Here is a 144,179-nt window from a genome sequence, read left to right as displayed (position 1 = left end):
CTGTGTGCAGAACGAACGGCTTCTACTCGCTCAGTGTGCAGAACTGGTTCAGCCTTCACAAGACCGTGCAGCCCCTGGTGAAGCGGGTCTGTGACACCGACCGACTGGCCTGCAGCAAGACCTGCTTAAACTCGGCCGACATTGGCTTCATCATCGACGGCTCCAGCAGTGTAGGGACGGGCAACTTCCGCACGGTTCTCCAGTTTGTGGCCAACCTCAGCAAAGAGTTTGAGATTTCCGACACGGACACGCGGATCGGGGCCGTGCAGTACACCTACGAGCAGCGGCTGGAGTTTGGGTTCGACGTGTACAGCACCAAGCCTGACGTCCTCAACGCCATCAAGAGGGTGGGGTACTGGAGTGGTGGGACCAGCACGGGGGCTGCCATCAACTACGCCCTAGAACAGCTCTTCAAGAAGTCCAAGCCCAACAAGAGGAAATTAATGATCCTCATCACTGACGGGAGGTCCTATGACGATGTCCGAATACCGGCCATGGTCGCCCATCACGAGGGTGAGTGAGCTGGTCTTGCTGACCAGTCTGGGGCTGAGCATCGCTCTGGGGCTTGGTGGACCAGTGGGACAAAGAAGGGACTGTCTCTCTATGCACTGGTTTTGCCTATTACCTAATAAACTGTTCAGAACTGCAGGGAGAGTGTTAGGGGTGTAGTTCAACACTGCAGGCCCCACTGGGCAGCAGAGAAGGGTCAGGCAGGGGCCACCACGGTGGCTTCCACAGTGTCATGGCAAACCACGGCCTGTGGGTGACTGCCGACGTTAAGGTCCCACACTGAGGCAGGGCACACCAACATGTGACACATTGAAGAGGAATTTGACTCATGGCTTTCATCTCCATTGAAGACCACAAAATTGTGTTACAAATTTGAAGAAAATGGATGTTTTAAAAGAAAAGTGCTACTTTTGTAAGCAACTGCTAACCAGATATTGGAGGTTTGGGGGAGACTTCAAAGAAATTTTCATTCAAAATATTTAAAGAGATATTTCCATATGAAAATTTGGAAGAAGGCAACAGAAAGTTTACAGCCATGAAAAGTGAGCAAACTATTTTTGCAAATATTTAGAAAATCGGTCATATTTAATGCTTTTTGACAGAATCTATGTATAACCAGTTTTGAAAGAGCCATAAAGTACCAGGAAAATACAAACAACCTGGAGAAAACCCCAAGTGATAGTAATAATAGTAATGATAACAGAAGTAAACTGAGTGGTCAGTGAACCAAAAACCTGTAGATAAGTACTAGTGAACAGACTCACTCTTTGTGGGGGTAGTTTTCTTGTCTGCCTACATTAAACTTGGTTCAGATGCAAGATTTTCCATATTCTTTAAAGCTGCTTTTAATCCTGCTTGAAACAAGGAGGGGTGTAAAAATAAACAAGCCTTTAGGAACCAGCAGTTCTGGCTTCTGGAAACCAAAGTAACCAGACACCAAGTTCAGACGGTCTGCCCAGTGATTTGCCCTGTGCGGAGCACTCATAATGGTGGGATGGCAGGTGGCCCGCGTGCCAGCCTTCACAGGGCTCCTTGGGCTCATGTCAGCAGAGGGAAGATGGTTTACGGCTCAGAAGCAACCTGCCCAAAGTTCCAAAGTGAGTGGGAGGACGCAGGTGGGGCAGCTCTCGACAAGCCCAGGGCTCTCCTGCTTTTTCCAAACATCTGGTCCCACTCATGTTCAGCTCCACTCACTCATTTTCCTAGATGCCCCTCCTTTGCACCTCACCCAGAGGGTAGCCTTGGCCTACTCGTCAGGAGAAGTGAAGATCAAGGGAGATGTCCTGGGCACTATCAGGGCTGTTATGTTCTGGGCAGCTTTAAAGAACAAGGACCAATAGATGCAAGTGATATGGAAGCAATGAGCACTGTGGGAGTGTCCAAGCCAACACTTGGGAGTGTCCAAGCCGAGGCTGGGTTGCCAGTAGAAATCTCTAGTACTGCTTATGCTGTCTTTACTGCGGGGCAGTCCTTCCATCTTTGAGCAGAAACGAGGGCTTAGTCAGTCTAAGCCCCATTCTGCAGCCACTTGGCAGGGGCCTAAAGCCCAACGCTGCCTTTTCCCAATGTGGACCGTGTTCAGAGGAAAGACACTGGAGAGGTAAGAGAAGGAACGGGCAGCTTAACTTCAGCTCAACGAGCCACAACAGAAGAACAGCTTAGGGACTTCCCTGACAGTCCAGTGGTTAGGACTCCGAGCTCACACTGCAGGGGGCACGGGTTGGATCCCTGGTCTGGGAACCAAGATCCCTCATGCCGCGTGGCACGGCCAAAAATAAAAGGCCAGCTTAGACCAGAACCACATGAGGTGTGGATGGCTCTCCGGTCAGCAGGACAGGGCACCCAGAAGATGCTGGAGAGAGCGATGTGGGCCCTGTGAGTGGCTGGCGGGGGAGAGGAGCCTGGCCGGAAACCCTCACCCAGCCTCTGCCCTCTGTCTCATGGCCATCTTGCTAACCCCACCCTGGCCAGCCTGGAGGGGACGTGGGAATAGGTCAAGCTCCGGCTCACCAGGCAAGAACCACACAGCAGGCAGTCTGTTTCCCCACTGAGAACAGATCCCTGCCCTCCGAATTCCTCTCCTCCCTGCTCCATGTTACAGTCCAAACCCTTTAATCCTACTATACTCGTTCCCATTTGCATCTAGACCAGCTCAAGTCCCTCTCTTCCTAAAGGGAAATAATTCTCTTTGACCCCATGTTCTAGCTCCAGTTACCACCTGCCTCCTCTGTATAGCCACATTTCTGGAAAGAATCAGCTATATGTGCTGCCCCACATCTTCATTTCTTTTTCACTCTCAACTCACAGCAATTCACTTGGTTTCTTTGGCATCTACTCCTCTGCCGCTGCTCCCTTCAAAGGCTACCAGTATCTTGTTTCTGTTTCTTCTGAATCCAAAGAGCGCTTTTCCCTTTCATCTTCCATGACCTCCTGCATCAGTCAACACTGCCCGCCACTTTCTTATCGGTAAACACTTACTTTTCTGTGGTGATGGAGCAGATGCTGGGTCACAGCTCTCCAGGTCCTTGTGCAAGCAGGGTTCCTGCGCCGGGAATGAGGTTGGAGCCTATGGCTTATAAAGTCACCCTCAAGCCTAAAGTAACTCAATGCCACCGTTTTTTTGTCTAGGTTTGCAGCAGAGAGAGTTTATTCGCAAGGCAGACAGGAGAACCAGCCTCAAATCTACCGCCCCAAGGGCAAAGAGCTCGGGGTATTTATAGCAAGTAAAGGAGCCAAGCGGTCTGAGGCGTGGGGAGTGTGATTAGAAAAAGGTGTGGAAGTGTTGCTCTGCGCAGGCGTAACCAAGCTACAGGCCTCTGCGCTTGTTCTAAAGGTCACCAAGCGGGCACTCGCGCATGCCCCGTTGGAGGGTCAGTGGTCCTATCCTGTCTTAACCAGCTCAGTTGAGCTAGACGCAGCTGACGCTAAGGTCAGCTCACAGCTGACTCCAAGTTTCTGGAGTACAACTTGGACAAACATCTTACTGTTTAGGCTACGTGCCACTTGGAGGACATGCAAGTCTTAAAACGACCTTGATTAGTGAAGGCAGGTGAAATGGATTTGACTACCCATAGTCTCATTTTCATTTAAAAGATCTCGAACCGACTTTTAATGCATACAAGACTGAATTTTGTGCGCCCCTACACACAGAGCAAGTGTGTGCCATGTGGTACAATCTGCACGGCACCAAAGTTTCACTTGTCCAAATGTCATCCCCATGCTGCTCCTGGACATGAAATTCTTATCATGCATTTACTCCATTTTCCTGTTTTTTCTCTCCAAAAGATTGTAAACGCCTATGAGATAGCAACTATACCAACTTTATTGCTGCTGGCATACAGCAGATGTTCATGCTTTGGGCACATTTCTGAGTTTGGAGTCGGTTGCCTTCAAGCACAATGGCCAACAGAGCAGCAGGAAGGCAAGGATTCATTTCAGTACTTTCCCTTGGGGACATTTGCTTCATCTACCCTTTGTCCCCACAGGAGTGATCACCTATGCCATAGGCGTGGCATGGGCTGCACAGGACGAGCTGGAAGTCATCGCCACTCACCCTGCCAGGGACCACGCCTTCTTTGTGGACGAGTTCGACCACCTCTACCAAGTGGTTCCCAAGGTCATCCAGAACATTTGTACAGAGTTCAACTCACAGCCCCGGAACTAAATTCAGAGCAGGCAAAGCACCAGCAGATGCCGCTTTCCCGAATGGCTCTCGGACAACCCCCAATGCTTTATGGGACACACGTGGGGCAGCAAGGCACTTAGGGCTTGGAAACCACATGTTATTTTTCTTTGCCAGTGTGGTTTTTCATACTTCGAAACACAGAGTTAGAAAGGTGATCATAAATTTGTAGAATGAGCCAAAATAATCCATCGTTTGGGGAATGCTGGGGATTTTACATTTTGAGAATTGTTTTCAAAATAAAAATTGAGAATAGAACACAGCACTTACAAAGGCTTAACTAGAGCTTTTGTGAGATTTGTAACATTTTAATTTCCCATTAGAATTCTGTAACTCTCCACAAGTTTCATTTTTGTCATGACAATATAGGAGATGCTTAATTACATGTTTGACAGGATTTCATGCAATCACTCTGACCTTGTCATGGGTAGTGTTCACAGGGTTTGTGGCAGGGCCACCTCTCTGCTCTACTCATGCCCCAGAGCACCTGCCGTGCACTCTCTCCTGGCCCAAGGTGACAGCGCACCCACGGGGGTGCAGAGACAAGGTGACAGCAGCACGGCAGCGCCTGATTTACCTCCCTGTTCTCTGTTATCAGAATCACGGTGTTCCTGCAGTATATGGAGCAGTTGGGGAATGGCCCTGGAGGACCACACTGACCTGGCTTTAAAAGTGGTGCATCAGGCTGGTGCAGCCACTCTCAGCCTGAGCTGCACATTAGAATCACTTGAGAGTACAATGCTTGTTCCCAGGCCCCACGCTAATCCAGTGAAAGCTGAGTCTCTGGGAAGGGAGTCTGAGCATTGGCAGGTGGTACTGATGATATGCTGCCAGGATTGAGAACTACTGAGCTGCCTCGGAGGGGCCAGTGTTAGAGCTGTTTCCTGGGAGAGCCCCTGTTTATGCCTGCTGTTGTTGAGTCCCATTTAGTTTAGCATTTGTCTTGCATATTTCATTTGTTAACTAGATACTGTTATTACTAGTTGCATTAAAATAAGCTGGCATGGGTTTGGTTGAACTCCACTTTTTTTTACTTCTGGCTTCTACCAAGGACTCATTTATTAGGATGTGAAATTACATACACCATAGGGAAACATTCAGAAGAATCCTAAATAGAGATGACTAACTTGACAAGTTATACCCTGTAAAAATGTGTGCTGGAGAATGCTACTCTGAATGGAGGCCAAAAGACAGTACCTGTGTCAATACTTGGGACAAAATATTTACATAAGAAATTCTGAATTGAAAATAGCATCCATTTAGCAGAATTTGCATAGAACTTACCAATTCTCAATACCTGAGGAGTTATTGTCAATTAAAAATGTTGTGGTCTACAGAGAAAGGTGTCAGCAATTTCAAATTTATTAACCATAGATTTATTTCGAAAGCAATTGCAAACAGATTTGTTCAAAACCTTCAAAATACGAAAACTAGCTTCAAAAAGGAAATTCTTCATAAAGATACCAGTGACATATTATTAGTGACAGATTTAGCTAGGAAACTAATTAAAGAACATAAGTACTAGGAACAATTATTCTGCCTATGATTTTGAATGTGCAGATAATTGATATAAAGTTTTTTTTCAATGTCGCTTCAATGTACACAAGTTAATTTTTTGAAGAAAAATTTTATTTTGGAAAATAGTTTTGGAATATAATTATTTTACAGGGTCCTTAATATAAAAACCAATTTGTCATCAATAAGTAAATACTTCCAAAAATAACATAATTTTAATTATTTTGGTGTTCTCTTTCATTCATTGTCCCAGTTTGGAAAATAAATTATATGGTCACCCTAGTTACAGGTATCATAATTTTGAAGATAAATGAAACCTCTTCAAATGTGCCCATTGTCGACATGTTGTCAACACGTATTTGAGTACCTGCTGTGTGGACCATCAGAGGTGAAGTGCTCCGAGCTTGAGGTCCTCAGAGGCTACGGTGTGGTCAGAATTGTCCGTGTGGATGTTCCAGTCGCCAGAGATGGTGACAGGAGTCAGGATGGAGAGAGAAGCATTGAGCCAAGCTCATGGATGCTCAGCGGAGGACAGAGGTGACTAGGAGGTTGGGAGAGGACAGCAGTGACAGGGCTGGAGGGCCGAGGCCAGATTCAAGGGAGCTAGGAGCAGACCCATCCCGACTCCAGGCCTGAAACACGTGGGGTGAGAGAGCACAAGGAGCCCCCACTCGGGGGGTTGAGGAAGACAACCAGGCTTCAGGTAAGAGCGGGCAAGAAGGGCTTGGGCCTCTGGGGGCTCAAGTGGGAAGGCTGCAGTGCAGGTGGGGCTGGGTGAGGTCCACGGAGCAGGGTGGAGACAAGGGTCCTGGTGGTGAGGGGTGCCATGGGAGGCTTGCATATAAATGCCAATTTGCTCAACCTAAACTGTGCCCAGCACTGCTGGGCCAACACTGAAATCTTAACACAAAAAACAGAACTTTGGAGACAATCTACATCAAACTCTTCAATGGCAAAAAAAAAAAAAAAAAAAAGAAAAAGAAAAAGAAAAAGGAAACCCAGGCCTTAAGAAGTTTGTGCTGATGCGAAGGGATAAAACTAGAATTCAGATCTCCTATCTTCCAGTGTCCTGACTCATCTGACTGCCTTCGGGGCATCCCACAAACACACACCTGCTTCTGCACACTCGGGGGCTCTGGTCCAGCCTTTGTGGAGCTCTCTGGGTCCTGCAGACTCGGAGCCAATCTCCTAAGGCAACTCTATCTTTGATTCTATGGTCTCAGCAGGAAACCTCTTCCGTGCCCTTTCTCCTCCAAGTCAACCAAAACAAGCGGATGAGGAGCATCGGACCAGCTTCTCCAGATGCAAGTGATGTCTAAACTCCGCTCATCTTAATTGGCCCATCTCTTGAGAGTTAAGGCTCTTTGAAAGAGGTTTCTTGGCTATAAGTTTTGCAACAAGGCTCTACTAAAAATTTTCAGCCAAACTGACCATGTTCAGATATTCTTGTTTCTCTGGGCTCTTTAAACCCTTTGAACGGGACAAAACCTCCCTGCAGCAAGTTTTCCAGTGGCAGTCTCAGGGGGACCAACATGGTTTTATAAAGAAGAAAATGCTTCTGTGACCAAGGATTTTCCAGCCTGAAAGAGGAATTTCCAAAATATAATGTTATCTTCTGGTCACCATCCTAAGAGAAGTGCTCCCTTGGGTTACCAATATATAAATGTAGTAAGTAGGAAATATGCTTGAATGCATGAATTCAATTACTTTGGAAAGAGATATTTATTCAACTAATGGCTGTGAGGAATTCACAGTCCAGTGAGAAACCATGCACAAATGAACAATTAAAATCGTATAATTAATATCATGGGGTTATGCACAGAGTGCATGACTGGCGACTGCAAACAACCTCATGAGAGAAATAATCATGAAGTGCCTAACAATTCGTGAGTGTTTGCTGCATGCTGGGCACTGTTCTAAGGGCTTCACATGTATTAACTCATTTATCCCTATGATTTATTGCAAGAAGTACTGTTATTATTCTCATTTTACAGATCATGCACCAGAGGCATGAAGATGTCAAGTAACTTGCCCAAGGTCATAGGACTAGGAGAGGCAGATCTGGGAATTAAACCCAGGTAACCTGACTCCAGGGTCTATATACTTAACGGCTTTGCTTCTTATGATGGTGACACATGAAATAACCAAAGTGGCTGCATAGGGGGTTCTCTAGTAAGCTTGGCAATTTAAAATGTATGTATAATTCTGCTAAGTTGTATCTCAGGGTCTATTAAATGTACAAAGTGAGGAGTCTGTTAAACATCCAGTGCAAACTTTACTTCCCCCCATCACTCCTCCTGCCCTCACTTAAGCTGCGTGATTTTAATCTACAGCCGTAGTCCTTGTAGCTCCCTGAACACATTGGGCTCCCCATCCTCTTGTTAAACTCCTAACCATCCTTCAAGTCTCAGTCCAAATGCCGCCTCCTCTTTGGAGCCTTCCCTGAGCTGCTCAGATAGACTTAGGCTCTCTGGATGCACAATCCTGACCCACCTATTTTCCAGTGATGTCCTTAGTCCCTTCCCATTAGGGGACACAACACACACACATCACCAAGGACATGGAATGCAGGGAATGAGAACTCTGAATCTAAGTAACCTGACAGTTCCAACCCCTAATACAATGGCACTGGTAGAATGGGAGGCAGATATTTCAGGAAGAGAGAAACAGGATATGATGGCAAGAAAGAGAGGATCTAATTCCACGCGGACTGCACCACTCTTTCGAACCCTTCTGAGGTTCATTACTGTCTGTTACAATCACTGCTTTTCTAGGGCCAGAACCCTCTTCAGGTATCTACCCATAGGGAAACTCTGTTCCTCACCTTACGCTCTCATTTTTCCTGCAGAAATGAAAATCCTACTTCTGTTTACCTTCCTTTCATTCAACAAACATGTTTTAACTTCCTATTATGTGCCAGGCATTGTGACAGGTGCTGGGGTACAAAGATAAATAAGACCTGGTCCCTGCCCAAGATGCTTAGGGAGGCAAGGCGGCTTGCGACAGTGTGATACACAGTGACAGCATGCAACTTGAGGCTGAGGCAGAGGTGTCAGGAAAAGAAGCTGGAGGGAGAGGCAGGTGCCAGGCCATGGAACGCTGTGTCATTTAAAGTTCTCTCAGTTGCAAGTAACAGAAACTCTCCTCTCAGTAACTCAAGCAAAGGGGGAATTTTTGGAAGCAACCTGGGGAAACTCATGAACTCCAGGGTCAGGGAGATGGCACAGTCTCAGAAAGGAGAGGAAGGACAAGAGCAGGACAGGAGGACCAGGTAACTCTCTCACTCTCCTCTCCTCCAGAATGAGCTTCATCTGGAAATTGTTGCACCAGCCTGCAGAGAGGGAACAGAGTGAAACTTCCCACCCATTAAGGGTTGACCTCTCCGCGCAGCCTCCTTCAGCAGGGCTACCCAGCAAACCAAGCTGGTGTGGCTGATTCGGGATGAGCACTCGCATCATTCTATCTGATCACCTTGCACTTAAAAACCTTGTGAGATTCCTTGAAGCATCAAATTGTCTTGAATGCTGACACACGGATGTCCACAAGTTCCCGAATTTGGAGAACCAAATGCAGGCTGAATAACAGAGTCTTCTGGCATGGCAGTCTCCCTGTTTTGCTTAGAAGCTTTATCCAAGAAAACCAGTAACTGTCAAAGACTCCTTTTCACTTCTCTTGGCCTCAATGGCTACAAGACATTACTTGTTTATAGGCCATTAGCCATTGAAAACTGTTCAGACCATTAGGGAGGAAGAAGTGCTGCCTCTGGGATCCATCTCTGCTTTTAGTATGAAGACCTAATTGAGGAGAAAAGTACTGTTTAAATAACCATCTACATGGAAAACAAATAAGGTTGAAAGATCACAATTTCAATGCAGGCTTTGCTTCTTTTCTTTCTTTCTTGTTTTTAGTTTTCGTTTTTGTTTTTTAAATGTCCTATAATTGAAAAATACTGAGCTTAACTTCATCCCTGCCATCGCTCTTACACAAACTGGGCCCACAGGCAATAAACTGCCCAAGTAAGCAAACACTCTACTCGGCGTGGCAGCTGAGACTTTCTTATAAAAAATACAATTTCAGCTGAATAGCCCCTTTCTGAGACTCCTCCAGTTTCACACTTGGTTGAGGTGAGCAGGGTGTATTCAGATTAATGGCAAACTGGAATCTGAGTTCTCAACAAAGAGCCTTTACATGACTGCCCAGGACACAGAAACTGTGAGGCTCTGGAAGCCATAGAAACTGTGCAAACACCAAAACAAAACCCCAAATCAATTGAATTGTTGTTGGTCTGACATCCCCAAGGCATCTGTAAACCTGTACCCTGATATTATGATATCGATTTTTTTTTTTCAATTATCCTAATACTCTACAAGTTCTCCTTGAAATTATAGTAAAAGGGAGTTTCTTTCCAATCTCAGTAGGGGGATTGTGTGGCATTTTAAAGCCAAAGAGGGAACAGGGACAAGTCGAAGGTTCAAACTGCTGTGGTTATGACTAAGACATGCACCAAACAAAATAAACGAGCAGACGAAGTTTTCTAAATGGCAAAGTGGTGGTGTAATTTAGTTTCCTCCTAAGAGAATACCCTCATTGAACTGGGGGACAACGGCAGTGTGGAAACTCCAGGGGATCTTTCCAGCTCCTCTGACCTAAATGCAAGGCCTGGAACACCCACATGCTTCTACCTACAGAGAGGAGGCATTCTCTTGAAGTGGAAAACCAACCCTTTCATCCCAGAGTCACTCTAATCCTGGCCAGTTAGCAAAGATCTCTGAAGACAAATACCAGTCGAGGCCCCCACCCACCCACCCGGCAGCCCAGTGGGGAGTCGCCCACATGCATGGCAGCCTAGATGGTCCTGGCAAGCCTTGTTCATGAGCGGATCTGGGTCATCCCTCACTGACCCCCGCAAAATACTTGGTCCTGCAGTATATCAGTGAGGGCCAGCCAACACCACTGAGTAATTATCGTTCACATGACTTCGTTTGCACCCAGGCTGGGGGTGCCTAGGGATATTCTGGTGACGAGGGTAAAATCAATCTGAGACATCAGTTATGCAGTCCCAACGTTCCATGAATGGTGCTAGCATATCACTGGAAACACACAAAACTATTTGCTACTCTGCAGCATCAAATCCAAGATCTTGGGAGGCCGGACTGTTACTTGAAGTTCTAAGTTGCCTTTTGCCTTCCGTGTCCCTTTTCCTATTTTCCTGATCATTACGTAGGAGTTACTCACCAGCTCAGGCAGTATTAGTCCATCTGCTGACAGGCCCTTAAACACAGAATAAGTGGCAGATACTATATCCATCTGGAGAAGGAAGGGGGAGAGGGAAGGAGTCCCAGTGTGGAGCCTCCCTCAACCTTTTTATTTTAAAGAGAAGGTATTTGGTAAATGAACTGTTTTGACTTTCAAGGGACTCTGGACATTGACAAAAACTAAGCATTTTAGAAACAAGTGGCTCTAAGAAATTTCCTCTGACCAAACTCTAATTATATCTGGGGATAATTGCCTTGGGTGAAAGGAAGTTCAGGACTGTCAGGCATACCCTCCAACTGCAGACTCGACGGTAGAAACCTTTTTCATGTCCACTTCCTTCCGTGGAACATGATGGGGTGGCCGCCTTAGGAAAATGGCTCTGCCGTGGCGCCCTGGCAACCTTGCACACCTCCACATAGGTCGCGTGGGCAAGGCTCCGCTGCAGGCTGCCCCTCGTCTTGTTGCAATGGCCTGAGATCATCATCCCAGGAACATGGCAAGGTGGGCAGTTAGTGAGGTGCTGTCACAGTCACTTTGTCCGCCTCTCCATCTAGCAGGACGCATTTACAGAACATTCTTCTCAGCCAGGGACTTTCCACCTGGCCGCTCCTTAGGGTACAGCTGCAGCCTATAAAGTGAATTCACTGCCTTCTAGAATTGGTGCCCTGTCCCCACTCATGTTGCCCGTCATCTGGCCCCTTTCGCTTTTGTGTTGTCCTCGGCACAAGGGGGCTGACTGTGGAGTGAACTGACCTCATCCACTTGGGTCCTTGTGTCTGACCTGCCAAACCTACTGCAGCGTGGCACCCATCTGGCCATGGCAGTGACCTCTGTTGCGTAGGGACTGCCTGGCCACTTGACAGCAGCTGTTTTTTTCCAGATGCCCTAGGAAGCCCTCCCTACCACAACACTGTCCCCCAAAAGGTTTCTGGGTGCCCCTGATTCTGCATATCCACAACAATGCCGAGTCCTACCCCAGTCACCTACCCCAGCTACAAATGATCTGCCAGTGATTGGAAAACTTTTCCTTACTAAGGAGCAGAGTGCAAACAAAGAGTTCCCTCTTCAGATTTATGAATGTTTGCAACTACACTGCCTTCACCACACCTGGAGTGGTGCCCTGGCAGCCTTTGGGCTGGGATGGTGCTTAGGTGTTGCCTGGGTAGATCAGGTAGGAGACACTGCCTGAAGAACCATATGCAGAATGATTGGCTCTGAGGCCAAGGTCCTTAAAGCAAGCTATACTAAAATTGATTCTCGATGTGTGTCATAGGAGAGGGATGGGGCATTGTCGGCTCCCAGTTGGTGTTCACCCCTCTCCATGGTTTAAGGAGTAAGGCTGCATCTCGACAAAGCATACTTGGGGAACTAAAAGGGAGCTTTCTTAGCTTTTCCTCCTGAATAGGGCTTTGCCTATAAATTCTCTTAAATATATCTATTTTCTGGAAAAAACTGGGAATGGAGAAAATTAGTTTTACTTTAGTTTGACTCCTTTTCTAAGGAGGTTTCTAAATAAATCACCTGGAAACATTCAGATTAAGCAGCTTCCTAAAAACAAGAGGTCTTTGTAATGTGTTGCTTTTGGTTACCAGGTCCAGAATTCTCCACAGTGAAGTTTCTCCCTGCGGCCAGGAGCTGTTAGCAGCTGCCTAAGGTTTGCAGGGGGTGGGGATGAAGAGGAAGGGAGGGGAGAAACTGGCCTTCCTGAGGGGCTTTCACGAGCCTGGCTCTATCTTTGAGGGATTTAATTGGGATACTAGATGTGAAGGTACCATTTTTAGAAGGAAAAATAGAGACTCAGAGGTTTTACTTGTCCCAGAGCCACACATCTGATAAGTGGCAGGTTTAAATCCAAGTTTTTCTCGGAAAAAAAAAAGATTTAAGTAAACACAGTATGATTTTAGTAAATGCAATAAAACTATGCAGCAGTAATTTTGGGAAAACAACAGTCATTTAAGGTTTGCTCCTCATAGAAGAAAACAGAAAGCCAATAAGCTAAAAAAAGCCATGGAACAAATTAAAGTGAAGCTATGGGTTAAAAAAGCAAGCAAAGTGCAAAAGAGAATATAGTGTGCTACCTTTCATATAAGGAAAGAAGGGTAGGAAAAACCAAAAAAGAAAGAAAGCTCTTTGGAGGGGACGTCCCTGGTGGTCCAGTGTTTAAGACTCCACGCTCCCCATGCCGGGGGCCCAGGTTCAATCCCTGGTCAGGGAATTAGGTCCCACATGCACGCCACAACTAATAAAAACATACCCCACACCGCAGCGAAGATCCCGTGTGCCGCAACTAAGACCCGGTGCAGCCAAATAAATAAATACTAAGAAAACAACAACAAAAAACTCTATGCAGCAGAGTCCATGACTTACTCATCTTTGTATGTCCAGTGTACTCTCCAGTGACAATTTTGATCATCTGCTTGATGATGCTGTTTTTAGAGGTTAAATGATCAAGTAATGGTTTCATTGAAAAAATTACTTCATTGGCTTGGGATAGTCATCATGACCTTAGACTCCTGAACTATACTGCCTTTATTGAATATCTGATTTATTTTATATAAAGGTTCCTCATACATTTTCTTCAAATGTCAGGATTAAGAGAATAGACATATTTGCTCCTGAATGTTTATCCTATTCTTCACTGATGATCAGTTTAGAATGCGTCTGTTCAAGCAAGAATAAACACAGCAAATGATCTCTTTCTCCCCCCACCAAAAAGAAGTTAAAAAATAAATACAGGGAAGCTCTGAAGAAGGTTCAAATTCATAAATTCTGAATAACAGGGGATGAAGATGAAAGAAGGATGTCTAAAGTATGAAGCTGGAATTATAGAATTATTTAAAGAAATAATGTTTTAGAACTCTCAAATACAGTATATATGTAAACTTCTTAAATGACTAGGTCCAAACAACTTTCCTGGAAAAATAAAGAAATCCTGTGCTTTTTCCTCACTGAAGAACACATTGGGTCTTACTTGATTTTGGAAACTGATTAACTCCCAGCACGTGGGAAAACAGGTATTTCTTGTTACCCAAAGACCTCTCCTGTCATTTTTCCTGGGTGTGAGTTGGTGTTGCAAGCCCCCTCCTTGAACTATTTGGGCAGGAGTTTGTCTGAAGAACCGGCCAGAATAGGTTTCCTTTTATCTTCTCAAGAAAATCAGCTGTTTCCGTTGGTTTTCTCTTACACATTTTATTGATTTCTGTTCTTATTTTTATCATTCCCTTTGTTCTGCTTACTTTGGGTTCACTTTACCCTTCTTTGTCTAGTTTCTTATGGAGAAAGCCAAGATCATCAAATTGAGAGGTTTCTTCTTTTCCCATATAGGAGGTTAGTGCTACATAAATTTCCCTCTAAGCACTTTTTAGTTGCATCCCACACATTTTGGTATGGTTTCATTTTCATTCAGTTTAAAATACTTTTCCCCCCAATATTTTAAAATAGACTTTATTTTTTTAGAGGAGTTGTAGGTTCACAACAAAACTGAACAGAAAGTACAGAGATTTCCTGTACACTCCTAGTCTCCCTCCACACACACAGATGCCCCCACCAACATCCCCCACCAGAGTGGTGCATTTATAACAATAAATTTATTACATTAACACATCATTATCACCCAAAGCTCACAGTTTACATGAGGGTTCACCCTTGGTGGTCCACATTCTGTGGGTTTTGACAAATGTATAATGACAGGTATCTACCATTATAGTATCACACAAATAGTTTCACTGCCCTAAAAGTCATCTGTGCTCTGCCTATTCATCCCTCCCTCCACTCAAATCCCTGGAAACCACTGGTCTTATTACTATCTCTAGAGTTTCCGGAACGTCATACAATTGGAATCATACACTATGTAGCCCTTTTCAGATTGGCTTCTTTCACTTAGTAATATGAATTTAAGTTTCCACCATGTCTTTTCACGACAGCTCATTTCTTTTTAGCGCTGAATAATATTCCATCGTCTGGATATACCACAGTTTATTTATCCATTTACCTACTGAAAGACATCTTGGTTGCTTCCAAGTTTTGGCAATTATAAATAAAGATTCTATAAACATCCTTGTGCAGGTTTTTGTGTGATTATAAACTTTCATCTCAGTTGGGTAAATACCAAGGAGCATGTTGCCAGATCATATGCTAAGCGCATGTTTAGTTTTGTGAGAAACTGCCCAACTGTCTTCCACAGTGGCTGTACCATTCACATTCACACCAGCAATAAATGAATGTTCCTGTTGCTCCACATCCTTGCCAGTCTAAATAGTTTTTAATTTTCCTTTGACCCTTTGGTTATTTAGAAGTGTGTTATTCAGTTTCCAAATATTTGGGGATTTTCAAGACATCTTTCTTTTATTGGCTTCTAATTTAATTTCACTGTGGTCCATGAATATACTTTGTATGACTTGAATCCTTTAAAATTTATTGAGACTTGTTTTATGGTCCAGAATATGGTCTATCTTGGTAAATGTTCTTGGTACTTGGGGAAAAAGTATATTCTGCTGTTGTTGGGTAGAATGTTCTATACATGTCAAGTAGGTCAACGTGGTTGGTAGTGTTACCCAAGTCTTCTATATCTTGACTAATTTTCTGTCTCCTTGTTCTATCAATTATTGAGAGACGAGTATTGAAATTGCCAGCCAAAACTGTAGATTTGTCTGTTTCTCCCTTCTTTCTATCAGTTTTTTTCTCCATTTATTGTGAAGCTCTGCTATTAGGTGCATAAACTTTTAGGAGTTGTGTTCTCTTGAATTGACCTCTTAATCTTTATGAAATGAACCTCTTTATCCCTGATAATATTCTTTTCCTTGAAATTCATTTTGTCTGATATAGTCACTGAAGCTTTCTTTTGGTATGGCATATCTTTTTCTATCCTTTTACTTTTAACCTATATGAGTCTTTTTATTTAAAGTGGATTTCTTGTATACAGCATTCAATGTAGGTAAGGTCTCATTATTTGTACCTAATCTGTCAATCTTGCCTTTTTATTATGGTGTTTAGACCATCTACATTTAATGGTCTACGTTTAATGTGTTTACTTCTACTGTTGGGATTAAATCTACCATCTGGTCACTTGTTTTCTATGTGTCGTATCTGTTCTTTGTTACTCTTTTCCTTCTTCTGTCTTCTTTTGGATTAACTGGATATGTATTATTATTATCTTTTGTCTCCTTTATTGGCTTATTAGCTATGTTTTTTTAAGTGGTTGCTTTAGGTTCAATAGTATACATCTATAATTTATCACAGTCTGTCTTCAAGTAATATTATACAATTTCACGCATAGTATAAGAATCTTACAGCAGTATACTTGTATTTACCCTCTTTCAGTCTTTGTGTTATTGTTCTCACATATTTTTACTTCTACATTTATTTTACAACCCTCTGTATATTATTTTTTTTGCCTTAAACTGTAAATTATCATTTAAAGTGATTTAAAAAGAAGTAATTTTTTTCTGTTATCCTCTAGTATCAACTTCCTTCTGCCTGAGTACTTGCGTTAATATATCTGTTACTCATGAATACTTTTGGCTCTTGTATGCCTTTGTTTTTGAAATACAATTTTACTGGGTACAGAATTTCAAGTTGACAGGATTTTTTTTTCTTTTCAGTACTTTAAAGATGTTGCTCCACTGCCTTTTGGCATATCAGTATAGTTATAACATTTAATTGTCATTGGTTACTAATTCTATCATATGCATTAATTCTGAGTCATTTTCAATTTATTACATTTTCTCCTCATTTTGGGTTGTGTTTTCCTGTCACTTTGCATACCTGATAATTGGATCCCAAATGTTATGAATTTTACTTTGTTGAGTGCTAGACATTCTTTTATATTTAAATAAATATACAAATATATATATAAATTTATTTATATACATATATGTATACATATGAGCTTTGTTCTGGGTCACAGTTAAGTTACTTGAAAATAATTTGATCCTTTCAGGTCTTACGTTTAAGCTTTATGAAAGAACCAAAGCAACCTTTAGCTTAGGGCTGAGTTTTTTCACAGTCATGAAGCAATAATACCCTTCTGAGTCCTCTTACCTAATGCCTCAAATTTTATATTTCCACTATGCCTGGTGGAAACATGAGCTATTCCCAACCGTATGTAACATCATAGGATTTTTCTATCTGTACCTTTTGGGTGACTCTTTCTTCAGCTTCTGATATGTTCCTCACATGCTTATACTTATACTCAGCTGAAGACTTGGGGAGGGCCCAGCTGAGATCTCCAGAGCTCTCTTGTATATTCCACCCTGCAAACTCTAGCTGCCTTTGGACTCACCAAACTCTCAACTCCATCTTTTCTACTCACAGAGACAATCTCAGCTCTGCCTGGGTTGCAACTCCCTGTACTGAGTCATGGACAGTCTCTCGAGGTAGAAAGCTGGGGCAACAATTTGTTTTCCCCTCTGTCAGGGATTACTGTCTTGTGCTGTTGTTCAATACTTGAAAACTGTTGTTGTTGTTGTTTTCTCTATTTTTAAAAGTTGTGTAAATATGGTCTCTGTTACTCCATCTTGGTCTAATTTTAAAGAGCAAAGGAAGTCCACTTTTATATCAGAAGGTTAGAAAGTTTTGAGTGTGTTTTTTTTTTTCAAATTGCTTGGCTCGGGCTTCCCTGGTGGTGCAGTGGTTGAGAGTCCGCCTGCCGATGCAGGGGACGCGGGTTCGTGCCCCAGTCCAGGAGGGTCCCGCATGCCACAGAGCGGCTGGGCCTGTGAGCCATGGCCGCTGGGCCTGAGCGTCCGGAGCCTGTGCTCCGCGACGGGAGAGGCCGCAGCGGTGACAGGCCCGCATACCGAAAAAAAAAAAAAATTGCTTGGCTCAAAGTATTTATGCCTAAACATGTTTATTTTTTATGGCATTTCTTAAGCTGTTTTTAGCATCTTCCGGAAAACAAACAAACCTCTTCTAAGGTTTAAAAGATAATCCTCTTGGGGTAGAAAGAATGCAAGAAGAGTCATACATCAAACTTAAACAACCTTAAACAACAAATTTAAACAACAACCTTGGGACAAACTCAAGGCTATATGTAAGACGATAGATTTCTTCAAGATTTGTGTGAAAGGAAGCCTACTTACCAGGCTTTGATGTTTGATCATTCTTCAGAGAATGAGTGTATGCAAAGCAGGGAATGGACAAACAAGATTAGAATGATTGTGATGGCCTATGGAGGAAGCAAATGTCTCATTTGGGAGGTGATTGGAGACATTATTTTCAAGATATTAGAATATCAGGATATTAGGACTCAGTGTCTACAAATTACATATCTTACCTTTCACAATCAGGTTGAGAGAGAAAGATAAGGGAAATGCAAAATAGAAATGAGTGACTAAGGAGATTCCCTTCTAAGGTTATCTAGAGATAACCTTCTAGACAAAGGTTTGTTGTCTAACCTAACAGCCATTTGAAATTGACTTATCACTTGCCATTGCCTACCACCAGAAGCTGAAAAAGTGAGATACTCACTTTATCAACATGCATTAAATGTAGGGAGGCAATGTTCTGGCCAATGAGATACATGGGGAAGTCTGCCAGAGGGAGCGCCTCTGGGAATATTTCCTTTACTGTCAAAAGGAGAAAAGTCCTAATTAGTAATGCCCTTCCCCCTTTTTACCTTCTTCTTACCTTGAACTTGTATAACATGACTGGTATTGTGAGAGCCATCTTGAAGCCAAACAATAGATGAGGGCTTCCCTGGTGGCGCAGTGGTTGAGAGTCCACCTACCGATGCACGGGAGGATCCCACATGCCGCGGGGCGGCTGGGCCCATGAGCCATGGCCACTGAGCCTGCACGTCCGGAGCCTGTGCTCCGCAACGGGAGAGGCCACAACAGTGAGAGTCCCACATACCGCAAAAAAAAAAAAAAAAAAAAAAAGATGAAATTACTCTAAGAATGGCAGAAGAGAAATAAAAAGAGCCTGGATCTTTCTTCACATTTTGAACATGTACAACCAATGCTAATAACCTCCTCCTTCTTATTATAGGGGAGGAATAACCCCTAATTTTTAGGCCATTATTTGTTTGGTTTTCTTAAGCATGAAGGCTAATTCCATTCCTTGCTGAAACAGAAACAGAAAGCAAATTGGCAGGGCTGCACTTTGTCTGAATATTGAAAACAAATGGTCCAGTTAATAATGACTGAACGCACTTGGAATAAGATAGATAAGGTGGCTAGTATTCATGACTCATTCCAGATTATTCTTTGCCATTTGTTTTACATGTTTGTACCTAAGAAGAGTTTTCAAATTCTTGGGAACTTGTCCACTGACTGTATAGTATCAGAAACCAACCTACTTTGCACACTCTTCCGAATGGCATGGAAACAAGAGAAGTTTGGATGCAGCAATGAGATTCGAGGAGAGGGGAAAAAAAGAATTGATGTCGTTAGTTTTCAAAGGTAAGGGCAATGGAGGAAGAGTAACACACTTCCTCAGTTACTGGTCCAGGAATCTTCAGATGAGATTCTGAGCAAGTTCTTGGTGTACCTTAATTTTCTCTTCCTTGTCCTTCAAGTTGCCACGGGGAATTCAGTATGAAAAATGAGTACTTCTTTTGCTTGAACCGTTCACCATTTATAATCATAGAGTCCAACAGTGAACAGGCTATCATCTTTTTATATATATATAAATTTACTTATTTATCTTTGGCTGCATTGGGTCTTCGTTGCTAAGCACAGGCTTTCTCTAGTTGTGGAGAGCAGGGGCTACTCTTCGCTGTGGTGCGTGGGCTTCTCATTGCGGCGGCTTCTCTTGTCGCGGAGCACGGGCTCTAGGCACGCAGGCTTCAGTAGTTGTGGCCCGCGGGCTCTAGAGCGCAGGCTCAGTAGTTGTGGCACACGGGCTTAGTTGCTCTGTGGCATGTGGGATCTTCCCGGCCCAGGGCTCGAACCCGTGTCCCCTGCATTGGCAGGTGGATTCTTAACCACTGTGCGACCAGGGAAGTCCAGGCTATCATCTTTGTTGTAACTTTTGCTTCATTCAAAACTGAGCCTTTCATATATACGTAGGGCATCTTCACAATTTGCAATTCATGTGGCAAGCGACACTGGTCAACTTGAGCATAACTAATTATCCTAATCCCCAAGGAGGTGAGAAGAAGCTAAGAGATGAACTGAGTCCTCTGTATGTCTCTGAGGCAGGAAGAGTTATCGGGAGGCTTAGACACAGAAAGCCTTCCTTCCATGGCTTTCATAGCACACTGACAACCCATTTGCTTCCAAACAACTAGTACTCAGGGCAGAGATTGCCATGTCTTCCACCACTTCTGGAACACACCATAATTCCTAGCAGCCGAGCCCTATGAACAGACAGTAACACATACAAGAAGCCAAGTTATCAGAGATGGGGGGAAAACCAACAGATCAGAAAAAGTTTTCAGTGAAACAGGGTTGTGGATGTGATGGACAACTTCCAAAAATAATTAGGTCCATGTAAGTAGATTAAATTACAACAAACATACACAAAAGAGTCCCTGAAACTTAAAAAACAAAAGGAAAGGAGAAAGGTCATGCATGAGATGGGAATTTGTGGCCTGAAAGTGGAAAAGTGTCTCAAATCATAGGTCAAAATTAATTCCTTAACCAGAAGAATTTTTTTAAATTACTTCCAGACAAAAAGAGCAAGTGACATGTGAAGCAAAAAGATTCTGATTAGCATCACACATCTCAACTGCAACACTAAGAATATGATGTATTTTAGGCCACTGGACAAACAGAGCTGTAATCCCAAATATTATACCCAACCAAGATATCACTTACCTATTAGGATGAAAAAAGAACTGTGGCTTACCAGAGATTCAGAGAGTATATTACCCCACCTGAGGAAAATACTAAGAACCAAACAAGATATTAATTAGAAGACAGACTTCAATGTAGAGGAAAATAAAGGAAGCAGAGGGAAATAGGGGTGAGCAATAAACCTTAATATACGTGTATATGTGTATATAGCCAAGAGCTAGGGAGGCAAAATGCATGAGACAGTCCTACACAATAAAGAAGGCCTCGGGATCAAAAGATTTCTCAGCCAAGTTCCTCCTAATCTTTAACAGGTAATTTCAATGATCTCATATTTAAACAATTCTAAACCATAGACAAAGATGAAAATCTCCCCAATTCATTTTATGAAACAGCATTATTCTAAAAACTTTTTATTGAAAAAAAATGTGTACATGTAAGTTAGATGAATTTTCATTAACAATGCACCGTAAACAGGCATTCAGATAAAGAAACAAAACATTACCAGCGCTCCAGAAGTCCCCCTCAGACTTCCTTTCAGACACTGTCTCCTCCCCTGCCTACCTCCCACTGAGGATAACCACCTTCCTGACTTCTAACAGCATAGATTAGTTCTGCCTGTTTTTGTACTTTATATGAAGGAAAGCATATAGCATTCTTTTATATCTGGCTTTTTAGGCTGATCATGCTTCTGAGATTCATCCATATGCTGCACACAGTTACAAACTGTTCATTCTCATTGGATCGTATTCCATTGTACGAACACACAAAAATGTATTTATCCATTCTTCAGGTGGATGGACTTTTAGGTAGTTTCAGGTTTGAGGCTATTACTAGTAGTGTTGCTATAAACATTCTAAAACATATCTTTTGGTGAACATATGTATGCATTTTATTGGGTGTATGCCTAGAAGCAGAATTACTAGATTCCATGGTATGAATATTTTCACTTTAGTAGATTCTGCTGAATGGTTTTCCAATAAATTGGAAACTGTATTTGAAAAAATTTGCATTCTCACCAGCAGTGGATGAACCTTCTGATTACTCCCATATTTTGCCAACCTGCATTATTTTTTACACCTAATAAAATAATCCACTAAAATCTACAGACTAATCTCACTTATGAACATTCATGCTAAAGTTCTAAATAAAAGATTAGCAACTGGAATACTGATTTATAAGAAAAGAATAACACATTATGACCAAGCAGGCTTTATTACAAGGAGAAAAGAGTGGTTTCATGTCAGCAACTCCACACATAATCCAGCTAGTTAATAGATTAAAAGAAAGGAACACATGACCACATCAAAAGATGCTGAAAAGGCATTTGATAAAATTAGCAGCTACACCTAACAGAATCTCTTGGTAAAACAGGAAAGAATGTATTTAAATAAGATAAAGGTTATTTACCAAGTAGCAACACAAATATTCTAAATAACTAAATACTCAAACTATTTTTGCTAAATCAATAACAGAGATGCCTGCTATCACTGTTATCACTCAACACTATGATGGAGTTTACAGACAATAAAGATTCTAGAAAAGAATCTGTCAAACATTGCAAAAAACGCTGAATTACTTTTGTGTCACCATTATATTTCTACAAATTCCAAGAGACTCTAGTGAAAACTGCTGAAATTAATGAGAAAATTTAGCAAGTATATATAGTAAAGTTGTATACAAGATAAGTACACAGAAAAATACAGACTTTTCCTTTTTTTATAATAAGCCTTTAGAAATGCAAATGGAAAAAAGAATCCATTCACAGTAATGACCAAAAGGCTAAGAAATAAGAATACATTTAATAAAAAAGACGCAAGACTTGAATGAAGAAAACTCTCAAATCTTACTATAAAGCTATAGACAAGACCTGAGCAAACTGAAAATGATACAATTTTCTTAGTTCTTAGAAGACAATATCATATGTCAAATTTCCCAAAATTAATCTGAAAATTCAATGCAATTTCGACCCCTAATTGTATAAAGTGATCACAAATTTCAAATGGCCAAGAAAAGTAGTAAAAAGAACAGTAGGCAGGCGTGTGGGGTAGGAAAATGTTCTGCCTGATCATTTTATAAAACCACTGTTCACAAACAGAATAGAAATCCACTGTAATTAAATCCACATGATACTGCCATATGTAAAGAGAACTAGAAGTGAAACAGAATAGCATATTAAGAAGTAAATCTCATCATATGTGAAAATTTAATATACGACAAAGTTGCTGTTTCAATTCATTGGGAAAAGATAGTTTATTTAATAAAGGGTGCTAGAACAATTGGCAACTCACTCAGAAGAAAGTAAAGTTGCATCCATAGCTTGCATTGTATACAAAAACAAATTCCAAATGGAGTAGACAAATTAAAAATAAATAAATAAAATGCAGAAGCCATTCCAGGAGACTATACATGCCACTCCGGGGTGAAGACCTTAAACAATACAGAATACTTCAAAATGTTTATATATTCACAAATGTCTGTATTTTGAAAAATAAAATAATATATACGATATATACTAATATAAAGTTTTGAATGAGAAAAGATATTATAAATATGGTCAATAGACAAATCAAAGATCTGGAGAAAATTTGCAAATAATAAGAGAAAGAGTTTATAATACACAAAGAGCACTTATAATTTTTTTAAAAGACTGCAAATATGGGCGAAATGTTAATAAAAATGAATAAAAATGAATTAAAATTTTAAATGTGAATTTAAAAATACAAATATGCAATTCACCTTAAGAGTGAAATCCAAATGGCTAAGTTTTCTATGGAAAAAGTACTTATTAATGTGGTTAATAGACAGCTTAGAAGAGTTAGAAAAAAATGTTTGCAACCAAGAGTAGGAAGGCTTAATATACAAAAAGCTCCTACAAACTAAATAAAAAGACAAACACAATAGAAACATGAGCAAAAATATGAATAAAAATTAAAATGAATATAAAGGTACAAATAAAAATATGAATATTTATGGTAGGCAGAATTCTAAGATGGTCCCCATGATCTCTGCCCCTGGTGTTGCTCCTATGATAATGCTACACTTACAGGGCAAAGGGCCTTTGCAGATGTAACTAAGGATACTAACCAGTTGACCTTAACATACAGAAATTATCTGGGTGGACCTAACCTAGTCACATGAGCCCTTTAAAAAGGCTGGTAGCAGAAAACAAAGAGTCAAAACATGAGAAGGATTCGATGAATGCCTGCTAGCTTTGAAGATGGAGGGGACCACGTGCAAGGGCTGGAGGGTAGCCTTTAGGAGCTGAGAACAACCCTAGTTGACAGTCAGCAAGGGAACAGAGACCTCCATCTTGCAACCATCCTACAATCCCAAGGAAGCGAATTCTGCCAACATGTATGAGCTTGGAAGTGAATTCTTCCCCAGAGCCTTCAGCTAAGAGCCCAGCCTGGCACACACCTTCATTCCAGCCTTATTGGAAACTAAATAGAGAGCCCAATCAAAGCCTCCTTGAAGTTCTGAGCCACAGAACCATGAGATAATCAGTGGGTCCTGTTTTGAGCTGTTAAATTTGTGGTAATTTGTTATGCAGAGATAGAAAACTAATACAATAAGTAAATTATGAATGAAATCCAAATGACCAAAGAACATATGGAAAGTTTTCCAGATTTACAGTAGTAATGAAAATGCAAAGAAAAAAACACTGCGAAATCACTATACCCACCACCAGGCTTTTCTTCCTTTTCTTTTTTTTAAATGCTACAACAGCTTTTGCTAATGGGTATAAAGGGTAACAGTATTTTTGTATATTTACTGATGGAAATATAAATTGTCCCAGCCTTTTTGGGAGACAACCTGTCAACATTTATTTAAAAATTTTAAATCGACATACCCCTTAACCCAGCAATCCTACTCCAGGGAATCTATTCCACAGAAGTAAAACCATCATGGTCATGAATATGTGCACAGGCACAATTACCATAATAGTAAAAACATGGTGGCAAAGTAAATGCCCATCAATATGGTAGAGGTTTAATAACCTCTTCATCATCATACAGTATTACCCAGCACTAAAAAGAGTAAGAGCTGTAAGACAGACTTGGAGGGATTTTTATCATACATTGTTGGATAAGAAAAGATGCAGAGGATATGTATGATCCCATTTAAAGCAAACTGACCCACCCAAAAAATCTCATTTTATATAAAACTGTGTGTGTATATTAAGAAATTTAAAAGCAATTATATATGTATAGACTTGTAAGGGGCTCACAATATACATTACATTTTAGAAGTTGCAGAGTAACTGTAGAAAAAGACAAAACCCTGTATGTAATGTTTGTGTATACATATTTGTAGGAATAAGAATAGATACATCAGGCTGCTACAAGGGAGGTGGGAGTGAAATGGTATGGCAGGATATGATTAGTTTTGCCATTATGCATCTTTATTATTTCATTTATTGCTCTTTTGTGATGTTCTTTTAACTGTATTAACTTAAATTATAGTACTATTAATTTGTATCACTCTTTTAATCTAACATCAAATCATCTCCCTTCCCTTTGTTTTTCCTCACTACTTATCACTAATATTCAATGTATTTTACTTATTTGTTGTTTGTTTTCCCCAACTATAATGCCAGCTGCAGGTAAAGGATTTTATCTGTTCACTGCTGAATGCCAGCACCTAGAACTCTCCGGCACATAGCAGGCACTCAACTATTAAGGAAACTGATATTTTATGTATAATTTAAGGGCTCCTCTTGATGTTCATTTTAACCTGATTTCTCCTAAAAAACCTGGTATTTCAGAAGCTATCAGGAGTGTGACAGAATTACATGATAAGAAGACTGAATCCAGGGAGTGAATAATAGTTATTTCTTTCATACTTATTACTGCTTGACATTTTATCAGGTGTTATATATCTATTATCTCAAGTCAATCTAAGTAGGCAGATCTATAATACCCATTTTGTACATGAAAAACCAACTCAGATTAGTTTATCTAAAGTCTCATGGCCAATAAATGTCCTGTGCCCAGGCCAAAATCCTGTTCTTTCCTCTGTGCTGTACTGACTGTAAAGGAATCATGTTTCAATAATTAAAAAAGAGATAACAGTTCTTACATAATACATAGGTTTAATATTATTTTGAGATTTATTTAGTTGAATATTTCATAGTCACATAATTCACCGCTCTGTTGATGATTCTATTAATGATTTAAAAGTCATTTGACTGTTAAATATAAATACCCTGTCCCTAACTAGTGTTCCTGAAACAATTAAGTTGTTCAGCTCAAGGTCTCAAGCCTCCTGGGCCCTGCTGGAGTGGCAGCAGCACACCAAGACAACACAGAACTATTCCTAGGAGAGGTAATAAACATTCAGACAATTACCATCAAATCTTCAAGACAAAATCAGCCCTAAGAACATCCTGAGGGATTCTGTCCCAGACTCTTCAACTCCAAAGCAAGCTCCCCAGAGAAATGTCTTGCTTGACAACCTTCTACTGGGAGAAGCTTCCTACCTCTTTGGAGAAAAATGCCAGTCAGGAAGAGCAGGACCATCTGAGGGTCACAAGGGAAAAGATTGGTGGACCCTGTCTGGGCCCAAGACAGTCAAGGCAGGGTTAGGTTCCAGGCGGGAGAGTTCCCCGTCAAGGGATCAGAGGCCAGTGGGTTGGTGTTCAGGAGGATAGGGGGACAGAAGGGATACCACAACAGAGCTTAGAGAGACCCCCTACTCCCCCACATGCTCTGCTCAGTTCCAAAGCAGTCAAAACCGGAAGTACGTAGCAGAAGAGGGTGCTGCCTTGGGCATCCTGTTGCCCCTTTTCAGATGAGGTCCAAATTCCTCCCCAAGGAGGGTGCAGACCTCAATCTTAGCGTCAGCTCCACAGACCTAAATACATTTGAGTTTGCCAAGGGACTGGCAGGGATGCTTTTTTCTTTTCCTTTGTTTTTGGTGATCTGGATAGATTTAGAGTTTCAAAACGTGTTCTCTGATCACTCAACCAATAAATATTTATCAAGTACTTTCTATATGGTAAGGCACCAGAAGTGTTGAGGAATATAAGAAAATCAAATATGGTCCCTGCCTCAAGGAGCTTAGAGACAGCAGCAAACAAATAACCATCAACTCTTATTTTTTAGGTGACAAGTGAGCAATACCTAATATGTAAAATCTGAGTTAAGAATGGGGTTAGAATCAAAGCATTCAGAATAAAACTCATCACTACCTGCTCCTCATGCCTCAAAAAAAAAAAAAATCCACAAGGTTTTGAAAGATATGTATGTAAATTAGACTTACAGTATATTCCTTGACAATCTTTGTACTCCCAAAACAATTCTAAAATTCACACAAAATGTGATTATCTGCAGAGACAAGCTGTATATAACTTGCATACATCAAGGGTGTAAAACTGCCTTGATCTACAACCTTCAAGTTCAAAAGTAAAATTGTTTCTGCCTCCAGAAAGCAATGACGTTTCTAAGAGAAAAAAGTCTGCTTGCAAGTTTTATTTTTTTTTAATTTAATCATCAGATATATATTCCTAGGTATCCTACGACAATGAGAAATAAGGAGCTTATTGTCCTGCTTGTTTAAAAGGCTGATCAAAGGAATAAAAGAAAGTCTGAATGTTTCAGAGTTGGGGAAAAACCTCCTTTCTTCTGACCCTGAGATATACAAGGAAACTGAACAGGTACTATTTCATTGAAAAAGTTTCCTCTTAAACGAACTGATTGTTAAATGGTATTTTGGCTAAACAAGCATACTTTCAAAATCTGTGAATGGCAATTGGCAGAATCTAACCTTATCCTTGTTAGCTCTGAGGGGACACTATTAACATTACTTACGTGGTATACATGCTCTATCTTAACTTTCCATTCATTTCAACATTTATCAGATGCACAAGGCTCCATGGTTTACCTGCAAGCTATGTATAAAAATACTGCTTTTCCAGTCAGCAAAATACTAAGATATTTACCACATATGAAAGAATTCCTACATGGCACTTGAGTATTGGTGGGGAGCAGGGGTCAGGCGTGTTATCCATAAATTACTGCAAAAAGATACGTGAGACCATTGCGTTCTTTTTCTAAAATACACACTGAGTGAAATAATTCCATCAATAGGATATTCTGAAATATGTGGGCTCAAAGCTTGTAGAAAAATATGTAAATATTTTAACAAATGCTTCTAAAAGCACAAAGTCATTCAAAACAACAGAACTCATTCTATAAAAATGATTCTATCTTTTCATGAGATTACCACTTGGCTACATTAGGACATTTCTTACATGTCTGGTTTTCATTCTGACATATGCAGATGACACAGCATACCTGGGCCTATGTTAATATAGCTTCCTACAATATAATAAAAAGCTATGTTGTCTGACACTTTAACCGGGGGACTCCTGGATACTTTTGACGTAGTTCCCCAAAATCTTTAATTTAGATGACAGGGATCAATGACAAAAAAGCCAGAACTGGATCCATTCACTTTTACAGACCAAACGTCTCTTAGAGGTCATCTTTACAAGTCTTTTAACGAGAAAGGAAGACAATGGGTGATGGGTCCAGATCAGAGGCTAACCGTGTTTTCCTTTTCAGTGTGATACATCTTTCCCCACACCCTCACCCAAGTTATCCAGCACCGAAAGAAAACTTTCTGATGAGTTTCTTTTGCTTTAAGGTAAGTTAATCTTATTTATTTCTGAAAAATTACTGCCTTGGTCCCACTTCCATAAGGAAGGAGTAGGTGATGTCAGTATACATTAACATTTCAACACATTTTATATAAACCACAAGCTGCTTATTTTCTCAACATATGCTTAACATAAAATTTTGCTTTCCACGCATGCAGTTTTTTTTTTTAATTAAAGAAAGTTTTTCAGTTTGGGAATTCTCATTTGTGAATGATGGGTTTCCCTACCATTACCCTTAATTTGATGATGCTGTTATATGAGGTAATTCAAAAATATCTTTGGTTTGAGGTTATAGATTGGGAACCTGATACACACCCTGGATCTTATAAGGACATGAAAAACTTTGGCATGTGAATTAATACTACTAATTCTAGTACTCCAAGTGCTATTTAACAGGTGTTTTTCTGTGGGTTCTCCTTCACATCACTGGGTTAATTAACTCTTTAAAGAGGCACACAGGAAAAGTCAGAAGGGAGTTAGCATCTGGACCAGTCTTCCTGTAAGGTGAATGGCTAAATAACCAAGGAAGAGAGAATTTTCTATGAAACAGACCCTCCCAGTAGGAAAGATATTGCAGATTTTATTCTCCCCAATAGTCAGATCCTTCTTCAAGTCTGGCCAAAAACACCATTACCTTTAGTCTAATAACAACTAAGAATAAGAAAGGGCTTAGGGTTTTGTAAGATCTAAGTGAAACCTGAAATGAGTAATTTTCCGTTTGGTGGGTTTTGGATTGTTTGGTTTTGAAAGTATACAAAATATACTAAATTAGAATTTGTGTTTCAGAAAATATGGAATCTAATTTTCAAAGTTGCATGGCAGTGCTTCTCCACAGAGCTAGAGCGTCCCCATCATTGTAAACGACAGGTGTAACTGAGAAGTAACAAGTGGAGGGATGTGTTATGGTTATAGCATTGGATGCTACCAGATTTCCAGGTGTTCCTGGGGAATACTCTAAGTGCCAGGACAACCTAGGACCCTTCAAAACCTCAGTGGTGCCCTTGGGAAACCTAAAGCAGGTTAGAATACCATTCTGAACCTGGGCTGACCCCAGAGGGTCCATCAATCCCTGAAAAACTTCTGGAGTCCTCTTGACCTTCTGAGCTAGATGACTCTAAAACAACTCCAGCAAATCACGTCTCAGTTCTCATTACAAGGGACAAAAGGGACATTTCTGACACTACTGAAAAATGTGTACATACCAAAGAATAGAACACTTATTACTACAGCAGCATATGAAACATCATAGAACAGTGGATAGTTTCAAGGACACCAGAAGCGGTACCTTTTAGATTCTATATATTATTGTGGCTCCAGATTGGAACAAAGAGACAGTGAGTTCTAAGCAGAAGCCCTTGAAAAATAATGTTGATCTGAAGGAGCAAGGGGTAGAGGCTTATGCTTGCCTGTTAAGTAGCCAAACAAAGAAAAAATAAAAGCACATTAAATTTATATGTGTATGTGTAATTTTTTAAATTATGTAACTGAACACTTGAGAAAAAATATACATGTCCCTGAAAGCATCATGATCCAATCGTGTGGGGTATTTTAATTTTACTGGTTTTACAAAGCCCCAAACTCTCTATAATGATAAATTTCTCCACCTTCCTTACAATCAATAATTAAGATCGGTTCATTACTTTGGATTCACATCTACTTTGTCTAATACACTTTTATTTCTCTGCACCCCTTTACTACCTAACCCCCAAAACAAAATCAGGTTGTATTAAAGTATTTTAACTGCAAACCCACTAGATTCCAAATCTGACAAATATTTCAATTCATGAGACACCTATAGCACATTATCTATATTTGTACACTTTATTTAAAAACAAATAATACACTTAGAGCCACCAAAAAAGGATATCTTAATTAGCTTATCCATACCCTGAATTTACAAAAGAAACTTCTTGCACCACAAAAATTAGCATTTGGATTAATTTACATTAATTGATATTACACCTAAATTTTAAAATACCTGAAGATCAAACAATCTGGCCCAGGGATCACCAGTTGGAGGGGTGAAGGGGTGTGGAGAAAAGGAGTTATTGATGAATCTGAACTGATGATGCCCTGAGGTTAGCTCTAGTAAACTGAAGTGGAGAAGACATAAAATAACCAGTAGATTACAGGATTTGTAATCCTTCTGGATTACAAAACCAGAAGTGGTTCCTCCTAAAAACAGGTATTAGATCATATAGTTGGGATAGGTATAGGGGATACCTCTTAATCTGGATTGGAAAAAAGCTGTGTGGAGAAGGGGGTTGTATTTGTTTCTCACAAGAGGCAAACTTCAGCCAAACAATGAAAAGAAAGTACGAAGGGTGGTAATGTGGTAGACTGAAGGCTTTCTGATTGCTGATGACACCAAATTTAGCAGCTCTCTACAAGTCAACTAAAATACCATTCTCTAAGACATTTTCAGAGAGGAGCTAACACACAACCAGGGAAAAATCATTCTACGTTAACAAGGCACTCACTGGTTCACAGCCTGTTAAAAACCCAGGCAGACATTACAGTTAATATAAATTAAAATGAACTTTCTAATTTGCATCCAAGGGATGACAGGCATGTGGTCCCAGTTAAATCAAATCTAAAGCTTGGCTAGCAAAGATCCAGAAAATTCTGACCCTTAAGCACCACTTCAGGAATACTCCTAGAATAAATAAGTGGGATCAAGAGATCTCTGTTTGGCTTTATATTCGCTTTTTTTTTTTTTTGGATTAAAAAAAAAAGATGCAATCTGTTTAATACTCTGTGAACCCGGCATCCTTTACAATGACACTGAGATCCAGTTGGATGATGGATACATAGCCAATTAAAAAACTTTCAGTGGCAAAAGTAGAATGATTCAAATCATCTACCAAGGACCTGATCTGTCCTTTGTTTTTTAAACACAGATATGTTAGTTTTCTGGACCTTCTTCTAAAATGAACTGAAGGAATTGATACGTTTCAGAAAAATATACATACAATTTCTGTCAGCTACTACTTTTGTACAACCTGAATCCCAGTGTTAAACAAAATAATGCAATTATATAAATAACTAAACAACACAGTAACAGAGGCAACTTCTGAGTAAATAAAATTAATGATTAGGTACTTAATAGCCTTGAAATAGCTTTCAAAGAATAAAGTAAGCTGAAGAAAATTATACTTAAGAGCTCTTTTCCCATGTAAATCAGTAACAGTTTGGCTCTTGGCTGAAAGCATCACACAGACATATACTAACCAGAGACTATCTCCAACTCACTATCAACATTGACGATAAATTTTAAGCAGTTCTTTCAAAAGAAAATCAAAATTAATTCTAAGCCTTTCAATCTGATTTGTGACATCTTTGTTCAATATAACTTAAATGACAAAGCCTGAGAAAAGCACCAACACAGATTTTTAAATTGCATCCAACCATTATTTTAGATGTCATAAAGATTTGCTTGAGTCAAAAATGGCAGCAATGACAAAGAGGTAGATATGAAAGATGCCATTTAAATACTATTCTTAGGTGGAATTTTAACTAGTTCAGGTGTTTAAAAATCATTAAAAATGATTTTTACTAGTTGAATCTTCATCACATAAGAATCATGACATGCTCTTGTGTAAAGGGGAAATATATGAAGTGCTAAAAAAGTGAGCCTTTAAAAATTACATTTACTTAGCCAACGTTCATGAGATCCCATAATTTTGGTGAACCAATAATTTCTCCTACTACCTGAACTTGACTTACAATGAAAGAAGAGCCATTTTCTTCTCTACTGAAATTTCTAGGAATTCACATTCAAAATTCTTGGAAAGTACTTATGGTGCTCAGAAGAGCACGAAGACAGCGCATGAAATGTCCCCTGAAGTCCTAGAAGTTGAACAGATACATTAAAAAGACATTGATGGTCACAAATCAGGACCTTCACAGATTGGCAAACACTCACACACACACACACACACACACACACACTCTCTCTCTCTCTCCCTCTCTCTCGCTCTCATACCCCTTCCCCCACAAAGAAACTCAATCCTCATCCTCACTGTAAGGCTGCATTTGTATTTTTTTTTTTTTAAAGGCACCTCTCTTTCTCTAGCTATTGCCTTCTTGATGATATCTGTTTTGTCAAAAATCCTGAATGTTCAATGGAAATAGTTCAGTACTGAGAATGGAATACTTTTCAATTCACATTTGAATAGTCAGGTTTTCTTACATTCAGATTTTAATAAACTAGAATGACAGTCTTTAAAACAAGCATGCTAGCCTATAATGAATATAGTATATACAGTAATTTAAACATTTAGAACTATATATTATACTGCAAAAGCAAACAGCACAACACTCATCATACTCGTCATTACCTGCTGTGTACACTACCTCCAAAAATGAACATACAAAACAGTAAAATGCACCTATGGTTTTTTATATATATATATATATATATATATAGTCTATATATATTATATATATTCCTACAATATATATAATATATATTTATAAAATATACATACATTTTAGACATTTTCAAATAAATCTTCATCATTATCTCCCAAAGAAATTTATAGCAAGAATACTGAAGGAATGAAAGTCAGATAAACAAAAAATTTCTCACAAAGTTCGTTATCAGTGATGCAGCTCAATTCCCCCCCTTTTAGTCATAACTAAAATGATTATAAAAGCTAAATACTTTGCATAACTAATTATCTGTTTAATGGCAAAAATTGCTAAACTTGTTCAATAGAAAAATACTGAAGGTCATTATATCACTTATGTTAAATACCTGTCTATGGTTCAAGTAGCAAATGAGCTCCATATGACAGCTGAGTTTTGAGAAGGGTGCTGCAAGCTCCCAGAGATGTATCCATAGCATGTGAAGATAAGGCAGGGACCCACATCTCCTGCTGATTTCCATACTATTCCAATACATTTCATACAAAATATTTACAAATGAAGCACTATGACAGCATTTCAGTGACTGTTCAAATCTGGAATTTGTTCATTTTGTCAATTTTCATTGAATTTTTGATAAACTGAGGGAAAATTCAGACACATATATATGCTTCTATCTGGTTGGAAGACAGCTTTGCCTCATTTTACACTGAGATCATAACAGTGCTAGTGGAGAAGAATCTCTGTTTTTGGGTACAATCTCCAAGAGCACAGCACTGGCTTTCTAAGGAACTTTCAACAGTTCCATCATTTGCACTACGGTCTACATATCTCATGGTTGTTTTCTACTTACTAACAGAAAAATGCATTTCAACCATGCGGCATAAAACGCAGGTGAAGAGAGTGGCTTGGTTTTGAGAATTCCAGTGACAGAAGGAAAGCAGGCACTGCGGACCTTGGAAAGTAATTAAAGCAATAATTGGTAGAACAATAGCCTGTAGTCATCCATCACAAATCTGCCAATTAAGAGCACCTGACTGGAATTTTCCAGTATCCTTCTACAAATGTTAGGTCAGCAACATCATTTATTTACTTTGTGAACAATCAAAAGAGGAATTCGCCAAACACAATGTGGAATTCTATACCTGCATGGGAATATAAACATTTAACTGGTAGCTCATATCCAGGTCAAATCATTTGAATACACAAAGGAGTCCCTTGAGCCCACTGTGAACCAAAGCACAGATGAAATGACAAGGTAGCTGTGTCAAAATATTAAAGCATATCTGTATATCAATTAGGCAAATTTAACACAGGTCTTTAAAGAAAACTTGCCTGTATACTACAGAATTCCAGAGGCAGATAAGCAGAAATTTTAAAGAAAAGCTGTTGATTGACACTATCGTGATAATACTTCTTCAGGGAGTAGTAGATGTACATATTATCAGAAGTGCCATTGTTATGCTAATGAAATACATGGGCATAGGAATGTAGGAATTATATTAAAAGGTTAAATATTTATGGATATGGACTTTTTTTAAGTCTGAGAGCCTATTAAAAATACATTTTGCTGAAAATTTGGGTATTAGTAACTTATTTCTAATTTCCAGATTGGTCTCTGACATTTTGGGCAAATAAGAAAGAGTGTGAGGAGAGGTGAGACAGTTGTAGGGATGAGGTCTATATACTGGGTCCAGACAGTGGGGTCATGGAAATCCCAAGAGTTGACCATATGTGGGTCATAGGTAAGGTGCGCTTAGGGAACCCTGGTCCTTCAAGAATGGTTTTCCCCAGAAACAGTATTGATTCACTGCCTACTAAAACATGCTGTGTATTCCAATTAGACACTGGAGGTGGGTAGGGAGAGGGAAAGAAAGAAAGAACGCTTTAACCAATATTATACATCAAACTATTCCATCCAGATTTCCAAGAGGTTCTTCTTCTTGGAGATATTAATAAGGGAATTCCTGGGGCAAAAAACATTTGCTTTATTTAGTACTTCTGCAAAAGCAGCTGCCTGAGGTTAACCATATCCTTTGGACTATTAAAACATAATAATTATTAACTATTTTTGGTAGGTGTCAGATAATTTGAATGTAAGAGACAAAGAAGAAACAGTAGAGATCATCTGAAGCATGGTTATGTGGGTTTTGATAAATAAGTACTTGCAAATAACTTCCAGCTTTTCAACCACTGAAAGGTAAGATTTCATTGATAGGAAATAATCACTCTGGTACTATAAACATCACATGAATAAAATGAATTTTAAAATTAACAGAAATTATTATAAAGATATGACCTGCTTGCCATTAAAAATAAACAGAATCTTAAACCTGAATAAGTTAAATCTTTTAGTAAAAGCAGACTCTATCAACTATTCTTCATAATGAGTGTTTTTGACAGCTAAACTTTAGAATGGTACCAAATCTATTTTCAAAAATGTAATACAATATAGAAATCTGCTTAAAAACTAAATATTTGTTTAGCATTTCTGAATAATAATATATTTAACATGTTATTGCATTTCTTTTTTTCCCTCTAATAGGTAAAATGTTTTCCCAGGTGCTTCATGAGAACAGTTGAAAGGAGAGCTAAATTAAAAATGCATTTTAACACTGCCTGGTCATTATGCACATAGGGGTTAGTACAGCAGATATGATAAAGATTACTGTTTTGACTACCTAATATGTTTAACAAGATTTCTCAGGGGAGAACTAGGTCTAAATTTCCACTCTTCCTCTACTCATTCCCAGCCATCAACCTTTTTAATTATCCCTTATAATGTGCCCTATTTACTCAATAGGGGCAAGTTAAACCTATGTTCTTCGCTCAGGCCTGCCTAGCGAATTAGAACAACCTCAGAAATAAAAGCTCCTATTTTGGGAAAAATTTTAAAGTTTTCAGGCTCACAGATTCAGCTGAGCTTGCAGCAACCTGAACAAACCTTAGTTTTAGAAAACGAATTGCAAAACTATACTTTAACAAATGTTCTCTGTGCTCCTTCAGCAGAACAAAAGGGCTGGATGGGTTGACTCTTGCCCCGGTCTTCTGTATCTCTTTTGTGCAGTTGATTATTTATAAAGAGCTAGAAGGTGAAGATGATGCATTGTGTCATACAAAGACTTTAGCCAGTGCATCAGCCCCAGCACTGGCTATATAGCATTTGGATGGGTGGAAAGCTACATCATGAATTGATTCTTCAAACTTTTTCCGATGAGCTGTGAACTCTTGGATACACGTCTTACTTTCTAGGTTCCATAAACGTATTGAACAGTCATGACCTATATCAAAAGAAAAGAAATTAAGAGAAAAATTACATTAAATATAAAAATGGTAAGAATAAATAAATAATCCATAGTTGTACTTACTGCCAGACATTAAGTACAGGCCATTTGGATCAACTGCTAAACTTGTAACAGCTTCTAGGTGGGCTACCATCGAGTGGATCAGTTTGCCTTTGGAAAAAGAGATTGTTACTCTTTAGTAATAGTTTACCTTATCCTGAATACAAGCCAGCTACCTCGCTGTACTGGCTTTGCCAGTCACCCCTCTCTGTGTAGTCTCTACATCAATAGCTTTTCCAACTGCGAAAACAACACATGTCTCCCTCCCTGCTCTGGCCATGATGATAATGAGAAACAAAAGCTCAAATTTCAGATTATATTTTTGTCTTTCACAAATTGGAAGTCATTAATTTGTACACAAATATTCCTTTAAGCCATGTTCATTAACTAAAACTCAGACATTATTCATCACTGACTTTGCATCCTTTAGCTACAGGCAAATTATCTGTTTTGTGGAAGCAGAAGAAAATACTGAGACAAAGACAAAGTAACAGAGAGAAAACCTGGCCACAATTTTGGTGGAAACAGTACATAGAAAGAGATTAGAAATGTTAAATTATTCATCACTTGCAGCTAAGCAAAGTTAGCAAAAGTCAACACATTTACAAGGCCAGTAGCAGATACTCAGGTAAATATGGCTGCTAATACAGTGAGTTGTTCTCCCAACCAGCTCTTCATGCATTTCCTTTAGACTAGTGAAATATAAGCTAATAAAAAGGGAAAGCCTCCATACCTCAGTGCAAATCAGTCAGGACCAAATAATCAGTATTATAATACAGAAAAAATTTAGTCCATGGAAAAACAAATAAAATAAATGAAATGACTCAGGGGTTTGCCATCTGTAATGATCATATGCCTCTACTTCCAGTAAATTTCTACTTTTCCACAATATATTCAAAACAAGAGATCATTTTATTGGTATCTGAATGAATTTTTCATTGTGTTCCTAGTAATAACCTTGGCTCTAGGGCCAAAATATAACACCTATTTACTATTAAATAAACCAAGATGATTCTATATGCTATCGTGAAGACTAGTTCTTAGCAGATTTAGATGGAGTAAAAAGAAACTGATCTGGGAGAGGATTTGTGTTTCAGTGCCTATTCGCTGACTATAAAGCCACTGACAGACACCAAAATTACAGCTGGGATTTTTTTTTTTTTTTTTTTTGCTTTAACAATAATCAATTTAAATAAATTCTTACCTGTATTGTTATCATAGAATTTGATATGCCTGTCTTCATGAGCAGTGATGCTGATGGGAAGAGTGGGATGACTGATGACTCTATTTATTTGGCAGGAAGAGGTGGCTGCTAAAAAGAAAAAATTAAAGAGCAATACAAATTTGTCAAAGCTACTATTTCTTCACACAAAAGAGAACTGAATAGTCACCTAAGAGATTGGAAAAGTAAATGATATGACTTTAACTTGTCTTTAGTTCATTTATTCTGCAATTGTGTTCATAATTGCGATGTTAGGAAATGAGAATCACCTGAGCAACACTCTACTGACAAATCTAGAAGTACCTGGGAATTAGAATTTCCTTTTCCACCACCTGCTATCAATGGATGCCACCTAGAGCTTAGCCCAGAGCCACTGACATTTCTCATCCTACAGTGTTCTATGATACTTTTGCTACTTTAATAAAATTCCATCATTACTTCATGTAGATAATTCCCAAACTTAAATCTCAGCTCATTCTAGATACAGAGCTCTTTATCACATGGTTATCATCTAAAGATAAACATGACAAAGAGAATTTTTAACTCTTTAGTCTTCTCTTTCTCATAATAGAAATGGTCATTTAACAGTCTACCATGTTTGGAATCTGAAAATAGCATCCTAATAGTATTTTTTTGCACACTATTTAATTGTGTTCAAAGAGATCTTAATTATACACACAATGAGACAGGCAGGCCACATGTCATTAGGTTCATTAACACAGTGAATGAACCAAGGTCCAGAAAACATCGGTGACTTCCCCAAAATCATGGTAACAAAGCTAGTACCTATTCTAATTTCTACCTCTATCCCAACTAGATGACTCATGCAAATCAGGCAACTGCCAAAATCGCTACCTAAACTATCACAAGTTCCTCCTGACAGCCTTTTATGAAGTGGAAATCAATTATTAAGAACTTAAGTTTAATTAGTGATTTTTGTTACAATACTTTTTACAAGAAAAAAAGGGAAAATCTACACAAAGATAACACTAATTTAAGATATGTCAAAGTTAAAAACTAATTATTATATCATTGGGACAACTGGCAAATTTGAGTGTAAACAATAACAGCATGTGTCAATGTCAAATTTCCCGATTTTGATAATGTAATGTGCTGTCAGAGAATGTCCTTATTCATAGGAATTACATGCTAAAGGATCTAGGGGTATAGGTATATAATAGGTATATAACGTCTCTTAAATGGCTCAGAATTTTAAATTACACACAGAGAATGATAAAGTAAATGTGACAAATATGGCAAAATGTTAAAAACTGGTGAATCTGGGTGAAGGTTAACCAAGAATTCTTGTACTGTTTTTGAAACTCTTCTTTGAATAGGTATCATGAAGTTACACTCATAATAGAAAATACAGTGATGCATAGCTAAAAATAGCTCCAATATTAGTCTACTCTATTGGATTTTCATGTGGTACCTAGAAATATGACATCTTAAAAGCTGAAGGTAGTCTTTTTCCAATGCTAATGGCAGGCGGCCACCCAGCCTGTTATCTAAGTGCACAACAAAAAGTCACTTGACCATGTGGAGTAAGCTCTGGGTCAGTTATATTCATTTTAAATGGTCCTAAACAAAGAGTTTAGATTAAAAATTCAGCCTATGGATATTTTTTCCTCCAGAGATAACACACCACTGACCAATATCTACTGTAAGGTCTAGCAGGAGAATAACAACAAAATACAAATACTTTAAGTAAAGTATCCGATATATTTTGGGAGAGAAGTTTCTGAGGATAGCTTCAATTACTTTGAGATCTAGAAAAGAAGCATGATAGAAATCAGGCAAAAGAAAATTCTTATTTAGTAATACTTTTTAAGGAAATTTCTCCAGGTGATGGTAAATCAGACAAGTAAAAGTAAGCAAAATACAAAGAACACTAGAAATAAACTGAAGGCCTACTAGCCATCATTCTAACAAAGAGTCTAAAAGAATCCTCCAAATATTTATATTCAGCTTATGATCTAAAAATAGTTTACCTTTCCAATGGGTTCACAAGTACCCAATTACCTGCTTCAACTACCTTTAACTTAATCATAGTCAAATCACCACTGCCATCAATAAGAAGAAAGGTAATTTATTCTGATTCTAACAACAAACATCTTTCATCCTTTTAAACTATATGAAATTTACTTTTACCTTAAAACATGTTTGGTCTGAACTTTAATTTAAAAAAACACCTGCTAAATTCCAGAATACAATAACATAGTCAAATATAAACAGCTAAGGGAGTCACAGTAGAAAGAAAGAAATTTGCTTTATATAACTCTAAAGTAATCAAACTGATAACTTAGGAAATGTCAGGACATATTATTATAACTCGAAATAGTTATCACTTATTCCAAGAATGCTGCCTTTGCTCAAAACGTTCTCGGCATTCTTCTTCAGAAAATGCTTCTAGTATCAGGCAAAAAGTCATATGACTTTACAGTTATACATTGTGAGGGAGAAATGGAATTGCCTAGTTTAGCTTATCCATCTCACTCACTGACTTGAGACCTTATTAATTTGTAGCAGTCATTAAAATCAACATTTACGTTGAGGACGTTCAAAGAATTGACCATACTCTCTGAAGGTAATTTGAAAAATGTTAACATCCTTCTTAATTTCATATTGGCTTTTTATTTTATTACAGTAGCTTTAGGTCATATATCTAAGCATGATTTTAAATTTACTAAGAGAGGGCGAAGTCAAGACGGCGTACTAGGAGGACGCGGAACTTGCATCTCCTCACAACTAGGGCACCTACCAGGCAGTGGTGGGGGACCACGGACACCTAAGGGGACGGGAGAAACCCCCAGCGACCGGGTAGGATGTGGGGCGTGGTGGGGAGTGAAGGGGGCGGAGAAGTGGAGGCGGGACGGGACTGGCACCCCTGAGGGATGGATGGGGGAGGGGAAGGGAACCCATGCCGAAGGGAGAAATTGGGGAACCATTGGGAGGGCAGAGGATCTATACAGATTGCCAACAAACACATGAAAAGATGCTCAACATCACTAATCATTAGAGAAATGCAAATCAAAACTACAATGAGGTATCACCTCACACTGGTCAGAACGGCCATCATCAAAAAATCTACAGACAATAAATGCTGGAGAGGGTGTGCAGAAAAGGGAACCCTCTTGCACTGTTGGTGGGAATGTAAATTGATACAGCCACTATGGAGAACAGTATGGAGGTTCCTTAAAAAACTAAAAATAGAACTACCATACGACCCAGCAATCCCACTACTGGGCATATACCCTGAGAAAACCATAACTCAAAAAGTGTCAGGTACCACAATGTTTACTGCAGCTCTATTTACAATAGCCAGGACATGGAAGCAACCTAAGTGTCCATCAACAGGTGAATGGAAAAAGAAGATGTGGCACGTATATACAATGGAATATTACTCAGCCATAAAAAGAAACGAAACTGAGTTATTTGTAGTGAGGTGGATGGACCTAGAGTCTGTCATACAGAGTGAAGTAAGTCAGAAAGAGAAAAACAAATACTGTATGCTAACACATATGTATGGATTCTTAAAAAAAAACTGGTCATGAAGAACCTAGGGGCAGGACAGGAATAAAGACGCAGACCTACTAGAGAATGGACTTGAGGACACGGGGAGGGGGAAGGGTAAGCTGGGACAAAGTGAGAGAGTGGCATGGACATATATACACTACCAAACATAAAATAGCTAGTGGGAAGCAGCCGCATAGCACAGGGAGATCAGCTCGGTGCTTTGTGACCACCTGGTGGGGGGGATAGGGAGGGTGGAAGGGAGACACAAGAGGGAGGGGATATGGGGATGTATGTATACATATAGCTGATTCACTTTTCGATACAGCAGAATCTAACACACCATTGTAAAGCAATTATACTCTAATAAAGATGTTAAAAAAATAAAAAATACAAAAAAGAAGTTCACAGTCACTGAAAAAAAAAAAAACTTTATACAGATAATATTCCTCTGGGCTCAGCCCATAACACTGCATTTCCTGTTGCCATGACATCAGTGGTCACTATTACAATCCCCAGGATTCTGTGTAGTGGAGGGGGTGGGGAGAGGGAGAGAGAGAAAGCCAGAGAGGACAGTAGTTTTTCTTTCTATTTCCCTTCTTTTTCCAATTCTTTCTTTCTTTTATCTCAAAGAAACACCAAAAGAAAAGTGCAAGCCAAACAGGCAAGGGAGGCAGGGGAACTTTTGCCTTTTCTCCACGTGTTGGCTCCTAAGGATGCACCAGGCTCCTTGAAGATGTGCCCTGAGTCAAGCTATCTGGACCGGACACTCTTGGTTGCCTAAGCAGAGCACCTGCTTCCCTGCTTCCTCCTTTATAACACAACCCAACTTGGTAAATGGAATAAATGTAGCCAGAGGGCTCAAAGGAAGCTGGTCTATCCCCAGCTCCTGGGGAGGATCCCAATTCCAAGTCTATGCCAAGGATGGTTTTGTGTGTGTGTGTGTGTGTGTGTGTGTGTGTGTGTGTGTGTGTGGTGTGTGTGTGGTGTGTGTGTGGTGTGTGTGTGTGTGGTGTGTGTGGTGTGTGTGTGGTGTGTGTGTGGTGTGTGTGTGTGGGGGTGTGTGTGGGGTGTGTGTGTGTGTGTGTGTGTGTGTGTGTGTGTGTGTGTGTGTGTGTGTGTGTGTGTGTGTGTGTGTGTAGTCCCCCTTGCTGGTGACTGCTTCAGGACCGCAGGCTTGAGCCCATCATCCCAGGGCTCTCTCCAGTTGATCGTGACTATTCAAGGGTGGGCTGTGTCCCAAGATGTATCAGACAGACAGGAAGGAAAAACTTTAATCGTATGTTTTTCAGGGTGAGGTCGCCTCTCTTGTTGGAAATAAACAAGGGAGCAGGTTGTTCCAGGTATGCTGGCAGCCATGTTGTGACCACGGGGCAAGTTAGGCTGAGGAAAAAGCCAGCACATAAAGGAGGAAGGCAGCCAGATGAATCAGAGAAATGGAGCTGGAGCTCTGATTGTCTTGTGTCTAGAGGTCGGTGCTTTGCGATGACCTAGAGGGGTGGGATAGGGAGGATGGGAGGGAGGCTCAAGAGGGAGGGGATATGAGGACACGTGTATGCATATGGCTGATTCACTTTGTTGTGCAACAGAAACTAACACGGTATTGTGAAGCAATTATACTCCAATAAAAATTAAAAAAAAGTATTTAGATATTTTAAAAAAATAAAAATAAAATAAGCTACAAGGATATATTGTACAACATGAGGAATACAGCCAATATTTTATAATAACTATAAATGGAGTATATATAACCTTTAAAAATTGTGAATGACAATACTGTACACCTATAACATATAATATTGCACAGCAACTATTCTTTAAAAAAGTAAAATTATGAGAAATGAAAAACAGATTTATTTTATACAGGCCTATCTCATTTTATTGTGCTTTGCAAATATTGTGTTGTTTTAAAAATTGAAGGTCTGTGGCAACCCTGTATTTAGCAAGTCTATTGGTTCCATTTTTTCAATAGAATTTGTTCACTTCGTGTCTATGTCACAGTTTGGTGATTCTTGCAATATTTCAAACTTTTTCATTATTAATATTTGTTATGGTGATCTGTGGTCCCCGATCTTTGATATTACTAATGTATTTGTTTTAGGGTGCCATGAATTGCACACATATAAGACGGTGAACTTGATAAATGTCGTGTGTGTTCTGACTGCTCCACCGACCAGCTGTAACCCCATCTCTCTCCTTCTCCTTGGGCCTTCCTAGTCTCTGAGGCACAACAATATTGAAATTAGGCCAATCAGTAACCCTACAATGACCAAGTGCTCAAATGAAAGGAAGATTTGCACACTTCTCACTTTAAATTAAAAGCCAGGAATGGTTAAGCTTAGCGAGGAAGGCATGTGGAAAGGACAAGCCAAAAGCTAGGCCTCTTGCTCCAGTCAGCCAAAAGTTGTGAATGCAAAGAAAAAGTTCTTGAAGGAAACTGAAGGTGCTATTCCAGTGAACACATGAATGATAAGAAAGCAAAACAGTATGGAGAAAGTCTTAGGGGGCTAGATAGAAAATCAAACCAGCCACAACATTCCCTTAAGCCAGAGCCTAATCCAGAGCAAGGTCCTAACTCTCTTCAATTCTATGAAGGCTGAGAGAGGTTAGGAAGCTGCAGAAGAAAAGTCTGAAGCTAGCAGAGGTTGGTTCATGAGATTTAAGGGAAGAAGTACTGTCTCTGTAACATCAAAGTGCAAAGTGAAGCAGCAAGTGCTGATATAGAAGCTGCAGCAAGTTACTTAGAAGATCCAGCTAAGATAATGAATAAAGGCGGCTACACTAAACAACAGATTTTCAATGTAGATGAAACAGCCTTCTATTGGAAGAAGATGCCACCTAGGACTTTCATAGCTAGAGGGAAATCATGCCTGGCTTCAAAGCCTCAAAGAACAGGCTGACTCTCTTGTTAGGTGCTAATGCAGCTGGTGACCTGAAGGTGAAGCCAATGTTCATTTACCATTCTGAAGATCCTATGGCCCTTAAGAATTATGCTATATCTACTCTGCCTGTGCTTTATAAAGGGAAAAACAAAGCCTGGATGACAGCATATCTGTTTACTACATGGTTTACTGAATATTATAAGCCCACTCTTGAGACCTACTGCTCAGAAAAAAAGATTCCTTTCAAAATATTACTGTTCACTGACAATGCACCCGGTCACCCAAGAGCTCTAATGAAGATGTACAATGAGATTCATGTTTTGTTCATGCCTGCTAACACAACCTCCATTCCACAGCCCATGGATCAAGGAGTAATTTCAACTTTCAAGTCTTATTATTTAAGAAATACATTTCATAAGGCTACAGCTGCCATAGCTAGTAATTTCTCTGATGGATCTGGGCAAAGCCAATTGAAAATCTTCTGGAAAGGATTTACCATTCCAGATGCCATTAAGAACATTTGTGGGGCTTCCCTGGTGGCGCAGTGGTTGAGAGTCCGCCTGCCGATGCAGGGGATGCGGGTTCGTGCCCCAGTCTGGGAGGGTGCCGCGTGCCGCAGAGCGGCTGGGCCCGTAAGCCGTGGCCGCTGGGCCTGCGCTCTGCAACGGGAGAGGGCACAACAGTGAGAGGTCCAAGTACCGCAAAAAAAAAAAAAAAAACATTTGTGATTCATGGGAAGAGGTCAAAATGTCAACATGAACAGGAGTATGGAATAGGTTAGTTCCAACCCTCATGGATGACTTTGAGGGGTTCAAGACTTCAGTGAAGGAAGTAACTTCAGGTGTGGTGGAAATAGCATGAGAACTAGAATTAGAAGTGGAGCCTGAAGATGTGACTGAATTGCTGCCATCTCATGATAAAACTTGAATGGATGAGGAGTTGCTTCTTATGAATGAGGAAAGAAAGTGGTTTCTTGAGATAGAATCTACTCCTGGTGAGGCTGCTGTGAAGATTGTTGAAATGACAACAAAGGATTACATAATTACAAAAATCCTGTTGATCAAACAGCGGCAGGGTTTGAGAGGATTGATTCCCATTTCAAGAGAAGTTCTACTGTGGGTAGAATGCTATCAAACATCAACGCATGCTACAGAGAAGTTGTTCGTGAAAGGAAGAGTCAGTCAATGCGGCAAACTTCACTGCTGTCTTATTTTAAGAAATTACCACAGTCACCCAACCTTCAGCAACCACCCGCTGATCAGTCAGCAGCCATCAACATCATGGCGAGACCCTCCCCCAGCAAAAAGATTATGACTCACTGAAGGCTCAGATGGTGGTTAGCATTTTTCAGCAATAAAGTACTTTTAAATTAAGATATGTACACACTTAACAGCCTGTACTATAGACTAAACATAACTCTTATATGCACTGGGAAAGCAAAAACTTCATGTGACTCACTCTGTTGCAATATGTGCTTTATTTCAAAGGTCTGAAACTGAACCCGCAAAAACTCCAAGATATGCCTGTATTCAGAATAAATATTATTGTCTTCAAATAGAATTGAAAACTAAGCATTTGGTATAAAATTAAACTTGACTTCTCTTTAGAATAGCTCAAATGCTACTTCAAACAGTATAGTTATACATGTGAATAAACTTAACCTAAAGACTTAAAATCAACTGTAAATCATTATATCCTTCTAATAACTGTGTTATATGATTTTGAGGCAGAACACTTTATAATGACAAGTGTTTTTCATAGTTGACTCTAGTAGTTATAATTCTGATAACGTTTAAAAAATTGATCCAAACACAGACTACTTAAAATTGGTATACATACTTGAATCTAGGTTGGATTCTAAAGTGAGAATGCGTTGTTGTGTTTCCATGTTAAAGATGCTTGTGTATCCTTTGCTGAATGATGCTACCATATGGCTCGGGTCACTGCTCACTAGATCCACAGAGGCAGGGATTCCCAATTCTAAGAGTCAGAACATATTCGAAGAGAATGGCAGTTAGAGGGTCTACTTCACAATGTGCTTAGAATATAGCAAAACAAACGGTGGTATAAGAAGTAAATAAGGCTCAACATTAGAATAAGAATTAGCTCATAGTCATTCAGTGCAGATTGTTTCTTTCATTACTCTTAGTCCTAGTCTATTTTATCATCCTTACTTGTTTACCACATCTTCTACCACTCACAGCTACTGTATTCATTGAATCCAAGCCTTTATTTAGAAATAAATGGAAAACATATGGACTACAAGTTTTTCTGCTTCCACCTCAAATCAACCTGGGGTTTAGAGGGGCATCACAGGAATTCTTCATTGTAAAAGCCCATCTCTCAATAGGAATTCTAACTCTCTAAAAGTATGGAATTTAAGAAGTAAAAACTCAAATTGTTATTTATTGGTAGAGTTATGCAAATATCAAATGCAGGCAACTCATCAAAACCTAGGCACAAGTTATGGCAGCTCAAGAATAAAGAAGGTATTTTTATTTATCATCTAGAATAGGGTAAAGCTTGGAACTTATTTATAAACATAAAAAAATATAATTCTATGTATATGTGAATATAATCTGATTTTTAAAATCTGGTTCAAAATCTAAATAAGCTAACAGTTCAAAAATGTGTATCTTCCAGAAGGTACATTAATGGCCAATGAGCACACAAAAAAGGTGCTCAGAATAATTAGCCACCAAGGAAATACAAATTAAAATCACAATGAAATACTGCTACACACCCACCAAAATGGCTAAAATTAAATATATCCTCAACACCAAATGTTTGTAATTAGGATGTAGAGCAACTGGAATTCTCACACGGTGCAGTCAGTGGTGTAACATGGAACAACTACTTTCAAAGAAAGTCTGGCAATTTCACATAAAGTTAAAACACACAATTCTAATTCTAAAGCCCAGAAATTCTATTTCCAGGTCTTTACCTGCCTGTGATTAAAAAAAAAAAAAAAAAAATTCACAGCAGCTTTGTTCATAATAGGAAAAAATGGAAACAACCCAAATGTTCATGAAGAGGTAAATGATAAACACAGTGGTTTAAGGAAATACTTACTACTAAACAATAAAAATAAATTATTAATGCTTATTACCACATGGATGAATCACAAGAACACATGAGAGTAAACGTCAGATACAAAAAGAGTGCACATTGTATGATTTCATTTATGTGAAGTTTTAGAATAGACAAAACTAATTTATAATGAAAGAAATCACAACAGTGGGTACCGCTGGTTAGGAATGGGGAAGGTGGATGACTGGGAAGAACACAAAGAAACTTTAGGGGCAGTGAAGGAAATGTTCTATCTTGATAGGTGCAAGAGTTTTATGTATTTGTCAAACTCATGAAAATGTACCCTTGATATCTGTTTTTTACTGTACAGAAATCATATCTCAATTTTTAAAAATTAAAAAAAGGCATGCTATTTCACCAAATAGTATGCTTTTTAACTTATACATACTAAGTTGGAAATTCAAGCAAATATATTTTTACTGCTTAAAAACAACCTTCAAATTAAATTTAAACAGTCAGGGTTTGTAGAATCATTTATTTATTTGTTCTTTTTAGAATAATTTTATAAAACACTGAGTAAAATAACGGAAAAAAAGTATGTACCTTGATTATCATTAAATACACTCAGGGCTGGAGCAGCCTCGGTTGTATTCCATAAACGGAGAGTGCCATCTGCTGAACAGGACAACAAACGCTGGTGCGCTGCGCTGTAAGCCAAACCCCAGACTGCATCGGTGTGGCCTAGAAGAGGGCCTCTTAAAACAGAAGGATCTGTAAGAACAGCAAGAATGCAGGGAAAAAAGCACAAATCATAAAGGTACTTAGATTCCAAAGGAAAGTAAAATATACAAAACAAAAAGTATAAAATACACCTCCTAGTTTCTATTTTTCTTCTGAAATGTGGCAAAAACAGGCTTGGAAACATGCAAATGTAGGGTTTGAAATGTCTAAATTAAAATTTTAAAGTACATATATTTCTCCTTAAAAAAATTACATATTTCCTTCTCCCTCCCTTTTTTCTTTCCATTTGTCTTGATCTTTTTTTAAAAAGCATGTTAACATAAACCATTTGAATTTAATCTACTTTCAGAGAAACCACAACTCACATTCCCTGAGGAAGTGAACGGAGACCCTTTCCCTCCTCTGATGTCCTTCAGCACTTTGGATACACTCTTTAGGCCATTTGTGCTATGAATGGCAGTCATTCTTGGGAGCAACAGGCCTCTGTCATCATTAATGGACATGAACTGAGACCTACAGGAATCCCCAAATGCTCAAACAGCAAGATGTGACACATGAATGATTTGCATGTGGGGGGCGGGCAAGGAGAAGGCAGGGGAGGGGGTTTGCTTAGCACTGTTTCCTGATAAAAGCCAACTTGGAAATTTTACTTGTTAACCCTCACAATGAGTCTATGAAGTGGTACTTTCAAGATGGCTCACAGATGTTAGATTTAAAATGTCAATGGTGTTATCTGACCTATATCCTCTCTTAGTCATACCATAAAATATTTATTGAAGATAAACTATGTATTAGGCACTATGCTAGATGCAGGGGCCATGCAGATGATTAAGACACAGTACCATCCTTGTCTTCAAAAGACAATGTGGTAAGTACAATAATAGTGACAGATACCAGTTACCACGGAGAGTGACTGGGATGAATGAAAGCTTCTTGGAGAGGATGACACCTAGAGTACAGATGTTGGCCAGTCAAAGGACAGAGGGAAGGCATTCCTGGCAAAGGAGGCAGCTCCTACAAAATCACAGAAGGAAAAATAGCATGCTATGTGGGGAAATTTATAAGAAAGTCACTATTACTGGACTGTGAAATTTGAGGCAAGAAGCAGAAGAGATGAGAGTGGCTAGTTTATGGTGGGATTTCTATGACATATTAAAGAAATTATCCTAAAAGCAATAGGGAACCACTGAAGGGTTTCCCAGGAGAAGCAGGGTGAAGTAAGTATTTAATAAGGTAACTTTGATTATAGTGTAGAAGACAGATTGGAAAGAATCAAGATGAAGGCAAGGGGACTGTTTCAGAAGACTGGGAGAGTGAAGGTGAAGACCCAGACGAGGACAGTGATAAAAGGGGCAGAGCAGGAGTAAATTCAAGAAATATTCAGGGGGAGGTAATTAATAAGGTATAGATAGTAAAACGGTACAAGGAATCAAGGATAACTCTTAGGTTTCTAGTTTGGATAATTCTGGTAGTGCCACCAACTGATAAGAATACATGGAAAGGGAATTCCTTGGCAGTCCAGTGGTTAGGATTTGGCATTCTCACTTCGATCCCTGGTCGGGGAACTAAGATCCCGCAAGCCACGTGATGCCACCCCTGCCCTCCCAAAAAAAAAATATATATATGGAAGAAGAAACAGTGCTTGTAGGGATTTATGTACAATGAGACAGCCACTTTGAGATGTTCTGTAGGTAGTCTGAAGCCTAAAGAAGAGATTTATGAGTCAATAGCATATAAAACCACAAAGTGGATTCAATCTACCAAAGAAGATGTGTGCAATGCAAAGAATGAGTTAGGGTCTGGCCTTGATAAATGTTAATATTTAAGGTGAGAAAAATAAAAGGAGTTTATGATGGACAGGGAATAGAAACTGTCATAGAGTTAAGTGTCAAAAAAGCCAATACTGAACAGATTTCAAAAAGGACGGAGTGGTCCACAGTTTCAGATAGTCAGTATATCCAGTAAAATAAGGACTGTAAAATACCCCTTGGATCAGCCAAATTAGGTAGATACTGATATCTTGTTATATTTAAGTGGAACAGCCAGAAGATAGAATGCAGAGGGATCATACACAGGGAAAGGACATGGAATTAGTAACTAGTAATTGTGATTCCTAGACGATATCACCAAAGAGACACAGGAATGAAAGAAGTGAAGGAAAGAGAGACTAAACAAAAGCCAGAGAGGGAAATGGAGTCAGAAAAGGCTTCCCCTTGCCCAGGATGGGAGACACTTGAATTTACTTACATGCTGAGGGGATGGAAAGAGAACAAAGAGGGTAAAGCTTCAGATGAGGGCAAGAGAGAGCAAAAGAGAAAGAGTCAGCCAGAAACAGAGAAGAAGAATGATATTAGAGTGAAGTCTCAAAGGAAACAAGAGAATGAGGTCAAGAGCAAAGGGGAAGGGCTGGCTTGGGACAGAATGAGGTCAACCGATATCTGGTACAGGGATAAAGTAAGTAAGGAAAAGCATGAAACAGATAAATCTGTAAGAGAATTGTGGAGGGAGAGGGGGTGTTAACCTTCACAAAATATATGTTAAATGCTTATTAAATAAATGTGAGAAGAAACTTTTAGTTACTGAATTTCTTATCTTTACTTAGGTTTATTAGTAAAATTAATTAAATGATAACAAAAATAAAATATGGTTTTATGACATATTTGACACTTCATACCATTCTAGAATTTAAGGAGAATTTTAAGAGGAAACCAAAATAGTTCCTAAACAGTTTTTGCAAGGGAATTTACGATAATATCTAGTGACAGATTATAATACAGTTTTTTGTTTCACGGTGCTGTTCCCAAATCTAAAGGGCACTTCTTAATTTTTTAAAGCCTTTTAAATATTTTGGTGCCATACACTTTAAAAATCATTAGCCTCTATACCCTCCAATAATTGATCAAGAAGACGATGCCATCATTCATTTTCCTTCAAAGTTATTTGTCAAGAATAGTGACAAAATATGATTACAGATTAGTAATAACGTATCAAGTATTGTACAGATGCCTACAATGAAGAAAACAATTGTCAATCAAGCCAGCATTTCCAATCAGTAAGACTTCTGGGGGTGGGAACTGTTTTCTTGGGAAAAATACATTCTTTTGTCTTTTCTTTTAGCATTATGTATAGCAAATTGATTCCCAAATACAGGAGTCCTTTTTAACAAAATAAATACATGGTTCCCTTTTACCAATTTATTTTCAAAAACATCTCATTTTATCCTTATATATGCTATGTAAAATGCATAAAAAGAAAATATTCTTTCATATCTTTGGGGAATCACATACCGTAGGAGTCATAGGGATCGATGTTGGGGTTGGTGGTGTTCCAGCCCTGGATCAGTCCGTCAGTCCCGCCACTATAGCACTGTTCACCATTGCTGCTCATCACCACACAAAGCACTGGACCTCTGGGAAGGAAAATCAATTTCTATTCTCAAAAATCTATCTGATAATAGGACTTGGTAAAAACAAGAATGCTTAATTATTCAAAAGGCTTTCTCTTTTTCTGCTTTGGATAACAAATAAAAAACTATCAAAGCATTATTCATTTTTCTTCCTCTGCTAAACCAGTGGTTGGTAAACTATGGCCTATGGACCAAATCCAACCAGAGGACTGCTTTCGTACAGTCCTCAAGCATTTATGGTTTTTACATTTTTTAAAGGGTTGTAATACAAAACCAGACTAAAATCAAGAATGTACAACATTAAATATGCAGCCAGCAAAGCCTAAAAACATTTACTAACTGGCCCTCTATTTATAACAAGTATGCCAACCTCTGTGCTAACTCAAGTGAACAGGTACGTTCCTTAAACTTAAATGGAAACAGGAAAAGCGTGCAACATGTGATCACAATAAAAAAAGTCTCAGATATTTTTAAGGAAAAAAGATCAGGATTTCTCATGGTTAAACTTAATTGCCTCAACTTCATTTTAAGAGAGATATATACATCATCTACACATCATGCAAATAAAATCTAATTTCAGCAAGGACCCCAATTTGGTAGTGATAAACTTGTCTCTAGCATTATATTATCTGCCAGTTTCTTTTACATTTACAGAAAACACTACAAAATACAAAAAAATACATAACACAAATACATACGTGAAAGAAAAGAAAATATGCTACTTAGGCTGATTTACAATGACGTTGATTTAACACAAAGAAAAAGCACATACTTACTTATGAGCTCTGAATGTATAGATAGGCTCCACATCAAGAGAAGTGCTCCTAAATCAGAGAGAGGAGGACTTTTACCACTCTAAGTTTTCAGTAGTAAACAGTATTACAATGTATGTCATAAAATTGCCCCTAGAAATACCAACACTATGATAATATACCATTCTCAACCCCAGTACACAAGAAAGCTTACTTAACACGGATCACATATATTTGTGACTTCAAGAAACAAAATTCTTGTTTAGTAACAATACCTTGTTACAGCGCTTTTAGCATTGTCCTAATCTATTTGACTAAAGGAAGAGAGAGCCTCACTCGGGAAAAAACATGGGCTTTGAAGAGATAAACTTCTGGATTCAATTTCCAATTCTGTCACTAACTGGCTAACTTTAGGCAAATTATTTAATCTTTTGGAACTCCAGACTCCTCTATGTTTAAAATAAAACAGAAAAATAGGGATAACACCAAATATTCACAGGATTAAATGAGATTCTACATGGTAAAAGAGCCTAGGACAGAACCATACACATAGCAGAATTTCAATCAAAAGTACTTTAATTTCCTTGCATTTGCATAAAGGTTAACATTCCTGTCCTTAATACCTGCAGAAACTGTCCAAATCATCAGATTATTCATTACTCAGAACACTGAGTATATGGGTACTCTACAGGGCCTAATACTGGCCATGACTGATAATGGAAACTCAATTTAAAATCGGATTGCATTGTAGTTTTTTTTAAAGGCATATGATATCTCTCCTCATTACCAAAGTTTTAAGTTCAAAGGTAAGCAGGCTACTGTTACTTGCAATGTGAAGATGTTGATACTAAGCTATCACCAGCAAAAAATTTATTTCAATATTTTTCTAAATTTTAGTCAAGAATATATGATGAGACATTCACATTCTCTGGTCCAGTATGATGTCCACTGTGACTAAAGAACTTGAAAGACAAAAGGCACAATTTATAACCAAGAAATACTTCTTCTCTGCTGAAGACACCTAATCTACATGAGGATTCACTTGGCTTTAAGCAAGATCTGGTTGAGCTATCTGATGAATCAAGTATTTTATCTAGTTTATGTATGACTCACAGCAGGAATGTCATTGATCTCTTTTTTTTGTTTGTTTTGCGTTACGCAGGCCTCTCACTGTTGTGGTCTCTCCCGTTGCGGAGCACAGGCTCCGGACACGCAGGCTCAGCGGCCATGGCTCACAGGCCTAGCTGCTCAGCGGCATGTGGGATCTTCCCGGACCGGGACACGAACCGGTGTCCCCTGCATCAGCAGGAGGACTCTCAACCACTGCGCCACCAGAGAAGTCCTGATCTCTTTTAAACTGGGCAATAGATATTCTCTACCAGTAGTAAAACTTCCATAATCTCCTCCATTTGATGTTCATTTCTACTCTTTAATAAAAGAGGTGTCCAACACTGTAGAGGGGCCCTTGCTGGCAGATGCTGGGTTCTGGACCATGTGACCCAAGGAAGAAAAGAGAGGAGTTCCAATAAGGACCCCACCAAGTGGGATCAGGACTAGCGTGGTGACTGATAAAAGGGATTTATACCAACTCATGTCTGTCCATGCTTAGAGAGGAACCAAGAGGCCAAGGCAAGTATTAGCGGTTAAGTGAGAGCAACAACAGTGTCTTTCAGTCTAGACATTTTGGTCAAGGTCAAAAGAAAAGACCAAAGAGAGGTCTCTCACCTCTCCCTGTCCCCCCATCCCCCATCAGCCTTCCCTCCCTCCCACTCCATAAGTCCAAACCTAGTAAACAACAGGACAAGCTTGGGGTGCCGGTTTGATGATTTTAAACATGCACATACCTGTTTACAACACCAGCAGAAACCTTCAGTGCAGATAAAGAGCTCCCCAAATGTGATAGTTATTTAAAACACTGTATAAAGATTACAATCAGCATTCACAAACCATCAGATAATACTGTTTCTCCCTAAGGGTCAGTTTTCCAACCTAAATTAGCTTGTGAGTATGAAGGGAAAAACACCCTAAATTATGTGACATGGTAAAGAAGAAAGAATTAGAAGAGATAATTGGGGAACTTAACAGCAAATAATAAAGTAAGCATTTCTCTTCTGAAAAACTATTAATTAAAATATTTAAATACAGTTAAAGGAGAATATTCTCACTTTTTGGCTGGGGCTGTTTTCTGCAAATTCCACATTTTTAACGTGTGATCCTCTGATGCTGTTATCAAAACAGGCTCAATGGGGTGGAAAGCAAGGGCTCTAATGCCATCAAAGTGACTTCTTAATGTAAACTTAGGGTTCCATGTCTTCCTCAACGCATCTTTATTGTTTGCTATCTATTAAAGAAACAAAAGAAAAATACCAATACATTTAGTTCAGGATAGGAAAAAAACTATATTTCAACATTAATTCTTACTGATTTGTCATCAAACCATCATATTTTGCAACTTTCAAAACAATATAATTTTTAAACATAAATAACCAAATCAATAGGCAAAATTAGCAATATGTTAACAATGGTTTTCTCTGAAGAAATATGAATGCTGTAATAAGAAAACAGGCAACATAATTCAGTACAGAAAGAGGATCAAATAACTTAATAACATAAAATAGATCTTCACTAAGATGATTTTTTAAAAAGACAAGAAATTTCAACCTAAATTATAGAATAGAAACTAATTTTGGGTAAGAGTTGAAAAACTAAGTTATCTTTAAACCTGTTAACATTACAGAATATGATACTTCTGAAATTTTCAATGCTTTCTGACAAGAGCTAAATTTTCTTCAAATTGGTAACAAAGTTTATAAACCAGGAACACAAAATGTTAAAACTGGAAGAGACAATCAGATATTACAAAAAATGATTCCACTGGTAAAATAAATATATTATTATGTTCCTTTTCGCCACAGAATCTGCATCTCAACAACTGAAAAAAATGCACTGTTTTTTCATTCCAAGTAATAGAAAGCCAAAGAGGTTAGTATTTGACTTTACACAAGCACCATGTATGAACTCTTCACACTCCAAGGCTAACAATCATGCTAGGTTTAAGCAACAGTGGGGCAAGTATTGGTAACACACTGGAGAAATGTTAACCATACTTACAATGACAAAAATCATCAATGATACTAACAATAGCTGCTATTTTGAGCCTTGTTCATTATTTTGCACATTATTCCAGAAGGCTTAACATGCATTAACTCAGTTAATCCTCACAACTCTATGAAGTAGGAATTAACATTATCCCCACTTTACAGACTACGCATGTTAGGGAAAGAGAAGTTAAGTGACTTGTCGTCTAGTAAATGGAGGAGTCAGGATTCAAAATCAATCAGTCTGGCTTCAGAGGCTATGTATTAATATAAACTATACTTCAGAGCCCAGAAGTTTAGAAATCTGCAGAAAAATCTGGACAGGACATGTCACAACTGGGGCAATAAGTGAAGACAAAACACACTATGCAAGGAACTACTCTAAGTGGGGCTGGTTATCTTTGGGGCAAGCGGGGTTGTGGGGGGAGGTGAAGAAGACAAGGGCAACTGAACTCCTGCCCACTCTTATTAAAGAGCTAAAAGGTTTTCATATGTAAGAGCACTTAGATTCCTTCCGAGCATCTTAATGTGGTAGGCAGCCATTAACATAGTTCCCGATCAGCCCACTTATTTTTACCTTTGGGTAGTCGCCTTCCACATTATAGGGCTGCTCTGTATGACTAACAGCATACAGTAGAAGCTGGAACAAATTACTTCCAAAATTAGGTTATAAAACCTTCCATCTTGAGTGTTCCTGCTCTCTACCTTTTCAGGTGCGCTCACACTGGGAGAAGTCAGCTGCTCTGCTGAGGAGCCCACAGTGAGGCTCACGTGGTGAGTAACTAGTCTCCAGCCAACAGCCAGCAAGAAACCAAGGCCTTCTAACAACTACGTGAGTGAGCTTGGAAGTAGATTTTTCCCAAGTCCGGTGTGTGTAAGACTGCAGCCCTTGCCAACGTCTCGAGTATAGCTACATGAACAACCAGAACTACACATCTAAGCTGCCCCCAGACTGCTGACCCACAGAAACTATGAGATATAAATGTTTATTGTTTTAAGCTGTCAAGCATGGTGCAAGTTGTTACATAGCAATAGACTGCTAATATGCTTAGTAAAACTAGGAACTACTTTTAGAAACAAACACTAAGTTTTCTAACAATTAAGAGCTCTGAAAAAAGAATGAGCTTTCTCTAGAGAGAGGACTGAGTTCTATCATGTATTAGACAAATTCTTTGTGGAGTTAGTGCAGAGGGAACAAAAGCATCTAATGGGAAGTTCTGCTTCTGGCCACGATGGACTAGATCATTAGGACCAACTGTGTACTGAGGACAGGTAGAAAAGCAGAGCTAAAAATAAAAAATGCAGATCCAACAAAGTAGTGGGGAAAAAACCCAGGATCCAGGGGAAGACAGAGGCCTCAGGAAGTGAGCCTGATCTCTGGAGCTGTTTTCCCCAGAGGGTGTTTACTGATTCCAGAGGAGGTGGCTGAGAGGCTGAGCGGTGCTTCTGACAGCTTTGCAACGCAGGGGGATATAAACTGGTGTCCAGGGTCTGCCAAGACAGTAGGGCTTAGCAGACCACCTTGCTTTAGGTTTTAATTTCAAGGGCCTGTATCCTACACATAAGAGTGAACTGGAAGAACACCAGCCCTTACAAAGACCATAGATCAGCTTTAGATCATCTCAAAAATTGAAAATGAAGTCAGGTGATCCAGATTTCTAGTGGCTGCAGACATTTGAGAGAAGAAAATTAAAATATACTCTCTGGGGGAAGATAAACTTAGGCCTGAAGTTATTTCTACAGACAATTTTTCAAATACAGTTATTTGGGCATACTAAAAAATAACTGTACCCATATGAGATAACACAGCATAAATGAAAACAAGCAGAAACAACACATAATAGTAACAGAACTACTGAGTCTCTGATTCAAACTTTAAAATAATCATGCTTACTATGTTCAAGAAGATAAAAGACAAGATTGAAAATTTTGGAAGAAATCTGTAAATCATTTTAAAAAAGTAGTTCTACAAGCAAAAAATATAAGACTTCAATAGATGAGTTCAATTGCAGATTACACATAACTGAAGAGAGAATTAGCTAACCAGAAGATGAGTCATTTAAAAAATCTAGACTGAAGTACAGAAAAACAAAAGATGGAAAATATAGAAGGGGATCGGAGAGAGAGAATATAAAAAGGGGATCTAACAATATAACTAGAGTTCTAGAAGGAGGGGAGGAGGGGGAGGAGGGAGAGAGGGAGAGGAGGGAGGGAAGGAGGGAGGGAGGGAGGGAGGGAGGAAGGGAGAGAGGGATGGATGGAGGAAGGGAGGAAGGGAGGGAGGGAGGGAGGGAGGGAGAGAGGGAGAGAGGGAGGTGTAAAAGCAGTATCTGAAGAGAAATGGCTGAGAACTTTACAAAACGGATGGAAACATATTAAGCCAAGAAGCTCTAAGAATTTCAAGGAGGTTAAATAAAAAGAAAATTAAACCTTAGCTGACAATCAAGGCATAGAGAAATACCAGTCACAGAAAAAAATCAGATTACCATTGAATAACCAAAAATAGAAATGACAGTTGACTTTAGCAGAAAACAACAACAAAATATAATGAAACAATATATTTAAAGCACTAAAAAATTTTTTGCCAAGTGAAATTCAAAATCAGAGATGATAGTTAACCTACTCAGGCAAAAAGACAAAGACAATTTAAGAAAATCAGAAACTAAGAGAACTGGGCACCAGTAGATCTTCACTAAAGAGAAATATTGTGTTCTTAGAGTAAAAGAAAAGTGATCCCAGATGGACAGTCAGATATGCATGGGAGAATGGAAAAAAGCAAAATAGATAATTTAAATGGGTAATTCTAACTGACTATTGAGTGTACAAAACAGAAGCTTGTAGGACATAAATGTATACAGAAATAAAATATATAACAAGACTGACATATACGCAGGGTGAGAGTTTTTTAAGTAAAGTGTTCTAAAGATCTTTGCATGTAAAATTTTGATCAGGATGTGTGTGGTAATCTCTAATTTAAAAAGTAATGAAAGAGTGCATAAACTCCAAATAATGGGGAGGGGTGAATAATAAAAAATAATCAACCCCAACTCAGGCAAAAGTAGGAGAAAAACAAACACAGCACAGTTGGCACAAATAGATGGCAGGATTAAATCCAAATTAAGGATTATATCCTTAACTATTTTAAAAAGAAATGGACTAAATGTTTTCTAATTTAAAAAGGTTGTCAAAGGTCAAAAAATAAAAGCCAACTAAATGGTGCTTTTAAAAGACATGTAAGATATAAGGATATAAAAACACTGAAAACAGAAATTTCTTTTTTTTTTCAAAATCTGTATCACATATGTGGAGAATGGAGTGCAAGGGGCCATTTAGATTAGGTTATTGTAGTAGTTCCAGTTGAAGAAAAAATGGACTAGGAGGGGAGGTAAAAAGACGTACTATATGGATTTCAGTTGTTTTTGGAGGTAAAACCCAAAAGACTTACTAAAGGACTTAGCATAGAGGGAGAGAGTATTTGATTTGCAGGAAGGAGTGAGTGGCGAGGGTTCCTCTTCTGAGTACTTCCAAGGTTCACTTAGGGATCCATCCTACATCCTCCATGTGGCAGGAGCTACATTGTATTCCCCAACAAAGATAATGAATATCAAAGTGAGAGGATTTTAATGAAGAGTTAAGATAGGCTGTGACTACTTTATGAAATAAGCAATTGTTTTTCTGATAATTGATTATGATGAACAATTATGAAACAACTGTATTTGAGATTAAGTAAATGCATGCATGCATAAAGGTGTAAAGATTCCAATTTTGGTCCAAATCACTGACAGGTCAGCCTTAACATCTGGAAAGCATCCTGTACACACCCTTGCCTAACAACAGCTGAAACTACTTCTCAGCAGGATACCGATGATGTATTAAAGAAGCAAGACAAATGTTGCCTTTAGGCAGGCATGAATTTCAACTAATCACTGGTGCCCTAAAACATAAAACAAAATCCAAATTTGGTGACAGAAAAGGGAATTCTTTCCCTTATCTAAAACCAATGAATAAGCTATACTAATTTATGAATTTAGGTAAAGCCCATAATTTTAGTCACTGCATGATGTGAAAAGTATTATTGTTTATTTTTATAATATATTCATATTTTCAAAGTTTGTGATTAAAACGGAACCAAATTCTACACTTGTGAAGAAGTCTTACCATCGTCACTTCTTCTATAAAATTAACTTTTTATTTTTAAAAAATAAATAAAAACAACAAAACTAAAAAAAAAAAAAAACAACAACAAAACTAAAACTACTACTCACATCATAAGTTAATGAGTCTGCTTCATTGGCCACTGTAAGGCCTGCCAATTCTCCAAGTCCCAGTTCACTTTCAAGGGCTTCATCTGCTCCCATGATGAATGACTTCCCAGAAGAAGGAGGAAACGTCAATGCTTCCACTGAAGGGGTAATACAAAAGAAACATTAAAAAAAACATGTAAATAGTCAACAATTAAGTCTCATAAGGGCATGTCTATATTTGATTATTTTTAAATGCTTTTAAACACAATAAAATTCAGTGAGCAGAAAATCCTGAAGAATTACTTAACTTTGTCATCATCTAAGAAAAGTACAACATGAAACAAATCCATTGTCCTTTCTTTTTCACTATAGAGAAAAATGTATAAATGTATAAAAGAAAGTAGGTTTTCCTCATTTGATATTTCATGCTAATTACCCAATTGATTTCTATCAATTATTAAAATATGTACAACAAGTGATTCTGAATACTGCTGGCTGCACTCAAAGTAAAATTGGTTAATTCTATAACCTGAAGTAATATGGAAAATTTCAAATGAAAATGGTCGTAATTGTAAAATGTGCCTATATAAGGCAAAACTAGTATGTGTTGTTAGAACTCAGGATTACCTCTGGAGAAGAGGGAAGGGGTAGTGTTTGAAGGAAGCACCATCAGGACTTCTAGGTCCAGGTAATGTTCTGCTTCTTTACCTAGGCAGTGGTGACATGGTTGATTTCCCTTTGAGATCATTCACGGAGCTGCACCCTCAGGACTTCAGCAGTTTACTGTAGGTATGTTATATTTCATTTAAAAAGATTTATTTCAAACAAGTTTTTTAAAAGTGTCCATTTGAGGGCTTCCCTGGTGGCGCAGTGGTTGAGAGTCCGCCTGCCGATGCAGGGGACACAGGGGGTTCGTGCCCTGGTCCGGGAAGATCCCACATGCCGCGGAGCGGCTGGGCCCATGAACCATGGCCACTGACCCTGCACGTCCGGAGCCTGTGCTCCGCAACGGGAGAGGCCACAACAGTGAGAGGCCCGCGTACCGCAAAAAAAAAAAAAAAAAAAAGTGTCCATTTGAACACTTTTTATAAATGCAAATTACTCTGACAAGCCATCAGAGGTAGCTCTCTAAATAGTTTTCTACAGGTGGTTACTTTACTGATGACAAACATTTATGAGTTGATTAGATGAATTTAGTAGTTTAAACTTCGGCTGCTAAAGAAGTAAATTAACTTTTTTTTGAAAGAAACAATTTTATTAATCAGTATATGCAGAAAATAGATTTACAAGGTGTTTTTCAGTTTTACATTCAATCATATAATTTTAGATTCAACCATAAATATTTGTTGAAGAAATGAAAGAATAGGTACGTGCTTTTATAAATAGTAGTGGCAGGAACTCTACTCAAAATCCTTATAAGAACAAAGTAGAGTATAAATTAATAAGACATTTTCAAATCACCATGCGATAAAGCTGCAATAATAAAAATGGGTTTTACCCAAACATACCATATATCCTATGACGGGTTCACACAACTCTAAACATTTACTAATAAAGAGTGGGAATTATTTAATTTAGAACAGCAATTTTTATGCCAAAATTTCAACCAAATGATTCATGTGAGACTATGAGGCTAGGTCTTCAGCCAGGTGATTTTTTGTTTGTTTTGCTTTCATGTCTAATATTGCCGGATAATTTTGTTCAGGTGCGAAATAAAAATGGCTCTTCTCCCCAAAAAAGAAACTAAGATTTGTGGGATTTGGCCATACACATTGTGTGGGCTAATTTAACTAATGTTCTAGGAATGGCCAAGTAAAACCTGAAAACAAAGGAAGGCAACAACTGCTTCTACACACACCAGTGGCTAAGCCAGCAGACCTGAGGCCCAAAGAAAGAGAGCACCAATAGGCATAACTGTCGTTGATTGATCTCTAAGAGACCTTAGAACTTGCAACTATAGGTCGCATTTCTATCTGGTAACTAAACACTACTGGCTCTAACCAGCTTTTACAAAATGATTTAACTATGCCTCTTAAGTGTGGCATTGCCTTCTGAATCATTATGATAAAAATAAAGTAATAAACTTCTACAGCACACACAAGCTACGGAAACTTTTTCTGAAACTGGACTGGAGACCAAGAAGCATCAGTCACAGGCAATGAAAGCTACAACATATTTCTTAAGTGCCTTTTCTATTTCTGAAAATCCTGCACTGAGGGGGAAGACTTAGGACCAATCTTACAGATCATAAGTTAGATATTCAATGCTTCAGTTCTAAGATTCTTAACATTTTTTTTTCCTATCAAGGGCACTTTCTTTGCTTTATATCATCCTTTTTTGTACATGTGTCATTTAGTACATATTCTGCCTCTATTATTAGAATTCTGCAAGATGAAATCTCTGATAAAACTCTTTTGGAGTTATTAGAATAAGAGAAAAACTAACTTTTCTTCTTATCTAGACCTGACCTTAGAATAAATGAAATTGATTAAAATTCTCACATCTGTAAGTGTCAACTGAATGAATATCCTAGTGAACAGCAAACATACCTATTGAGGCCTATGACTTCACATCTTAATTCAAAAGACACATGTCTACATCAAATAAATTGTTCACCTAGAATATAAAGGCGTAACATGTGGTTTTTCATTATTTAACATATGGAAAATGAATTTCCAGTATACTGTAATTAACTCTAACAAATAACTAACCATGTAATGGTCAAACAGTTCACTGAAAAAGTATTCCGAACATGAAACTCTATTCATCAAGGTCCCGTCAGTTTATGTCTCTCTAAAACATAGCTGAATTTAAAGCCAAGAAAGAATAAAACATATGATTTTTCTGTGGCTTTTTCCCAGGTTGTTTTGTTCATTAAATGATAATGTGAAGAGGCGTATCCACTGCAAATAATTACAATACTTAAATTCAAGGAAATTTTAAAAAATAAACTTTGAAGTATATTCATTAATCATTAAGATTACTTTTATGTCATTCTGGACTTTCAGCTAATGTAAATATATATATTTTAAAATCAATTTACATATATACATTTATAAATAGATATATCAGAACTTAAAAGGCAGAAAACTGTATTTATGCACCATAAGACTGTACTGTAAAAAACTGGGAACAACCTAAATATCCAAAAGGGGCGGACTTCCCTGGTGGCGTGGTGGCTAAGAATCCACTTGCTAATGCATGGGACATGGGTTTGAGCCCTGGTCCGGGAGGATCCCACATGCCGTGGAGCAACTAAGCCCGTGCGCCACAACTACCGAGCCTGCGCTCTGGAGCCCGTGAGCCACAAATGCTGAGCCCACGTGCTGCAACTGCTGAGCCCATGTGCCTAGAGCCCGTGCTCCGCAACAAGAGAAGCCACCGCAATGAGAAGCCTGCACACCACAGTGAAGAGTAGTCCCTGCTCACCAGAACTAGAGAAAGCCTGTGCACAGCAACGAAGACCCAATGCAGCCAAAAATAAATAAATAAATGAAATTATATATATATATATATATATATATACACACACACACACACACACACACATATATTTAAAAAGGGGGGAATGGTTAAGAATAAAGTCTAAAATAGAATAATCTTAAAATTATAATTATGAAGATTATTTTTATGATTCCATATAAATAAATAAAATTGAATTATTCTACATGGTGACTATAACTCTGCAAAAAGTATATGCACATAGACAAGGACTGAAAGAGAACAAGAAAAAACAAAGTAGAAAATGTGGCTAGACCTTCAGGTGTCTTTTTTCCCTTTTTCATTTGTAAATGATAAATTGCTTAAATATTTTAAAATATTTACGTGAGTCTCAAAGTAAACATTTACTATTTATAGTAATAATAATTTAAAGTACTTTTCTCATTGTTGGAATGGTATAATTACAACTACCTGTGTACACACCAAATACATGGCTTCTGTGGCGCTAGGGGATATTCTAAACTATAATTTAGAGTTGATTTTTAAGTTTATGCATCTTTTTCAAATCTTAGAGATTACAGTTGGAATCAAACCCCCTTGAATATAAGAAAGCCTACATATGGGGAGTACTACATAGTTCAAACATTTGTAGAATAAAATTCTTCTCTTAGAGAGCCCTTTCTAATAATTTATATAAGTACATCCAAGTGCTTTTTGTGCTCCAGTGTCTAAAATACTTGCCTTCATCTGCCCTATTTATTTCATGTTCAGGAAGCCTGGAGCTGCTGGGTCTGGAAGGTGAACCCACAGATGGCTGCAATGAGGGAAGTTCATCAACATCTCTCAAATTAGCAAGCATATCTTGCAGTTTTGACCTATTGGGCCCTAGCCCCCAAAAAGGGAGGGAGAGAACAAAAAAGAGGAAATAGAATTATCCAACTGCAACAAAATGGAGTCATAAACCTTACATCTGCCGACATTCACCTTTAAAACTACCCTACTATATTATATTAAAAAGTAATTATTTTCTAAGTTTTCAAATTATTTTAAAAGTTTATTATTTCTTGAAAAAAATTGTGTTTTACATATATTTTTTAGATTAAGCTAATGGAATAACATCACTACTTGCATGAAAAAATGCTCATGTACAATTTGGACCATTAAAAATAATATTATTCTATAATCCTTGTATACTGCTCTAAACGCAGACAGATACCACAGACTGTGAAGCTACTGCGTACATTGAATTAAACAATCACATTCTTTTTTGTTTGTTTATATTAAGTTGCATTCATTGCCTTACGTCCTGAAGCTATGGTATCTGAGGTGAAGTATCAGGCCCTGCCAATTACTTACCTGTACTTTGATGCTGCATTCTCCCACATCCCTGTTTTGATTGTTTTATATAGGATAGAGGCTGAAACAGATCTTCAGTAGTTTTTCCTGTTATAAGTTTAATTAAGAATGGGAAAATCTTACCCATAGTCCATTATGTTATTTTTCCTATACCAGCAAAGAATACAACTATTTTTAAGCAATTTTAAGTACTACCTAGAAATATATTCTAAGACAGTATGATTGAAGAACACAATTTGACTGGAAATATTTCTACTAGACCATATTAAAAAGACTCAACTTCTTCCAATGAGTAACAGTTCAATTTTAAAAATACCCATGGTGGTTTATGAATTAATGCTCCATATATCAATTCAAAGCTTTCCTTCAGTTCTATTTTCATTTTAAGTCTTCCAGTTCTGTTTTAATCTTGTCTTCACTGGTTCCCAGACTATCATTTTATCAAGATAACCTGAACTGATGATGATAAACAAAATGTGCTGAACATCAGTCTACAGTCCCTCTCTCTTCAGTGAAAGACATTAAAATTTCTCCTCCTAAAGAATCATTTTTCTTCACCATACTAAAAAGCTACGTGCCATATGCCTGAATAGTGATCAAGATCCCCAGGTCCAGGAAATCCAATAGCTTCTATTAGCAGGAATACTGTTCCAGTCAAATGGTGCAGTTTTAGACCTTAAATGCTAAATTCCAACTATAGTGATGCCTTGATATTTGACAAGAACCTAATAATAAATATAATAGTAGATGGATTCTACATAAGTCCTGGATACTTTTCCAACTCAAAGATCTTTTACATTTTAAGACATTCATTATTGTAGCATAATGGCTTAAATATATCAACTTTAAGTCAATCTGATGATTAAAATATTCTCCTTGTTTCTTGTGTATGACAGACAAATATTCCTTAAAATTTCAGTTTAACTGCTTTTATCATGGCTCTGAAAAGCCATAACAAACCATGTCTCACTATTGTTTAAGATTAAATTTTTATCAGTATTTTTTTTTGTTCTTCTGAGAATGCTTATTTTGTCCTTTTTTTAATAACATTTTTATTGGAGTATAATTGCTTTACAATGGTGTGTTAGTTTCTGCTTTATAACAAAGTGAATCAGTTATACATATACATATGTCCCCACATCTCTTCCCTCTTGCGTCTCCCTCCCTCCCACCCTCCCTTCTAGCTGGTCACAAAGCATCAAGCTGATCTCCCTGTGCTATGTGACTGCTTCCCACTAGCTATCTATTTTACATTTGGTAGTGTATATATGTCCATATATGCACTACCACTCTCTCACCTTGTCCTAGCTTACCCTTCCCCCTCCCCGTGTCTTCAAGTCCAGTCTCTAGTAGGTCTGCATCTTATTCCCGTCTTGCCCCTAGGTTCCTCATGACCTTTTTTTTTTTTAGATTCCATGTATATGTGTTAGCATACAGTATTTCTTTTTCTCTTTCTGACTTACTTCACTCTGTATGACAGACTCTAGGTCCACCCACTTCACTACAAATAACTCAATTTCGTTCATTTTTATGGCTGAGTAATGTTCCATTGTATATATGTGCCATATCTTCTTTATCCATTCATCGACACACTTAGGTTGCTTCTATGTCCTGGCTATTGTACATGGAGCTGCAATGAACATTGTGGTACATGACTCATTTCGAATTATGGTTTTCTCAGGGCATATGCCCAGTAGTGGGATTGCTGGGTTGTATGGTAGTTCTATTTTTAGTTTTTTAAGGAACCTCCATACTGTTCTCCATAGTGGCTGTATCAATTTACATTTATTTTTTAATAAAAAGTATAAAACGTTCTTATGTTTTAATATTAAACCTTCCTCACTTGGATTTAATTTACATTGAGAAGGCATCAAATGTCATTCTCTCTCAGTTATATAATGGTTGGTACAGATCTAACATCAATAATGGCCACTGACTTTTTATCCATTAAAGCTAAATACTTGTAAATTCTAAGATATTTTAAATAACGATTTAGTATTTATCAGTAACTACTAGATTGTAAAAGAATGACTGGTCTTTGATAATCCCTAGCATCACTATAGAAAGAGAAAAAGAAAAGGCATATCCTTCCAGCCTTTTGCAATTTTAAACACATGCCTCACTCAAGTTGGATTTTAATCCTACTTTACACTACTTTAATATCCCAAAGGATGAAATTCCTATTGCCATAAAAGGGAGACCCATGTCCATACTGTCAATAACAGTGGTAACACAAGGAGATAGGTAGTTCAGCCTTGCTCTCCTAAAAAGGTGTTTAAGATGGTTTTCAGGGATGTTTGAAAGCTTTTGTATTTCTATTTTAAATACTTAACTAGATCTATTGTTAAACTTTATTAATAATTTGAATAAGTTATACAGATATGATTCATAGGGCTAGAAATTTCATTTTAACTTCTATTTTTGATGTGGCACTCATTTTGTTGGAAAAAAAACAAACCTAATTGGTAATATTACAAATGAAATTGGCCAAAAATTTAAATTAGAAAAATAAATACTTAAAAAAAGTTGTGTATCTGACTCTGTGCCCTGTATAGAATATAGTGATGAGAGCAAATGAACTGTGTGTTATGAACACATAGAATATTCAGGGGTAGAAATTAACTTTCTTTCTGTCTCCAAGACTTAAAATTATAAGTAATAATTTTGGTGGCTTGCCAGAGGGTCAGTCACACTCGATGAGATTTAAAATTGTCAACAGTGAAAAACCATTACTGTAATTAAGCACATCTAATTTTAAAAATCAAATGATCAGTATGTTTGAAAACATAGTTCCACATACTCATGACACTCTGGATTTATTACTGGAATATATTATAATTCATAATTATACGCACAGCCTTTTTTTTTTTAAAGTTCATAATCAAACAGCTAACCATTTAATTTCAACCCCTGAGAACAAGTGAAAAGGAAAGAGGTCAGGAGCAGAAAAGAAAAAGAGTAAGTAGTTTTAGGAAAACATTGGAGAAAAAAATTGGGGGATATGAAAGAGGTAAGATTTATGATTTATAGATACAATGTTTTCCACTTACTCTTCACCCCCTTTTTCCCCTTTCTCTCCTTTTTGTATTGTTCCTTGAGTTTGGTAATTACTCCCTGGTCCACATTCCAAGCTTCAGGCATGAGACACTGGTCTTCCTTTTCTAAACAGAGTGAAACAAATGAAACAGCCTTTTTCAATAAAATATTGAACAATATTCAATAAAATATTGAACAGTGAACAGTAAATTCACTGTTATGTCAATGGATGGACATAATAACCATTTTCTTCATAGTAGCACTAATTTTAAGGTCATTACTTATTCATTAGATAGATACATGTCACATAAAATATAATATCCAAGAAACAAGTGATCAATTCAATTTCCTAGGTAATAATATCAAATCTCTCTTGAAATAGACATAGAAAAAAAAAAAAAACCCTGCAAGATTTGAGCTACTTATAGTATATTAAGCCCCCAAAGTCCATATTCAAGAACCCCTCATTTTCATCCCATTTTCTGAATTTCATTAGGATTGACTCACAAAAAACCCATTTCTTATTAAGTTATGTAATGAAAGAAGATTAAGCATTTGTACAAAATAGTCTTCAATGATCTTTTCATTTCAAAAATTGTATCTTTTTGGCATGTGTTTATCAGCAAATGATCATTTTTATTTTATAGGCTTTACAAATAGCACTTTGTAAACTTATTAATCAACCCGGCATTCAATATTTAAAACAATTTAAGTGACCTGTTAATTTAAAAATATTTAAATCAGGAAACTGAGCTTCTAGTAAAAAAGAAATTCAATCAGTAATTTTCACTATTTCAGGAGTAGAAAATTTAAAGAGTAAATATGTTATATATTTTATACTTACTATAAAATAATTTACTATATGCATATAATGTTATATAAGTGTTAGCTTAGAACACTCACTTGAATTCAAGACTCATACATATACCCAATTGCTTACTCTATATTTCTATTAGGAAGTCAAAACTCAAACCAAACATACATAACCAAACTCCCAATCTTCCCCATCCAATCTGTTCCATCTACAGGCTCCCCATCTTATTTGAAGGCAATTCCAGACTTCCATTTGATCAGACCAAAAATCTCCCTTTCTTCCAAACCCCACATCAAATATTTCAGGAAATACCATTTTCTCTACCTTTAAAACACACCCAGAATCTGACCACTTCTCAGCAAATCCACTACTTCCCTAACCTCTGTCTCTCGCTAGAATTACTGCAAATGTTTTCCCACTCTCCCCTCCAAGTCTATTGCCAACATTGATTGCCCTGGGTAGTCTATTCTCAACACAGCAGCCAAAGTGATGCTTTAAAACAAAAGCTGGATCATGTCACCTTTCCAGCTCAAATCCTTCCCATGGTTCCCCATCTCACCAGTGGTCTACATAGCTCCAGTTGATTTGATCATTTCTTACTATATTCCCCTCAGAATCACTCTGCTCCAGCCACTCTAGCTTCTTTGAAGTCCTCAAGCATACCAGGGCTACGGCTATCTTAGGGCATTTGCTCTGGTTTTCTTCTTCTTGAACACTCCTTCCCTGGATACCATGTGGCTAACTCCCTCATCAATGTTGTCTTTTGTTCAAATGTTACCCTCTCAATGGGCCTTACCATGACCAATCTATTTCATATTGTAACCTGTCCCACTCCACCTGACCCTGACCCCAGCACTCTCTATCCCACTTACTCTATTCTACTTTTTTCTATTTCCCATAGCATTTATCATATTCTGACATACTATATCATTTATCATGTTTGTCTCTTACTGCTATATCCTGTTAGTAGAATGTAGGACCACAGGGGTAGGGATCTTCACCTAGAAGACTTGGTACATAGAAGGCACGTGATCAATATTTGTTCAGTGATTGGAATAAACCAAAATGAACCAGAATAAACAGAAATCTGTCTATTTTTAACAAGTTTCAATCCACAGTTTAAAAAACAGATAATTGGGTCTCTGAATATAAACTCAACATTTTTATTGAGTTTTTATAGGCTAAACATTTTTATAGATCTAACTACCAATATATTCTACTAACAACAGTAGAAACAGTCTACTTTTTTCAGAAAGTCTAACAATCAAAAATGTTAATTTTCATCAATCACATCTTAATAATAAATTAAACTGAGTTGGCTCTTGGATCCTAGAATGTCTTCAGTTTTTTAAAGTAAAAATTTAGCTATATCATACTCTTAACTATGTGTCATACTGATAACAACAGTAACGGAAGATCACAGGAGAACTGTGGTAAAATCTATTTGCTTGTGAGAAACTAAGGAGATTCTTAGCATAAGCACAGTAACTTTTTTTAGGGGTATGGGGAACGGATAAAGGAAGCCCTTAAAGTGATTTAAATGCCCATTCAACTAAACAGGATTTGCAATCTAGTTTTGTTAATTGATTAAAAGTGAAATGACTTGAATTTGAATTATAAAATCCTTAACACATACAAGGCCAAACTTCTGGTAAAGAAACCTTCAGTCAACTGAAAGATTCCATTCACTCATACTCATAAACAGAAATGTCCAAGACACTACTAAAGAGTGAGACAGCTCAGATGTGGGAACAGTCACTCATTTTCACCAGTAAATTCATAGCAGGTTACAGACCTGTATCACATAATACTCTGGGCCATGACTCACACCTTAAAGCAAAGGAAGTTATGAAGGGACAATGCAGCTGTCTTTGGAGAAAAATGAATCCCAATTACCCTTGCAATAAGACTGGCAAAGAAAAGGCCAACTATCATTTATACAGATGTGTGACTCCTCAGAGAATGACCTCAGTGTAGCACGGTGGATCTAACTATATTGGAAGAATTGTTGCCTAAAATATCTAAATAACTTGATACATAAGCTCAGTAAGGAATAAGACAGGAGAGAGATTCGTTTTACTTTAACTTCCCCTGGTTTCCAAACTTTGTTCTGTTGGGGAAAAAGAAAAAGCCAGTCACTAAATAGCCATTATATTCTTCAATGACTAAGTAATTATCCCAAATAATTCTTCAAATATTTACCACAAAAAAGGAAAAGAAGTGGCATTATTGCTATCAGAGTCCCTGAAGGTAAAGCCTCAAGGAAAAATTAAGATAGTTACTGTTTCCCTAACCTTATCTGTCTTTAAAGTACATAGACTGTAAGCCAAGGGAATCCTGGAATTCTTCAACCTCCGAAGAAAATTTTCTCATTCTCAGTATCTACATGTCTTCTCTCTGTCTGTCTCTCTCCTTCTCTCTCACACACACACATACACACACCTGATAGAACTGATCACTTTTGAAGAATTTATCACAATCCTACCTTACTGATAGGACAATTCATTTCCAAACACCTAGAATGATCTGTGCTGTGGAAGTTTTCCCTAAAATACTTGTTTGAACTCTTACTAGATGTTTAAAATATTAAATCTGTTTAGAACCATTTGTGCAAAAAAATTCTATGCCTTGTACAAAATGATGAAACTTGACTAAAATGAATGAATAACTACAGCTTTTTAACTTATACTTCTTTTTGCACAGAAAATGCCAAAGATGAGATCTCTAAAATCCTCTACTACATTCTCATACTCAATTTCCACAAAATCTAGATTTGTAAGTTCTACTGTCTAGGTAGAAAACAGAGAACATCCTATATATGAATTCAAATTATTTTCATACTGTATTGCTTATGTTAAAAGATGAGGTAACTAGTTGTACAACCTTCTTTAAGCACACACACACATACCCTGGAAAAAAGGTGACAATAGAAAAAAGTCCACAGAATGTTCAACATTTCAACATTACAACAGATTTAAAGTGTTCTTCAAGATGTTGCCCTCCTAGTAAAATATTAGTTTCGTTCATTTACATAACATCTCTAGTTGGATCCAGTATGCTTCCTTACCCCAGTCTGTTCCATCGCCTGCACTTCTGGATTCATTGTCTCCTTCTTCTGATGTAACCAAAAAGTCAAACTCCTTTAGAGCTTCTTTTGTATCTCGATCTTCACTGCTATCAGGCAATACTTTTTTCCTAACAATCTAATGAAAAAAACATGCTCAATTAAAATATTAGGATATATTATGGGATTAATTTAAGTAAAGAAGACTATATCCTTTTACCACTGAATGAGAAAATCCAATTATTTTCTTCAGAAAATGCATCTTTGTTGTGTTAAATAACTGTAATACCTATCCAATTCAGTAGAAAACACAGATGTCATTTTAAAAAGATATACATTATACATTTTAAAGTAGTGATTTAAACTTTGTTAAATGATGGCTTGTTTGTTTTAAATAAACAAATGGAATCATATATTGAAAACACTGGAATATAAGACATGCATTTAAATTACAGATAGATGAAAAACGTCCCTGACACACTGTATTATGAGAACCACAACCAAATCTTACATTTCTTGGATGCAGTCTGTGCAGCGAGCAGATATTCTAATCTAACCAAAGAAAGAACTACTTCATAAAACATTGCAAGAGTTTTTCAGAATATAACCATGATAAATTTTAACTCTAGTACATCATTCCCTTACAAAAGCTAAAATCACAAAAGCTACAAACTCAGAAATGCATGCCACAAGATTGAGAAGGTATTCTGTGGGGCAGGCGGAACAATGCCCATTATTATTTCTACTGTCCCAACCTTGCATCAATTTCCTCTAATAATTGTCTATATATTCAAATTTTTCTTCAAATATTGATCTTTTAGAGACATAATCTGGATTTAATAGCAAATCTGACAAGGGCCATTATGTCTCATTTTTATACATTTAGAAACATCTCTGGAATCATAAGGTGAAGAGATCAAACATGAGAAAAGAGAAGGAGATGGGGAGGAGGAAAATGACCCAGAGTGTAATGCAAAGAAAAATCAAACTCCAATACAGGGCAAAGAACAAGAAAGGACAATGAACATATGTAGCTTTTTGAAGAAAATGCCTGAAGAAAATAGACTTAACACAACCAACAGCTACTAAGAGCCTTATGTTTCTGTATTTTCTTAGTTGAATCTATTGAACTATTTTTGATTAAAGAAATAAAATAACATTTTAAGAACCTGCTTGTTCTACTAAACATTTTAACAGCATAATTTTCAGCCATTCTCTCTCTATACAGCACTGCAATAAATCTTCTAAGTCCTGCTTATACATTGCTACATAGAGTTAGATTTTTAAAGTCTTTTGGCATGTAGCTATTATACTGCAGCTGTGAAAATCAATGTAATATATAATAAAAATTAGCAAAACTATTATAAAGAAACCAATTATTTGTTTAGAAATATTTTTCTAAAGGAAAAACTAGAAAAATTTTTGGGTCCAATATTTAAATGGGGTTAAGTATGCTTATATTAGCTGTGCCTTCATTGCTTGGTCACAGAATTGCTATGATCTGCACTAATTGGAGGTCAAGATATTTATGAATTCGATTATTTAAAAAGAAACCAAAAAAAAAAAAAAAAAAAAAAAAAGAAACCAGTTTACACTTAGGAATTTCTATTAAGACCACACTTGATAGTTATAATAAACAGCTTATAGATTTTTTAATATTTACACTGATATAACAACTAACAACAAAACTTAAAGCATCATAATTAGTTATTATTTAACCACTGTTATGAGTAAAGTATTCTGATGGAAAAATAATATCTCAGTACAATCATCCCATAGAAATCACAAGTCAGCACAGAATTTCCAAATGATTACGACAGAGAAAAGTTATCATACAAGCTTCGGCATTTTCTTTTACTACGGTATATTTAAACATGTGCTATAACTACTTGTTTGAATAATAAAAAGAGGGAGTAACTATGTGAAGTTCAAATAATATCCATGGCAGGGCTGTTATTAGCACAGTACTACTGAATAGTGGCCCAGGGAAACATTAATCTGGAAGTAGTAAATTGAGTGTCTCTGATGAAAGCAGAGGACATAAAGAGAACAGAGAAATTACACTTAGAAAGCACTTTATAGTTAAACATATCATTTTCATACATAGTGTTTCATTTATTCCTCACAAAATACTCTGGGGATAAGATGGTTATTTATTATAATCCCCATTTTACAAACTGAAAAACTAAGCCTGAAGGATTAAGAAGCACAGATAATTAGTGACAGAACTGGGACTTTAGCCCAAGGCTTTGACTCGTTCCAGTCTGCTTTATTTACATTACCTTACTTTCTCCTCCCTCTTCTTAAATAAATGTGAAGGAGGAAATGTGAACACTCTCCTAAACACAGAAGCACACCCTCATCTCTTACTTAAAAGAAGGAGAAGGAGAAAGACAGAGAAGGAAGGAGAGGAGGGAATATGAAGAGAGAAAGAAAAGAGGGGAGAGGTTAAAAAGGGGAGAGGGTAGAAGGGAATAGAATAAAGAAGGGAAGAGAAGGGAGAATTTAGATACCTCTTATTCCAGGACTCTACCATGGAAACAATAAACTTACAAAAATCTAAACAAAACCACAGAATAATCCTAAACAAGTTTGGAGAAATCTAATGGAAGAGTTCTGAAAACGTGTAGAACTTGCCTACCAAAGCAACCCTGACATGAGAAACAAAAACCACACCGATTAGAGTTGATGCCAGTCACCATCAGGCACCATAATGGGTCTGTCAGTTCCATTGTCTTATAGCACCAAAAACAATGCATTGTTATAACACACATTTACCATGTTCACTAACCCTACAAAAATGTTGAAATGTTTAATGAATTAACAAAAAGCTAATGAATGAAGGCCCATAAGAAAAAGCTGCTATACTAAAAAGTCTTGAATTTGAAATCAATACAAAAACTTTTAGATTAAATTTCTCCAAACTTATGGGGAATATAGATTAAATTTCCCCAAACTTATGGGGAATTTAGATTAAATTTCCCCAAACTTTTTTTTTTATGGAAAAAAAATTTAAGGGTTGAAGTTGAAGGGTATGGATTAAAGTATGCATAATGGTCCCTAAAAATATTTATATCTGAGTTATTCAACTCACCGTTGAAGTATCAATGATGCTTTTCTCTCTTCCATCAATGTCATCATCTTCATCTTCATCACTGAAATCTGCAGCTGCACTTTCAAGGAATTTAAAATTATCCAGCACGGAGGCAGAATCTGTTAACTCAGATTTTCTGGTTTAAAACATATACACCTTGTTCAGTTAATTTTTTAAACTCGACATAAGAATTAATCCATGATATACAGCACTAACTTCTGTTTATATTGTATTATGACACCCCCAAATCATATTATGAGCTACACTGATTCTTATCTATTACATTTCCATGGATTTTAACTGGAAAAGCAATATAGGAAGGAAGTGCCTACTCTTTTTTTTTTTTTTTTTTTGCGGTACGCGGGCCTCTCACTGTTGTGGCCTCTCCCGTTGCGGAGCACAGGCTCCGGACGCGCAGGCCCAGCGGCCATGGCTCACAGGCCCAGCCGCTCCGCGGCATGTGGGATCCTCCCGGACCGGGGCACGAACCCGTGTCCCCTGCATTGGCAGGCAGACTCTCAACCACTGCACCACCAGGGAAGCCCTGCCTACTCTTTTAAAAGTACTTTGCAATCATACCTACTACTTAGATTAATGACAATCCAATGTAAAGAACTCCCCCTTCTGATCCACTATTATGTTGATTTTTAAGCCAACCTTAATGCATTTCTTTTAAAAATATTTTTCTTATTATCTCTACCTGTTTTTTTTCTATTTCTTTTCCTCTCTGCAACTCTTCCTCTGACACAGAAGTTTCCATAACTAAGAAAATAACTAGTAAACACATCATTTTTCTCTGATGCAATCTTGCATTTCTGAACAGCTAAAGAGTTGAAAAAAGCAAATGTGTGCATAAAGTTACTAAAAACAATATTTTAGTCAAATTAATATTACTACAAAACTTGATCCTGTTGGTTAAACCTTTTCGAAATGATTGACTTTTCAAATATGTAAGATTTTATTTTAGTTCCCTCTAAAGAATTTTAACAAAAAATTTCTTAATGGCCAGAACAGAATGATTTCTCTCATTAGGAAATGTTATAGATAAGAAGACATTTTCCTGAACAAATTTAGCCACAACTATGGGCAAAATTCTCAAAACAGATAAATCTTAAATTTCAAATCTGCTCAGAGCTACGTTTTTGTTTTTTTCCAACCTACCCTCCATCCCTATAGAAGTCAGATTCAGAATAATACCTTTATCAGTTTCAAAAGAGAGGTCAAGGCCAAAACACAAGACAACTAGAGTGGTCTTTCCTGAGGGTCTTTATAATAATTTGAGCTAATTCATTAGGTAAAAATATAACCAGGATTAATGCCTACATTGTCTACTTCTACACAGAGAAACAATCTACATCTTACATTTATTAAAACAAGTTATATAGTCTTAACTATTAATGAATACATTTAAGAAGGCTCCAGTGACATTTGTTTATAAAAGTCGTATTTTTAAACCTTTACCTAAACCCCATAATTTTAGTTTATGTTCCAAATAATAGAAACTATGTTCTCACTAGAAAATGTATAGAGCTCAATTAAAACCATTCTTCCAGCCTAAACATGAGTTAAAGTAACATCATACTCAGACTTTCAAAGAATCTTTGGCTTTTTATTTCTTTAAGAATTTGGCTTTTTATTTCTTTAAGAATCATGTCAACTTTTTTCAATAAAGAAGAATCTCCTTATTTAACTGTCCATGTTCATTTTAAGCAGAATTACATATAATTGTATGATACATGATCCAAAAAGCAAAAAAAAATTTCTGCTACTGAATTCTTCACTTATTCTATCAATTAAAATATATATACTTGAAATAGATACTTTTCAAGGGGAAGATGAGTTACAGCATTATTAGATACATGAAAGTGGCTAAGAAAAGGTTTACATCAAAAGAATTAAGTATTTATATGATTTCTGCGTCACCAGGAATGAAATTTCACTCGTACTGATTTGAAGTGAATTTCCAAATAAGATCTTTTATGAAGTTCTAATAGTGACTGAGCTTCAAGATATTAAAATCTATATTAAATCCATAAATTGCAATTAAAAAATCTTAAATAAAAATATTCTTAAAGTAATCATAAATGATAACTCTAATCCCTATGGTGTTATCTACTACCAAATAAAATTTGAATTTTTTTATTAAACTTTATCATTAAATTACTTCTGTAGCAGTATCTAAAAGTACAAGTATCACAAGTGTCACCCATAAGCCAAAAACATTAATAAGAACTAAAACTACAGCCAAACCACTTTCCAGACAAAATACTTACCCAATCATTGCTGTCTCTTTAACTTCAGCCTCTGTGCCATTTATAACTGAGTCCTGATTTTTGTCATCTTCCCTGTCAGTGACATCACTTGAAAAGCCCAACAAAGCTCGCACTCGTTTGGATTTCACATCTAGAATAGTATCTGTGTAACCCACCTCCTGTAGATACCTGCGTGTGAAGAGGATCTTTACAATTCAGTCATATTGCAATCAGTATTCTATTACTGAATATGTAAATAAAAACATTTCTTTAAATTCATATGCCTGCATAAGACTTAACAGTACAGTACTATGCTAGTAAGACTTGCTAATAAATAATCTTCCAGCTGCAGATGGAGCTGTCTCTTGCAGTACCAGCCTCTATGGTCACTGAGAAAAATCAAAGAACTATACAATACACCATTCATGTATCATAAGAAGAAGCTATTCCTTAATATACCTAATGGCACATTCTTTCTTCTAGGCAGGGCTGGAGTAAACTCACTCTCAGATTCTACTGAATTACTATTTTATAATAGTAACTACAATAACCAATAGTCTTTTTACACTTCTGATATTAAACTATCATTGGATAAATGGAAATCTAGAGAGAAAGTTTCTAGCATATATCTCTATGACATACAAAGTTTCCAGCATATATGGTTTCCTCCATGACATAAAAAAGACAGTATATTCCAAAGAGCCACTTCCACAGAAGGGAAGCTTCTATCCTGACGACAACTCTAAAATAAAAATAGACCACAACTCAATTGTGGGATGTGAGATGAGTGCCCAGGGGTGTGTGTGCTGCAGAGAGGCAGCAGCATAGAAAACAGAGAATAGGCTTTGTATGGAGAGTTACACCTGGGTTCAAAGCCCATTTCTTCCACCTTCTTCCTGTGTAACATTAATTCTCCTGAACCTCAGTTTTCCTTCTCCTAAAAGAGACACACCTAGAACAGTGTCTGGCATATAGAAGGCGCTCAGTATCTATTAACAACAAAGATGACCAAAAAAGATGAAAAGTGGTAGTGGCAAAAACATGAAAAAGGCAAATGCCACTAATAATGTCATTAATAAACATGATAGACAAATGTCTACCAATAACTTACAAGCATTAACTTAGAGGTAAGTATCAAGTCTATGAGACGAAAGAGAAAACAAAGATCAAAAAGATAACCAGTCTGATCTAAGATCACTTTAAGATCTGGTATTAAGAGTTATTATAGGTCAAAGAGATACCTCACAAAGACATGTAACCAAAATGGAATAAATGTATCCTATCAAGTCAAGGTACTCATTTTTCAATCCTATCCAGTACCTATAGAAAATTTTTGATTAAAATTTGGATAGTAAATTTCAAAAGTTCCCGATTTTAATCAGTTGGTTCTTGCAAACAAACACACACTTTTCTATTTTTAACAAATAATACTTGATACATAACTCACTTTGGCAACAAAATCACATTACATATAACCGTTTCCAAAACTGCTCATTCCATAGATAAGTTGGCTTTACTAAATAGTTACTTCCTTATTCATTAATAAAATGTAACCTTTGAGAGGCAGATTACGAGTCTTTTAAAAGATATTTCTTGGATTGCTCACTATGATAACCACTTGTCATTAAAAAAAAAACAAAATCAGCACTTTAAGAACTTATTTATTTATAAAAGGAAAATGCATAAATCACATTTAAGACCAAAGTGAAAACCCATTTATTAAATAGTAATGAAGTCTCTGGAGACTGAATTCAGCTGGAGACGGAACTCACTGGAGACTGGAGCTCATGAGGGCCTTTGGGGTGACTGTGGTTCAAGTTTATAAAATTTTATTAGATGGTTCACCGCTGTACTTACTATGAGGAAAGCAGAGTAAAGTTGGAAAAAAATCTAGTAACTTTGAAAAACTGAGACCAGAGGAGCGACTGGTTCAAGATGGTGGAGTAGAAGGACGTGAGCTCACTCCCTCTTGCAAAGAGCACCGGAATCCCAACTAACTGCTGAACAGTCATCAAGAGGAAGACACTGGAACTCACCAAAAAAGACACCCCACATCCAAAGACAAAGGAGAAGCCGCAGTGAGACGGTAGGAGGGGCGCAATCACAATAAAATCAAATCCCACAACCGGTAGGAGGGGCGCAATCACAATAAAATCAAAACCCACAACCGCTGGGTGGATGACTCACAAACTGGTGAACAATTACACCACAGAAGTCCACCCACTGGAGTGAACGTTCTGAGCCCCACGTCAGGCTTCCCAACCTGGGGGTCGAGCAAAAGGAGGAGGAATTCCTAGAGAATCAGACTTTGAAGGCTAGCGGGATTTGATTGCAGGACTTCGACAGGACTAGGGGAAACAGAGACTCCACTCTTGGAGGGCACACACAAAGTAGTGTACATGTCAGTACCCAGGGGGAAGGAGCAGTGACCCCATAGGAGACTGAACCAGACCTGCCTACTAGTGTTGGAGGGTCTCCTGCAGAGGCAGGGGGTGGCTGTGGCTCACCGCAGGGACAAGGACACTGGCAGCTAAAGATCTGGGAAGTACTCCTCGGCATGAGCCCTCCAGAGTCCACCCTTAGCCCAACCAAAGAGCCGGGCAGGCTCCAGTGCTGGGTGACCTCAGGCCAAATAACCAACAGGGAGGGAATGCAAACAAGGAGGTTAAAGTTTTACTGAGTTGTTCCCACCAGAGCAAACCCAGCTCTACACACCACCAGTCCCTCCCAGCAGGAGGCTTGTGCAAGCCTCTTAGATAGCCTCATCCACCAGAGGGCACACAGCAGAAGCAAGAATCACAACCCTGCAGCCTGTGGAACGAAAACCACATTCACAGAAAGACAAACAAAATGAAAAGGCAGGGGCTTCCCTGGTGGCGCAGTGGTTGAGAGTCCGCCTGCTGATGCAGGGGACACGGGTTCATGCCCTGGTCCGGGAAGATGATCCCACATGCCGCACAGCGGCTGGGCCCGTGAGCCATGGCCGCTGAGCCTGCGTGTCCGGAGCCTGTGCTCTGCAGCGGGAGAGGCCACAACAGTGAGATGCCCGCATACCGCAAAAAAAAAAAAACAAAAGAAAAGAAAAGGCAGAGGGCTATGTTCCCAATGAAGGAACAAGATACAAACCCAGAAAAACAATGAAATGAAGTGGAGATAGGCAAACTTCCAGAAAAAGAATTCAGAATAATGATAGTGAAGATGATCCAGGAACTCAGAAAAAGAATGGAGGCAAAGATCAAGAAGATGTAAGAAATGTTTAACAAAGACCTACAAGAATTAAAGCACAAACAAACAGAGATGAACACTACAATAACTGAAATGGAAAACATACTAGAAGGAATCAATAGCAGAATAACTGAGGCAGAAGAACGGACAAGTGACCTGGAAGACAGAATGGTAGAATTCACTGCCGCAGAATAAAGAAAAAGAATGAAAAGAAATGAAGACAGCCTAAGAGACCTCTGGGACAACATTAAATGCACCTACATTCACATTATAGGGGCCCCCAAAGGAGAACAGAGAGACAAAGGACTCAAAATATCTGAAAAGATTATAGTCAAAAACTTCCCTAATATGGGAAAGGAAGTAGCCACCCAAGTCCAGGAAGTGCAGAGAGCCCCAGGCAGGAAAAATCCAAGGTGAAACATGCCGAGACACATAGGAATCAAACTGACAAAAATTAAAGACAAAGAAAAATTGTTAAAAGCAACAAGAGAAAAATGACAAATAACAAACAAGGGAACTCCCATAAGGTTAACAGCTGACTTCTCAGCAGAAACTCTACAAGCCAGAAGGGAGTGGCATGATATACCTAAAGTGATGAAAGGGAAGAATCTACAACCAAGAATACTCTACCCAGCAAGGATCTCATTCAGATTCAACAGAGAAATCAAAACCTTTACAGACAAGCAAAAGCTAAGAGAATTCAGCCCCACCAAACCACCTCTACAACAAATGCTAAAGGAACTTCTCTAAGTGGGAAACACAAGAGAAGAAAAGGACCTACAAAAACAAACCCAAAACAATTAAGAAAATGGTAACAGGAACATACATATCGATAACTACCTTAAATATGAATGGATTAAATGCTCCAACCAAAAGACACAGGCTAGCTGAATGGATACAAAAACAAAACCCATCTATAAGCTGTCTACAAGAAACCCACTTCAGACCTAGGGACACATAGACTGAAAGTGAAGGGATGCAAATGATATTCCATGCAAATGGAAATCAAAAGAAAGCTGGAGTAGCAATACTCATATCAGATAAAATAGACTTTAAAATAAAGAATGTTACAAGAGACAAGGAAAGACACTACATAATGATCAAGGGATCAATCCAAGAAGAAGATATAACAATTATAAATATATATGCACCCAACATAGGAGCACCTCAATACAAAAGGCAACTGCTAACAGCTATAAAAGAGGAAATCGACAGTAACACAATAATAGTGGGGGACTTTAACACCTCACTTACACTAATGGACAGATCAACCAGACAGAAAATTAATAAGGAAACACAAGCTTTAAATGACACAATAGATCAGATAGATTTAATTGATATTTATAGGACATTCCATCCCAAAACAGCAGATTACACTTTCTTCTCAAGTGCACACGGAACATTCTCCAGGATAGATCACATCTTGGGTCACAAATCAAGCCTCGGGAAATTTAAGGAAACTGAAATCATATCAAGCATCTTTTCTGACCACAATGCTATGAGATTAGAAATAAGTTACAGGGGAAAAACGCAAAAATACAAACACAGGGAGGCCAAACAATACGTTACTAAATAACCAAGAGTTCACTGAAGAAATCAAAGAGGAAATCAAAAAATACCTAGAGACAAATGACAACGAACACATAATGATCCAAAACCTATGGGATACAGCAAAAGCAGTTCTAAGAGGGAAGTTTAGAGCAATTCAATCTCACCTCAAGAAACAAGAAAAGTCTCAAATAAACAATCTAACCTTACATCTAAAGGAACTAGAGAAAGAAGAACAAACAAAACCTGAAGTTAGCAGAAGGAAAGAAATCATAAAGATCAGAGCAGAGATAAATGAAATAGAAACAAAGAAAACAATAACAAAGATCAATAAAATTAAAAGCTGGTTCTGTGAGAAGATAAAATTGATAAATCATTAGCCAGACTCATCAAGAAAAAGAGGGAGAGGACTCAAATCAATAAAATTAGAAATGAAAAAGGAGAAGTTACAACAGACACCACAGAAATACAAACCATCCTAAGAGACTACTACAAGCAACTCTATGCCAATAAAATGGACAACCTGGAAGAAATGGATAAATTCTTAGAAAGGTATAACCTTCCAAGACTGAACAGGAAGAAACAGAAAATATGAACAGACCAATCACAAGTAATAAAATTGAAACTATGATTAAAAATCTTCCAACAAACAAAAGTCCAGGACCAGATGGCTTCACAGGTGAATTCTATCAAACATTTAGAGAAGAGCTAACTCCCATCCTTCTCAATCTCTTCCAAAAAATTGCAGAGGAAGGAACACTCCCAAACTCATTCTATGAGGCCACCATCACCCTGATACCAAAACCAGACAAAGATACTACAAAAAAAGAAAATTACAGACCAATATCACTGATGAGTATAGATGCAAAAATCCTCAACAAAATACTAGCAAACAGAATCCAACAACACATCAAAAGGATCATACACCATGATCGATCGGGATTTATCCCAGGGATGCAAGGATTCTTCAATATACGCACATCAATCAATGCGATACACCATATTAACAAATTGAAGAATAAAAACCATATGATCATCCCAATAGATGCAGAAAAAGCTCTTGACAAAATTCAACACCCATTTATGATAAAAACTCTCCAGAAAGTGGGCATAGAGGGAACCTACCTCAACATAATAAAGGCCATATATGACAAACCCACAGCAAACATTCGCAATGGTGAAAAACTGAAAGCATTTCCTCTAAGATCAGGAACAAGACAAGGATGTCCACTCTCGCCACTATTATTCAACATAGTCCTAACCATGGCAATCAGAGAATAAAAAGAAATAAAAGGAATCCAAATTGGAAAAGGAGAAGTAAAATTGTCACTGTTTGCAGATGACATGATACTATACATACAGAATCCTAAAGATGCCACCAGAAAACTACTAGAGCTAATCAATAAATTTGGTAAATAAATTAATGCACAGAAATCTCTTGCATTCCTATACACTAACAACGAAATATCAGAAAGAGAAATTAAGGAAACAATCCCATTCAGCACTGCAACAAAAAGAATAAAATAACTAGGAATAAACCTACCTAAGGAGACAAAAGACCTGTATGCAGAAAACTGTAAGACACTGATGAAAGAAATCAAAGATGACACAAACAGATGGAGAGATATACCATGTTCTTGGATTGGAAGAATCAATATTGTGAAAATGACTATACTACCCAAAGCAATCTACAGAGTCAATGCAATCCCTATCAAACTACCAATGGCATTTTTTACAGAACTAGAACAAAAAATCTAACATTTGTATGGAGACACAAAAGACCTCAAATAGCCAAAGCAATCTTGAGGGAAAGAAATGGAGCTGGAGGAATCAGACTCCCTGACTTCAGACTACACTACAAAGCTACAGTAATCAAGACAGTATGGTACTGGCACAAAAACAGAAATATAGATCAATGGAACAGGATAGAAAGCCTAGAGATAAACCCACACACCTATGGTCAACTAATGTATGACAAAAGAGGCAAAGATATACAATGGAGAAAAGACAGTCTCTTCAATAAGTGGTACTGGTTAAACTGGACAGCTACATGTAAAAGAATGAAATTAGAACACTCCCTAACACCATACACAAACATCAACTCAAAATGGATTAAAGACCTAAATTTAAGACACAGCACTATAAAACCCCTACAGGAAAACACAGGAAGAATGTTCTTTGATATAAATCACAGCAAGATCTTCTTTGACCCACCTCCTAGAGTAATGGAAATAAAAACAAAAACAAGCAAATGGGACCTAATGAAACTTGAAAGCTTTTGCACAGCGAAGGAAACTATAAACAAGACGAAAAGACAACCCTCATAATGGGAGAAAATATTTGCTAACAAATCAACAAAGGATTAATCTCCAAAATATATGAACAGCCCATGCAGCTCAATATTAAACAAACAACCCATTCCAAAAATGGGCAGAAGACCTAAACAGACTTTTCTCCAAAGAAGACATACAGATGGCCAAGAGGCACATGAAAAGCTGCTCAACACCACTAATCATTAGAGAAATGCAAATCACAACTACAGTGAGGTATCACCTCACACTGGTCAGAATGGGCATCATCCGAAAATCTATAAACAGCAAATGCTGCTGAGGGTGTAGGAAAAAGGGAACCCTCTTGCACTGTTGGTGGGAATGTAAACTGATACAGCCACTATGGAGAAGAGTATGGAGATTCCTTAAAAAACTAAAAATAGAATCAGCAATCCCACTACTGGGCAGACACCCAGAGAAAACCATAATTCAAAAAGACACATGCACCCCAGTGTTCATTGCAGCACTATTTACAATAGCCAGGTCGTGGAAGCAACCTAAATGCCCACTGACAGACGAATAGTTAAAGAAGATCTGGTACATATATACAGTGAAATATTACTCAGCCATAAAAAGGAATGAAATTGAGTCATTTGTAGAGACGTTGATGGACCTAGAGACTGTCATACAGAGTGAAGTAAGTCAGAAAGAGAAAAACAGATATCATATATTAACACATATATGTGGATTCTCAAAAAATGGTACAGATGAACCAGTTTGCAAGGCATAAATAGAGACACAGATGTAGAGAACAAATGTACGGACACCAAGGGGGGAAAGTGGCAGGGGAGGAATGAATTGGGAGATTGGGATTGACATATATACACTAATATGTATAAAATAGATAATAAGAACCTGCTGTATAAAAAATAAATAAAATAAAATTTAAAACATAAATAAATAGTAATGAAGTCTCATTTCCTTCTCACTTTGAGGAGATTAAAAATAGATGTAAGGAGACACTTTAATATTCTCTTCCCATCATCAAAAGAAATGGCTGGCATACAATCTGCTCTGGAAACCACAGGTTTAGACTATTCACAAGCAACCGCAAAAGTTTAAACCAGGTAGCAAATTTCATTTTAGTGAGGCACAAATCAAAATACCAATTTCAAATGTGATATGCAAGGGTCAGGCACTGAGCTGGTGAGTGAGTCTAGCCCACTGCCTGACATCTGAACCTCAACCTAGCTTTGATCCCTCTTTATACTCTCAAGTTCACATTTTATAGGAGAAACTATATGTCAGCATAAAATTTACAAACTTGGGAAATGCAAGAAGTTCTTCCACCTATTTAAAATAAAGTTTAAAAACATAACACAAAAATTACATGATTAGACTTATATTAAAACATATGTATATTCATGTGTAAAAGGTACAAGGAAAAGAGTAACTTTAAGGGTATAGAATTCTTTAAACTAAATTTAAGCATATATAAATTAGAAGCTTTAAACTGTACACTTCCTGATAAAGCTAAAATTATGGAGAGAGAACTTATTCTTAATAATTCTTACTAATATTTAATGAAAAAATAAATTCCTCCATAGGGGAAAAAGTATTTAATATGGAAAAGGAACAGTAATTCAAAAAAGCTTTTTCACAGCAGATACTTTCATGAGATACTTACTGTCTGAGTAGTTGTCGACCTTGTTTCCACATTAACTGGCTGTTTTGTTGTGGCTGCACCTCTGTTTCATTACCTTCATCTGGAAAACATTAAATCATAAAAAAACTGACGTTTTATACATTAGAGGGTATCTCAATTCATTAAAAATGTCCAAAAAAAATTTATAAGATTAAGAACACTACACTGTAAGGTATGTTTTAGGACAATGGGAATTCTGTTTTTAAGTTTAATTTCCATAACAAAACTCTAATATAAATTCATTATTGCTACTAGATTTTCCTGAGAATTTCAGAACTAAAATAAAGACTTTTCCCTAATTTTTAGGTAAACTGAGAATCTTCCTTCAGGACAAATCAAGAGTCCTGAGTCAAGAGTCAAAAGTATTACGAAGCACCACATCAGAATTAGAACAAAATGTCCAGGAACGATGGTTCAAAAAAAAAAAAAAGCCGATCTGGTAAAGAGTAGATAGATAAGAAATAATCCCTGCTCTGCACCTGGCAACGCTCGCAGCGCACCATAGCCGGCCCAGCTTCTTTCAAAATGTCTACCGTTCATGAAATTCTCTACAAGCTCAGCTTGGAGGGTGATCACTCCACACCTCCAAGTGCATACGGGTCAGTCAAAGCGTACACCAACTTTGATGCTGAGCGGGATGCTCTGAACACTGAAATGGCCATCAAGACTAAGGGTGAGGATGAGGTCACCATCATCAACATTTTGACCTACCGCAGCAATGAACAGAGACAGGATATTGCCTCCGCCTACCAGAGAAGGACCAAACGGGAACTTGCAACAGCACTGAAGTCAGCCTTGTCCGGCCACCTGGAAACAGTGATTTTGGGCCTACTGAAAACACTTGCTCAGTATGACGCTTCCAAGCTGAAAGCCTCCATGAAGGGGCAGGGAATGATGAGGACTCCCTCAATGAGTTCATCTGCTCAAGGACCAACCAGGAGCTGCAGGAAATCAACGGAGTCGACAAGGAAATGTACAAGACCAATCTGGGGAAGGATATCATTTCCGACACATCTGGTGACTTCCGCAAGCTGACGGTTGCCCTATCAAAGGGTCGAAGAGCAGAGGATGGCTCTGTCATTGATTATGAACTGACTGACCAAGATGCCCGGGATCTCTATGATGCTGGCAGAAGAGGATAGGGACTGATGTTCCCAAGTGGATCAGCGTCATGACCGAGCGGAGTGTGTGCCACCTCCAGAAAGTATTTGAAAGGTATAAGAGCTACAGCCCTTATGACATGCTGGAGAGCATCAACAAGGAGGTCAAAGGAGACCTGGAAAATGCCTTCCTGAACCTAGTCCAGTGCATTCAGAACAAGCCCCTGTATTTTGCTGACAGACTGTACGACTCCATGAAAGGCAAGGACACTCGTGATAAGGTCCTGATTAGAATCATGATCTACCACAGTGAAGTGGACATGTTGAAAATTAGATCTGAATTCAAGAAAAAGTATGGCAAGTCCCTGTACTACTACATTCAGCAAGACATCAAGGGCGACTACCAGAAAGCGCTGCTGTACCTATGTGGTGGGGATGACTGAAGCCCACAATGGCCCGAGGGTCCAGGACGGCTGCTCCGCACTCCTAGCTAACAGTTCTACACAGTCAGCTTGTGGCTAACAGCCCCCTTGTGCCCATCCCTGGGAGGATGACGTTAGCACTGCCCACCCCACCTGCTCCATCCTTAGTTTAGTTGCCTAAGCATTACGTGGCTTTCCGGTCTAGTCTCTCTTTACAGTCAAAAAATGAACATTCCAAGGAGCTGGAAGTGAAATCTATGATGTGAAACACTTTGCCTTCTGAGTAACGTGTCATAAACACGAATAAACGGAATTTCTACTTTAGGAACAAGTAAAAAAAAAAAAAAAAAGAAATAATCCCAAGCCAAAGCTATTTCCTTCACTAGTTATTAAATGAAAACCTCAAGCATTCTTTTTTTAAGACGTTCTTTAGATGAAAACCTCCTAGGCCCTGTAAAGCTTCAATTCATCATTTGGTAGAAGCCGAATCTTTCAAAAAGATGATAAGGGACTTCCCTGGTGGCACAGTGGTTAAGAATCCGCCTGCCAATGCAGGGGACATAGGTTCAAGCCCTGGTCTGGGAAGACCTCACATGCCGCGGAGCAACTAAGCCCGTGTGCCACAACTACTGAGTCTGTGCCCTAGAGCCCGCAAGCCACAGCTACTGAGCCCATGTGCCACAACTACTGAAGCCCGCGCACCTAAAACCCGTGCTCCGCAACAAGAGAAGCCACGACAATGAGAAGCCCACGCACTGAAACGAGCAGCCCCCGCTTGCCACAACTAGAGAAAGCCTGCGCACAGCAACAAAGACCCAATGCAGCCAAAAATAAAAAATAATAAATAAATAAATAAGCCTAAATCCTTTCTACACCATCCTCAGATATACTCAACTGCCTTTGCCTACTTTGGTAGCTAGTGATGTTACCAAGGAGTGGTACATCCATTCAATGGAATACTACTCAACAAGAACAAAGAATGAACTACTGACACACACCAACATATAAGAATCTCAAATGCATAATGCTAAACGGGAGACCCTAGATTCAAAAGACTACATTCTGTACGATTCTGGAATTGATATGATTTTCTCAAAAAGGCAAAACTGTAGGAACAGAAAACATATTAGTGGTTGCCAGGGGATTAGAGTAGGGAAGGAGGGGTTACTACAGAGGGTATTAGTAACAAGACTGTATGTGTTTATGAAAACACCAAAAAGGTGAATTTCACTGTATGTAAATTACGCCTTAATAAAAAATAAATTAAGCCGAATCAAATAAGAATGCATCCTCACCCTCTTTTAAAAAAGTGTATTCTTATACTGAGATAAAATCCGACTCCCTTGGTGATCATTTTGTAATATATTAAAATATCAAACCACTATGTTGTACACCTGAAACTAATATAATATTGCAAGTCAATTATACTTCAATGAGAGAAAAAGAAAGCAAGCACTCAGTCTTGACTCAGTTAACCCAGCTATATGACAAAAACAGCAAGGCTATGACTGCTGCTTATTATATTATTCCACACTGGATCATGACTAGGCTCCAGATGATTGCAAGGAAGCAAACAAAACCTCATGGAAACATAACCAGTCACAACACTTACTAAGAATGAAGAGATTCAAAGACCTATAGAGCTTGAGGAGTCCTTATCTCCTTGGTAATGGATCTGAGGAAAACTGCTTACCTTAATTCTTTTATTAGATTAGTGTATGAATTAATGATCTAAGATTACGTCTGCAATCATAGATTTAACCACACAAACATAAAACAGGCTCTTTACTCAACATTGCCAAAATCTATTTTCCACTGATTTAGAGAAATAATCAGTGGTATAGCCTTCTGTAAGAGCAACAAGTTTCAATGCCTGCAAAGTAATTATAAAGACAGAAATCCTGATTCTGGATAAGTTTCTCTGAAGTAAATTTTCCTTTCTCTATTTAAAAAAAAAAAATCTGACTCTCTGGGTCATATGTGAACTTGTATTTCCCCACACTTCCTTATCCAGGCTAAACACTTAGTTCTCTCAATGGTTAGTAAGTATTCCTCAACTATCAGATTCATTCTTACCTTATCAAGTTCAAAAAGTGACATTATACAAAAGTGAGGATTTTAAAGTGGGTAAGAACTGAATTTCTTGGTAATGTTAAAAATATCTGACTGACACTTCCAGTCAGGTTGGAGTAACAGGGACCCAATTTACCCTCTTGCTTGAAGCAACTATACATCAAAATGGTTAAGACATTGGACATCAGGCAACAGAGGGCAGCAATCCCTGAGAAAAGGGAACCAAACAGGTGAGCCTATGATTGTTCCAGCTTACTGCCTTGATAGAGTTTCCCGATCACAGCATAGGGAGGGAGAACAAAAATAATATCTGAAGAAACAGGGGCTGAAAAGTTCCAAATTTCATGAAAACTATAAACCCATAGATCCAAGAAACCCAACAAATCCCAAGCATAAGAAACACTGCGGTGTGGGGGGGAGGACGGGGCAGGGTGTGGAACTACACCAAAGCACATCATAATAAGATTGCTTAAAACCAATGAGAGAGAGATACCTTAAAAGCAGCCAGAAAAAAAGGTCACTCATACAGAGGAATAAAGATAAGAATGACAGAAGATACCTCATCAGAAACAATGCAAGCAGCAAAATAAAGACTTTTTCAGACACACAAAAGCTCAAAGAATTCATTATCAGCAACCCATATTACAAAATATGTTAAAGAAAGTCCTTAAGACAGAAGGAAAATGATACCAGAAAATATGGATGCACACAAAGGAATGATGAGCACTGGAAATATATGCTTTTTATGTTATTTAAATCTCTTAGAGAACTGTTGAAACAAAATTAATAATGTAGTGTATGGTTTAAATATATACAGAGAAGTAAAATATATGAAAACAATTGCACAAAGACAGAAAGGAGAGATGGAAGTACACTGTTAGGAGGTTCTCATACTACACATGAAGTGCTATATTAGCACTTAAAGACAGAACTCTAATAACTTAAAAACACATACTATAAATCCTAAAGCAACCAATAAAATAAGAGTTGTAGCTAATAAGTCAGCAAAAGAGATAAAAAGAAATCATAAAAAATACTACATTAGGGGCTTCCCTGGTGGCACAGTGGTTAAGAATCCGCCTGCCAATGCAGGGGACACAGGTTCGAGCCCTGGTCCGGGAAGATCCCACAGGCCACGGAGCAACTAAGCCCGTGCACAACAACTACTGAAGCTAGTGCGCCTAGAGCCCGTGCTCTGCAACAAGAGAAGCCACTGCAATGAGAAGCCCACACAATGCAACGAAGAGTAGCCCCGCTCACTGCAACTAGAGAAAGCCCGCATGTAGCAACGAAGACCCAACGCAGCCAAAAATAAATAAATAAAATAAATAAATTTTTGAAAATATATACTAGATTAATCCAAAAGAAATCAAAAAATGAGGAAAAGGGAGCAAAGAACATATTTAACAAATAGAAACCAAACAGCAAAGGTGACAGCTTTAAAGCTCACTGTATCAATAATCACATTAAATGTGAATGGTCTAAACATCTCAGTTAAAAGGCAGAATTTGTTACTCTGGATAAAGATATTCTATTTTTAATAAGTATCTGGCTTCTAATATTAAGTAGGAGAAACTGAAATATGAAAGATAAATAGATTTTAACGTAACTTAGGGTAATATTCTCCTGAAGTAGAAATGTAAAGGTTTGGAAGTGGAACAAAACAGAAAAAATGTCAGAGGGGAAACGAATTTTTTTTGAAAAACGTTTCAGAAAACATCTGGATTATCAGTTTCAGGAAAATATAGTAAATGGATAAAAGAATGAAGGAAAAATGCCTGCTTCTTTAATTTGGATACACCACCTTCTACCCTCTCCTAGTCACTGTCCTCGTCACTGTCACCTACAAATCCCTTGATAACGTTCTAAACCAGGCATCCTTCCTCTGTAACCAAACTTTTACATCATCTTGAGTGAAGTTAATATTCATGTGGGTGATCCACTTCAGCTTCTGCACAACCACCACCCTCTCTAACTGTCATGCCTTAGATACTGTCATTATGAAGAACTGTCACTGATGCAAACTCACTCTCTGAGCATATCCTTCAGGCTCAATACCCCTAATTCACCAGGCACTTTGATTTCGGTGGGACCTTAGATCAGGGGTGATCAAATTTTGGCCTGCAGGTCAAATCCAGCCTGCCACACTTATTCATTTATGTGTTGTGGCTGCTTTCATGTCATGATGGCAGAGTTGAGTAGTTTCAACAGAGAACACATGGCCTACAAAGCCCAAATATTACTATCTGGCCCTTTACAAAAGAGTTTGCTGACCTGCTCTAGACTGTTGCCTATCCCCTTACTTTGATCCATTAGCCTCCCTTTGCCTTCACTTTCTTTCCTCTCTAGTTTTAGTTCAGTGTCTATCAATTCAACCATTCTTTTGACAATGTCTTCATGTCCTCTTGTCTCTCCATGAATTCAACTGTTAACTATTTTCATTCTATTATCTTTTACCTAGGCTGCCAATTGTGCAGACCAGCAGCACTTCTACATAAACTTACGTTTACACACCTCAATCGGACGCTCAGCTTTTCTCAATCTTACTATTTCTTAGTAAATTTGTTCTCTTGTTCATTATTATTTTAAACCTTCTCCACGTTTCTTAAACCTCTGATGTATTCTTAGCAGATAATCCAGACTCATACATAAAGCTATCATATTAAATACCCACCACCAGACCGAAACCCAAATCTACACACCTATCACCTAACTTCCTATATTCTCTCTTGGTAACAGTAAAAGACATGCTCCTCCTGCCATTCTCCAGCTATGCTCAGAATCCAATCCCTATCACTTCTTCAGATACCTTCATATTGTATCTCTGCTCTCTCCTTTTTATTTGCTCCTCCTCTAAGAAACATGTCACACACACACACATACACAAACACACATTCTCTCTCTCTCCTCCTTGACCCCATGGGTCCTTTCAGCTATTTCCCCCTAATCCCTCACCTTCAACTCCACAATCTAGGCTTCCTTAAAGCTTACTACACTTAGTCTTCACTTTCTACGCACAGTCTTCGTTTCTGCCCTCAACTCTCTCCTAAGACTGCTCACAATAAAGTTCCCAGTGACCTGTGTGTCACTAAATCCTAGAGATACTCTTCAGACCCCTGGGCATTAATCGGTAGCGCTGAAGGATCCTTCCTTCTGGAAACCCTCTCTTCTCTTTATCTCCATGCTCCTGATTTTCCTCCTACCATTAAAATAATACTCATCAGTTTCCTTTTCAGGTTTCTATTCTTCTAACAGTTTTTTAAATGTTGCCATTCCTCAGGGCTCCATTTTAGATCCTCTTCTTACTCTACATAAGGTCCCTGGCTGAGCTCTTCCACCTCAGTGGCAATGAGTGTCATTAGTACTAGATGCTATATGCTCTCAAATCTACATATTAAACCCATGTCTCTGGCTTGAGCTCCACACTCACATGCTCAGCTGTCTACTAGCCATTTCTGCTTGATGGCCTAACAAGTAAATCCAAAAGTGAACCCACCATCTTCCAAACGTACGTCTGGTCTAATTTTTTAAACTAGAAGTGTGGGAGTCATCCTTGATTCTCCCCTTTTTAAATCCCCTACATCTAAACAAGAACTAATTTCCTGCAGATTTTACTTCCTAAATATTTCCTGAACACACCCACTTCTCTTCAACTACACTGTTAGTACCCTTGTCAAGGTAACCTTCCTCATTTACCCAGGTGGCTGCAAAGTCCTCTAACCCACCTCCCCATCTTCAGTTTTACTCCTCTCTAACCCACCTTCCACACTGCTGTCAGCATGATCTAAGAGCAAGCAAATCTGATCACAAGAGCCCTGATTAAGACCCTTCAAAAGCCTTCTCGTAACTCTTAGTTAATCTGCCCTCCTGGTTAACTCTCTAGCTGCATCTAGAAACACTCTTTCCCTCTCCCCCTCTACTAATTATTTTGTTTCTCAAATGTGGCAAATTCTTCCCTCAGAAACTTTACCGCTAATGCTCTGCCTTTCTTCTACCTCTCATTCAACAAATATTTAGTCAGTCCTCTTTCCCTGGTTAATTCTTACTTGTCTTTCAAATGTCAACTTCAAATATCACTTCCTGCAAGAAGGCTTCCTTGATCACTTACAACTAGATTTGGTTCTCCTGCTACTGTACTCCATAACACCTATTACTTCTCCATATAATTTTATTGTAATCACTTTTTTCTTTTATCTTCCCTGTAAAAATCCAACAGGGTACTATATTTTTATTCACAGAATTTGATTCTGGCTCTGACACAAGCATTACATATTTCATATTTAAAAGCTGAACAGCAGTCTGAAAGATGGACAGATGGAATGATACTAGGTATTACATACTAAGAAAATAAACCTAGAAGTTAGGAATTATTTCCAGAATTTTCCCCAGTTTACAGATAAGGAATGGAGCAACCTCAGAGAGACTAAGTAATATCACAGGTATTTAAAGTGTTAGGACAGAGTCAAACTTACGTGTATCCAATTTCAAAGCCCAAACTTTTTCTACTGAGCCACATTCTTTACTTACAAGCATTTTGTATATACTGCAACTAGGCCTTTATACTCCTAAATCGATATCTAAACTTAGGAAACAAACATGTTTATGTAAAAGTAGTGATTAAAATCACTCCTTTGATTCAGACAATGTACTGTTAGGATAGTCTTCAACAAATAGCCTAGATTTAAAAACAAGAAAAAAAATTTTTTTAATCTAAGTGCATCTCAAGTTAAAAGAAAAGATGCCAAAGTAAAAGAACAATGAAAAAAAACAAAGAAAAAAATGTCAGTGATCAATTGGTATTGCTCTAAACATCAAGGATTCAATATTCAGAGGTGGAAACGTGTTAATTACACTACTACACTGAATTGAACTATAAAATTGGCAGCACATTCAGAATAATTTTCTTCTTTCATACACTGTCAAACACAGAAACAGTGTGGAAAAATGGGGAGAATTTGAATTTTGGAGTCAGTGGACCTGGGTTCAGATCCATGTTCCTATTACTTAAGAGTTGTGTGACCTTGGGCAAGCTTCTCCACTTCTCTGAGTTAAAATTTCATGCAGGTAAAATGAAAATAATATTATTTTTATTGAATAACGATATTAAGAATTAAAGTTAACATACATAAAGCCCACAGAAACCAAGGAAGGTATTTCAGTATGTGATAGTTATATCAGACATTTGATCCAGGAATTTAACCTGACATCATGTCAAAAACACACTCTTCTGAAACATGGTGATAACTTTTCAACAATTTTTCTTACTTTTTCCTAACACCTACTAATAAGTCAATTATATTCCTTAATATCTTTACAAGTACTATTTTTGTATTGTTTGATGGGGTGACGAGGAATATAAGAGAAGGAAAAAGAAGAAATAGCACAAAAAGATAACAACTGTTTCAGCAGTTAAAAGATGTTCTGGTTACAGAACATCCTGTGGGTTAAGTCCAAACAATTTTGCACCTGAAATTGAGGGATCAGACTTAAAGGATGAGTAATTCTCTTGTACTTAAAGAAGAAATCTCCTACCTCCATAGTTTCTACCCTTTCTCTCAGGATTTCAAGGGCATGATGTACTTTGTATTACACATCTCAAAGTTCTCATTAATACTGGAGGGACCCAGCAACACACAGTTATGTTGATGCATGTTACCCCATGAATTCTGATCCTTCAAGTAAGTGTAGAACATAAGCAGAAAGTGGGGAGCTAAAAGAATGGGGAAGAGGGAAACAGAAGGAAGGTGGTAGAAAATGATCAAATGACACTTAGTGATTAGTGCCCAAAGATAAGTAGGTCAGAAAAAATAACTAATATGCAAATAATTAGAAATTAACTTGCAGTTATAAATACTGTTGCTACAAAATACTAGATATTAACTTCTTTTTAATCATTTAAACTTCCTTTAAAATTAGCTTACCAGAGTCATAGCTTGGAGGCTTCATATCTCCCTGATTCAATTCTGTTCCGTATTTCAACTTGTGGTATTTAGCTCTACCAAAGAAATGAGAAAATACAAACCATCTTAAAACATATTTAAATGAACTTTAAGATATGTAACAGGAGTAGTCATCAGTATGCAGCAGTCCTGACTAACTTTCAACAGTTCAAAGACTTCCACAGTGTCAAAGTCCTAATACAAAAGCACTTGCCATTATTATTTTGTTGCTGTTATACCATCAAGTCCTGTTACAATAAATAAAGGAATAACACTGAGAATCATAAATCTTGTTTCTACAGTTACAAATGAACCAGATAACATTCTAGTTTCTGCAGTATTCAAATTTTCTTGATGACTGCCAGAGTACAATTCTATCAAAAGCAGTAAATAAGTTTGGATTGTGAAATAAACTTGAGAAAGACTAATCATTCTCAAAATTGAGTTTCGTTGTTTTTTTTTGTAGAAAGGTCATTCATAATACTTTGCATTGTCTGGCAACTATGCTTTGCCAAGTATGCATTAGAGTGAACAATCCAAAGGAGGGAGGGGGAACCAGCCTAAATCATCAATGTTGAATAAGACATTCTAGTAGGAATAAATATATTTTTTAGTAGCCAAGGTATCTTTTACCTTTTCAGGAAGAACTGTGAACAGGAATACCTTCTTTTAAAAGCTAACTAGATGTTATTATCTCTGGTTTATCTAATTTAACCATCCCAGATTTAACCATCCAAGACCAAAAAAATAATCTAGGTAAGGTAAAAAATTTAAAGGTTAACTAAAAATGGCCATACTTAATGTATTTGTATATTTTGACTTGTTTGCTTCCCCAAAATATTGAGACTATTACAATAAATATTCAATGTAATAAGACTGGGATAATAACAACAATAATAATTTGAAAAACCAAAGTAATAAAGTAATAAAGAAGGAATAAAAGGGTAACCAAATAGCCAAAATTTGAAAGTTATTTTTTTCTTTATAAAAGACTGAGCACTTACTTTAAAGTTTTTATATTTCAAGAAAAGTATAAAGAAAATGAAAATTATTTGCTTGAATGTGTAAAATACTGGAATTCTTCATATTACTTTGCAATAATTATTTTGCAGTTACAACACACAAAAAATCAACATTTTGTACAGAGGGGAATCCTAAAACCTCTGAAAGTTACAGATAGCTGATGTTCTATTTCTTAAAGTAGGTGGTAGGTACATGAATATTTTTTATATTAGTCTTTATATGTTTTGCATATATATGAAATGTTTTGTAATGGTATGTATCCATTAAAAAGAAAAAAGAATCTTTGTGTGCAAATATGGGATTGATCTTTAAGCTTAAGTAAAAAAACAAGGTACAAGATACTCTGTGTGTGTGTGTGTGTGCGCGCGTGTACACCTCTGTGTGTTTTTTATATGTGTTATGGTTTTTAAGTATAACTGTCAATCTTCAGATTTTTTTATAAACACACTCATCTACCATAAGACAAACTAACAATACCTCCTATAAGGCAAAATAGCAATTGAAAGTAACTGGCCTGAGGACAGAATAAAAGCAGCGATAAAGTTTTATGGAGTTAACTTATGTATTTTTGTTTTACATATATATACATACTTATTTATATATATACACACACACATATATATATACACACATAGATATATGAGGAAAACATTTTCAAACACAAAATACTGCACTATAGTGCATTCTAGTGGTCTTAGGAAAAACTACAACAGAGCTTACAGAAAAGGGAATAGAAAACATTCTATAGTAATTACACACTATGAACTAACATTTCATAAAAAATTAGATAAAGACAAAATAAGTAAAGAACTGCTGTGTTTGCTACAAGCTGTACTCCCATGAATCAGGGTCTCCCTAGTGAATTGTTAAGTTCACTGAAAAATAATTTACTCACAGAACTCAATTTAGTAGCATTCCTTTTGAAGTCAGTATGCTAAAATACCTTCCCACTCATATTGCTTCCCATTGTTTTAACGCTTCATCTCACTGTTAGCAATACCCTTGTTCCCTAAGCTTTTTCTGTCTAAATCTGACTGACTGCAAGTTAAATAGCAGATCTCATGCCTAAGAACTCTACATTTGATACATAGCTAGGCCTCCCAACTGGTCTTTACTGGATAAAACAGCATAAAATTACATAATTATAATATATTAAAGAAGTCCCATTATAGCTTTGTTTCAAAGTCAATTATTATATATAATATGCCTGGAATATAACACAGCATTCCAATCACACTTTAAACGTTGATACTTAAAAATAATTTGATTAGAAATTGAGTTATTTGTAGTGAGATGGATGGACCTAGAGTCTGTCATACAGAGTGAAGTCAGAAAGAGAAAAACAAATACCATATGCTAACACATATATATGGAATCTAAAAAAAAAAAAAAAAAAAAAGGTTACGAAGAACCTAGGGGCAGGACAGGAATAAAGCTGCAGATGTAGAGAATGGACTTGAAGACACCGGGAGGGGGAAGGGTAAGCTGGGACAAAGTGAGAGAGTGGCATGGACTTATATATACTACCAAATGTAAAACAGATAGCTAGTGGGAAGCAGCTGCATAGCACAGGGAGATCAGCTCGGTGCTTTGTGACCACCTAAAGGTGTGGCATAGGGAGGCTGGGAGGGAGACACAAGAGGGAAGAGATATGGGGATATGTGTATATGTATAGCTGATTCACTTTGTTATAAAGCAGAAATTAACACACCACTGTAAAGCAATTATACTCCAATAAAGATGTAAAATATAATAATTTGATAAAATCCAACGAACTGTTATTGAATTCTTATGACATGCCAGGCACTGTACTGGCTGGTGGGAATAATGTGCAGCTTGTAGTCAGTTAAGGATAAAGGCAAGGAGATAAAGAAGAGACAGAAATGTAAATAAATAACTCTAGCACATGGTGGATAAGAGCTATGAGTTATATCAAATGTTATACGAATTTAGATAAGGGATTATCTAATTCTGTCAAAGGTCCTGACAGTAGTCAAGGAGAGCTACCAAAAAGAAGGAAACACATGAGATTTTAGCTAAACCTCAAAACCTATAGTTCCACAATCAGACAAATGGACTGATGAAGAGGGTATTTTGGTCAGAAGGAATATCTTAAAAGTGGAAAAAAATACACAGTGGTGTGTGTGTTTGTATAGGACTAGAAAGGAGCCTGGATGTAGAATCTTTTACTAAGAAGAACTCTGAAATTAGCTAGATATTTTTAAGCAGGGATATAACATCTGTGTTTAGAAAACGAATTCCACGGACGTGGAAAATTAATCAGAATGAGAAAATGTATTAGAGGCAAGGAGGACAGTTGGGTTTTTACAGTGGTGCAGACACAAGAGATATGTGGAGCAAATGGAAGAAATGTTTCAGAATTATATTTTATATAGTGTTTAAGGTTCTTCAATATAGAATTTCCTGAATAAACCTTAGGTTATACCCTGCGTGTTCTTGGAAAATTATATGCAAATCTTCTCATTTCGTAAATTTTATCACACTTTAAGGAATGCTTTGTTAATCCACTGCTAGGGGCTTCCCTGGTGGCACGGTGGTTGGGAAGCCCATGCGCCACAGCTACAGAGCCTGCACTCTAGAGCCTGTGAACCACAACTACTGAGTCTGCGCTCTGGGGCATGCGAGCCACAACTGCTGAAGCCCACGCGCCTAGAGCCCGTGCTCTGCAACAGGAGAGGCCACCGTGGTGAGAGGCCTGTGCACCCCAACAAAGGGTAGCCCCTGCTCACCTCAACTAGAGAAAAGCCTGCACGCAGCAACAAAGACCCAGTGCAGCCAAAAATATAAAAAAATAAAGAAAAATTTTGAAAAATCAATAGCATAAAAAAATCCACTGCTAGGTGTGTAATCCTTCTTTAATGTTAAATATTCAGTTTTACTTAACTTTGGATCTTTTTAAGTGGGACGACTTAGAAAATCTGTAATACAGCAATTCAAAACCATGATCCTTACTTAGGTTTTTACAAGTTAAATGACAAGATGTCTGGAATTTGCTCTAAAATAGATTGAGATGAAGCAAGATTGACAAAAATGTTAACTGTTGAGGCTTGGAGGTGTATATAAAAGATATTAGTCTCTGTACACCTATGCTTCAAATTTTCCTCAGTTAAAAAAAATATTTTTTAATTGGCTTAACGTGTCAGAAAAAATAACTTCAGAATCAAAAGAACTGAAATGTTCCAATTTTTTAAAAATTCCTTTGCATTAATTAAAAATAATTTCACAGTGAAAAGGACGCAAATATTTAAGAGCTCTAATCCACAGAATTTTTTTTTATTCCTTAATTTATCACACTTCAGTGGTGCCATTACATCAGGAATAATCTCAAATCATTCCACGGACTTCCAAAGATACAAAATCAGGGACACTTTTCCAGGAGAATCCCTTTAAGTTAAAAAGCAAAAAACAATCTTCCCTAGACCCAGCCACTATCTCTCTTTATCTTTTCTGTTCCCCAAAGTCAAACTACTTGAAAAAATAAACAACTCAAAAAAATAAACAACTCTATCTGTCTCCTCTTTATCTACCCTTCTCACCTCTCAGTCCCCTGTGATCTGGTTTATGTTCCTGCTACCTCACTGAAGCTTTCTGGCAAGGATACCAACAAGCGCCTAACTGGCAAATCCAGGACTATTTTCAGTATACAACTTACTTGTGATTTGTTTGGCGTCTGCAATTGTCAAACTTCCACCTGCTTTAGCTTGCTTCCAATATACTGCTCTCTCCTTCCTTCTCTACCATTCTTTTGTTGGCTCTTCTTCCTCTGTCTTTTCCTCAAACATTTCCATTTCCTGTGACTCCTGCTAGTAATCTCTTCTTGTCCCACAATACCTGTTCTGTTTGTTTCAGAGTTCTTATAATTTTACCCACAATATTGATGATTCCCAACTACACATCTCTAGTCATGAGTCCCCCTGCCATAGTGGCTTTTCAACCCTAATTCTTTATCTTTAATTCACTTGATACGTTTCAAACTTTTCATTCAAGCCAGAAACCTGGGACTCATTCTTGAATTATCTTTCTTCCTCATCCCCTATACCAAATCAACTCCAAATCTTATGCATTTTTTTTTCTATTTAAAATGTTTCATAGGGAATTAATTCCCTGGAGGTCCAGTGGTTAGGATTCCAGGCTTTCACTGCCAGGGGCACGATCCCTGGTTGGGGAACTAAGATCCTGCAAGCCACAAGGTGAGGCCAAAAAATAAAAATAAAAACTAAAATGTTTCATAGTGGCTAACTCCTCTATTCTAGCAGCTACTACGTTATCATTTCTCATCCTAAACTATTACAATCTTCCTGCCTCTATTAACAGATCTTTTCAGTCTATCCCCTAAATTGAGGTCAGGGTGATCTTTCTAAAATCTATTTTAGACTATTCCATGCTTAAACCTTTCAACTGCAAGACAACTAAATGCAATATGTATTCCTAGATTGGATCCTGGACCAGGAAAAAAAATACTACAAAGATCATTATTAGGACATTTGGTAGAAAAAAATGCTATGAAGATCATCAGCGGAACATATGAATATGGGCTATATTACATAATAGAACTATATTGACATTAAATTTCCTTAATTTGATAATGAGCTGTAATTATTTAAGGGAATGTCCTTGCTTTTAGAAGATAGTCCCTTAAGTACTTAAGGGCAAAGGGGTATAAGTCTGCAAAGAAGTAGCAAATGATTCAAGGAAAAAAAACAATGAGTATATAGAGAGAACATGATACAAGTAAATACAGCAAAATGTTGTCAACTGGTGAATCTGGGTGAAGGGTATATAGCTCCTGCAACTTCTGTTTGTTTGAGACTATTTTAGGAGAAAATGTTTTTTAAAACTTGCAGTGTAAGATAAAAGTTTGAACTCCTTAGTTAGGCTCTCCATGATCTGGTTCTTGCCCATCGCTACCATTATTGCTTATAAATCATAATTAACACCTTACCCTCCACACACAGTAATCACAAATTTCTGAACACACCAAAATGCTTTGTTCCATATCAAACATATCTTCTCTACTGCTTGAACCTTGCCCATCTGGCAAACACCTTATTTTTTATGATGCTGTTCAAGTCTCACCCCCGCTAATCACACCCTTCTTTCTGCTTTCACTGCCTCCAGATCCAAACAACCACTCCCTTCTCTGTGACCCCACTGTACCCTGTGCTGACTTCTCCCACAGCACCTAACTTACTGCACTGTACTTCTGTGGTTTCCAAGTCTGTTTCCCACTACTCTAGGCCCTGAAGGGACAAGGTTTGTGACTTGCTTCTTCTCAATTCCAGCACAGTACTTAAGTTGGATGGATAGATTAATGAATATGTTAATGAGAATGCGTGCACACACGCACACACATACACACATACATATACACCGTATCCTTGGTTAGTTTAATATTTGTATATTTTAATTTTTCTGACTTACAAGATAGTATAATGTACCGGTAAAGAGTACAAGCTTCAGAATCAGACAGACTGGAGGGATCTGAATCACAGCTCTACTGTAACTCTGCAACTCTACGTAAATTACTTAGTTTTTAATTTTTAAGCCTCAGGGGCTGGTACATGGTAGTTAACAGTTGCCATTATTAATGTTATTACACTCTCTCTTTGATTATGCCTATCATTTAGATTGTTTAAAATCTCAAATATTCCCAAATTACACACTTAAAAGTTTTTTTTCCCCACCATCTCCCCAATACAGCTTTCAATCAACCTCTCAAGGAATGAAAAGAATCACCAATTTTTCACTAAGAGGTCAATCTGTTTTCAACCTCTAGTGTCATTTAAAGATCCCACGTGAAGGTAAACACAACTTCTAATAAAGTTTTATCTATTTCTTGATATCCATAAGTAGCATCTTTTAAATGGTAGAAGATGCTTCAAAAAACTGAAAAGGGCATGTGATCAAAAACAAAGCAAAATAGAGAATTTCAATATCACCTAACAAGTACTCAATAATCTAAAATAAAGAACTGTCTTATACTGCTGACAAAAAATTCCAAAGACCATCCACTAAAGCAAACAAACTTAATTCATATAAAAACTTCCAAAATTCTCATCCATGACCTATTGTCCTTTACTTGTGAACCAAGTTTAGTTCTTGAATATCTTAGAAACTAGCAGAATAGAAAGGTAAGATTCACTTCTGGAGAGATATGAATAGTTGATAGCAAAGGATCAAAATACCAAAAATGTCTATAAAAGGATTCTCAACACAGTCTGCCAGAGTAGGTTTCTTCCATAGAAAATACACCAAACTGAATAATACTAGATGATAAGGAAAAGGGAGTAAGTATTATAGAAATTTCCTTTACAACTCAAAAACTATTTCAATTCTATAAAGAAATAGATATCAACAGTTCAGGAAGTACATACATTCCTTTAGAAAGGACAGCGTGGGGGAAAACTGTTGCTAAAATCTTAAAAATCATATAAATCAGTTTTTTGGTCATTATTACTAAACATTCATTAACAAATTAACATATTACAACCATTTCTAAATGTTTATTACAAATACTACTTCCTGAATTAAAAAGCAGAACACATTACAATGTGGATTTGTTGTAGGAATAACAGAAAAATCACTCCAATATTTAAGAGAACACTACCTTCCATGTCACTGAATTACCTTTCCTGTTTAAGAGCATACTCCAGCATCTTGATCCTCCTCACAAGATCCTTCTTCAAATTTTCTTGACCTTTCCTTTCCCCCTGAAGGAAGGCAATCTGAGCCTGAGTAAGGAAAAGAAAGACAAAACTCAGTTTAGACGAAATAAACTTTTTCAAACTCAGCTGAAGAAAGAAACTTTGGAAGATAAAACAATTAGATGTAAAAACATTTCTTTTTACAGATCTGTCACAACGTATACAGAAGGGCACTGACTGCAAGCGGGGGAAATGCTTAACTTATTTTTTAAAAAAAAGGACATCTATATAAATGTCACTTCAGACTAGGGATGTTACAACACGTAGTCCATATCCTCTAAGAGTCTATAATTTAAAACAACCAATATAAGTGCAGACATATGCAAAATACAGCACAGTTTGCTCAAGTGTTTGTCTTTTAAGGCATTGAGGGGGATTCTTCTTTATAAAAAGTGAAGATGGAGAACTACCATATGACCTACTATTCCACTTTTAGGCATTTATCTGAAGAACATGAAAACACTAGTTCAAAACACTAACATGCACCCCCATGTTCATTGCAGCATTATTTATAATAGCCAAGATATGGAAACTACCTCAGTGTCCATCGATGGATGAATGGATAATGAAGATGTGGTGTACACACACACACACACACACACACACACACACACACTGGAATACTACTCAGCCATAAAAAATGAAATCCTGTCATTTGCAGGATTTCAACAACATAGATGGACCTCAAGCATATTATGCTAAGCAAAATAAGTCAGATAGAGAAAGACAAATACTGTATGAGTTCACTCATATGTGGAATCTTAAAAAAAAATAAAGATGAACAAACAAAACCAAAAAAAATTCATAGATACAAAGAAGAGATTAATGGTTACCAGAGGGGAAAAGGGCTGGGGGGGCAGGCAACATGGGTCTTAGGTGTCAATTGTATGGTGATGGATGGTAACTGGACTTGTGGCAGTGGTCATTTTGTGGTTTATACAGATGTTGAACTATAGTGCTGTACACCTGAAACTTACATAATTTTTTTTAAAGGGTGAAGATCGGGAAAGGGGGTAAAGTAGAATCATGAGTTCTTATAATAAGCCTTGTAAAGTAAGAGTTCTCTGAGTTTCACCATCTACTTAAATTTTATGATGGACTCCTTGTCTTGAGAGACTTTATCCTGGACCTCCCCTTCAAATAAGAAATAGCTGTCTTTTCTCAATCCCCACCTTTCACCCCATCCCCATTTAGATTTGATATGCAGGGGGAAAGAAAGTGAAAGCTGGGAAAAGGAAAATCAGAGAAAATGGCCCTCCATAGGTTCCTGGCCCCTCCCAAACATGAGAAAAAGAAAAAAAGAAAAAACCTACATTTTAACATGAAACAAACTGTAAAACTCTAGTGTTCAGTTAGATAAAGAGGATAGGAAAGAGCAGCTCTCCATAATAATTAAAAAGACATTTAGAATTGAAATAATACTTTCCACTTAAGGAATTAAAACTATGTTGCAAATACTAACTTGTTAAAGAAACCCATAACACCACTAGGAGTGTGAGAGGAGATCTACTTAAAGGCCCTCAAAAATAGCTATCAGTTTCACTATTCTCACATTCTTTCCCCTCTCATTTCTATTATATTAACTCAGATAACGTTATTTATATTTCCACAGTGCTTTCCATTTAAGTAAGCAAAAATTTACATTTAATGATGATCTTACCACATCCCTAAGGAACTGTGGATTATCCAACGAAGGTTTAGTGAATGAACCATTAAACTTACTTCTATTTGGTTTAAATGACACTCATTTCTTTTTTTTTCAGTACCATAATAAACACAAAATCCAACTCACCGAGCTTCTTATAACTTTCAGAATGTAGGTACTGTCATGTTTTTGTTCTCATTTCAATGAGCTCTTAAAATTTATATTGCAATTATAAGAAGGATTATTTTTATCTTATTGAAATATTTAAAAACAGGCTAAAGATAGTTCAGTTGTATACACAGAGGAAAAGGCATCAAATATCTACAATATCTGTATTTAATGATCATATAACCTTTTAAAATTGTATGTTCTACAATGAGATCATTATTTTATATAAGCAGAATTAATAATACATGCATTAAAAGCTGACAAAAATGAATGTCCTGTCAAAAGGATATAACAGCCCACCTTGTTTGGTCAAACAATGTTTTGGCCTAGAAGACAGGCTTCAAAATGGCTTTAATAGGGCTTCCCTGGTGGCGCAGTGGTTGAGAATCTGCCTGCTAATGCAGGGGACACGGGTTCGAGCCCTGGTCTGGGAGGATCCCACATGCCGCGGAGCAACTAGGCCCGTGAGCCACAACTACTGAGCCTGCGCGTCTGGAGCCTGTGCTCCGCAACAAGAGAGGCCGCGATAGTGAGAGGCCCGCGCACCGCGATGAAGAGTGGCCCCCGCTTGCCACAACTAGAGAAAGCCCTCACACAGAAACGAAGACCCAACACAGCCAAAACTAAATAAATTAATTAAAAAAAAAGACTTTAATAAAAACAATAATTTAATCAGTATAATCATATAACCAAAGTAATAATAAAATTATCAATTTCTTCCTTTCTATACCCTTTGACGAGCTTTCTATTTCTGCCACCATCATTGGTCCTGGGTGATTCTGACACTTCAGCATATAATACTCAAAAGTCTTTACTGCAACTCATTCCCCAGCCTACCAACTACTCCTTATACTTCCAGGACACTTGCTTTCCCATCCTCCTATCAATTCACACACTGGACTACTTAACTGTTTTTTTTGTTTTTTTTGTTTTTTTTACTTAACTATTTAATAAAAAATAAAAGACCCAGAATTGTTGGAGAGAGAAATTACAAAGAAGATGGAGGTGCCTAGAAAAGACAAACAGAAAGGAATAATAGAAATATCTGTGATATTCCTTGGTGATCAAAGGATATCTCTGTGACATTTCTGCCACAGATGCATAACGTGAAATCAATCATATGGAAACATCAGGCAAACTAAAATTATGGGTCATTTTACATTAACTTTCTTGTCATCTTCAAAAGCAACAGGTCACAAAAGTCAAGGAAAGACTGTTTCAGATCGAAGGAGATTAAAAAGACATGAAAGGGCTTCCCTGGTGGTGCAGTGGTTGAGAGTCCGCCTGCCGATGCAGGGGACGCGGGTTCGTGCCCCGGTCCGGGAAGATCCCACATGCCGCGGAGCGGCTGGGCCCGTGAGCCATGGCCGCTGAGCCTGCGTTCCGCAATGGGAGAGGCCACAACAGTGAGAGGCCCGCGTACCGCAAAAACAAAAAAAAATACAGAAAAAAAAGGACATGAAAACCAAATGTAATGCATGATTCTGGACTAGATTTGGCTATAAAAGGATATTATTGGGACAAATGGCAAAATATGAATGGGTCTGAGGACTAGATGGTAGTAATACATCAGTGCTAATTTCCTGATTTTGAGGACTGCATGTGGTTACATAGGATAGTACTTGTCTATAGGAGACAAACACTAAAGTATTTGGTGGGTGGCAATGGGCCATCAGGTTGTCTGGCACCTTGCCCTCAAATGGTTCAGAAAAAAAAATATTCTTTGTACTATCCTTGCAACTTTTCTGTCAATATAAGATTTTAGTTTTTGAAAAAAATCACTACTCCAGCTTCCTTAATAAGATAAGATACAAACAATTCAATTCAAAGCCAGTATCATGTGTAATAGAGAAACCCGAGTAGTAATGACAATAGGAACAAAATAAGGATGTCCACTTCTTACCACAAATATTTAACGTTGCTCTGGAGGTGGTGGCCAATGTCATTAGTCAAGAAAGAATTAAGTTTGGAAAAAATGAAAACACTAATTCAAAAAGATGCATGCCACCCTAATGTTCATAGCAACACTGTTCACAACAGTCAAGACGTGGAAGGAACCGAACTGCCCATCAACAAATAAATGGATAAAGAAGATGTGGTGTATATATATATATATATATATATATATATATATATATATAGAGAGAGAGAGAGAGAGAGAGAGAGAGAGAGAGAGAGAGAGAGAGAAGTATTCCATATATACACATACAATGGAATACTACTCAGCCATAAGAAAGAACAACATTCTGCCATTTGCAGCAATATGGATGGACCTGGAAAATATTATGCTTAGGAAAATAAGTCAGACAGAGAAAGACAAATACTGTATGATATCACTTATATGTGAAATCTAAAAATAATACAAATGAATATATATGCAAAACAGAAACAGACTCACAGATATAGAAAACAAACTTGTGGTTACCAAAGGGGAGAGGGAAGTGAAGAGGGACAGATTAGGGGATTGGGATTAACAGATACAAACTATGTATAAAACAGATAAGCAACAAGAATATATTGTATAGCACAAGGAATTATAGCCATTATCTTGTAATAACTTATATGGAGTATAATCTGTAAAAATACTGGATCACTACGCTGTGCACCTAAAAATAATATAATACTGTAAATCAACTATACTTCAATTAAGAAAAAAAGAAAGAAGTTTATAAATAAAAAAGAGAAAATAAAATCATATTATTTGCAAATGATAGGACCAGATATTTGGAAAATCCAAGAAAATATAGACTATAAACTATTACAAAAATAGAGGAATTTTAGTAAAGTAACTGCATATAAAAATAATAAATCAAAACCCATGGCTTATATAAAAACTAGTTACATGATATAATGAAAGAAAACAATCCCATTTATAATAACAAAAATGATAAGATAATTAGAATAAACCTTACAAGAAAAAAATAAGAGCTATACAAAGAATATTTTAAATGCTACTAAAGAGCACAAAAAATGACTTGAACAAATGAGAAGCAAAACCATGTTCTTAAACAAGAAGATTCTGCATTACAATGATTTTATTTCTCCCTAAATTACTCTTTTAAAATTATGCAAGCCCAATTAAAATACCAATACAATGTTTTTAAAAAACATCATACATAAAAAAAAATCATACATGATGAGTCTAAAGTATATATGGAAAAATAAACAAGAATAAAAAAATTATTTTAAAGCTCTAAAATATTTTAAAACATTATGATTTATAGTCACCTAAAAAGTGGTACTGATGCACAAACAGACCTATCTATAGCACAGACAATCCAAAAACAAACCCAAATACATATAGGAATTTAGTAGAAACTAAAGGTGACATTGCACATCATTGGGGAAAATGTAAATTATTCAATAAATGTTGATGGGTAGCCATCTAGAAATTATTTCTCACATCAAAACAAATGCCAAAAGGATCAAAAAATTTAAAGGAACCCCAAAGTACTAGAAAAAAGGTAGAGTTTGATTTTAATAATCTCAGGGTTAGGAATGTCTTTTTGAAAATAAGACAAAACCCCAAGTCATAAAAGACTAATAAATTTCACCTCAAAAAGAAAATATTTATACATGGTAATTTAAAACTTGCTGAAAACCTATCATGAGAAATAAGACAGCTCTTTTTTGACGAATATCAAAACAAAATCAGAAAAGTAGTCACATCACAAATCACAAGTTTGCTTTTCTTGATGTATAAAGAGCACCTACAAATTAATAAGAAAAAGATTGAGAACTCAACAGAGAAAAACACCAAGAACATGTTGACTGAAAGGAAATAAAAAGGCTCAAACACATTAAAAAGATGTTCAATCTCACAAGAGAAATGCCAACTAAAATTGTAATCACATTTCCCCCTTTCCATCAGATTAATAAAGTTCAATAATTTGATAATACAATATATTGGGGAAAATGCATTCGTATGTTGGCTGTGTTAATCAGTTTCACCACTACTGTGGACAACTTGGCAATATCTATCAACTTCATAAATGCATATACTCTTTTTTTAAAATTATTTATTTATTTTTGACTGTGTTGGGTCTTCGCTGCTGCACGTGGGCTTTCTCTAGTTGCAGTGAGCAGGGACTACTCTTCGTTGAGGTGTGCGGGCTTCTTACTGCAGTGGCTTCTCTTCTTGCGGAGCACAGGTTCTAGGTGCATGGGCTTCAGTAGTTGTGGCACGTGGGCTCAGCAGTTGTGGCTCGCAGGCTTCAGAGTGCAGGCTCAGTAGTTGTGGTGCACAGGCTTAGTTGCTCCGCAGCATGCGGGATCTTCCCGGACCAGGGCTCAAACCTGTGTCCCCTGAATTGGCAGGTGGATTCTTAACCATTGTGCCACCAGGGAAATCTTGGTAAATGCATATACTCTTTACCCAGCAATTCTAATTCTAGACTGTTATCCTTCAAATATATCTGTACATATGTGAAATGATATACTGAAAAAATACAGACAAGAATATATGTATAATCCAAATGTCCACCTACAGAGAACTAGTTAAATAAATTATAAATACAATTGGAAAAATATTAGGTCTTTAACTAAGACCTACAAGAACAGAGGAAGAAAAAGTCAATTTCTTACATTTTTCCCCCCGGAAACTCTACTCAGAAAGTTAGAAACAAACATCTTAAAACACATATTCTTACAGAAGAAAGCTAATTCTTTCTGTAAAAACAACCTGAAAATACCATATTCTAACGCATATATATGGAATCTAAAAAAAAAAAAAAAACTGGTACTGATCAACCTAGTTGCAGGGCAGGAATAAAGATGTAGACATAGAGAATGGACTTGAGGACAGCGGGTGGGAGGGGGAAGCTGGGGCAAAGTGAGAGTAGCACCAACATATATACACTACCGAATGTAAAATAGTCAGCTAGTGGGAAGCAGCAGCATAGAACAGGAAGATCAGCTCAGTACTTTGTGATGACCTAGAGGGGTGGGATAGGGAGGATGGGAGGGAGGCTCAAGATGGAGGGGATATGGGGACATATGCATGCACATGGCTGATTCACTTTGGTGTACAACAGAAACTAACACAGTACTCTGAAATAATTATACTCCAATAAAGATCTAATAAAAAAAATAACAACCTGAGTCTAAAACATAGCAGCTGGTATAAATCCTTCCTTTTGAGAATAAAGATTAAGTCCCAGGTACAGATTGTCCTAATATGGCAGGATACTGTTTTCTGAATCGGACTTTTTAATTGCAAAGGCAGGGGAGGGGGGTGGACAGAAGGGAAGAAAAGACTGAAAGGAAGAATAAAAGGGTAGGAAGAAAGAAGGACAGAAATAAAGAAAAGAAGAAAAATAGAAGGAAAAGTAGGATACATCTATAGAAAGGGATACTATGCAGTTGTTACAAAGGAGATAGCTCTAAATATATTGATAATGATATTTAAGATAGATTAAGTGAAAAAAAGAAGACAGACATTTCATGTAGTTTGCAACCATTTAGTTTTTGAAAAAAAAAAAGGTAAACATACCATTATGCTTCTGTGCATAGGTAATAACTCTGGAATGATTCAGAAGTATGTAGTAAATGTGAATGTCTCCAAAGAAAGCAACTGGGTGGCTGAGAGGGAGAGGAACAGGAGTTAAACCTACCTTTAAATGTACATGTAGCCCTTTATACCTGCTGAGTGCTGTACCACAGGTATGTTGCTACACATAAAAGTCTCTTAACTGAAGAATTTAAAGACTTAAAGCCAAACGAAACTCGTTCACCACATATGGCACTATAAGCCACCAGTCTGTACACCCTGTCTTGGATGTTTCAATCCAAATTCATTATTTCTACAAAGGAGAAAAAAGAAGCTCCAAGAGATTAAATGGTGTATCCCTAAGGGGGACAGCATTCTCACAAATGAACTAAGGTGATAGTCCAAGACCATGAATGAATCACCACTTAGAGACTCAAGACTCACACCCAATGTAGTGGGGGTATTAGCAACAAGGACATGACAGAAAATACATGGCCCAAGAGGCTCCTTAAAAGTTCTCCCTGAACATTACCACAACAAAATTCCTTCTGAAATAAAACAGACAGGTCTCTAGTTACCCAATATATTCCTAGCCTCCAGTATTAACCAGTAATATGGAATAGTGATGAATTCAGTTATTTACTTTTTTCTTTTATTGGTATACTTCTCCATGAAGCTACAATTTGACCACTTTCTTTTTTTTTTTTTTTTTTGCGGTACGCCGGGCTCTCACTGCTGTGGCCTCTCCCGTTGTGGAGCACAGGTTCCGGACACACAGGTTCAGCAGCCATGGCCCATGGGCCCAGCCACTCCACAGCACGTGGGATCCTCCCAGACCAGGGCACAAACCCGTGTCCCCTGCATCGGCAGGCGGACTCCCAACCACTGTGCCACCAGGGAAGCCCTGACCACTTTCTTTTAGAAAACTTGTGTCAGCCTGCACTGTCACCTCAACATTCTCACAGATTAAAGTCTCCTAAAGTTTCTAGGGTTCCAGGAACAAAAGTGAGACTGAGACATACAACTGAAATCTTAAGAAAAAATTAGAAAAACTGAAGATTCAATCTGATCAAGTAGACAAGGTATGAAAATAGCTTTTAAGTATTACAAATAAAATATTCTTTAAAATTTTAAGTCATCATTCTTCCATTTATCTCTACTAGTAAAGCTAATGGTGATGGCACATTATTTTTGAAAAGAAAAGTTTGGAATTATCTTCAAGGAAAATAAATGTTAAAAATTCCATAAGTTTCTTATATTATGTACCTAAAATTAGGCCTCCACTTTCCTAACCATTAGAAATTTAAAAAGATGAAAACAATAGTAACTAGATATTTTACAATTTAAGCCTACATGGTAAACAGGAAATTTATTTACCTTTATTATTTTCAATTCTAACTTATCAAAAGGATATATATAAAGAATGTAAGTCTGCTATATCTAAGCAGGTTTACCTGAAAACATGGGAATATCTAATAATTAAATTATTTTAAATGTATCATTTAGTTTTTTGAAACCATTTAAACTATCTTGTACTCTAAAATCTTAAAGGGTTAAAATTTAAAACGAAAATCACTGAAAAGGACATTCACAGAAAGATAGACAAGATGAAAAGGCAGAGGGCTATATACCAGATGAAGGAACAAGATAAAACCCCAGAAAAACAACTAAATGAAATGGAGATAGGCAATCTTCCAGAAAAAGAATTCAGAAAAATGATAGTGAAGATGATACAGGACCTTGGAAAAACAATGGAGGCAAAGATCGAGAAGATGCAAGAAACGTTTAACAAAGACCTAGAAGAATTAAAGAACAAACAAACAGAGATGAACAATACAATAACTGAAATGAAATACACACTAGAAGGAATCAATAGCAGAATAACTGAGGCAGAACAGATAAGTGACCTGGAAGACAGAATGGTGGAATTCACTGCTGCAGAACAGAATAAAGAAAAAAGAATGAAAAGAAATGAAGACAGCCTAAGAGACCTCTAGGACAACATTAAACGCAACAACATTCACATTATAGGTGTCCCAGAAGGAGAAGAGAGAGAGAAAGGACTCAAGAAAATATTTGAAGAGATTATAGTCAAAAAACTTCCCTAACATGGGAAAGGAAATAGACACCCAAATCCAGGAAGCGCAGCGAGACCCATACAGGATAAACCCAAGGAAAAACACGCCAAGACACATAGTAATCAAATTGGCAAAAATTAAAGACAAAGAAAAATTACTGAAAACAGCGAGGGAAAAATGACAAATGACATATAAGGGAACTCCCATAATGTTAACAGCTGATTTCTCAACAGAAATTCTACAAGCCAGAAGGGAGTGGCATGATATACTTAAAGTGATGAAAGGGAAGAACCTACAACCAAGATTACTCTACCCAGCAAGGATCTCATTCAGATTAGATGGAGAAATCAAAAGCTTTACAGACAAGCAAAAGCTAAGAGGATTCAGCACCACCAAACCACCTCTACAACAAATGCTAAAGGAACTTCTCTAAGTGGGAAACACAAGAGAAGAAAAGGACCTACAAAAACAAACCCAAAACAATTAAGAAAAGGGTAATAGGAACATACATATTGATAATTACCTTAAATATGAATGGATTAAACGCTCCAACCAAAAGACACAGGCTGGCTGAATGGATACAAAAACAAGACCCATATATATGCTGTCTACAAGAGACCCACTTCAGACCTAGGGACACATACAGACTGAAAGTGAGCAGATGGAAAAAGATATCCCATGCAAATGGAAATCAAAAGAAAGCTGGAGGAGCAATACTCATATCAGATAAAATAGGCTTTAAAATAAAGTGTTACAAGAGACAAGGAAGGACATTACATAATGATCAAGGGATCAATCCAAGAAGAAGATATAACAATTATAAATATATATGCACCCAACATAGGAGCACCTCAATACATAAGGCAACTGCTAACAGCTATAAAAGAGGAAATCGACAGTAACACAATAATAGCGGGGGACTTTAACACCTCACTTACACCAACGGACAGATCATCCAAAATGAAAATAAATAAGGAAAGAGAAGCTTTAAATGACACAACAGACCAGATAGATTTAATTGATATTTATAGGACATTCCATCCAAAAACAGCAGATTGCACTTTCTTCTCAAGTGCGCAAGGAACATTCTCTAGGATAGATCACATCTTGGGTCACAAATCAAGCCTCAGTAAATTTAAGAAAATTGAAATCATATCAGCATCTTTTCTGACCACAATGCTATGAGATTAGAAATCAATTACAGGGAAAAAACCGTAAAAAACACAAACACATGGAGGATAAAAAGTACGTTACTAAATAACCAAGAGATCACTGAAAAAATCAAAGAGGAAATCAGAAAATACCTAGAGACAAATGACAATGAAAACACGACAATCCAAAACCTATGGGATGCAGCAAAAGCAGTTCTAAGAGGGAAGTTTATAGCATACAAGCCTACCTCAAGAAACAAGAAAAATCTCAAATAAACAATCTAACATTACACCTAAAGGAACTAGAGAAAGAAGAACAAACAAAACCCAAAGTTAGCAGAAGGAAAGAAATCATAAAGATCAGAGCAGAAATAAATGAAATAAAAACAAAGAAAACAATAGCAAAGATCAATAAAACTAAAAGGTGGTTCTTTGAAAAGATAAGCAAAATTGATAAACGTTTAGCCAGACTCATCAAGAAAAAGAGGGAGAGGACTCAAATCAATAAAATTAGAAATGAAAAAGGAGAAGTTACAACAGACACTGCAGAAATACAAAGCATCCTAAGAGACTACTACAAGCAACTCTATGCCAATAAAATGGACAACCTGGAAGAAATGGACAAATTCTTAGAAAGGTATAACCTTCCAAGATGGAACCACGAAGAAACAGAAAATATGAACAGAACAATCACAAATAATGAAACTGAAACTGTGATTAAAAACCTTCCAACAAACAAAAGTCCAGGACCAGATGGCTTCACAGGTGAATTCTATCAAACATTTAGACAAGAGCTAACACCCATCCTTCTCAAACTCTTCCAAATAACTGCAGAGGAAGGAAGACTCCCAAACTCAATCTATGAGGCCACCATCACCCTGATAGTAAAACCAGATAAAGATACTACAAAAAAAGAAAATTACAGACCAATATCACTGAAGAATATAGATGCAAAAATCGTCAACAAAATACTAGCAAACAAAATCACAAGTATATTCAAAAAGAAAAGTACATAAAATATTAGTCTGGGTTGGATATTTTTCAGTTGTTTTTCTGTCATCTGCTATGGGAGAGAACGAGCACTCACTTATACAAAAATCTATAATAAAGTGCCAGAGAACAACTAATTTCAGGTTCTGTCAATTGAGCACAAACTCACAAATAACAAGAGAAATCCATGAAAAGTAAAAGTCAATAAAATAGATTACTTAACCTAAGGAAGAGCATACAGTGAAATTTCAGTTATCTGCTTTATATCTTAATGTCTTCTATAAACTATACCTATTTCCTCTGAAAAGCTTTGGATTACATTATTCTCTTGCATCTAGGCTGCTAGTTGTTTTTCTCTGGGCACACAATCATTGCCTCTAGCTAGCCCTCTCTCCTAAAGACAGTGTCTTCACTTGGCAGCATCAAACTTCAGCATCAGAATCACCTAGAGGGGCTTCCCTGGTGGCTTAGTGGTTGAGAATCTGCCTGCCAATGCAAGGGACATGGGTTTGAGCCCTGGTCCGGGAAGATCCCACATGTTGTGGAGCAAGTAAGCCCGTGCACCACAACTACTGAGCCTGTGCTCTAGAGCCATGAGCCACAACTACTGAGCACACGTGCCACAACTACTGAAGCCCATGCACCTAGAGCCCGTGCTCCACAACGAAGACAAGCCACTGCAATGAGAAGCCCACTCACTGCAACAAAAAGTAGCCCCTGCTCGCTGCAACTAGAGAAAGCCTGCGTGCAGCAGTGAAGACCCAACACAGCCAAAAATAAATAAATACATAAATAAAATTTTAAAAATTGTGTGTATTTTTTAAATTAAACTTTCCATTTGGTTCTTTTTTTTTTAAACTACCCTATGACCACATTTAAAAATTATTTATTTATTTTATTTATTTATTTTGGCTGTGTTGGGTCTTCGTTGCTGCGTGCGGGCTTTCTCTAGCAGCAGACCCAATGCGGCCATAAATAAATAAATAAATAACATAACATAACATAACAAGACAGAATAGCTCCTTGCCAAGGAGCATTAAATAACTTTTTTAAAGATATAAACCCACAAGATCAAAGAGAACATACAGAGGCAACAGGGGTCAAGGGATGATAAATATTTAGGATGTGGAAAACAGATGAAGAAAGAGTACTAACTCAGCAGCTCAGAAACCTAAGTTTCTGAGGGAGTTCAATGAGAAGCTAGTAGATTTCCCCCAAAGCACCTTGAAAAGCTCAGAAATTAAGAGGTATGAGATACACAGATGGGGCAGCTGTGTCACAGGGCTTAAAACAGGGGGGAAGGTTAAAAGTATATGAAGTGCAGTCAAACCTACAGGAACCCACCTCTACTCCCTGAAATAAAACAACTACTTCTAACCCACCTCCCCAAGATACTAGACATTTAGCCTCTGAAGAAATGTAAACAGAGAGGTCTTGACTCAGAATGCCAGGAATAGTAGAGGGCAAGAATGAGGCAGTGACAAAAAGAACAAAACAAAACAGGATGACTAAGTGAAAGCTTTAAAAGGTAAGAGCTATAATCTACTTCTCTAGCCAGGTTCCATCTACCTCTGCAGCTAGGCTCTCTCTCCAAGGCAGGTGATTAGAATACCATTTTCTAGAAAACTGAATAAACTCAGAGAAAAAAACTTAAATGCCATTTAAGTATGACATTCAGGGGTCTTTCAACAAAAAAACCATTTCACCTAAATCAGATCATCCTTCAGTGAAGGCCTGATCATCCTGTAGTGAAGGCTCCATGTCAAACAGCTAGTCTAGAGATAGAGGACGTCCCACCAGTTTATGAGTGCCACACTCTTAAAAATGGTCCACCTTGACATTTGAGAAAAGGCTCCATCCAATAAGATATAGAGACAAAAACATGAGGATTAAAAGGAACACAGGGGCTTCCCTGGTGGCACAGTGGTTAAGAATCCGCCTGCCACTGCAGGGGACAGGGGTTCAAGCCCTGGTCCGGGAATATCCCATGTGCCGCGGAGCAACTAAGCCCGTGCACCACAACTACTGAGTCTGCACTCTAGAGCCCACGAGCCACAACTACAGAAGCCCACGTGCCACAATTACTGAAGCCTGTGCACCCAGAGCCCATGCTCTGCAACAAGAGAAGCCACCGCAATGAGAAGCCCTTGCACCACAACGGAGAGTAGCCCCTTCTCGCCGCAACTAGAGAAAGCCCACGCACAGCAACGAAGATCCAACGCAGCCAATAAGTAAGTAACTAAGTAAATAAATAAATAAATAAAATAAAATAAGTAAGTAAATAAATAAATAAAATAAATAAAATAAGTAAGTAAATAAATAAATAAATAAAATAAATAAAATCCACCCACCCATTTATTCCATGCTTACCATGTAACGAAACTGTGCTGGGGTGGACAAAGTCCACCACAGACATAGTCCATTTCTTCACAGAGCTTATAATCTACATAAAATACTGGTTTTTTTAAGGAGTAGCTTTTTATATTCTTATAAATATAGCATAAGCCTTTATAACTTCTGAAGAAATGATTATAGTCAGAGTTAAGATACATGTAGTAAACTATTCAACTGCAAGACATTTTGCATAATGATATGATATGTGTGATAAGATATGCTACAAACGAAAGGTAATAGAAAATATAAATGAAAGAAGTAACTTTAAAAAATCTACCTTTATAAAAAGGTCAATATTAATCAACACAATAACCAGATTCTACTTAAAAATAAATGAGACTGATGAAGAGCCATGAGACTTATACAGATGATAAATCACTACACGGAAAACTGAAGAGCCTAAATAGTAATAAGAAATACAAATTATCACAGTTTTAAATATTAACAATTGGTAAAGCTGGGTGAAGATTTTTGTGTACTCTTTGTGGAACTTTCCTATAAGTTTGAATTTTTTTTTAAGTTTTGTCCCATAAATTTTTTAAAAAGTTGTATCCCTGATGTATCCCATATATACCTGTTAAATTAAAAAAGGTAAATTAAGTGATAAAACCCAATGTTCACAAGCAGATGAAATACAGATGTATCTTTATATGGATGGTGGCAATGCAAATTAGTTAAATTTCTTTTGCAAAAGGGAGCTGACAAAGCCACCCACATACTCTATGATTTGGCAATTTTGCTTTTAGATATACAAAACAAAAGAACACCAGCCCTTTCCTCCACACTGTCCAAAAAAAAAGTAATGTGCAAAGCTATTCAGATACACTCTAATTTTGCTTTTATTTATGTCATTTGAATTATTTCCTTCTGATTTCCCCTCAATCCATTTCTCTACGTAGATGGAATCATGGTACAAAATTTTACAGCTTACTTTTTGTCATGAAAACACTTTCCGTGTTATTACTGTCTTTATACCATCATTTTCATTGGGTTTATTATACAACTTCAAGTAAATTTACCATAACTTATTTAACCATTGTAGCAGATCTTGTGGAATGGCTATTCAAAACACACATTCCTAATCCCTTTTTTACCTAGCTTGTAACTTCCCACTATAGAATCTGGAAAGCCAAATGACTGCTTTCCTAGATTCTGTTATAGTCATGCATATCCAAGTAACCAATGAGATGTCTGCTGGGGATGGAAAGAAGGTCCTTCTGGGGAAAGTTTATCATTCACTGATAAAGGAGACTCACTCCAAAACAAATAAACAAACAAAAAACCACAAACAAACCTTTTTGCTGCTTTTCACTGTGGTCTTGATGTCTCTAACTATAGCAATCTTGTAATCATAATGTAACAAGAAGAAAGACAATAAGCCCGCACACTGAGGGTGAAAGATGGCAGAGGAGAATAGAAAAAGTTTATGTCCTCACTGAGCAACTGTACCAGCTTATGTCAGACAAAAAGACTACCCACCACCAGACTTGTGAGAAACATGATCTTTAGTTGTTAGGTCACTGTTAACAGAGTTTACCTGCAGCCAAAAGCATTCCTAAATGATACTAGTTTCACTACACCTTAACATTTATATTATAATTTTTCACTATTACAAAATAAATTGCCATTGATGATCTTCATGTATACACATTTTTAAGGCAATTTTTTGTTTACTTCTCTGGGATAGACTACGACAAATAGAATTACTAGGTCAAAGTATAACTGTTTCCTTATAGATACTAACCAGTTGACAATACAAACAACAATGTATGACAGTAAAGTTTAAAACATCTTTCCTAGCATTGAGTGTTATCATTGATTTTAAAAATTCATAGACAGGGACTTCCCTGGTGGCACAGTGGTTAGGAATCTGTCTGCCAGTGCAGGGGACATGGGTTTGAGCCCTGGTGCAGGAAGATCCCACACGCTGTGGAGCAACTAGGCCCGTGCAGCACGACTACTGAGCCTGCGCTCTAGAGCCTGCGAGCCACAACTACTGAAGGCCACACGCCTAGAGCTCGTGCCCTGCAACAAGAGAAGCCACCACAATGAGAAGCCCACACATCGCAACTAGAGAAAGCCTGTGCGCAGCAACGAAGACCCAACGCAGCAAGGAAGGAAGGAAGGAAGGAAGGAAGGAAGATTCATAGACAGAAAAGGGTACCTCATTGCTTTAATGTATATTTCTTTGATGAGAATTATTAATATGGACCATTTTGCCATATGTTGACCATTGTCCTATAACAAACCCATCCAAACTCATAAAGAGATCAGTTTGATAAGCTATATCTTGTTTCCTTTTTAAAAATATTCTTCCTTATTAAAAATACTGTAAAATGGAAAAAAATTTCAAACTTTATATAAAGATATACAGGAACAACCAACAGATCACTCCTTTACCCCCATTCCATTACCTAGAGATAACCAATGTGAACAGTTTGCTGAAGTCCCTTCTGAACTTTCTTGTATGCAGAAGTAGAAAGATAAGCAAAAATAACATCTGTTTTGGTTACATAATTACTAAAAATAAGTATAAGGACTTATACACATATGAAAATATATAAAATTAATAAATTGAACTTTTATTGAGCTCTTCCTATGTTATATTGCTCTGAATAAGTGTTTTATAACTCATTTCATTGTCACACAAACAAAAACAAAATAGTTAATAACTATGTACAAACCCATCATATTTAAAACATAAGTGTGTACACTAACAGATCTGAAGAAAACATAGATGCTAGAGTTAAGTTTTTATTAAGACATTTTGCCTTATATGTAAATAATATACAAAGGCAATAAGGATATAATGAAAAGAGCTTGTAAGGAAGGAGGGTAAGACTGAAACATAAGTTTATATGTTACTGATTTTACTGTTAAGGTGGGCATTCCATGTAGGTGGTAGGTAACACAAGGCTGGAGTTTCCAGACTAGAAATATATTTGGTAATCTTGGTTTTCATATACACACAAAACTATAACATTTCCCAAAACAATTAAAGTAGCTACAAGAGTGTGTGTGTATATATATTCCTTTTATTAATTTTAAAAAATAAGATCCAGAAAAGATGCCTTTTTAAAATTAAATCCATTACATAAAACAATGCCTGTTATTTTAAGTGATGTTCCTAATATAAATACAAATCCAATGACTTCATCTTAGCCTACTTTACAAGTATTAGATTTATTTAGCTTTAATAAGTTAAACTATCATTCTGTTTCCTGTTAAAACTGTAACACTAATCTGAAAAATTACCAAAAATAAATTATAGGAAAAAAAAAAACTAATCCTACTTGTGACTACAGATAGAAGATGATCTCAATAAAGAGACAGACATTCCATGCTCTTACAAAGGATATAAACAAGCAAATTAGAGAAGAGGAAACCCAAAAGGCTAACAAATTTAGGAAGAGATGCTTAATCTCAGTGATAACCAGAAAAATACAAATTAATATAAATAGGAGATATAACTTCACATTTATCAGAGTAGCAAGAATTAGAACTCTAGATAATGCCAAGTGTCAACAGCAAAGTGCGATCATGCACTGCTAGTGGAAACATAGACAAGGGCAATCAGTCTGGAAACCAATCAGCAAATTACTTAAATTAAGTCTACATATACCCAACAAACCAGTAATTCCATTACTCATTAATATGTCACAGAAATTCTAAAACAGTTAAAAGTAATGGCTTTCATGTCCATAAAATATCACAGATGAATCTTTTTAAAAAGTAAGAGAAAATTATACAATTTGATTTTTGTAAATTAAAAAATACATGCACAGGAAAAACAATAATATTTTACAAAGATACATAAAAACAATGGAAGGAGAATATGAGAGGAATGGAGATAAAAACGGATAAGTAAATTAAAGAAGAGAGGGACTGGGTGCAGACCAATAATAATGTGCAATGAACTGAAAAGTATGAGAACTCAACCCTCTGCACCTGAGTTCAAAGCAAGATTACCAAAAATAATGACTTTAAGAATACATAGGCAAAAATCCTAAATCCTCAATAAAATATAAACAAATCAAATACATCAGTATATCAAAAGAAAAAATACTCCACAACCAGGCTTATGCCATTAGTAAGATAAGTGAGAAAAAATAACATATTATCTTAGGAGATGCAAAAAATCAATTAACAGGGCTTCCCTGGTGGCGCAGTGGTTGAGAGTCCACCTGCCGATGCAGGGGACGTGGGTTTGTACCCCGGTCTGGGAAATTCCCACATGCCACGGAGCGTCTGGGCCCGTGACCCATGGCTGCTGAGCCTGCGCGTCCGGAGCCTGTGCTCCGCAACGGGAGAGGCCACAACAGTGAGAGGCCCGCGAACCGCAAAAAAAAAAAAAAAAAAAAAAATCAATTAACAGAATTTATTATCTATTTCTGTTAACAACTCCTAGAAAACTAAGAAGAAACTTCCTTAACATGCTAGATAGTAATTTTTATTTTTTATAAATTTATTTATTTATTTTTGGCTGCATTGGGTCTTTGTTGCTGCACGCGGGCTTTCTCTAATTGCAGTGAGCGGGGACCACTCTTTGCTGCCGTGCGCGGGCTTCTCATTGCAGTGACTCCTCTTGTTGCCGAGCACAGGCTCTAGGCATGCGGGCTTCAGTAGTTGTGGCACACGGGCTCAGTAGTTGTGGCTCGCAGGCTCTAGAACACAGGTTCAGTAGCTGTGGCGCACAGGCTTAGCTGCTCTGTGGCATGTGGGATCTTCCCAGACCAGGGCTTGAACCCCCGTCCCCCGCATTGTCAGGCGGATTCTCAACCACTGCGCCACCAGGAAGTCCTAGATAGTAATTTTTAGAAACCACTAACAAATACCACACTTAACAGTTACACAGTTTCCATTTAATTTTTTTTTTAAGCTTTTTTTTTTAAAGGAACAAAAGGAGACTCTCCAGCACCACTATCATAATATAAAGTTCTGGGATTGAGAACCAGTACTGGAAAAGGAGGAATAAATATTGGAAATAGTTACACTTGGCTTTTCTAGCTAAAATAACCAAACATTAGAAAGAATAAGGTATTTCTGCAAGGTAACTAGATGACTTTGCACACACAAGCACAGCTTTCCCACATATTGAAAATAACCAGTTAGAAATGTAATGGAAAAAGAATCCTACTCACAAAAGTAATAAAACCTATAAATTCTTAAGTTTATTCCTAGGTATTTTAAGTACAGGATATCTCTGCTTAAGGAAAGAGAGAAATCTTAGTTGGAAAAAGTTAAAATGTAAAGATGCAATTATTGCCAAGGCAAATGCGAGTTCAATAAAAAACCCAACTGTGTGTGTTTACATGTGTATATACATGAAATTCTGGAGGGACACACATTAGATTGTTAGTAGAATTTATGTCTAAACAGATTTGTGACAAGGACTGGAGAGGAAGGAGTACTATCTACTTTTTATCTTTCTATATATTTCTTATGTTTTGAATATACAGCTATTCTCATTTTATTTATTTATTTATTTATTTATTTATTTATTTATCATTTTTGCAGTACGCGGGCCTTTCACTGTTGTGGCCTCTCCCGTTGCGGAGCACAGGCTCCGAACGCACAGGCTCAGCGGCCATGGCTCACAGGCCCAGCCGCTCCGCGGCATGTGGGATCTTTCCGGACCGGGGCACGAACCCGTGTCCCCTGCATCGGCAGGCGGACACTCAACCACTTAGCCACCAGGGAAGCCCTATTTATTTATTTTTTAAATTTTATTTAGTTATTTATTTTATTTTTGGCTGCGTTGGGTCTTCGTTGCTGTGCGCGGGCTTTCTCTAGTTGTGGCAAGTGGGGGCTACTCTTCGTTGAAGTGTGCAGGCTTCTCACCGTGGTGGCTTCTCTTGTTGCGGAGCACGGGCTCTAGGTGCGCGGGCTTCAGTAGTCGTGGCTCACAGGCTGTAGAGCGCAGGCTCAGTAGTTGTGGCTCACAGGCTTAGATGCTCTGCGGCATGTGGGATCTTCCCCGGCCAGGGCTCGAACCCGTGTCCCTTGCATTGGCAGGCGGATTCTTAACCACTGCACCACCAGCCAGGGAAGTCCCTAGCTCTTCTTATTTTAAATAAATCATTTCTTCTGACAAAGATTCTCTCCTTGACAAAACTGTAGTCAGGCTCCTCTAAGTTCTCTCTTCTATTAGACCCAATCTTTGGATTTCCATGGCCATCTTTACGTTGCCCAATTTTATCAAGAATCTTACTAAATCGGGGCTTCCCTGATGGCGCAGTGGTTGAGAGTCTGCCTGCCAATGCAGCGGACACGGGTTCGAGCCCTGGTCTGGGAAGATCCCACATGCCACGGAGCAACTAGGCCGGTGAGCCACAACTACCAAGCCTGCGCGTCTGGAGCCCATGCTCCGCAACAAGAGAGGCCGTGACAGTGAGAGGCCTGTGCACCACGATGAACAGTGGCCCCCACTCGCCGCAACTAGAGAAAGCCCTCGCACAGAAACGAAGACCCAACACAGCCATAAATAAATGAATAAATAAAATTAAAAAAAAAACACAAAAGAATCTTACTAAATCAGTTTAGCAAGAACCCATCACCTTCAATATCTGACCAACCTCATTATCAATCAAATTCCTCATCCCCACCATCCCCTGGGTGATATCTGATCACCTTGGCCTGCCTTCAGCAAGAATCCTGTAAGGTCAATTTAGTTAGAAACCCCCCTGATCCCTGATGTTCTTCTTAGTAATTTCCATCCACCTACTGCCCCACCCTGCCTGGCAACACACATGCACACACACACCCTCCTCATTGGCCACATATCCCACCTTTCCTTGTACTCGGGATTGAGCCCAGTTCCATATTAAGGTCTCTTTCCCTCTACTGCAATGGTTCCTGATTAAAATCTGCTTTTACCATTTTAACCACTGTCCAGCTCTGGTTTTCTTTAAAACTGCTAAATATAAAATTTAGACAGTTTCTAAAAATAAAATCTAAATTTAACTCTGAATTCTAAATAAGGACTCATATTGTTTCTTTTTTGTAGAAAAATTAGTGGTTTCTAGTCAGTGTTTCATGCTCTAAATCTCTTCTCTATTTCACGTTATAGCAAGTTTACAAAAACACTGCTTAAAAAAAATCAATATAAGTAGATTCCTTAACTAGGGAAGTCAAGTTTTGTTAAAACAAGCTTTTATTAACAACTACCTGACTTTCAATTATCATAATACGTTCATTTTCTGATTTTAAAAAAACTAATATAAGGGACTTCCCTGGTGATCCAGTGGTTAAGACTCCGTGCTTCCACTGCAGGGGGCACGGGTTCAATCCCTGGTCAGGGAAATAAGATCCCACATGCTGCATGGCGTGGCCAAAAAACAAACAAACAACAACAAAAAAACTAATATAAAAAATTAGGTTAAAATGTCAAGAGTTACAATCTTTACTCAGTCTGAAAAGCAAACAAAAGAGAACACAAAGTAGGGAAAATAGGGAAGACTCATAGACATATATAAAAAATATTTGATATAAATTAACTCATTTAAGCTTTGAAGTATATTGAATCTAAAAGATCAATAAATTCCTGTTTTCACTTTTCAAAAAAGTCAGTGAACATAACTTAATTTTTCCTGATAACTCAGGGCCATACTACATACATCAATTATTGAACTGTATCGTACAAAACTTCAGTGTTCTCTGATGTGATGTGAAATTCCTACTCCTGGTTCTCTCACTAATCTGTGTAACTTACTAAAGTTATTTAACTGCTCTGAGCCTCAGTTCCATCAACCATAAAATGAAAGAGTTTAACTTTTTTTTTTTTTTCCAGTACGCGGGCCTCTCACTGTTGTGGCCTCTCCCACTGCGGAGCACAGGCTCGGGACGCGCAGGCTCAGCGGCCATGGCTCAGGGGCCCAGCCGCTCCGCAGCATGTGGGATCTTCCCAGACGAACCCGTGTCCCCTGCATCGGCAGGCAGACTCCCAACCACTGCGCCACCAGGGAAGCCCGAGTTTAACATTCTTTACTTCTATGAAACCAAAGATGACATGTGTGAAAAACAGAACTGAGTAAGTACTGATCCCAAGATGATGAATATTCTTTTTAAAAAAGATTTCTATTTGCTTGCATTCTACTTATTTGCATCCTTTTCATGGGAGACTAATGGTATACAATTGAGTTAATGTTTTCCAAGGCAGTATTGCTTTGGCTAATTTTTTAAAAATTTATTATTGAATCCAAGACAACAGCCACCTTCCAAAAGATATCCTCATCCTACAGAATAATCATCCTCTTCTCTAAAGTTATCTGTATTTTGGTCAGCAGTAAGGCAGCAGGGGAAGGAAAGGAGGCTCTGCATTATCAGTCCAGGAGCTCCTTCCTGCAAATTTGAACTCAATTCTAACATCGTCATTATTAACATGTACTGTGATAGGTGCTAGAAAAAAAATTTTTTTTTAATTGGGCACAGATGAAGTTGCTAAAGCTCCAAGAGGAAAGGTACTGTCTCTGCTATTTACTGCTATATCCCCAAGCTCCAGAAGTCACTTGCATGTTGCAGATACCCAATAAATACCTGTTAAATTAAGTGAACAGATTCTTAAAAAGGAAACAGTATAAGGTAACACAGCCTAAGTGCCAAATGACACAGCAAGTACAGTTGACCCTTGAACAACAGGGGGTTAGGGGCATCTCCCCTCCGTGTAGTCGAAAATCCTTGTATAGCTTATAGTTGGCCCTCCATACTGGCAGTTCCTGTATATCCATGGTTCCTCAGCAGCGGATTCAGCCAACCTCGGATGGTGTAGTACTGTAGTTATTTACTATTGAAAAAAATCTGTGTATAAGTGGACCTACACAGTTCAAAGTCGTGTTGTTCAAGGATCAACTGTACTAAAAAAGGAACAACCACTAAAAACTAAGGGTATCTAAAAACTCTTCATGTTGGAAATGGGACTTAAGCTAAATCTGAATAAAGAACCCATAAATCTGAAAGAGTAATACAAACTATGAGGTGGTGGAAGGACATTCCAGAATGCAAACGCTTTTGAGCAATGGTTTAAAGAAAAAAAAGAAAAAAGAAAAAGTAGACATGGCTTATGCACAAAGCAAGATTACATTATTTTGGTTTGGAAAGACCAAATAGGTAGGAAATATAAACAGCCGAATTATGGAGAGATTTGAAATCTTCTACAGGAAAAAATGAAAAATAAAAAAAGAATGTCTTGAACAAATCAATATTTTTAGAAGCTTGAGAGGCAATATTGTGCAGAATGCCTTGGCCAAAGGAGAGACCAGAGGTAAAAAATCAGGAAGGTCCCTTGCTGCAGTCACCCAGATATGAGGTGATGAGGGTCTCAACCGGGGTAACAACAGTATTAGGAATTAAATAATTTAAAATGGATTTAGGGACTTCCCTGGCAGTCCAATGGTTTAGATTCCAGGCTTCCACTGCAAGGGGCACGGGTTCGATCACTGGTCAGGGAACTAAGATCCTGCGTGCTGCGTGGCGCAAACACAAATAAATAAAATTTAAAATTAATTAGTTAATTAATTAAATGGATTTAAAACTACACAGAGTTTATAAAATCAGATGTGCGGCTGGGATAGTGAAGACAAGAGAGTACAATGTTCAGTGAAAGCTGAATCTAGGTTTTTAGACAAGGTAAACGAGAGGCTGGGTATGGGGAGGAAGGTCAAGTTGGTTTGGGAGAAGGATTTTAGAAAGTACGATTGAGTTTCAAGTGATAAGTCACCCAGGTGAAGATTTTAGCAAGAAATTAGACATGTAGAATTGTAACTGTGGAAAGTACCAGGACTAACTAAAGATATAATTTTATGAGGCATCTAAATAAAAGCAATCAACTGGAGTGAGAGAACTTAAAGTGTAACTACGGACGGGAATTCCCTGGCGATCCAGTGGTTAGGACACCACACTTTTACTGCCGAGGGTGTGAGTTCAATCCCTGGTCAGGGAACTAAGATCCCACAAGCCACGTGGCATGAAAAATAATAATAATAATAAAATAAAATTATTTTTTTTTAAAAGTGTAACTACTGGAAAAAAGAGTAAAATCTGGTGAACAATTATCTGACTGGAGGACGGGAAGCAAGATCATAAGAGACTGAGAAATGAATAACCCAAAAAAGAGAAAGAGAACAAAGAAGCTGAGAGAGAGAAAGATGAGATTAGTATAAAACTGAAGGGAGTAAACGTGGCCTGTACAGAGATATGAAAGAGAATAAGGGATAGGGTGACCGAACTAATGGATAAGAGCTAAGAAGGGGGTTCCTTTTGTTGTTACTACCGGTTGGTTGGTTTTTAAACAGGAAAAACTAAAATGGCATTAGCAAAGTGGATATTACCATAGGTAGGATGGACTCAGGTCTACCTGAAGTTAAGTATCACTGCCTGATTATAAGCTCCGTGTGAACTGGAACCATACCTGCCTGTTCTCCATGGTGTCTCCAAAGTGTAGGAGGAATGCCAGGTATTCAATAAGTGCTTAGAGTTCCGACCAAAAACCTTGCAAGCAAAAGCATAATTTTTTTTTTTAATCCACAACAAATTTTCTACGAGCTTTTGGCAACTTTGGTATTTTCATATTTTAATCTTTTTGTGCTCATTCTCACTTAGGTAGCTACATGGATCCGAAAGGCTAAACTTTAATTTCTGATGAAAAGATGCAGGCTTAGTGATAAGGAAATCAGAACTTTTCATTCTTAATTCTGGATAACGGAAGCATTTCTATTTTATTATTTAAAGAAGCAGAGTTCAAAAACGTTTGAAATCACAACATATTGGTAATGCAACTACAAAAAGAAAAGTAGAATACAAAGTAATGATGACTAGATATTTTATTTAAAATTAGATTTATCTTCACAGAAGAACTATTCCATTTGTTATCTACTTAGAAGGAAAAAGAACTGTGCATAAAATTTTAAGGTATGGGCTGTAGAAAAGAAGAAAAAATTGTCACATTATCCTGATGATTGTAAAGACTTCTTAGGACATGATGCCAAAGACACTTCCTGGCAGTCAGTGTTTAACACACAAAGGGAGAAGAAAACAAACCTACAGGCAAAACTACCAAAACCCAAGCACCATTTGCTGCAGCTAACATCAGGCTGCAATTATGAAGCCAGCAGCATCTCTGAAAATGAGCTCTGTCAGAATTACGTGGCAGGGCTCAGGCAATGCTCTAAACAGCAGAATCCAGACACAACTTGCTCTAAAAGGCTCCTTCCAGTGGAAGTCATAGCTAGCAGCAAGAGACAGATACACTGTTCCTCTGTATACCAACATAAAGATGCAGAACCAGTGGATATGGAGGGCTTACAGTACTATACCACTTTATATGAGGGACTTGAGCACCTGTGGATTTTGGTATCCATGGGGGTGGGGTCCTGGAACCAACGCTTTGCAGACACCAAGGGACAACCATTGTACATTACAATGACAAACACTGTAAATATCAAAGAAGTGTAGGACACAAGACTTGCCCTTAAGGACACAATTTAGCTGGGAGACAAGGTATACATACAGAGACACATATTTAATACATATTCATGTAACAATGTAACCTAATACATGATTCATTCAAGAACCATATATTAAGCAACTGCTATATGCAAGTTATTCGGCTGAACCTTAGGGAAATAAGAACACCCTTAAGGTGACTCACAATCTAGTGAGGAAACAAATATGCAAAGTATGAGATAGGTGGTATAATCAAGATACAGTAGAAGTTCTCACCACGAATCCTCTCTTAACCAACCCTATGGATTAACCAGTATTCTCTAGCCCCTTTGTAAAACATTGCCCAAAGCCCAAGGTATATTAAACATTCAAAGCTAGAGTATAGTATTCTCTGTAGTTTACTCATACACATTGGTTGACCAAGAGTCAACTAGATTTCCTCCCAAACCTGTTTACGGCAGCTGCACTTGTTACTTTGATTAGATAATTCAATTAAATATTAAATAAACCAGCAAAATATGGGTATGAAGACAAAGACTGTTGAATGATTCAGAAAGAAAGACAGTAAAGGAGACACCCTAAAAAATATTGCTGTCAAATTAGATGTGGGGGAAACAACTGTAAAAGACTGGAGAAAGGTCATTAAAAATCTACGGTTTTACACTCACTGTGCTTTACTCAAGGAAAACCAAAACCAGAAATCATTAACAATACATTATAATTGTAGCTTATTCAAGAATGACAACACGGGCTTCCCTGGTGGCGCAGTGGTTGAGAGTCCGCCTGCCGATGCAGGGGACATGGGTTTGTGCCCCGGTCCGGGAAGATCCCACATGCCGCAGAGCGGCTAGACCCGTGAGCCATGGCCGCTGAGCCTGCGCATCCGGAGCCTGTGCTCTGCAGCGGGAGAGGCCACAACAGTGAGAGGCCCGTGTACCGCAAAAAAAAAAAAAAAAAATGACAACACAGAACTCCGATCAGCATTCTAAAAAACAACAGTGAAGGGTCAGTGGGCCTGGTCTTACGCTGGCAAATGACCGTACGTTTATATACTTTTAACTTAAATTATTTCAAGTGTCATTTTAACCATCTTTTCGGGTTTACTGACCAACCAGTCTGGACGGTATTGGATAACAAAGCTTCTTTCTTATATATACAAAACTGTTAGGGGAGCATGAAGCTTCACTGTGTCTGGAGATCAGAGAGGTTTCCCAAAGAAAGTAAAATGAATGTTGGAAGATGATTAGAAATTCACCAGACAAGGGAGAGGAAAATATCCAGGCCTGTACGTTGACTCAGAAGCATGAGAGAACAAGAAAAATGTCAAAATATTTCCTTCTACTTACTATGCCCAGGCCCATCACTCAAACTTTTCTCATGCCAAATTATTTAACCTCTCTTCTCATCTATGAATTAGGGAATAATTATGAATACCTTTAATTATGATTTTTTTTAATTATGATTAAAAAAGATTATAGGGACTTTCCTGGTGGCACAGTGGTTAAGAATCCGCCTGCCAATGCAGGGGACACAGGTTCGACCCCTGATCCAGGAAGATCCCACATGCTGTGGAGCAACTAAGTCTGTGCGCCACAACTACTGAGCCTGCGCTCTAGAGCCCGTAAGCCACAACTGCTGAGCCCACATGCCACAACTACTGAGCCCGCACACCACAACTACTGAAGTCCACGTGTCTAGAGCCCGTGCTCCACAACGAGAGAAGCCACCGCAGTGAGAAGCCCGGGCACCACAAAGAAGAGTAGCCCCCGCTCACCTCACCTAGAGAAAGCCCGTGCACCGCAACAAAGACCCAGTGCAGTCATAAATTAATTAATTAATTAGTTTAAAAAAAAGATTATACATGTAAAGTGTTTAGCATCGTACCTGGGACATGGCAAGTGCTGAGTAAATAAAACTATTATTATTTTTGGAGGGTAAAGAAGAAACGAAAGAGAGAAAACAACAGATAGAGTATGGGTTCTATTAGTGTGACCAGGGCACCATCTTCCCTGACTGACTGCTTTTTCAAGTTCAGTAAGTATGCTGACCCAGATCCCCAGGCTCCTCCTATTCCCTCCTTTTAGCTTGATAGGAATCCACATTCCTCAGGAGCAGGTTTTAGTTGTGCCTATCATTTAGGCTCCTTAGCTCACTGCTTAACTTTCTCATTTAGGAGGTATAAACAAAAAAACTGAGAACAAGTCCCAGACTGGGCTGTAATTTTCCATCAGGTGAAACTGGTATCACCCTTGTGGAATTTGACATCCTGTTTATTTCTCCTAACTAGATATGCTGGTACTGGATCCAATTTCTGTCACATGTAAATGAGTGCTAATAAAACCTGTGTGTACGGTGATGAAACACTCCCCCCCCGGCCCCGCCCTTTCCTTGGATCCCTGTAGTGCAGTTATGCTGAGAACCTATTCACCACACCCAAAATACCTATTCCACCCAACCTTACTCAATATTTCCCAGAGCTCACCTGAATTCCAGGGCTTCTGCTCCCTTATTTTTCTCCCTATCTTATCTCCAGAACAAAATACCTACTCATTTTCCTTTGGCCATACTGCTTCTAACTAACTGTATGACAAATTTTCCTTCTTATGTAACAGTATTTTCTAATATCCCATCACCTTGTTCAGATAGGGTATTTTTATAACAAAAGTTAAACAGCATTAAAGTCTGCCAAAGAAGGTGAATTTTATTTCCTCAAATACCTTACTGCATAAGAGCAAATACATGATTGACATATTACTCTGTTCAAATATAGCGTATGTAAAGTAGGTGAGCTAAGAATAACCTAATAACTAAAGCACTATACAAAATTTGATATATGATCAATAAACACAAACTATATTAATAAATATATACAGAACTTAATTAGGCTATTCTCAGAGCAAGCTACAAAAGTCCCAAATTTGCAGACATTTTTTAAAAAGAAATAAACATTTTATTTCAATATTCACTACATAAAAATAAATAAAAGTATTAAAAGAAACTAGAGTGATACATTATTAAACACATTTCAGGAACATAAGTTGTTGAAGACTCTTCCTAAGCACCTTACAATATAATTGTTTCATTAAATTATTTTACCTGAAGAAAAGCTTGAAATAAATAAGAATTTTCTTTAAATTGTGACAGTTATTCAAAGCATACCTAAACAGTTAAGCCATGAACTAGTTTAAGTGATCCATTCAGCATAGTAGCTGCTTACATTCTCTTCACCCTATTAGTAGTGATTTCAGGTAAATATTATAATTCTCTTGTCTACTTCAGATCAGAAGCAGTCATTCAGGGTGAGGGATCAATAAAAGGAGACAATGTGGTATGGAGAACAATGGCCTGGCCTGAGTACTGGGACTCCTGAGTTCTAACCTAAATCTACACCAACTCACAGAGTGATCTAAGACAATTCACTTCCTCTCTCTGGCTCTAAATGATAAAACAAGGGATGAGACTGCTTAAGTTCTAAGGTCCCTCAGGAGGTAAAAATATGATTAGTGTCTATCCCTGTCAGCCTTAAAATTCTACAGTAGTAAGTACTAAAACGAAGACTACAGAAAATACATCCATTAGGAATTAAGAACAGGTGAATGTGTGCAGTGCAGTTTCTGCCTCCTGTCTGCCTATGTTCCCCTCAACCCCTCTGCTCCTTTCCCTGTCTATTCTTTTCTTCTACCCCCTTTTCAACTTCTCTTTCTTGCCTCAGATTTCTCTCCCAAACTACAATTTTCCTCTATTATGTCTCCAGGCTGCAATGCCTACAAGTTATTACCACCTACTACTGCCATCTCTGGGCTGCTCCCTGCTTTCACTACTGTCAATTTATTGTCCTTAAATCACTACTAACAGGGCAAAGAGAATGTAAGCAGCTACTATGCCAAATGGATCGCTGAAACTAGTTCATGGCTTCTAAAACATGATTTAAATAAACAATGCAATCAAATGCATTCTGTCCCTAGAAATTTCAACCAAGAAGAGCAAACCATTTATTGGACACCTATTATGGGTCATGTACTGTGCATATTTTATCTTTTAAAAACCTTACAACTACTCTGCTTGGTGGGTATGTTATCTACAATTTACAAACAAAAGTGAGGTCCAGGGAATTCGCTGGTGGTCCAGTGGTTAGGACTCTGCGCTTTCACTGCCGACGGCCTAGGTTCAATCCCTGGTCAGGAACTAAGATCCCGCAAGCAGCGTAGCCAAAAAATAAATAAATAAAAATTTTAAAAGTAAAATAAAATAAATAAAAATGAGGTCCAAAAAAATTATAAATCAGAAGTTATGGAGCTGTCTGACTAGAAGGTCCACACTTTCCACTGTCAAATTATGATGGTCAATAAATTGTTTTATCAAAATGGCGACCAAAGCAAGAAACTCCGAAGATCCCAAGGGCGATTTTATTTCTAATGGCCCAGAATTAAAACTTCCATAAATCAAAAAGTATAAAAAAAAAAGTGTAGCTGACATCAAGTACATAGTAGGCTGACAAAGGGAAACCAGTTCCAATTATTTGGACTTTCAAACATCTTTCAAAGGCTGATTAGTAAAAGAGTTTGTTTTAAATTCTGCCTAAATTACCAAGATTTTGGAGAAAAGTTGTAAGTATCCTACCAGTACAAAGAAAAGTAATTTAGATAGTAAATAATATTTAGGGCTATAGGCACATCTCTTGATAAAGAAATGCTACCAATGATATTTCTCCCCAAATAATTATTGGGGCCATTTTTATTTGTCAGTTTTTGAAAGTAATATAAGAGAATTTAGTTTCTAGTAACGATGCCGTGAAACAACTCTCCTACTGAAAAGAGCTAAAAGTTCTAGATAAAATATTTCTACAATCATCTTAAAAAGCAAAGCTGGGGCTTCCCTGGTGGCGCAGTGGTTGGGAGTCCGCCTGCCGATGCAGGGGACACGGGTTCGTGCCCCGGTCTGGGAAGATCCCACATGCCACGGAGCGGCTGGGCCCGTGAGCCATGGCCGCTGAGCCTGCGCCTCTGGAGCCTGTGCTCCGCAACGGGAGAGGCCACAACAGTGAGAGGCCCGCGTACCGCAAAAAAGGAAAAAAAAAAAAAAAGCAAAGCTGGTGAGAAAGTAAGGAATTATTTGACCAAAATTGAAGGGAAAATGGGAACCCATGAGGTAAGGGAACAAAAGCCACTTTTGCCCTTTGGTGATGACCAATCAGAACAAATCCGAGCTTCAGTTTTGACAGCTTTGCAGGACCCAAAAGGCAAAATGCAAAGACCAGAACCATCCAGAGTATAGAGTCTAATAGGAGATATACATTTAGCTAAGGCCCTAAAGGGCCTATACCCTCAAGGCAAAGGTGAAGCAGAAGTATATTGGCCCACATAAGTATTTACAACCAAAATAGGCGTCAACTATTTGGGTGCTCCAAAACTTCAAGCAACGAATTTGCTTTAAAGTGGGTCAGTCTAGGTAATGCCTCTAGAAACCCACCAGAAACAAAGGCAAAACTTTCTGAAGAAGAAACCTTTATTTGAGGCCTGATTTAGTCCTATACTTTTTCAAGGACAGTGAGCAGCACACAGGTATCTATGCATACAAAGAAACAAGTCATCATGAGCAGGAGCCAGCAAAAACAGCAGACCACAGAAAGGGACCTCCAAGACCTCACACATAGGAAGAAAAGAGACTCCAACTTCAAAATAACTGGGGACTTCCCTGGTGACACAGTGGTTAAGAATCCGCCTGCCAATGCAGGGGACACGGGTTCCAGCCCTGGTCCTGGAAGATCCCACATTCCGCAGAGCAACTAAGCCCATGAGCCACAACTACTGAGCCTGCGAGCCACAACTCTAGAGTCCGCGAGCCACAACAACTGAGCCCACCTGCCACAACTACTGAAGCCCGTGTGCCTAGAGCCCATGCTCTGTGACAAGAGAAGCCACCGCAATGAGAAGCCCATGCACCACAACAAAGAGTAGGCCCCCGCTCACTGCAACGAGAAAGCCCGCTTGCAGCAACGAAGACCCAATGCAGCCAAAGATAAATAAATTAATTAATTAAAAACAAAGAGACAGACTCAGAGGGAAAAAGGCCATGTGAAGAGGCAGAGATCAGAGTTAACACTGTCACAAGCCAATGAACACCCGGGGCTACCAGAAACTGGTAGAAGCAAAGAAGGATCCTCCCCTTGAGGCTTTGAAGGGAGCGTGGTCCTGCTGAAACCTTGATTTTTAACTTCTAGTTTCCAAAACAATTTCCCGTGCTGATGTGTGATGGCGTGAAGCAGGCTAACTGGATCTCCTCTCCTTTCTGTGCTACCCCTGGGGCCTTTCGGTGTTCAGTGCATTCACCATGCCTCACACTGTGCAACTCCTCATCCAGGTGATGTCCCAGCTTCTAGGCCACTTTCCACTATCTCAAGGTATCTGTCCTCTAGGCCACTCCCTCAGGCTCCATGCTCATCTACGTGCCAGCGCATGGCAACATGGTGATCTTCTATTTCCACTATGCCGTCTTTGTTAGCTGGAATACTTGTATGGAGACAGTCAGTTATCCCATCATCTAATATTTGGTCACCCAGTGTACACCTCATAAAATAAATGCATAAGATCAATCAATTGAAACAATTCTTTTATCTATTATTTTTCAAAATAATGTGTTGGTTAATTAGCATCCTCTAATGGAGATCAGTTAAAAAAAAAAAAAAAAAATAGAAAAAAAAAACAAAGAAAAAGAAATAACTATACTTACTAGGTTTGAAGAATAAAAGACGACTCTGAAAATATCTTCAGGGAATAGGAAGCTGCTAAGAAAAGATGCAGCAGATTTATAAATGGAACCAAAACTGAAGTTCAACAATAACCAAAATCACAAACTCACTAGATGACCTTAAAACACTAGATTCAACTGTAGAGAAAATTAATGGACTGGATGATAAATCAGAATAAACTATCTGGAAAAAAGCATGTAGTGATAAAAAAAATGGGAAATATAGAGCAGATAAAGAAGGCCTAAGATACATGTAATCAGAGACCCAAAAGGAAAAGAAAAGAGAATAAGATAGAGGAGAAATCTAAAGAGATAATGACCAAGAATTCTGCAGAACTAATGAGATGTCAATCTAGAGATTCAAGCCTAACAAAGTCCCAAATAAAATAAAAGGAAATCTATACCTTGACACATCATAATGACACTACAGAACACCAAAGTCAAGAGGAAATCTTAAATGTAGCTAATAAAATAAGCTAGAGAACAGTATGTAGAACACAGTAAAATCTCCATGTTTGTTGTTTTAAAATAAAAAGGGAAATGATAAGTCACATTAGTGTGACTCTGATTAACTGAGAAGGTTGTAAGGATCAAGGAAGATAATGTATTTGAGAAGTTTTTTAAAAACCATAAAGGTATCTGGAGATTTAAGTGACAGGGCTTGTATGAAACCTATTTCATTCGTGGTCATTTAACCCTTCTCTGGGCTTCACTTTACCTCTAAAATAAAGTTGTAGGTGATTACTTCCAAAGTTTATTCCAGCTCAAAGATTACTATATCATTATATCTCTCATTCAGCAGGAGGTGATTCAAGCTATAATATTCTACTGCCTAAAAATGCTAGGTACCATCAGAAAGAATAATAGAAAAATAACAGAAATTATATCCCAAATTATATAAAAAGTCATCCATATCTGGAATACAAACACAAGTGTTGAAATCACTAACATACATAATAACAGAAAAGGACGACTAAAGCAATGGTTCTCAATCCTTGCTGTATATTAGAGCCACCAGGAAACTCAAAAGAATACTAATGCCATGGACCCCCTAATTCTTATCTGATTTAAATGATCTGGGGTACAGGCCAGGAAACGAATATTTTTTAAAGCTTCTCAGATTATTCTAAGATTGCAGCTAAAGTTGAAAAACACTGAACTAAAGTGACAAATACTAGGATATGTTTTAAAAGAGTAGAACCTCTATAATCTTTCCAAAATATATTTAAAGATTATAAATTGTCAAGAATATGAATGAAAAACGAACCTGTTTACAAAATTATACCATACCACAATGGGGTTCACCTGTTCCAAGTTAAAAGGAAGTGGTTTAAAAAGGCCAAATAATACCAAAGATTAGTTTTATAGAGTGGTTGGTAAATGTATATAATTTGTTATCCAAAAAGTCATGCAAGGTTAAGACAAACATATTCAGAGAAATTTATATGTTCCAAACAACAGACACATAGTGGATTATAAAGAAAAGCAAGAACATTTCAAGTATACAGTCAATGTCTTGAGGCTGACCGACGGACAGATGAGGCGAGAGGGTGCCGAAGGGCCGGGTCGGGGCGTCCGTCCCAGCCCAGCCCAGCCCTGTGAGTGAACCCCGCCTGTTACGTGCTCTGGAGGGAGCTCACATCCAGCCTGGGCGCCCAGCTCACGTGACAGACAGGTCACACTGCTGGCCACCCCCTCTCTCTCTCGGCGAGTCCCCTTGGGGGAGAGAAAGATGGGCTGTGACCACCCACCAGGCCAGGAGCATGGTGGTCGGCTGCCCGGGGGAGTCTGCTCCTCCAAGGAACCTTGCCTCTACTCCCCTGGGCCCAGGGCAGCCCGCCTCGGGCCTGCCTTTCCTGGCCTGAGGGTCCCTGTGGCCTCTCCTGGGCTCCTGGACACTGAGTCCCACCCTGGATCCCACCTGACGGTGCCTCAGGAGGGGACAGGATACCGCAGGGTGGCCCCCACTTCCTCCTGGCCTTCCCTCACTGTGTCCCCCCTCACAGTGGCCCTGATGCTACCTGTCTGGGCGCTCCAAGGGCAGCGGGGAGAGAGACTGATTGCTATGGAATGGCAATAATTCACTCCTCCATAAATGTCCCTGAGTGCCATGATCAGACCCAGAGTATTAGACTGCATGGTCCCAGGATGACAATTACATGCTCTAGCCTTAGAAGATTTATGACTGAAGATTCTGCTTTTCTCTGGGGACAAGGAGACAAATTGGAGTACAAATTTAACATCATGCACTTGATACCATTTATTTATTCGGCCCTTACTTTGTGTTATGTATCAGACTTCTGCTAGATATTTTAAAATATCTCATTTAATTCTCACAAGGTAGTTTATCAGCCTCACCTTACAAATGAGGACACTAAGGTCCTGAGAGGTCATAATTACGGTAAACATATATTTTTAGCATGAAATAAAATAGTAAGTTTTAAAGCAAAGATTTAAATCCAGGTCTATGCCATGTTGCATTTCACTGTAATTGTAAATAATAGTTATAATAATAACAAAACATAAACTGTCATTTTAAGTACTTATTTTGTCCATTTAAATGCTCAGTAGGGCTTCCCTGGTGGCGCAGTGGTTAAGAATCCGCCTGCCGATGCAGAAGAACGGGTTCGAGCCCTGGTCCCGGAAGATCCCACATGCCGCGGAACAACTAAGCCCGTGCGCCACAACTACTGAGCCTGCGCTCTAGGGCCCACGAGCCACAACTACTGAAGCCCGCGTGCCTAGAGCCCGTGCTCCACAAGAGAAGCCACCGCAATGAGAAGCCTGCACACTACAACGAAGAGTAGCCCCTGCTCATCGCAACCAGAGAAAAGCCCGCGTGCAGCAACGAAGACCCCAAAGCAGCCAAAAATTAAAAAAATTTAAAAATAAATAAATGCTCGGTAAACCTTCACAATAGTCCTATGAAGCTGCTCAGTCAAAATAATTGAGGGCTTCCCTGGTGGCGCAGTGGTTGAGAGTCCGCCTGCCGATGCCAGGGACACGGGTTCGTGTCCTGGTCCGGGAAGATCCTGGTCGCGGAGCGGCTGGGCCCGTGAGCCATGGCCGCTGAGCCTGTGCGTCCGGAGCCTGTGCTCTGCGGCGGGAGAGGCCACAGCAGTGAGAGGCCCGCGTACCGCAAAAAAAAATAATAATAATAATTGAGTCATAATTGACTCCCCTTTTTCTCAAATCTCACAACCTATCGTTCGGCATATCTTGCTAGTTCTACCTCCAAAAATGTATTCAGGATCCATTATATTTTGAGTATGTATCACATGTGAATATTATTCACCTATCGCATCACTATTGCCCTAGTTCACCTCTGGCTTGGATTATTAGAATAGCCTCCTAACTAGACTTTGATTTATCTCCCCTTTCTCCCCTCCAAGTCTATTCTGGATCCTTGCAAAGGGTTGCATTTAAAGATGGTGTCACTCTTTTGCTCAAAACATTTCAACAGGTGCCCATCTTGCTGAGGTAAAAATAAAGTCCTTACAATGAGCAAGACCCAGTATCTCTGACATCATTTCTTCCATTCTCCTCCTCTACTCCAGCCACACTTGCCTAAACACTCTGCAAACATTCTGAGCATGTTTCCCCTTCCCCCTACTCTTCCCTCTGCCTAGAACACTCTTTCCTCAGATGTCACCTTTTCAGGTCTTTGTTTAAATAACACCTTAACAATAGTAAAGCCTTTCTTCCCCACTCCACCCTCTCAAGCGCTCCATATCCTCCTTACCTTACCTTATCACAGCACTTATTACCACCCAACGTCTGATGAATGTATTCATTTATTGCTGCCAGTCTTCCCCCACGATTTAAGCTTCATGCAGGTAGGATCTGTTTTAATCGTTATTGTTTCTCCAGTGCCTTAGAACAGGACTTGGTATGAAGTAGGTACTTGAAAACATTTGTTGAATGAAAATATGAACCAATAATGCCAAAACCCAGACTCATAAACATTCCAGCACAGCCTCCATACCATATGCCCTAATACTCAATCATATCACCTTTTTTCATGCAATTCAGCATTTCCAGGTAGACAGCAGAGCCTCCCCTACCACACACAAACTTCTAAATCTAGGAACAATACCTTCTATTTTTTACTTACATGCTTCTTTCCCAGAAGTCAGTAATTTTCAAATACTGAGCCTTAGGTTCTCATTACTTCATAAATTCTTTCTTCCTGCTAATCTCCCCATTCACTATTAGCCCTCCTCTCTTATGCTAGCCTAAGAAAATTTAAACCCCCCAAATGATAAACTCTGATTCTACTGCATTTTGTTTGTTCTATCATTCCTATTAGACTGTTTCTTTGAAATCATCTAGCACAATGTCTCATACACAGAAAATTCTCTCAAATGTTATGATTTGTATTCTATCTCCAATTCCTTACACAAATATAAAGCTCAATAATAACCGTAACCAATCTTTTCCCATGAATTACCTATTCTCATATGAATGGTGGTGGTGAGGCAGGAGGGGGATTGCCAAAAGTAAAAAGAGAATTTCATATTAACCTAGATGGGCAAGGGGGCAAAAAATGTCCAATTTTTTGGCACAATGTGGCCAGTTCCTTACTCCCAAGATCTGAAGGAAGGAGGAAGTGGTGCCGGCAGGCCAGGGAGATGAGAGCTTGGACTGCCTTTCACAACTCTGCCCTGGCAACTTGAAAGAGCAGGACTGACAGGTTCCTGAAGGGACAAATTAGACCTAATCTTAAAGGTATTTTTGTTGACTCTAGTGTTAATGACTTAAGCAGAGATTTAAAAATAAAAGGAGGATACCAACTGATCCAAATTTCATTCATTCAATTCTTATTTCCTACTGTTTTTCTAGAAAAATTCCAATGGGAAAAGAAAAAAAAAGGACATGGTCAAATTTAATGATGTTGATGTAAAGAAATGATTTTTAAAATATATTTTCAATTATGCTAATAAAAGGGTCAAAGAGCACAGATTCCTGTGAACTCTCTCCTTCCAAAATACATACTTGTTCTGTTTAAAAACTATGGCACATTTTCTAAGTTTCTCCATGGATGCTTAATTTAATTGGAGCACAAACCAAAAGATACTGTAAAAATGTAGTACCCTTAATATGATGAGCACCAATGGGAAACCTACCAGAAGTTTAAGATTTGCGATAAATAACCCGGTAAGTAGTATGTGTATACTTTGGGGGAAGGCGTAGAGGGGGCATAACTAAAGAGTAACTACAGTTACAGGTAAATTGAAAAGTTAAATATGGGGGTTGGGGGGAAAGGAGTTGAGATAGGTTGGAAATTCTCAAATTTCCCAGGTAATGAGGTAAGAATTGTTGTTTGTTTTTGAACAAAGTAGTGTGATTTATCTTACATTCCCTAAACTGGATAAGAAATTAAAATTTAAGCAGCTGCATACAAAAATCATTATCCACAACTGTACAACATTAAAGTTAAAGCCTGCCTTTAATACTTCCGTTAAGTCTGAAATCCACAAGCTCACTTATGGAATGCATTGCTAGTTCATTATGAGAAAAATTACAAATTTTTCCCTGACCACTCCATCTAAAACAGCTGCCCCTATCACACTCTACACTTGTACCCTGATTTATTTTTCCCATAGCAGCTGCACTGTGGATCAGTACACTATATAGTTGCATTTGCTGACTGTTTGCCTCCCGACTAAAACATAAGCTCTATGAGGGCAGAGGCTTTGTCAGTTTTGTTAATCCCAGGGCCTAGAGGCACAGTATAAGCACTCAATAAATATGCTGAATAAATGATGGAAGTGAAGTTCAAAGAGGTTAAAGGATTTCCTCAAGGTCACAGAGCTGGCAGCAACCACAGCTTGTATTATAACCCTTTCTGCTTGCTCCTTCCACGACCACTTCCACTCCACCAAAGCAGCCCGTTCCAGCACATGATTCTATTTCTCCTTTTCTTTTTTTAAAGTGCCAAAGAAAATACATGCTACCCAAAACGGTGACACCGTGGGTAGCATTTTAACTTCAAGTGTTTCACCAACCATAACTACACTCAGATTTCATAAGCATACAGTATTAGCCAGTAAAACAGAAAGGCACAGCCACTCAGAGTTCTTTAAGTTCTTGGTGAAATTGGTGTATGCCTTGGAAGTGCCTTGAAAGTTTTAAGAACAACCACTGAAACCTACTTACCAATTCAGAAGGGCCTGCAAAATATCAGCCTCACTTTCATTCTTCTAAGAGCCCACGATAGCTTCCTCCCGGGATATACTGGGCTGGCCAAAAAGCTCGTTCGGTTTTCAGTAAAAATAAGAGACACATTTTTCTTTTTCACTAAGAACTTTATTGAACAACGCATTCATTAACTGAACGAACCTTCCAACCAACCCAATACTTTACCTTGCAGATTATGAAAGGAAATGTAATCAACTTTAAAGCCCCTTTTAGTTCCTTTTAAATTACAAGTTAATCTCACAAAACCTTGAACAGAAAATTAACCCTTAGGAAGCTTCAGATTCTGAGAACTGAAAACCATCCCTGAACCATCATCTGACTGTGAAAGTCCACGAAATTCATTCAAAATCCACGAATCTAAAACAGCTGAAAGAAACGCGGGAGGGGGTGAGAGAGAAGGAAGAGAAGAAACATTTACATATATAAAAAGGGAGCCGACATTCCTAGTAACACTTTGGCCCAAGAGCAGCATCTTGCCTAAAGTCAAGGCCCCACGGACACAACTTCTGGTCTTCTTTGATCACCTTCCTTACAGACAGGCGCCAACTGTCAACACCTTTTACGGGGACCGTCTCTAGACCTAGGATGGGACTCACTAGGACAGGACATGATTTGCTCATCTCGCAAAACTACTGTCAGCCCAATTAGTAAACTGAAAGGGAAGACCTAAGATGTGGAATGGCAAGAGCGCTGAAATGAGCCTGAGAGTTAAGAGTGGGAAGGAGCAGATGAAAAGGTGCGGGGAGGGTAAACAACGCATCACGGGCGGGAGTGGGAACCTGGGTCGAGGACGTGGGGTCGGCGAAAGGCAAAGGTGAAGGGAGGAAGGGGACAAGGTTCTGGGTGGGATGGGCGGGAGCAAAGGGGGAGGGGACGAGCGAGGGCTGAGCGGGGGAGGGGGAAGGGTCCGGGGCGGGGCGGAAGGGAGCGAAGAGGCGGGATGAAGAGGGCCAGGCCGGGAGGGTCTTTACCTGCAGCTCCGCCCGCTCCACTTCCCACTGGGCTCTCTCGACCTCGAAGCGGGCCCACTCGTGCTGCAGGAAGTGCAGGATCCCCGGGAGACTGTACTGGGCTCGGGCCGCCCCCGCCGCAGCCGCCCCGTCGCCGGCCGCGGCAGCCTCCGCCAGAGGCCCGAGACCCTTGGCACCGCCGGCGCCCGGGTGGTTGTTGCTGAAGAAGACGCCGGGACCCGCTTGCTCGTCCATGGCGGCCGCGGGAACCGGGGGAGCTGCCCAGGCGCCCAGCAGCGGAGGCAACTGCAGCGGCCAGCAGCGCCTCCTCCTCCCTCCGCCGCTCCCCGCCCACACCCCAGTCAGCAGGGAGCAGCCGCCTGGGCGCGGGGGCCGACCGAGCCCGGGACGGGCCGGGAAATGGGTCAACTGCGGCGCGCGGGCTTCCCGGGGCTTGCTGGGAAATGTAGTCGCGGGGCGTGGCGCCGGCGAGCGCGGCCCGGGCGGCCTGTGGGGTTGCGATCGGCTGGGGCGGGGCCGCGGCCCTGCCCCAGCCCCAGTCCCGCCCATGCCCGCGGCGGAGGGGGCCGCCCCCCGGCGGGGAGCGCGGGTTTCCTCACTCTAGGGGCAGGGCGCTGGCGGGTGGTGCTGCAGTCTCCCTCGCACGCGGAAGTTCTCGGGCGACGCTCGCTGTTGCACACACACACACACGGAAGTTATCGCGCTGCAATGCCAGCCCGAGCTGCACATCTTTCAGGGCTTCCTGGTAGTTCTGCTAAGAAACAAGCTCAAAGCGAGCTTCGCCAGTTCGGCGGCTGGACCGGGGTTCTCCAGCCAGCACATTCAGACCTCTCCCTTCTGCTCCGACTTGGGTGATTCTCTGACCCTAGACACTCCTGAGTTCTGTACATTTCCGTATCGCTGTCGCTCCTGCCTTTCTTTTACACTTAGGGTTTAATCAAACCTGTTGCCTGATCAGTTTTCACTTAGAAGGAACTCTGATCATCTCTCTCCTGGACTCAACCCAGCAGCTTTCTGCTTATTCCAAATTCTGGTTTGTTGACACTTCATCTGAAACACTACTCCGCTGAAGTCCTTTTCCCTTTGTAGATAATGTTGCAGTAAATCCTGTAAAAGTTTCGGATAGCCAAGGCTTTGTTATTTCAATCTCGTTTTTTCTTATTCCCGAGCAATTTATAGTCATTTCAGCAAATATTTGACTCTAAGTGCTATCTGTCACTGGGGATATAAAGATAAATGACACTATTCCTGCCATCAAAGGGAGACTGGCAAATATACAGTCAATTCTCACAGTGCCTTAAAGTTAAATTACCTGAAAAAACAAAAGTGCCTTTCTGCTCCCTAGAGCTATCTTAGGTATCCAGGCACTTCTCCCTTTTCACTTGTCGGGTTCCCAGTTTCTTCCACGGTTCATTTGCAAACTGGCGATAGTATTAGCCTACCGAAAGCACACCGAACTCCTTTCTAGTCTTTCTCTCTAAATGTTATCCTCTCCCAAGTCTTTGAAGTTACGTCACTATAAATTCACACTACAGCGATAATGAAAGGAAGGCACCTGAAAAAAACTTAACAAATGAACTTGAAATTAAGCACTTATTTTGTCCCCATAGCAAGTCATTTTGTAATTCTTTTGTGGCCATGAAAAAAATGTAAAGATATAGGCTGGTGAGTGACATGTCAGGGAAGGACATCCTGTCCCTGTGCTCCCCCCTCCCCCTCTTCCCATTGCTACTTGTGGAAAGGACAGGAAACACATTGTATCTAATCTGGTTGCAAAGATGGCTAGCTCTCTCTCCCAGTTATTCAATGTTTCAGCTTTATGAATTCATTCTTTATTGTAATAAAAGTTTAATCCAGGCCTGACCAAACTCCCTGTGTCGTAAATTATTTTGGCTGTAAGCGTCCTCTGAGATACTACCCAGTCCTCTCATTTTACAGTTTAGGAAACTGAAGTCCAAAGAAGTTGAACTTGTTCACAATGAGGCTTTGAGTGAGTGGCACAGTCAAAACTAGAAACCAGAATTCCTGATTGCTAGTTCTGTTAACAGGTTGCCTCCTCTCTTACTTGTCAGATCTATCACAGTATCAAGGGGACAATAATGCAACAATGGCATAGTTTTTCATCTGAAGGATTTAAGTAATCTTACAAGTTTTGAATGTTAAAAGTTTTTTTCCCCCTCTAATAGAAGACATGTCTGACAATTCCTTTAAATACATTTATAACATACTATAAAACATGATTAAATTTAATGGTAACTGTTTAAGAACCCATAACACCTTTAGCTAGATTCACCAAGAAAAAAGAAAGAGGACTCAAATAAATAAAATCAGAAATGAAAGAGGAGATGTTACAACTGATACCACAGAAATACAAAGAATCATGAGACAATTACAAACAATTATATGTCAACAAATTGGACAACCTAGAAGAAATGGATAAATTCCTAGAAACATACAACCTATTAAGACTGAATCAGGAAGAAATAGAAAATCTGAACCAAGCAATTATTAGTAAGGAGGGTGAATCGGTAATCAAAAACCTCCTAATAAACAAAAGTCCAGGACCAGAGAGCTTCACTGGTGAATTCTACCTAACATTCAAAGAAGAATTAATACCAATCCTTCTCAAACCCTTCCAAAATATTGAAGAGAAGGGAACTCTTCCAAATTCATTTTATGAGTCCAGCATTACTCTGATGCCAAAACCAGACAAGGATGACACATGAAAAGAAAATTACAGGCCAATATCCCTGATGAACATAGGTGCAAAAATCCTCAACAAAATATTAGCAAAATTCAGTAATACATTAAAAGGATCCTTCACCATGATCAAGTGGGATTTAATTCCAGGAATGCAAGG

The 144,179-nt window shown here is 38.1% G+C and overlaps 2 protein-coding genes, 1 long non-coding RNA gene and 1 pseudogene across 7 annotated transcripts in view; 2 read left to right on the top strand and 2 right to left on the bottom strand.

Annotated features, from left to right (window-relative positions):
- The window catches only part of VIT (vitrin), a 124,030-nt gene extending 118,830 nt beyond the window's left edge, over positions 1 to 5,200 (top strand). For all 3 annotated transcript variants that reach the window (XM_027113391.1, XM_027113390.1, XM_027113392.1), the window contains 2 exons: positions 1 to 513; positions 3,996 to 5,200. The exon at positions 1 to 513 is cut by the window's left edge and continues 1 nt beyond it. In XM_027113391.1, the coding sequence (XP_026969192.1) occupies positions 1 to 513; positions 3,996 to 4,174 (692 nt within the window). In that variant the 3' untranslated portion in view covers positions 4,175 to 5,200. The remainder of the gene's footprint in view (positions 514 to 3,995) is intronic.
- Positions 5,201 to 5,803: 603 nt separating this feature from the next.
- On the bottom strand, positions 5,804 to 18,701 carry LOC113623852 (uncharacterized). Its single transcript, XR_003434096.1, has 2 exons — positions 18,590 to 18,701; positions 5,804 to 9,501 (listed from the first exon to the last, which is right to left on the bottom strand). It is a non-coding gene; the product is annotated as an uncharacterized LOC113623852 (long non-coding RNA).
- An 11,464-nt stretch (positions 18,702 to 30,165) lies between these two features.
- On the bottom strand, positions 30,166 to 141,726 carry STRN (striatin). Of its 3 annotated transcripts, XM_027113387.1 has the most exons (19): positions 141,320 to 141,726; positions 101,971 to 102,074; positions 94,282 to 94,355; positions 84,748 to 84,826; positions 76,039 to 76,206; positions 73,766 to 73,901; positions 70,675 to 70,810; positions 66,808 to 66,918; positions 63,758 to 63,844; positions 63,143 to 63,286; positions 58,982 to 59,118; positions 53,784 to 53,959; positions 51,643 to 51,690; positions 50,748 to 50,869; positions 47,323 to 47,490; positions 45,529 to 45,669; positions 37,277 to 37,384; positions 36,097 to 36,183; positions 30,166 to 36,009 (listed from the first exon to the last, which is right to left on the bottom strand). In XM_027113387.1, exons 1-19 carry the CDS (start codon positions 141,551 to 141,553, stop codon positions 35,840 to 35,842), a joined length of 2,430 nt encoding a protein of 809 aa, XP_026969188.1. In that variant the 5' UTR covers positions 141,554 to 141,726; the 3' UTR covers positions 30,166 to 35,839. The 3 variants fall into 3 exon arrangements, with proteins under 3 accessions (XP_026969188.1, XP_026969189.1, XP_026969190.1); XM_027113388.1 differs by lacking the exon at positions 63,758 to 63,844 and having other exon boundaries at positions 141,320 to 141,700; XM_027113389.1 differs by lacking the exons at positions 63,143 to 63,286; positions 63,758 to 63,844 and having other exon boundaries at positions 141,320 to 141,713.
- Positions 84,834 to 86,864, top strand: LOC113623848 (annexin A2 pseudogene; annotated as a pseudogene).
- Positions 141,727 to 144,179: the final 2,453 nt, after the last annotated feature.

Source organism: Aethalodelphis obliquidens, unplaced genomic scaffold (genome assembly GCF_003676395.1).
Source record: "Aethalodelphis obliquidens isolate GAN/ISIS:26980383/991018 unplaced genomic scaffold, ASM367639v1 scaffold12, whole genome shotgun sequence".
In the NCBI taxonomy this organism is placed as follows: Eukaryota; Metazoa; Chordata; class Mammalia; order Artiodactyla; family Delphinidae; genus Aethalodelphis; species Aethalodelphis obliquidens.
The sequence above is the reverse complement of the archived record's forward strand: the minus strand, read 5'-3'. Positions and strand labels throughout refer to the sequence as shown.

Excerpts from the sequence above, each read along its gene's own strand:
- STRN (XM_027113387.1), bottom strand. The coding sequence starts at position 141,553 with ATGGACGAGCAAGCGGGTCCCGGCGTCTTCTTCAGCAACAACCACCCG. Across the intron at positions 47,491-50,747 it reads CGATCCCTATGACTCCTACG|ATCCTTCTGTTTTAAGAGGC; the intron begins GTATGTGATTCC and ends CTGTTCTTACAG. Across the intron at positions 37,385-45,528 it reads AGAATCCAACCTAGATTCAA|CAGCCACCTCTTCCTGCCAA; the intron begins GTATGTATACCA and ends TTTTCTTTTTAG.